Here is a 144,179-nt window from a genome sequence, read left to right as displayed (position 1 = left end):
TTTCACACCCACCCGTGAATAAATGACTATAAAACAAAAATAATTTTGCGGAATTGATATCCATGTTCTCTGTGTTTTCTGATGAGTTGATCTGTTAAGCTAATCTAAGTTACGTACGAACACATGAGCCACAAGTCAGCAAAAAGTTGGGAGTGCTCAAACCCACCGAAATGAACAGATTGCAGCGATGCTGTACGCCAGCGTCTCTTTTTGGTAGCTTGAAACACAGCTTCAAGTATGAAGTTTTTGCTGTGTATTTGCTGAGAAAGCACCCCCTAATCTCAGTGGCCCAGGAAAACCCAATCTTGTCAGATCTCAGAAGCTAAGCAGAATCACCTTTGGTTAGTACTTGAATGGGAGACACCAAGGAAATCCAGGCTCATGATGCAGAGGCAGGCAACGGCAATCCGCCTCTGAATATCTTGCCTTGAAACCCTCACAGGATTGCTGGACTGCACTTTGCGCACACAAGAAAGCCCCATTTACCCATCTGCATGGTTACTTGGTGGGACCAGGCTGTTGGTGGGACTACCTCGGTGGGAACACGTGCAGCCTGGGCTGCGGGACCTGCACTGGCTGCCGGTTGTGTACCGTGTTTGCTATAAGGTGCTGTTTATTACCTTTAAAGCCCTATATGGCCGAGGACCTGCCTACCTTAGGGACCGCCTCTCCCCATATGTTCCCCAGAGAGCACTGAGATCTAGCTCTCAAAATCTTTTAAAAATCCCTGGGCCAAGAGAGGCTAGATTGAAAACAACCAGGGAGCAAGCCTTCTCAGCAATGGCCCCCCCGATGGTGGAATCAACTTCCAGAGGTGGTGCGAGCCCTGCGGGACCTGAATCAGTTCCGCAGGGCTTGCAAAACCACCCTCTTTCAGCTTGCTTTTAAGATAGAACCCGGCTAAACTGACCTGTAGCCACCTAACCATCTTATATACCACTGTGAACTGTAGCACCTTAACTTAATTTAATTTATAATAGCTGTTTTATCTATTTTAACTAACCTATGTAACCCAATTGTATCTTAATCTATTTTGTCTTGATTGTATTTTATTCAAATCATGGCTGTCCCATGTCTGTGAGCCGCCCTGAGCCTGCCTTTGACGGGGGAGGGCGGGATACAAAAATAAAATTTACTTTACTTTACTTCTATGCTTAATACAGTATCTGCTGCATTGCTAGCAATAATGAGAAACAGGGTTTTTTCTACCGGGGGGGGGGAGCACCCAGCAGGAATTAATTTGCATATTAGGTCACACCCTGATGCCAAGCCAGCTGGAACTGTGTTCCTGTGCGATCATGCTCAAAAAAAGCCCTGATGAGAAATGTCAGGTTGGAACCCATGGAAGATGTCCATGTGTACAGCAGGCCCTATGGAAGTGACTAAAATTGATCCATTTGGTCTGCTTGTGTTAAGCCAAAGTGACTGTAGTCCCATGAGCTTTTCTGCATTCTCAAGCCATAGCACGAGGTATTTCTGTTAATGCTATTTCAAAAACAAATCAAGTGAAATCATGGGAGCCACAAGCTGTACACTCCCTTGCCCCGCTGAAATTTTTATTAAATTCTTTTCAAACACTACTATGTGTGTTCCTGCAGCCATTTCACTACTGCTTGTGCAAGTGGAGCTGTGTTATGTACCTTTCCCTTTCCTCCTCGGCATCCTACCCATTAGTAGGAAGAAGAGCAGCCATGCGAACTAGCAGAGTGTATGAGGATGACGAGCAAATTTTCTGCAAAATTTGACAGGTAAACTGTGGCCTCTTTGAGATGCTAGCAGTATGATCTACCTACACGTTCTACAAGCATTTGGATTTTTTAATTTATCTTACCTAGGGAAAACTTATTTGGATTTCAGTTATTTTATTTTGAGATTTCATTTTTGGGTACTCCTGAAAGTACCGCGTGGATCCCACTAGGATTCTTGCTCAAGCTTGCCCTCTGTATTACAGCATCCATCCCAAGGTTTTTGTCCATACAGGTCCCAGTATCCCCAGCAGACCCTTTTTATTAGTCAAAAGTAGACTCCCTCCCTCCTTTTCACTAGAAAAGCTGCTTGAACCCCTCAGGAAGTATGACAGGAGAAGAGACTAGAGCAGGGGTGCGGAACCTCTGTCCCAAGGGCCATATACAGCCCTCGAGGTCACTTGGTGCGGCCCTCAGGGATTGCTGGGCCGAACTGAGCCATGTGGCAGCCTCCCTGGGACCTGGCTGGCCAGTGAGGATTGTGGGGCCCAGCTGCACTGTGCAGCAGCCTCCCCAAGGCCAGGCAGGGATCACAGATGTACTGTGCGAAAGTCTCCCTGAGGCCTGGCTGGTTGGCCAGAATTGCTACAGGGCCTGGAAAAGTTACTGTCACAGTTCAGTTTGCACTTGATTATCCCAGATGGTGTGGCCTAATATGCTAATGAGTGTGTGACCTAATATGCTAATATGAGGGGATGTGGTCTAATATGCTACTGAGTTCCTGCTGGGATTTTTCTACAAAAAACGCTGGACCTATGCATTTGCCTAGGGCAGCGGTCCGGGTGTTTGTGTGTATGCCAGATTAGGCTCTCCCCTCATGACTTCAAATAGAAAAAACAATTATTTGTATTAATTTTGCTGGCCTGAATTGTTCTCCCTTGGTGGAGCACTGTTTTTTTAAGTTGATGATTTTTTATGGCCCGCAAATGACGTTATAAATATCCATATGGCCCTTGGCAGAAAAAAGGTTCCCCACCCCTGGACTAGAGACTAGCGGTGTTAATGACCTATTGAGGAGAAAAGTGGATACAATCTATGTAAGAAAGGAGTAAAGGTAGAGATGGAATTTGTCACCTTCAACTTTTTAGCTGGTACAAAAAAGCCCCCCCCCCCTTCCCTTCTGTCATCATTTTTGTAAGCAGGTAAAGAGTGTTTTGTTTCATTTGGCATTCCCACAGTGATCCTTCCTTTCTGACTGTTTTGATTGTTGTTTTTATGTTTTTGCATGTATTATAGCTGCACTTTAATGGGTCTAATGATGTGGGTAGTGGCTGTTTAATATTTTAAAATGTGATTTTATTATGTATATTTTGTTAGCTGCCTTGGCAGCCCTTGTGAGAGCAGATAGGCTTAATGTAAATTTTGTAAAAATAAAAAAAAAGATACACATGTAGCCAATGCTCCTGTATACTATTCTCTGAATTATATCTATTTTCACTGGTAAACTACTTTGCTGAGAGTTTAAGAGTGCCACCCTAAGCAGAGTTACACCCTTCTAAATTTATTGGAGTCATTAAAGGGCGGAACTGCTTAGGAATGCATTGCTAATGTTGTTTTAGTTTGGGAAATTAATGTTTGGAGCTAAATTTGCATGGCATCCTTGGGGTCAAATAGCTTCTTTAAATATATAAAAAAAGTTTTCATCTTTAAGGACCTTTATATTAGAGAGTTAAGACTTCTGTACACTTTTGATTGGGATAACGGATACCAGTGCCCTGTGCCGACCTCTTACTCCTTATCTACTGCGACGAATTATCTATGTCTTTCTTTCTTTTTAAAAACTGCATGTGTGCGTCTCTCTGACATTTGATAATACGTGTGCTTTTCAGGCAAGTCTCAATTTCAGTTTGGAAAAAAGCAGATCTGGGAATTGTGAAGTTAGGATAAGGGATAGACGTGCCACATCTGCAGCCAGCTCCTGGAGCTCTTTCCCCCCAACTCTCAGTTGTAGCTTCTAGACATTCTAAAACCCTACCTAGAATTTTATTTTTAAGAAGAAGAAGAAGAAGATATTGGATTTATATCCCGCCTTCCACTCCAAAGAGTCTCAGAGCAGCTCACAATCTCCTTTCCCTTCCTCCCCCACAACAGACACCCTGTGAGGTAAATGAAGATATGGCTGACCCAAGGCCATTCCAGCAGGTGCAAGTGGAGGAGTGGGGAATCAAACCCGGTTCTCCCAGATAAGAGTCCGCACACTTAAGCACTTCACCAAACTGGCTCTCCTCACCAAACTGGCTCTCTCTTCTTTTAAAAAGAAACTAGCCGTGATCCCAGGCTCCCTTTCCCTTCGTCAGCATTTCCTTTCTAATTAGCTATTCATCGCTAGCAAGCCTGTAGCCAGAAACTGTACAGTGAGGGGAGCGAGTGCCTGGAAGAAGGGGTGAGGGTCACCAGGTCCTAATAATCCTAAACCCTAAAATGCATTGGGAGGGGCTTGATGATGTAATGGATGGGAGTCCAATGAAATTCTATTAAAGTTACATTCATGCTACTTTTATGGTAAGGTGCATGACTCTATTTAGAGGGAAGAAGAAAATAAAAGGGCCGCGCCAGTCACGGGAGAATATGACCAAGGCTGATGGTGCAAAATCAGGTAAAATTATATTTTATTACTCAGTTAAAAATCGTCCCCAAATTCCTTATGTATTTCGCTGAAAAGCTTCGACAGCAAGACAAACAGATTCTCCTGAAGAAGCCTGTCAGTGAAACACATAGATTTAATAACTGAGTAACAAAATATAATTTTACTTGATTTTGCACCATCAGCCTTGGCCTAATTTTTTTATATTTTGTGAGGAAAAGCCCCCTTTTCCGAACATTGTAGTCACCAGTATGGTTGCCAGGGCGCCTGGAGAAGTGAGCCCGCACACGTCTGGCCAGAGAGTGTGGGCAAAACTATCCAGGAACCCCAAAGGGACTTATGTGTACAAGCAGCCACAAGTTATGCAGGCACTCTAACCTGGTACAGAGTGCTTGCTAACACACACAGACGTTTCTCCGTCACTGCATGGGCCAGCCATGGAGCGGAAGAAGCTGCGCTGCCACGGAGCTATCCAGGCGACCGGTTATGGAGCGCTGAACATGGAATCCACTGTGTAACGCTAACACCACTCGTAGCCATCTTCCTGCCAGGCTGGACTTCATTCCCTCATAGTGTAAGGCTCACGTACACACCCTATGTCACCTTCAGCCCGCAAGCAACCCGTCTGCCCCATGAATGGATTAACAGCTCAACTGTTGTTCCTGTTGTCTGGCAAAACCCTGGACAAAGGCTCCTGCCTAATAAGATGATGGGAAAAGAGGAAGAACATCTCCTACTGGAATCAAGTCTTTTGTCTAAACCGGGGATACCTAGGTCAATATTTGATTCCCTATTGTCACCTTCCCAGATAAGCCCATGTAATCTTAAGTATCTAGCCTTTTCCATTCTTCTTCCCAACTGAAACCTTGGAGCCGCCCCAGGGCCTGTTGCAATCTGGAAGTTCCCTCAGGTATACAGGACCCAGGCGAAGTTCATTGGTCAAAAGCAGGTACCCAATTAGGTGCAACCAAGGAACTCGCCATTGGCTCTGCCAATGTCCAGCCTTCATGGTCATTGCAGAGCCTCCCCTTTCTCCTCCCTGATACCTCCCTTCCCCTGAGGGCTCAAAAGAGTCCTTATAACCTGTGGACTAGCTACCCACAGGTGTGCATCTATCAGTATCCCACCTTCCGCTGCATAGATCCATCCCCGATTCCTAATCAGTTTCGGGTCCCTTACCCATCTCCTCACGTATCGCCCATTGGAGCCTTCCTTGAAGACTGCGATAGGTAATATTGCCCTGTGTGTCTACCCTTATATGTTCCCCTATCCATCTATCTATATTTCCTAGGACTGTGTGAATGTGTGATTGTATATGTGTTTTAATCTTGTATGGAAGACTATATTTTTCTCAATAAATTGTAATTGGTTTTATTAAATTAGAGTCCCATTATTTAAGCGTCACTCTCTGGTTGGTGGATCTTGTATACAAAGGTAAAAAGATTCTGAGCCAGGTGCCCACCTAACTAATTCCCCAACCTCGTTTGGAGGGCATTTCAGCTAACAATTTAGGGGGAGTAGCGTTGCCAGGTCTCCGTCACTATAGACCCTGAGATGCATTGGGAGGGTCTTGATGAGGTCATGGACAAAGGCCTGATGAAGTCCATGGTACTTTTATGGTAAGGACATGACTATATTCAGAGAGGTTAGGGTTGCCAGGTTTTCATCACTATAAACTATGAGATGCATTGGGAGAGGCTTGATGATGTCATGGATGTGTGCCTGGCGATGTCATGAAGTGGGGTCTGATGAGGTCACATTAAGTAGTTGCATAGTTTAGTTTAGTTTGGTTTAGTTTATTTACGATTTATATCCCGCCCTTCCCACCAAGGTGGCTCAGGGCAGCTCACAGCACATAAAATCTAACATAAAAATATTAAGTTTAAACATTTTACACAGTTAAAAACATTAAAACATAGCAGAAATCTAATAGAACTACATTCAGTTTCCTATGCCGGTTAGTTATAAGCCAGCCGGAAGAGGGTTGTCTTACAGACCCTGCGGAACTGAGCAAGGTCCCGCAGGGCCCTCACCTCTTCCGACAGCTGGTTCCACCAGGAAGGGGGCATTACAGAGAAAGCCCTGTCCCTGGTAGATTTCAGGCGGGCTTCCTTTGGCCCGGGGACAACGAGAAGATTTTGGGTTCCCGATCTCAGTACTCTCTGGGGAGCATCAATAGTACTTTCATGGTAAGGGGTACAAATACACTGAAGAGTGCCTCAGGCTGCCAAGTTCCCATCATCCCAAACCCTCATAAGTATTAGGAGCGGTTTGAGGATATGGAGTGGCCCAGTGATGTCACATTAAATAGTTGCATTAAAGCAGTGCTTTTATGGTCAGGGGAATGAATACATTGAGGAGGGCCTAAGGCTGCCACCTTCTCGTGACCTGAACCTTGAGACTCATTAGGAGGGGCTTGGTGATGCCATGGATGGAAGTGGGGAGTCTGGCAATGTCAAATTAAATAATTGTATTAATAGCAGTACTGAATTCCACGTGCTACGTTCCACATGGTATCCCTGTGTGTTCCCAATTAAATGGCTTCTTAAAAGATGGGTTAAAAATAAACTAACAAATAAAATAACATGGAAATTAACTATGCTGTAAATGTAAAATACAGTTGAACTTTGAGTGCCAATTATTGTCCCCCCTTTCTAATTTACACGTGTGGTAGTCATCTCAGGCGGGCAGGCATAGAATCTGCAATATGGCACACCAGAAGCTATCTGGGAAAAGGGATTTGCTTATGATCATACTAGGAGTCCTTTGTTGATTTAATTAGTTCATCTCGATTTTTCTCTCAGGAGATGTTGCAGGGCAGAAGATGGCGGGGTAGGATTCAGAACTGTTCAGGAAACTGGGGGAGACAGGAATTAATCAGAGCCTTAATTACTACAATGGGAGATTGCTAGATTGCACCTGCCTCCAAATCTCTGCTTCCATCCTAGAAGTTATCTCCTACCAGGTAGAATTGAGCCTACTTCATGATGGGGGAAAACAACAACTGGCACATGTTCAGAATGTCTGCAGTCTTTGCATTCAGAATACTGACTATCCTTGGCAAAAAATTATTTAGATCCTCCCAAAGACCTGTAGTGATAAGTGATGGGGCTTCAGACAGCTAGGATACGATGTCCTCTTCACCCTTTGGCCTTCTGTAGTAAAGTCATTATCTCTTGTGAAGGGTTCTGGAGGATAAACCTACCTGGGCAGTGTCCCTCATCACTTCTTCCACCCTAACCCAAGATTTGGGGAGAAGGGATGGACAGAAGCTTGACAGTGGCTATTCACTAGTGAGCGCAAGGCATTCTGCACATGTTCAGAGGCATGTATTTCTTTATACAAGTGAGTTACAGCCAGACACTAGATTGTGTGGAACTGGATGTGGAATCTCCCCCAACTGCTGCCTCTTTGCACATGGCCCCCACCTTTCCCTGCACCCAAGACAAATTCCCCGTTGCTAAGAGTCAACCCGAAACACTCCTGTTTCCTACCCATTGTTGTGATTTGTCGCTCTGTATGTTAAACAGGGCAGAAATAAAGAAGCAAAAGGTCAAGGGGAACAGAGCAAAAAAAAACCCAAACAGACTGACTACCCCTGGGCCAAGAGAAATTAAACTACAGAACACTCGCACACGGGCCTTTTCGGCTGCGGCCCCATATCTTTGGAACCAACTCCCAGAGGAGGTACGGGCCCTGCGGAACCTTGATCAGTTCCGCAGGGCCTGCAAGACCACCCTCTTTAAATTAGCTTTTATGAACAGCTGAATTATAATTCTACAACGAAGAAATATCCACCATCAGCATTAACTAGAATATAGCGTCCATGATAATGTTATGGTTTGCTTTAATTAATGCACTAACTGGTTTTTAAGGTTAAATTAATGCTCAATTTTAATGTTCTTAATGTAATTGTTTTATTAATGTACCATTGGTCATTGTGTTGTTAGCCGCCCTGAGCCTGCTTCGGCGGGGGAGGGCGGGATACAAATAAAATTTTACTTACTTACTTACTATAACAGACCAGGTTAGGAAAGGGTTATCTGAATAAGCTTCTCCCCCCCCCCTCCACAATTCCTTCCTAAGCAATCAGAACAAAAAACTGTTTGTATGTCTTCCCCTATATTTCTGCAACCAAAAGAGATAGAGACTTACTTTTAAAAGCATGAAAGCAAGGAATTCAGAAGTAGGGCATAATATATTTATGGAGGGCACCACTTCTCATTGCCCTTCAAACCTCTCCTGTACCTATGGCCAATCACATGTCATTCAAAAAAGGTGTTTTGGTAGTTGTGGAGAACTAGCCCATGGTACCATCAGACTTTGGGACAGAAATCTAGGCTCCACTTCATTATCTTAATAGCTGCTCCTCCACCACAAAAAGCAGACTGTACTTTTGCATCTGAACCATACACTACCGTATAAGACCAGATTCTAAAACTGCCTAATTGCACCACTGGAAATAGCAACGTTGGGTATGAAATCCTATGGAAAATAGGGTTTCCTTTTGGTTGAGGTGTGGGGTGAGGGCTGTGACTGTAATGTCCACCCGACCTGCAGAAATGCAATAGATGAAAGTCATGGGGATGTGAAGATACTGTTGTTATTTTTTATTATTATTTAAAACATTTCTATACCACCTTTCTACCCAAATAGGGTCTCCTTGCGTGACAAGAAAGGCTTGGAACTGTTTAATGTTTGTAGTGCGGGCATTAAGACAAAAAAAGGAAAGGGGGGGGTAGCAATGCATTCTGGTTCTTGTCCTACACTGTGAATGGAGCTGGGGGTGAGATTGGATGCCCAGGCACAGAGCCCAGTTACTGAGTGCAGATGCAAACTGGGTATAGCATACCTGACCAGAGGGTTTTTTTTGAGCAGGAACACAGTTCCGGCTGGCTTGGCATCAGGGGGTGTGGCTTAATATGTAAATAAGTTCATGCTGGACTTTTTCTACAAAAAAAAAAAAAAAGAAGAAGCCCTGCCTGACCATGAATCCAGGTAAGGCTTCAAGATATTTTTCACCCCAGGTAAGGTGCAATCACCTCTGCAGCTGCCCAGATCCAAGTTGAACTTCTCTTGGACTTTGCCACTGGTGGTGAGGGCCCATGCCACTGATGGTTGGGACTCTTTGCACGTGGCCATGCCCCTGTAGAACACCAGCATCTTTCTCACTGTGCAGTGACTTGGCTGGTTTTCCTGGAGAACCAGTCCTGGCTGCATGCCCATTATGCTGGTATGGCATATTTATGACCCTGCAAAACCCAAGGGGGCTGTTCCTTTGGGATTCTCTTCCATGGTGGAATTGACTCTCATGTTCTAATCTTACAGCAGGCCCAGGGACAGACTTGGGCCCACCAGAGGCAGCCAGAAGTGGGTACATGACTTATAATAATCACCAGCACCATCATCTGACTCTATTGTTGCAGGCTGAAATAGACAAGCCCATGGCTTTTTTTGTAGCAAGAACTCCTTTGCATATTAGGTCACACACCCCTAATGTAGCCGATCCTCCAAGAGCTCGCAGGGTTCTTTTTACAGGGCCTATTGTAAGCTCCAGGAGGACCGGCTACATCAGGGGGTTGCAGCCTAATATGCAAAGGAGTTTCTGCCCTGCATTTGCCCACTCTTGAGTTAACAGGGACAAGACACTACAGCTCAAAACAATCAAGCATCTCTTTTGGTGAGAGGCAGGAAGTCTGTCCAGGCCTCATTTGGGAGTGTTTGCAATGACCAAAAAACCCTTTCCCCCCCACCCACTTCCTTTTCCAAGACAAAGTGTGGCTAATGGAGACTTTTTCTTCCCCCATCCTGAAAAGGCGGTTCCTGGGACTCTTTCTGGGCAGGCAGGACAACAAAGATCCCTGCGTGTCATGTGAGCCAGCAGAGAAAGTGTGATTCTGCCAAGCCTTCTCCAGTGACTCATTAATTCAACCCCCTTCTGATAAGAGCTTCCCTGGCACCATTAAGGTTATCCATGCTCAGGTACCCTTCTCTCTCTCTCTCTCCCTCTCCCTCCCCCATTGGGGAAAAAAAAATATTGAATCTCTTTTTCTCTCTCCTCTCTCTCCCCCCCCCCATCTCAGAATGTTATATTATTAATTGCCAATTTGCATATGTGTGCAGCTGCTGTTTTGGCATCCGATTAGCTTGCTGGAGGTATCGCAGAGCATTTGGCAGCTTTTCTCTTTGGAGGGAGGAGGGGAGGGGGGAAGAAAAAAGAAGAAAGAAGGAAAGAAAAAAAACGAGGAAGGCATTCCTCCCTCACTACAGAACAGCTGATAGTCTATCAGCCATAGACCCTGATGGCGTGAATTACAATTACACTACTTTTCACACTAAATCTGGGTGATAGCTACTTGGAAAGAAGTTTCATCTTTTTTTTTTTCTAAATCATAAACTGGAAAAAAAAAAGCATTACATGGTCATGCTGTGCTTTTAAAGGCGGGTTGGGTCACTTTTGTCTATTTAACACCTAATTCCAAGGAGTCCATCGGCAGCTGGGAGATGTGAGCGGTGCCTAAGCAGGATTTCGCTGTTTAGATGAGAGAGGATATGTGCGTGTGGGTGTGGGTGCGTTTTCCCCTTCCCCATTATAAATCTACCTCAAATTACGTTTATTAACGAGGCGACTGGGAAGTGTTAGAAGTAGGTGCCTTATTGATTAAATCATTTTGTGGGGCTTTTCAGCTGTCAGCTCTGGAGACACAGGGAGTGGCTGGGTTTTGCTTTTAGTTATTATTCGTGATTTTTTTACAGACGACAAGTGCAATTTTAACATCGAATCCCAGGCTCTGCCATCCAGCTGCTGGTGGTGGAAAATTCCAATCCATGGTGGGTACTGAGCCACATGTCTCAAGAAGAAACAGCCTGACACAATGCACGGTTACTCAGAAGTAGGGCTCATTTATGTTCAGAGAAGCGGGTCTAGGATTATATTACAAATCCTTGTGAGTTGAACAGGTGGGTGCATGGAACTGCATCCCTAAAATAAAGCACTTGGGGCTTTGGTCCCAGAGTTTCTAATTTTCTAACCCTGCCTGTGTGGAACTAATAGGCTGGTTTTATACATGCAGAGCTTTGGATTTTAAGGTCCACTGTTAGGTTTTGTTCAGTCAGCGTAAAGCTCTGCGAAGTCCCATTGGTTTCAATGCGAGAACTTTAATACTACTATGCGAGGTAATGCATGGTAATGCATTACAAGGTAATGCATGGGATGGAGAAAGTAGAGAAAGAAGTACTTTTCTCCCTTTCTCACAATACAAGAACTCGTGGGCATTCGATGAAATTGCTGAGCAGACAGGTTAAAACGGATAAAAGGAAGTACTTCTTCACCCAAAGGGTGATTAACATGTGGAATTCACTGCCACAGGAGGTGGTGGCGGCCACAAGCATAGCCACCTTCAAGAGGGGTTTAGATAAAAATATGGAGCACAGGTCCATCAGTGGCTATTAGCCACAGTGTATGTGTGTATATAAAATTTTTTGCCACTGTGTGACACAGAGTGTTGGACTTGATGGGCCGTTGGCCTGATCCAACATGGCTTCTCTTATGTTCTTATGCTTACCTCTGACCATTGCAATTGGTGGGATTTGGGATTGGTTGGTATCCACCCATTCTAGGGAGACACAGTGGGACAAAAGAGAATTAAATTCCCACTCAGCCAGAGGGAAAGTGGGGGGGAGGGTTAAATGGCAATGCAAATGGAGGTACCGTTGTCTCTTCTCTCTGCAGGCCTGTAGCTATGGGGGGCCCTGCCATGACTTCCTGTCAAGGGCACCTGACCTGGCAGAGCAGGAAAGGAAGGTGAGAGGCGTCCACAGCAGATCTTTCTGCACTCTCAGCAGGCCAACTTCAAAAGCAGAAAGATCCGGACCCGGTCTGCCAGGCCCACCTCTCCCCTCCAGTTCGGTTGAGCAGAATGGGTGAGCGAGAGGTGGCGTGCAGCTAGCTTTAAAACTGGAAGACCTGGCCCGGGGAGGCCACCTCTCAGGGGCATAGCCAGGACTTTTTAGGTTGGGGGGCTTTATAAAAATTTGAGTATCCCCTGAGGGGTCTTTTGTGTGTGTATATTTTAGGGAGGGGGGGTCTGCACCTGGAAGTCATGTTGACCTCTGGTGACTGAAACCTACTGGGCTTCTGGAGGATATTTAGAGAGGTGGCTGAATAGAGCCTGCCCCTATCCTCCCAGCTGGGTATTTCAAGGAGGTCTCCCATGCAAGTACTAGCAACAGTTGGCTCTGCTTAGCTTCCAAGCTTTGATGAGATAGGTTTGCCTGGCTATCCAGGTCTGGGCTCCATCCCCCTGGAATTTTTTTTAAAAAGCCCCCCTGCCTAAAATATCCAGGCTAAGCCGGTGTGCATCCTGCCTTGCAGGTGTGTTGTTGCAAGGACCTTGGAGAAAAGGGGGGGGGCTACAACTGGGACAGAGGAATAAATGCAGGGCTTTTTTTTTTTTAGCAGGAATGCACAAGAAAGCAGCTCCAGCTGGCTTGGTGTCAGGAGGTGTGGCCTAATATGCAAATAAGCCCTGCACGAATCAATGGTGAAGTCAGGGGTGTGGCCTAATATGCAAATGAGTTCCTGCTGGGCTTTTTCTATTGAAAAAACCCTGAATATATGCATGCTTCCCTAGGGCAACAATGCCTTGCCTACTTTCTTAGGAGTGCTCTCTAGTCAGAGAAGACACTTGCTGGCAAATATGGCCTGGGGATGGCGCTGCAGGGCCAACAAGTGTGAAAACGGAGGGCGAAAGTGCAACCGGAATAAACCAGTGCCATTGTTAAGAAGGCAGCCCCGATCCTGCAGGATTACAAATTCAAATTATAAATCCATGAGATTAAAAAGAAGGGAGTGGCAGACTGCAGCCTCAAACCGAAATGCTGGCTTGGGCATTTAATTCCACTTTAAAAAAAGAAAAGAAAAGAAAAAGGATCGCCGATAGGAATATGGCCTTTATGACCTCAGGAGCAAACCTTGCCCGGTTCGAGGCAACCTGAACCGGAACTGACCTTCGAGGCGACTCAGCTTTGCAGTCGACAGCGACTCTCCGCGTTCTTTCTTCAGTCTCCCGAGCAAGCCCGAGCAGCCGCGCTATAGCCGCTGCGGGGAGGGCGCTTTCTTAACCCGCCAAACACAAAAGGCGCCTCTCACGCTTTAAATCGACGCCGCTAAACCCAGGCTCAGCTAACCTAGGAGGAAATAGATTTGTCGTCCACCCCCCCCCCCGCCCTTTTTTTAGTTGCTTGCATTATTAGATTTCTCACTCTCGCAGATTATCCAAAAAGCTACCCATTGATTGATCGCCCGTAGAGCTGCATTTGGTGTAAAGAAAAACTTCACAGCTTTACTGGCTCCCGGGAGACAAAACAAACAGAACAAGATATTCGCGTCTAATACAAACAACGCCACAAACCGAGGGGACCCGTCCCATCGCAAAGCAGGGACGCCAACGGCAGGCCCGGCGCCCCAGCGGAGGAGATACCCGGGAGGGCGGCTCCAGCATTTCGTGGCTGGCAAAAAAAAGAGGGGGGGGGGGAGAAGTCCCCTCCGGGATTCGCAGTGTTGTTCACAGCGTCTCGTCGGAGGGATCCCGGAGACTGGCGGGGGGGGGGGAAGAGATGCTGCCGAAGGGAAGCGAGGAGAACCGCCTGGATTGATTTGCAACCCGGGTTTATTTGCACGGAGATGGAATTTCACCCCCGCGCGCCTGTCCTCCCCGGAGGCCTTAGGCACCGCCCTGTGCGGAGGGAGTGGCTGGAAGGCCTCCTGGACCCTCTTCGGCCTGTCGCTTGGAAGCATTTCTCGCCATCCGTCGCACGCCCGCCGTTTTCCGACCTGGGATGGTGGGGCCTTGTCTGCCAGAGGCATTGCAGCTTCCGTCTAACCTCTGGCGACAGAGGGACATATGGAGCAGAGGTCCATCAGCGGCTATTAGCCACAGCGTATTGTTGGAACTCTCTGTTTGGGGCAGTGATGCTCTGTATTCTTGGTGCTTGGGGGGGGGGCAACAGTGGGAGGGATTCTAGTGCCCTGGCCCCACTGATGGACCTCCTGATGGCACCTGGTATTTTTGGCCACTGTGTGACACAGTGTTGAACTGGATGGGCTATTGGCCTGATCCAGCATGGCTTCTCTTATGTTCTTATGTCTGGGGCAGTGATGCTCTGTATTCTTGGTGCTTGGGAGGGACAACAGTGGGAGGGCTTCTAGTGTCCTGGCCCCACTGATGGACCTCCTGAGGGCACCTGTTTTTTTTTGGCCACTATGTGACACAGAGTGTTGGACTGGATGGGCCATTGGCCTGATCTAACATGGCTTCTCTTATGTTCTTCTGTGACACAGAGTGTTGGACTGGGTGGGCCATTGGCCTGATCCAGCATGGCTTCTCTTATGTTCTTCTGTGACACAGAGTGTTGGACTGGGTGGGCCATTGGCCTGATCCAGCATGGCTTCTCTTATGTTCTTTCTTCACGTGCTCAAGACAACTCTGTGAGTGCTTAGGTGGCTTTCCCTTAGCAGAAAAGTCTCCAGCAAGATTGCAGGGAAGGGAGTCCCGTGAGGCTCGATCCCAGGGAAACGTTTTGAAGATTGCAGCCCCGCAGTACAGCCCTGTGCCGAATGATACCCCTAGCAGGCCGCCTAGCACTGCACTGCCAGGGAGCAGCGAGGCTTTAGTGGGGTTTGAGAACCAGCTTCCTTCAAGGCCGCATCTGGCACTAACCGCTGCACCCCACTCTTTCTCTGGGCATTTGTTGTCATTGGTGCCTGAAGGAGCACAGAACAGAGCTAGGTTTATCTCAGTTTATATCGAAGGCGTCACAAAACTACCCGTCCAAGATCAGGGAGTCCCCAACTTAGCCGCACACCATTGGCGATCTAGCATCTTTCCGCACTGAAAAGGCTCTCAGGTCGTCCGGGGCCGGCCTTGCCGTAAAACGGCTGCCGATTTGGTGCGGTAGGTCCCCCCACGGAATGCTGGGATTTGTAGTTGTAAACATGGAGTGGCACCGTCATCTCCCTAGGGTTGCTTGTTGCGGTTCACTTCGACAGCGATGGATGGATCCCAAGGGCCATGAGGGATAATAGCGAATTCGCCTTCAGGCAGTCCAAGGCCGCTGCTGGTCTCTAGCGTGGGGGGGGGGGGGAGAGGACCCCTTTGCGCTTTTCTTCAGCTGTTCTTGCATGGGGCTAATTTCAGAGGGGTCTCTGTAAACCCATAATATGGGGTTTAAACACGTGTGTGTGTGTGTGTGTGTGTTTAGAGGCTAGACTTGAAGGACTATAGCCCATTTCTTCTGGTGGATCAGAGACAAGGGATGCTTTCACACACACTAAATAATGCACTTTGTATGAAAACACCCAAGGACTGTATTTTTCAAGTCGCCACATTTTTTACTGATTTATATTTCTTGGATGTGAAGGCAAACTTGAATATAGTGAATTAGTAAGCCTTGTCCTATGGCATTGTGTATTGACGGGTTTCCACTGTCTGATTCAATTAAGATTTTTTAAAAAAGTTTTGTGATCCGCCTGGATTCTCAGCAAGAAAAGCAGTGAAGTAGGTAAGTAAGCAAACAACCGAAGAGCAATTGGGCTCTTGCAGCTTCCAAGCCCTGCTGAATTAGGAGCTTCTCCCAGGCAGGAGTAGCTCTCAGCCGCCTCATCCTTCCTGCCCGCCCTCCATCCATAGAAGGGAGGAGCTGCAGCCCTTCAGACATTTGCCTAGGAGGGAATAGGCTTGAGTAGGATCGCTCTCCGAAAAAAAAAAAAATCCTGCTTCGTCAGCGGCAAACACCCTTGCTAGGAGAGGGGAAAGCCCCAGTGAATCGTGTCCCAAGACAGGAGTCGAACCCTCAGCAGGTCTGAATCAGCTTCTCTTTTCTGCTCCCAAAGAAAATCAGAAGCAGACCCCTCTTGGGCGGGAGGGGCGTTTTTGCTTCAGCGTCGTCCCTCGCTGCCTTCTGCCCTGCAAAGAACTCCACCGAGAAGGCCGACTGTCTGGAAGCCTGGTTCGTCGCGCTTTCCTGGCCCAGCTCTGGGTCGTTTGGGGGGCGGGGTGGAGAAGGAGAGCATTGGGGGTGGGTGGCGCTTTTCAGCCGCGACAGCAACTTGCACAACTTCAAGAGTTCAGCCCCCCCCCCCCTGACCTTGGGAAAGGCCCTGCACAAAAGGAATTTCTCGCCACCAAACCCAGCGCGGCGTGGCAGGGGGCTATTCTAGGCTAAGGGAGAGGAATGGCCCCATCCTGTGCTGCTTACTGCCAGTCAGATCAAAACCCGGGGAGTTTAGGCGGGACTTCTGCCTAACAATGGTGGGTGAGGCCTATAGATCCAGACAGACCACTCGAGAGAGGGCCATGGCAGCTCAAGGACAGAGCGTCTGCTTGCGCCTGGCTCGGTTGAAAGCCAAGCCCAGAGAGAGTTTCGGGGGGCGGGGGAGAAGTCTTGGGATAGACTCGGGAGTGCTTTGGCGGGACCTCTCTTCTGGAGATCGCGCAGAGACCGTTTCCAGTGCCAGTTCTGAGCGGGAAACCCGGCCCAGCTAGAAACCGGTCAGGGTGCCTCCTTCAGCCTCCCCGGGTCTTCAGGGTTGCATTTCTGTCTCCATCCATTTATATCTGCAAAGCTTTCCCAGTTTTGTAAGCGCTCAGCGTGTCAAAGGAAAGCAACGTTTTCGTCTACACGAAAACACCTTGAGAATTTCACATAGGCTGCCGCCGCCGCCTCGTGTATATGTGTGTGTGTGTTTATTCCCCCACAAAGACGGGAAAGCAGGTATTTATCAGCGCGCAGTCTTATGCCTCGGAAACCGGGACGGTCATTTTGGCACCCTGTCTGTTCAGGACAACAACACGCACCGTCTGTTAAGACGAGTCTTTCTTATTGCGCTACCACCAAGGAAGAGCCCACTGCATCTAGCTGACGGAGGGCTGGGGCGGGAGGAGGAGGAGAGAAGCGACATCCTTGGGAGTTCTGGAAGGCCTCAGCGACGCGGTAGCTCCGTAAAGCACCACCAGGGCTCTTCTTCCACCCTAGCGCTGGCCCTTCGCCACCATTGCAGACTGCGGCCGAGCAAGTCCAACCCGCGGCTCCTCCTCGTGGCTCTCTGCGCCCTGCAGCGCGGCGGCAGCCTGGGCTCGTCTTTCCAAGGGTGGGGGGCGCGAGTCCGTGTATTCTCCGCCCCCCACCCCACCCCCGGCGCGCTTCCTCCTGGGGGCTTGGCTGCAGAGTTTCCCCGTGGGCTTTGGCACCTGGTGGCTGGCGGGGCGCCCGAGGTTTCTTCCCAGTGTGCTCCCGGGGAGCTTGGCCTTGGCTCTCGCCGCCCCCGCCCTTCTGTCGCGACTTGTGCGCCGAGCGAGCGCTTCCCACCAGCCGGGGCTTGGCTACAGGCGGGGAAATTGACAAGGGCGGCTGGGCGCAGGCGCGAGGGGCTTGTGGGAGGGACCGGCTAGCTAGGCTGAGAGCAGAGCGCTTTGACCTCTCCAGGCCTCAGCTCGATGACGACGCGGCCTCCTCCTCCTCTTCAGGATTTCTGCAGTCAAGGCGTAGGAGCTGGCCTGCCTTAGAGAAAGAAGAAGAGGGTGCAGATCGTGCGTGTGTGTTCGCACCTCCACCGTGCGCCTCGTTTCTAAGAGGGGGGAATCCGTCCAGGAACACAAGGAGTTAGCTGAAGATCTCAGGGAAATAGGAACACGGGGAGGGATTTTTTTTTTAAATGCATTGACGTTTTTCTTTTCATTTTCTTGTTTGCTGTTCCAGCGTTATTTTTATGCAAGGGGTTAAGAAACAAGCTGAGGAGAAGGGGAAAGAAGAGCCTGTTTTGGGGGGCTGCAGGTAGCCGGCTCCAGGTTGACGCAGCCTTCTGTCCTTCCGAGGTCGGTAAAATGAGTCCCCAGCTTGCTAGGGGGGGGGGGGGAGTGTAGATGATTGGGCGAAGCAATGGCAAACTACCCCGTAAAAAGTCTGCCAGGAAAACGTGTGATGTGACATCACCCCATAGGTCAGTAATGACTCGGTGCTTGCACAGGGGACTACCTTTGCCTTTTTAGGGAGTCAAGTCGACGTTTCATCCACCTCTGTGTACTGCGGTTATTGGAATGGACATCCTTCCATCCGGCCCAACTGGATCAGACTTCTGCTGACCCTTCCACACTGAAGCCCACACCCATTTCAATGGCAGTGTTCAGTAGATCCACTCTCGATTCTAGCAAGGTCTATTCAGCGGGGCTTAAGGAAAGGGCGCTTAGCGGTTGCGCTTGAAGAATACCTTTCCTGCGGTCGCTTGCTTGGTGGGGTCAGCCTCACTGAATGGACCCAAGGAGGGTTCTTCTCAGTAGATCTGCTGAGGGTTGTTCTCGAAACGTGCTTAACGTACTCTGTCGCAGAACAGATTCAGAGGGCAGAAAAAATAGCGCGTGGGAGGGTGAACGAGATCCCCCCGTTTGCTAAAGTTTGAACAGCGGTGCCCGGCCAAGCTTCTTTCTCCCACGGGGCCTACCTCGGGCTGTCCTCTCCAGAGAAAGCAAGAGGAGCCCCACGGGTGGAAACAACAACAGCCCCCTCTTTTCAAAGCTCCGGCCCTCTCCAGTTGCTAATGGGCAAAAAAATACTCTTTTAAAAGAATCTCCTGAGTCTGTATTGGGGGCGAGCGGGAAGGATCTCCTTGCACATGTTCAGCGTCTGTAGACCGGAGGAACCGCTTTCGATTCGCTTTCCCGGCGCGGGGGACATCCAGCCAAAGCCGCTCCCAGAGCTCGGGAGGCTCCGGCCGGGCCTGCCTGTTGCAGCTGCGCTGGGCCCCGACGGGGGTCTCCTCTCCTCGCGCCACCTGTTGCAAACGCCAGCCCTGCCAGCTTGCGAGCAGGCGCTCCTCCTGAGCTGGGTTGTGTCGCCGCCCGTCCAATGACGACTTCGGGGCCTGATGAGCGATCCCCCCCCCCCCGACGGGGCGCACACCTGAGGCATCTTCTCCGTTCGACGGCCCCTGCACGGTCAGGACGGAGCGTTTGGCGCAAAAGGGAGGCCTGGCGCCCTCAGGCCGCCTCAGCTGTCGCCCTGCGAGTCTCGCTGGCCTCATCCTGCCGCAGGCCCCAGATTTTGTTTTGGGGCAACCGCACTCCCGCTGCGTATTCAGCTTCTCCAGCCAGCCTCTCCCCTTGGACTAACTAAATGTGCTTGGGGGCCTTATGGGCCTCAGTTTCCCATCTGTCAGATGGGAATAAACAGCCCTAGCTTACCTTTGCTCAGGCTTGCAAAACGTTGCTTCTGGCATTTTCAGCCCTGGGTAGTGGAATAAAAAGATTTTCCTGAATTTCTAAGGGGGAGGGAGCGAGGACCTGCACAGGTCGAAATGAACTTCTTTCCAAAGTTAATCTTTTGGAAGAGTATCACTAAGAGGAGATACAGTATAAGTTAAAGCAAAATGAATTAAGAGTTTTCCCTTATGCCGGCTAGGGATGCCAACTGCCTGGGTGGAGGGGGGAAGCCTCTAATAGAGAAGAAGAAGAAGATATTGGATTTATATCCCGCCCTCCACTCCGAAGAGTCTCAGAGCGGCTCACAATCTCCTTTATCTCCCTCCCCCACAACAGACACCCTGTGAGGTGGGTGGGGCTGGAGAGGGCTCTCCCAGCAGCTGCCCTTTCAAGGACAACCTCTGCCAGAGCTATGGCTGGCCCAAGACCATGCTAGCAGGTGCAAGTGGAGGAGTGGGGAATCAAACCCGGTTTCCCAGAGAGTCTGCACACTTAACCACTACACCAAACTGGCTCTCCTAGAGGCCTAATGGGCTATTTACTAAGCGGCATCATTTTCTTCCATGTTTTTAAAGAAAAAAAAACAAACTTCACCTGGCCATTTCGCCTCCATTAAAGGGACAGGACATTTTTCTTCCTCCAGGCCTGTTGGCAACCGGTAATCCCGGCCTTCCCAGGAGCAGGACTGAAACGAATCATGGCCTGCAGGCCCCTGGTTTCCCCACGCCTTGGACCCCGGAGTGGCGAATTGGCTGCTGCGGCTTCCCACAACAGACGGTGGCAGAGAAGGGAGGTGGGGGAAGCGTCACCGATGCCCCCTCTAAGCTGTGGAGTCTTGTGAGCAAAAATTCTACCTTGGGAGCTACTGGCACGAAAGCGGCGAGCTGCTGCATAAATGTTCTGGGTCGTGAGCTAAGATAAAAAGGTGTGAGCCGGAGGCCAAAACACTGTGAGTGAGCTCACACTAACTCAGCTTAGAGGGAACACGGAGCGCCACCCTCGGGATTTCGGCTTGAAAATCTGCCCAGGCCATTTCTTTTCAAAAGCAGCTGGTGTAAAAATCCCCCCCCCCTGGTGTATTTACAACCGAGACAAATTCTGGCCTGCCGCACTGCTAGAACAAATCTATCACATTTATGCTGCAGACTAATCTGTGGCGAAGGCCAGGCCAGGTCAGGCAGCCTACCTGAGTTGCGGCCGCGTTCCCGGGGCCTGTTCCGCAGACTCCGGTCTAAGGCTGATCCCAGGCTCGGTGGGGTCGAAGTTCAAAAGGCTTTGAGGCGCCTCTCGGGCTGAAGAAGCTGCCGCTGACCTGGAGGCCGCTGCTTACGCCCTTCCTGTCCTCAAGAATCCTTAGAGGGATGTTACTATCCATTAAGCAGCAATCGGCCCTGGGTAAGCAGCGGTAGGGGCTCTTGGCCGCTGAGACAAGAAGAAGATGATATTGGATTTATATCCCGCCCTCCACTCCGCAGAGTCTCAGAGCGGCTCACAACCTCCTTTCCCTTCCTCCCCCACAACAGACACCCTGTGAGGTGGGTGGGGCTGGAGAGGGCTCTCCCAGCAGCTGCCCTTTCAAGGACAGAGTCTCAGAGCGGCTCACAACCTCCTTTCCCTTCCTCCCCCACAACAGACACCCTGTGAGGTGGGTGGGGCTGCGAGGGCTCTCACAGCAGCTGCCCTTTCAAGGACAGAGTCTCAGAGCGGCTCACAACCTCCTTTCCTTTCCTCCCCCACAACAGACACCCTGTGAGGTGGGTGGGGCTGCGAGGGCTCTCCCAGCAGCTGCCCTTTCAAGGACAGAGTCTCAGAGCGGCTCACAATCTCCTTTCCCTTCCTCCCCCACAACAGACACCCTGTGAGGTGGGTGGGGCTGGAGAGGGCTCTCCCAGCAGCTGCCCTTTCAAGGACAACCTCTGCCAGAGCTATGGCTGCCCCAAGGCTATTCCGGCAGGTGCAAGTGGAGGAGTGGGGAATCAAACCCGGTTCTCCCAGGTAAGAGTCCTCGCACTTCACCACTACACCAAACAGCCGGACCTGTCGCCTCCCCCACACCTTAAAATATCAATTCCTCGCTATTTCTCTCTCTGTGTGTGGAGTAATGGGCAGGGATTCTTGGGACTTCCCTCCTTGAAAATGAAATCGGCAGCAAATTTGGGTGGCCTCTCATGATCTGTATGGTCTTTACTAACCTCGGGATCAGCCTGGCTCAGTGTCAGGCCTGCTTTTTTGCCCCCCCCCCCATTTCCCTGCTTCCCCGCCCCCCTTTCATCACCCTAGGCTTCTGTGAAGGAAAATAGCAAAAAAAAAAAATCCACCCGGGGCTGGAAGGGGGGGGGGGGTGAAGGGAGAGAAAAGCCTCTATTCCGCGTCTGGCACCTGGGGAAAAAATTCTAACAACCCGGAAAGGAATAATAGAGCTGATTAAGAAAAAGTTGTTTGAGGGTGGCAAGAGAAGTCAAACACTGCCCCTGCACCAGCCACGCGCACCGGCGGCTTGCTCTTTGCCGCGGGGCCCATCTGACAATGTTGCGGGGGGAGGGGGGGGGGGCGAAAGACCGACGTCTCTTCTCTAGCCATAAGCGACCAGCTGGCTCATTGGAATGGACGTCCTTCCATCCCGCCCGACTGGATCCGAGTTCTGCTGACCCTTCCACACTGAAGCCCACCCCCCATTTCAATGGCAGACAGGGCCCGCCGAAGGAGCCTTCTCTGACTCTCCCCAAGCCACGCCGTCGAGGGTGCTGCGTGGCCCACGCTACTTCTCTGCCTCCCCTGACCCGCCCCCAGCCCCCCACGGACCCGGGCGAGGGAAGGAGTCCAAGGCGAAAGCTGCGCATCCACCCGGCCGCTTCTCCCGCAGCCTGCACCGAGGCTCGGCTTGCCTTGGGAAAGAGGCGGTGGAAGCAGCCTGGCGGGCCATCTGGCCGAGGGCACTGGGGCGCTTCCCCCGGGGGAGCCACGCAGCGTCCCGTCACCTTTGCAGCCCGCCTGTGCAAACCAGGACGAGGAGGCGGGCGGTGGGGGGAATCGATCCGCTCCAAGGAGCTCGGGCGGCTCCATTGGCCGCGCCTCGCTCCAGGCGGCACCGAGACGCGCCCGAAAGGGCCGCCGCCACCCCCAGCCTTCGAGGTGGCCTCTTTCCCCTGCTCAGCCCAGCCACCGCCAAGCCAAACCCGAAGGCGGCGAAACTGACACGAGCCCCCCCCCCCCCCCCGCGCCCTTCCCTCGCTGCACCGCCGCCCGGAAAACTCCTCGCCAGCTGCAGAACTCCGCTGCAGCAGGCGCCCCTCAAATATTCGCCGAAGGGCTGCGGACAGCAGAAGAACCCTTCCTGCTCTTATCCGAAATCCGATCGTTCAGGGGTGGGTGCGTGGGAAAGGGGAAATCGCTACAGACTCTACGGAGGGAATGGGTGTTCCTTTGGGCTGGGGGAGAGTCTTCAGTCTCTTAAATGCCACGAGGAGGGACTTTGGGGGGGGGGGGTGCGGGAATCATCGTTTGGAGTCCATTCCCTTTTGCATCCTAGAGCTCAAAGGTGGTGGGTTTAGCCCGGCAGTGTCTTCTCCTCGGCTCTCCTCTTTCGGCTCCTTTATCTGGAGCATCTTTATCCAGCATCCATATGCTGTTCCCTTCACGTTGAAAAAAAAAAGAAAAGAAAAAAGCCCCATGCAGTTTGTGTAAATCCGTAATAAATAATATTTTAATGTTAAAGAGAAGTGTATAGTAATCGAAATCTTTAGGGGCAGGATGGAATGGAAACTGAGAAGGATTTGACAGTAAACAATCCAGCGCTCATTCCCCTGCCTCGTACGACTTCAGCGGAGGCATCGGGCGCTTCAAGATGCTACATTTTTGAGGACGTCTCTCTAACAACAAACCTTTCTGGAGGAGATGCAGCGCGGGCAGGCAGAAGTGAAGGGGCTAGATCCACATCCATGGTGGAGTGGCTCGGCCTCTTTCGTCACCCTCCCCCCTAATCCCTCAAGCGAGGGAGAGAGAATTGGTTTTCTTCTTCTTCTTGGCGCCTTAGGGGAATTGGGGCGCAAGGCGGAATCGGCGCTGCAGTTTCCTGTTGGTTATTTTTTTTGCCTCCATCTGGTTTACCTTTGTCTCTCTGTGGGATCCGACCAGGGACTGCGCATTTGAGCCTTCTTCGGGGGTCTGTCGATTATTTTGGCAATCTCAGGAGATGCCCGGGCTTCTGGGAAGGTCTCTGGGATCTATCTCTGCGCTAGGCCTCCACGAATTTCCGACCTCGCGAATCCATCTGCTTCTAAAATATTTGAGTTTCCCAGAACTTCGGCTAGAAACCACTGCCCCTGGATTGCCACGGGTGGCGTCCCTTTATTTGCATCATTTGTACTCCGCCTTTCTTACAGGGACCCAAGGAGACTTACACACAAGTTCGTTTCCAACATCTCTGTGCTCTGCCCTGGGAAATAACCTGCTGAAGTTGTCACCCTGGGCACGCATCTTGGCCCTTGAGTTTGGGCTTTTTTGGGCCCAGAAGCCAAGTCCCAAACATAATTGCCTCTGGATCCTGTTCAAACTTATCACAGGGGCTACACGCAGGCACACACTTTTTCATAAACGCAGTCTGACGACCCTGGTTTTCTATTGATCTAAATGTTTTTATTGCATAGTTTCTACTTGTAAGCCGCCTCCTATTGCTAGAACGGCATAAATAGTCAAGTTCAGAGGAGTCTACTGAAATAGCCACCCCCTTCGCTCTTTGGGTCCGGTAATGGGTACTCATTTCTGGAGAAATGTCACTTTGAAACACTATGAGTGGGCTGTGGCTACTCAGGGCAGTGAATCAGGCCCTTTTCTTCTATGCCAGGGGTGGCGAGAAGCTGGAGCAACCTCGATTTAGGGGTTTGAAGGCGAGAGTCGCCCGCCCCTGTGCGCAGCAACCTTTGTATTTCTCGGCCTCCCATAGAAACTCGAAGCAGGGCTAACGCTGCTTAACTTCCAGATCGGACGGAATCAGGCCAGGCCGGGCAGCCCGGGGTCACAGCGCTTCAGCCTTCAAAAGAAAATGAATGGGATAATAACTCGCAATTTTAGCCTTCGTGAAAAACGGCATCGCAACCTCACAGTATTTTAGCCTTCACGAAGATGGCACACCAACTCCGCCTTCCAGCTGGGTGTACCCGAGGCGCGTTGTGTTTTGGAGCGTGCGCGGCCTTCTCGACTGGAAGCTGAGAAGCCGCATTATTCCGACGCTCCCGCGCAGCCCGCCCCACTTCACCGGCCGCCGACCCGACTCTAGGCCCCCTTAAGAGAAAGAGGTTCCACTTCCAACGCGACCCCGAGCGGATTAGAGTCTTGCTTGCACCGCGAAGGGGCCTGCTTTTTGCAACCCGGCGAAGGGCCCGCAGCAGTCCTTTCCCGAGCACAAGACTTCGGAGCTGCAGGCCAAAGGCTGCCTGCCGTCTTTGCTTTTCTTCCTTTGCAACGGGGGAGTCTTCTCCTCCCAGGCCAAAAAAAAGGTACGAGGCGCCAGCCGCTTGGAAAGCCGGCCCAATTGGCCTGCGGCAGCTCCCAGCCATTCAACAGAGGCCCTGGCTCGGCGGCCTAGTTCCCGCCAGAACATGGCGCGTAATGAAGAGGGGCGGCGGCGGCGACGGGCTGCGATTATGAAAGGCAACGGGAGATTCCGCGAGCCAAGGCCGCCGCCCCCCCACCCTCCAAAGGGGGCTCGGAGTCAGGCCCGGGCACCCCCGGATTTATGGAAGGCGGCGGCGGCGGCGGGGAAGGGAAGGGAAGGCGGGCGAGGCAGGAAGGCGGGCCGGCCTGATTAGCATGCAGCAGCGCTCGCGAGCCGGGCTCCATTGTTTTAACACCTCCCCTCTCCTCCGCGCCAATCTGTCACCGTTCAGCAGGCGAACGCGGCTGCCTCGAACGCGGCTGCCTCAAATGAGACGGATAATTAGCTGCCCCGCACGAATGGCGCACTCTTCTCACCCCTGATTGCTATCACCTTCTTGCTCCTGGCAGTTTTGACACCTCGTAATCAGCCTGCTGCTTTTTCTCTTTTTCTTTCTTCCCCCCCCCTCCCTCCCTCCCTAATTCCTGATTTCTCTTTCGCTCTCTCCCACTCCCCCCCTCCACCCCTTTTAGGTGCTTCCTTTTTTTTCTTTTAAATGCAATACGAGTTGCCATTTGGATGGAGCCTCCTCTAAACTGAGTTAACCTTGCATGAATCCGGGCGGGAGGAAGAGAGAAATGCGTGCGAGGGAGCGACAAAAAGCGCTTCCTAAAGTGTGTGGCAGGGGGAGGGGAGTACCCCAGAGCTTTTTCGTGTGCGTATGTGTGGGTGTGGGTGTATGTTTTGGAAGCAGATTTTTTTTGCTCCTTCAAGCTAGCCTTTTGCAACGCTCTGAAGAACAGCTCAGGCCTGCGGCAGGGGAGGTGCGGGGAGAGACCTGCTCGAGCGCGCCCCCTTTGGGGGACTTGACGCCCTGCCACGCTGGAGGAAATCCACCCACCCCCTTTCCAGGCAAATGTCAAATACCGGAGTTAATGTAATCTAGGATCGTTGGTGGGCTGAGGAGGAGAAAGGGGGGGGGGAGAGAAAGAAGCTCTCTAGCTGAGTGTGGCAATAAACAGACCGCGGAGGGGAATTTCCAGAAAAGGACAGAGCTGAGACCTCAAATTAATGCACTAAATTTCCCCTTCGAAAATCGCACCCCCTCGATGAACTAGTGGAATCTGTCACAAGAGTGTTTCCCGGGCTCCTCTAACGAGCAGTGACAGTCTAATTACAGGAGCCACAAGCAGCTGGCAAGAGGTAACCAAAGAACCAGGGAGAAAAAGGGGGTGTGCATGCGCGGGCGTTGCATGTACAGATATACGCACCCCTACCCCTCCTGCTCAGTGCAACTACTGGTGTGGGGAGCAAGGCTGAGGTCTTCCCCAGCCATCTCATCTCCAGCTTGTGGCCTGCTACCCAAATTGTACTAGCAAGCCCCACTGCAGTTAATAAACTTCCAATATGGCTAGGTCAGGTGGAGAGAAAATGAAATCATCCTTCTAATACGATCAAAGGTGAGAGAAAGCAGAATTGTATTCCATTTCCCAAGATCAGCTTTCTTCTCCCACTTTTAAAAATAATTCCTCTCCCTGTCGGGTTTAGTCTCCTCTGCTGCGCGAAGGTGGTATTGTTAGTACTTCCTAGCGCCTGAGCTTCCCTGGGTGAGCATAATAAAGCAGATGTCCCCACTGGCAGCAGAAGCAGCAGCTTTTTCCAGAAAGTGGGGGGGGGGGGGGGGAAGAGTTGCATTAGTCTGGAAGCTGCTCAGGGTGTATATTCGCTTCCCCTCCAGTCATGCTGTAATCTACAAAAACATCATGGGGTTCAATGCTTTTTTTTTTCTTAAAAGGAAAAAAAACACACAAATGTGGCATTCCGTACAATAGTTTCTTCTTGCATACCCCTTTGTGTTTCAAAGGCCTCAGCCTTTTTTTTTTTAAGAGTAGTCTCTGCCAGTGAGTCACAGAAGGGAAACAGAAGAACTTCTGCTTTGCAAAATTAAGATCAATTTTCAATCACTTTTAAGGTATCCTCCCACCCCCCCAAAAATACTCTATTGGAAGGTCATTCAAAGGGGCTGGGATTGTGTAAAAATAAATGGAGTTTTAGAGAAACATGCCTTCGCCCAGAATAATTCAATGACTAAAGTGTACAGAGAGGAAAATATTTTACAAAGTTCACAGGAAAAAGCACAATCCTTTTTAAAGTCTGTCTGACTTACTACTACTGCACCTCTTATAACTTCAAAGACAAAAGCTCATGTCCAAGCACCAGTTCTTTCAAGAGCTGTCCCTCTATGCGTCGCCACCAAAATGGAAACTGCATTGAATCTAAGCAAACCTCAAGAGGTAGATGTTTCAGCCTCTGTTATATCATATATGCATTTACAAATGGTAGATTTGTTATAGTAGAACCAAAACATCCATTCTAGGTCACACCAGAGACAAACCTGCTCACACTACAGTTTATTATAGTGCAAAGGCAGTTAACAGCTTGTCAAAAATCAGATGAGAAGTTGAAATCAGAGTTGTAGAAAGATGCTCGGTGCAGCCAAATGAGTTACAATTATTCAAGTTCTGCATTCTTGTCCCTTGATAAAGCCAGTCAAAACAGCGATAGCAGATATAGACAATTTATTAAACATTACTATAATTAATATTAATACTCCCGGACTGAAAATAGCACAGTCCAAGTTTATCAATCTAACACAAATATTATCGGGTCCTGGAAAATATTAGTTTAAGTTTTAAAGCTTTCTCAGCTAAACTCTCACAATGATAAACACTCAGTATTTACATTATTCCCCTATGTAGAAAACAGCTGTTAAAAAAAAAACACATACAAAACCCCAACAAATGTGTTGTAATCAATTTTTGTAAACTTAATGTTTTAACATTTTAAAATATATATATAAAAATCCGAAAGCTGAGCTAGTGTTCTACATTCAAAAACAAAAATGGTAAAACAAATGTAATTTTATTTACCTATTAGCCTTTCGTCCCATAAACACACACAGTAGTTTTTACTGGGTGATAGAGGATCCTTGAAGGCAAGAGAGGAGTCAGGACGGGGTTTTAACAGATATAGTAAAGAAGACAGTAGTTCTCTCCTCAACTGAGAAGACCCACAAACACATACTTAATGTGCCCATGTGGATGCACATTTCTTTCACATCACTGTATTCACTGAACTTGCTAAATGTATCTTTTGATGCAAATAAGGATTTGCATTCACTGCCACCTGTTGTCATGCATGATCAACTGCTTGCATTTAGAGATGGGATTGGGGCCTAGAATTTATTCAGAATCTTCTCTCTTACTGGAAAATGCAATGACAACAGTTTTTGCCCACATGAACAAGAACTGCAGAGTTGGGACTTGGTGGTCAAGAGTTGGAGCAGGTTTACAGCTTTATTTGCATAGTCCAAAGGTGGAATGATGGTGGGGGTACAGGCTGGGAATGTACTAGTGGAAGAGGTTTGGAGGGATCCCACAAAAGGTCTGGAGGGATGATACTTTCCTGCATACTTATATTAGTGGTGCTACTATTCTTACAGTTCTACACTTTTTTTTAAAAAAAGCATCCAGCTACAGGAAAACAGGTACTCTAAGGACCACTACATAGAAAGTGGAATTCCCATTAAGAAAACTGTATGAGTCCCATTACACCTGATAAATCCACATGTCATTTTTATTGCATCTTCACATAACAAAGTTAGCATGTCTTTTAAAGGAGACTTGTGTGAAGAAAACATATAGGAAGTTACCTCTTGTGTGAATTACCTCTAGGCAAAATCTGTAGTACAATGCTTACCAGTAAAATTATTTCAAACCCCTCCCCCTAAAAAAAAAGTACTTTATTGATGCAAGAATTAAGATTTTTTAATGGAGCAAATTCTGTATTTATAGAAGAGATGTAATACCACAATTCAATTTGAAAATTTCATACCTGTCTCAAACAATAGCATCCATGGACCCCCGACTCACAGAATCAGTTTTTACTACAGTAGTGAAATCACTTGAACAAATTAATAAAGGATGCTCACTAATCTCAAGTCAAGAACAAAAATCTAGTTCTGCTCTAGATAAGTTGTTTCATTCCGAAAGTCTGAAAAAAAAAACACGGTTTGCTGGCTAGAATTCCATCTTTTTAAAATACAATTATCTTGTGTAATGGCCAATTTGTGCATTATATGGGCCAGCAATTTGTAATCCCAATGGCTACTAGTCCATGAACACAATTTATGGAACACGAGCATTTAACAGTGATGGGTACAAGTGAAATTCTTCACTTTACTTGTGGCTCATATCACATCTTTCTTGGGCCCTAGTACTTAGCATTAATTATTGAAATAGATAGGACTTGTTTCCAAATTAATATACTTAGTGAGGGTTCAAGATGCACCATAATTACAATTAACATTACATATTTTTAAAAAGATGCAAATAACAGTTCTTTAGAAATACAGTAACAGGTCAGGTTACCTTGCTCCTTTGTTGTCACTGGAGGGCCCATGCCGTTAGTCCCCTCTTCCCAAATCCCTCCACCCCTTTTGAGGTTAATGGATGTATATTTATACATGCTTCTCCTATACACTAACAGTGGCTTTAATACAACTGAACAGTCCGTACAACTCTGGCTGAACTCATTTACAAAGAAACTGCAGCGTTTCAGTTTAAACAAAATATTTCCGCATTCCAGTTGCACTAAGTCTTCTTGTCAAAGTGTGAATTCAGATGTCTTAGAAAATCTTCGTTCGATGTAAGAGATGGTGGGAATACTTTTTGGCAGAATTCACATATTCCAGGCTGATCAGGATCCGAGTCTGCTGAAGCAACCGTCAATAAGGCACTGTCTTGAGCATGATAAGGCTTCCAGAGAGGCTGCAAGAAGGGTGTGCAGAGGGGAGAGTTAGTATTCTGTATAAAATAAATGTTTCTCTTTCTACCAGCTGAGTTTTGTTTGCGTGTAGATACCAAAATACATAGTGTTGGATCCAGACAGCTTTTCCGTGGATGAAAAAGGAAACGGGGGGGGGGGGGAAATCCCCTCTGACCACTCCAAAAATGCGATGTTAAGAATCAGCCAGACCTATGTGCACAAAAGCCACATGGGATGGATGGGGGGCTATTAGCAGGTGAACTGGGCAAGACTGAGTGAAAAATATGGTTGGATGTAACCCATAAAATATTTCACTTGATTTTCAGAAATGTACTTTGTTTTTCAATGAAGTTGTCATAAAAGTAAAGAACGTAGGAACTCGCATATTTGTTGAATTTGGTTCTAGGAGTGTTCCCTATAAACAACAGAATCCCTACTCAAATAGCATCCCAGTTTTCAAGAAACAATACACACTGCTGAACAGTGCTTTAAAAATATTTGTTTGTTTTGCTAACTACATCATACAAAATGGATTTTCATTGAATTATGAAATGACTGCAGGGTGAAAGAATTTGAAATCACAAAGGCTAATTCGGGAGTTATTTCTTTGCTAGAATGCTTCTTGTAGCCATCTGATTGCTAAATATTCTTGCATGATAATTTTCATTTTGTCTGTGTAAGGATGTTGTTGGGCAAGTATTTAGCCAGACTTGGTGCCTTGCTTTTTAAAAGATACATTCTTTGAACGGCATCAGAACAGAACTGCATCATATGTTTTTGGAGGGGAGGCACAAAGCAAAAGCGTTTGCCATTGTCACATTATTGTATGTTTTTATTTGCACTAGGAGGGCAAAGACAATGCAATATTTGGAGCTAGAAATGCAACATGGGTTTGAAAGCTCTCTGGGTCATACTGGGTTTATTCTAAGCTTGTTCCCCCTATTGTACAAGGACCTGGTGCCATCTCCACCTCACACTCCATCTGTGAGCACTCCCCGCCCCCCACAAACTTTTCTACCTCCAGGGAAGGAAAGGCATGAAAAATGACAAAGACAGTATTCCTATGCTGTCTTGATTTGTATCAATCTCTCTATTTACTTTAAAGAAACAATTTATCTTCTTATGCCCACCTGCACAAACGTACAATTCCCACTGTTCCCATTACAAAACATTAAAATAAACTCTGGGTCTACAGTCTGAACCTTAAGAATTCTGAAGCACACCTGGTTTGTTTTTTAAAAACTCCAGAACAATCAGCCACTATTTCTTTTAGGAGTCAGTTCTTTATCTAAAGAATATTTAATGTTGTCATAAGGTCTTGGCAGATTTCTATAGTGGTTCTTTTACCATGGTCAGCTATCAATCGTTGCAGAACAGAAGCTAATTAGGTGTAATTACAGCAAGTTCTCCTTACAGTCTACTTTTTGTTGGTGCAAATTGCTTCGGGAAGCTGTCTAGGCACTGATGCGTGTTTTAAATATCACCACGGAAGTGTGCTTTTAATTACTTATTTGCAACTCCACCTTGATTTAATCTGGCAGTTTAATAACTGTAATAGGAAGCATGATTACATGGCCAAAATAACCTACTAATCATATAATATTTGATCAAGTACAGACACCAGCAAAAGGACCACATCCTAAGGTTGTTTATTCACTGGGGTTAGAGTTTCTACATAACACTGTGACTTACAAACTGTTCCTTTCTAACAGGGTGAATTTTGCATTGTACAGGTCATTAAGCTACATGATAGCTGTATTTTGGATTCCCTCTAACGATTGCATTTTCTACTTAGGTGTGCATGTACGCTATGGGAAATTTCAAGCATATATTTAGAAATCTCAGTTAATCACCTATCTTTTACCTAATTAAAAAAAATCTACTGCTACCAAAACATAAATTTAGGTGTCCTTATTGAAGTATTCAAGGATAAAAGAGATTCTCTTTATTAAGCTGCAGCCTATTACTCAGTGTTAGATGGAAAGGTCATCTTACCCTTTTCTGTATCCTGTTATAGAGACAAACTATAATCAAAATAGCTTTCAAACCCCCCTCCCCCCAAAAAGACATATATCCTTAACTCATGGCCTCATTGATTACAATATACCCTCACTCACACACATGCATCAGTTGATTATTCTACTGATTCATGCTTGTAACCCTAATTATTTTAATTTGCCCCCCAAACCCACCCACCCCATTTTAGTTGAGAGGTGTCTGGTGAGCCATAATGTAGGATGTAAATCTAAAAATCAATCTATGCAAACATTCTTCCAAATAGATATTATTTAAAAGATTTATCAGATTTTTAGATTTATATCTCGCACCTCAGCACACCAGGCCCTACACAGTTTGGCTCACAATTAAAATCATCTGCAGTGTTTTAAGGCAGTAAAATTAGGATTACAAGTATTTATTCTACATACTTCAGAATCTGCCTGAGGGGCCTGGTAACATAATGATAAAAATCCAGTTTAAAAAGTCCAGTTAAAATAATCCAGTACACTAAACAAGCTAAGGAAACAGATATAAAGCAAAACATTGGTATTTTGAAAAAGCAACCAAGAAAGCCAATTCTATAAAAAGCAGCATTACAACAGACATAAAAAAGCAAATAGCATAAAAACGGGGAGAACAGGACAAGGAGACTAAATTAAAAGCCTGGATAAGGAAAAAAAGCAGTTTTCACCCAATGCCTAAAAATATGCTGCCTTTTAGGGGGCAGGTGAGCTTCAAGAGGCAAGATGTTCCACAGGTAAATTCATTCATATACACACACACACATTGTGGTAGCAGTTAAACACATTTAAAGTGATTCACATAATATCTTGGCTTTTCCCTTCATGTCTGCTTTTTTCAAACAAAATAAAACAACAACGAAGAGCTCTGCTTGATGGATCATAATCATCCCAGGTGAACCGTAATTTATTTATTTATTTATGATTTATATCCCGCCCTTCCCACCAAAGTGGCTGATAATGCAAGAGAGCATCAGAATTCCAGTCTATGAGACTTTCTATTTAGTCTACACTCCGGTTTTCAGCATTACAGTTTTCAATCCAGGTGTTTAAGAAACTGCAATATACTAAGGAAGCCGGATTGAGGGGTTTTTTTTTATGTTTCATGTCTGCAAGGAAGAGCTAAATTTATTACACCAACTGAGAGCCACAGCTCTAACGACTTACGGCTGCCAATTACACTGCATTTAAGTTTCCCCTCCTCATCTTTATTTGTTAACACATGTACTAAGTACATGACAGAAAGTCCTTATTGGGAGTGGGGGGAGAATAAAGTAGAGAAATACAAGATCAGGCCTGTAAGTCAGCATTATTAGGGTGCTGGAAATACCAAATCCTTTCTGCAAGAATTCATACATTTTCAACGGTGTGCCTTCAAAACAGTCACTTTTAGCAACGAGGCAACACAGTGAACAGCCCAAGATTTCTTAAATTATGCTTGTGTGGCTTCTAACAGGAACAAAACTTTGTGTTCCATCTGGAGAAGATCCTGGCATGCTTCAGACCTGACAACCAATCATGCTATTAGATGAATAAACCTGAGAGATCCTTGTGTGGCCACCCCCTTCTCCCGGCATTTCTGCATAGCTTGAAAATTAAAATACTTCCACAGCAAACTACAGATGGTCATCTGGTAGAACAGGGTTTCCAAACTTTTCTTTCCCGTGGCCCGGTTATTTTTACACTTCTCCTTCATGGGGGTGGAGCCAGGAGACTTTGGGGGTGGGCCAGGAGACATGCCATTTCCTGTGGTGTTAAGGACCAAGTGATGTCACTTCTGGGGCACAATGAACCAAAACTCCACTTTTTCCTGTGATGTCACTTCCAGGGTACTCCCCCAAACCTGCCTCTTCTTCTGAAGCAAATTCATTTTCAGAAAAATCTCTCTGAAACCCATACTGAGTCAAAATGGGGGTGGAAAGTGGGCAAGGCTCACTTTCCACCCCCCACACCTGCATGCACCTATCTGTTTGTGTGTTCTTCTCCAGCTTACAAGCATTCCTAATGCCCATGTTCAATTGCCTGCACCACCTACACCCCCCTTCCTCAACAGCACTGGCCAGTGTATGTAGTTGGGAGTGCTGTTGCCATTGCCATCAGGAATGCCAGCACTGTGTACCACCCACACTGGACCCTGGCAGCTACATCAAAATATGCTGACACATTTAGTAGGCCCTTCCTTTAGCTGCTACTAATGAACCCTGCCTCAAGCTACAACCAAGCTTGCTTGGTTTCAAGAAAATCTTTTGACAGCTATTTTTCATACTTTTCTTTGATTGAAACACTGGGAAATTGCTGTGAAAGGTAACAGAGAATTGTACTGCGAATAATGAATTTATTTCAAGTTATATGAAGTTCATACAAGCTTTTCTGCAGTTATCCCAAAAAGGATATTTATGAGGGGCTTGCAGCTTTTTACTGGCTGTGTTTCCCATGCCTTTAAAAGCAACCTGTTGTGCAGATACTTAGCCAGTGAACTACTTTCATCCTTTTAAATATCTACAGGAGGAGTTTAATTTTGGTGTCAGACAGCTGTTAAAAGCAGGACCAGTAAAATGGTGCCAAGTTCATAGTGCCATCACTTCCAGTGCTGTTGAGATATACCGCAGTAATCTCCAATAATCTCTTTCTGCTCCACACCTCTCACTCACTCACACAGAAATCTCATAGAAGGCCAGCTGGTTACAACTTGGGGTGCCAACTTTTCATTAGCAGAGCTCCTATGTCTGCAACAAGAGTATGATGAACAGAAAAGTTTCATCCAGTAAAAATGAAAGGAAAGAAAGAAACAGAAAGGGAAAGAATGAAATGGAAGGAGAGGAAAAGAAAGACACGGAAAGAAAGAACATAAAAATAAGAGGAGCCATGTTAGGTCAGGCCAGTGGACTATCCAGTCCAAAATTCCCTTATACAATGCCCAAAAAGCACCAGAATGTCCACCAGTGGGGCCAGGGCACTAGAAGCCCTCCCACTGTTGCTTCCCCCCACCTCCCAGCACCAAGAATACAAACAGAGCATCACTTGCCAGAAAAGAAAGAAAGAAGGGAAGGGAAAAAGGGAAAAAAGCCTTCCTCACCATCAGATGACCTCAGCCAGCAACAATTCAGCCCAGGGGTTGTTTTATAAAAAAAATAGCTACTGGAATGCCCACTCCCCACCCCTCCCGGCTGAAAAACACACACACACACACCCTTCTTTGCCTCCCAGGGAAATCTCCCCAAAAGAACATACTGCAAGGCACATGAAAGCCCATACCTTGAAGAACACTTCATGGGTCTAAAGTGCCAGTGGATGCCAGCTTTTCTCTCGAACACTGGGAGCGGAGGAGAAGGAAGGAGAGGCAGCCCAGCTCCTCTCTGCACAACACAGAGACGGGGCGGGGCTAGCTTTGCTGGGGGTGGGGCTAGCTTTGGCTCTTCTTGTGACCTGGTAGTGAGGCTTCCATGGCCTGGTACCAGGTCACGACCCTGCAAATGGGAAACACTGTGGTAGAAGAATCAGTATGGCTTGTTCTCTTCTTTCCAAACCAGGATTTAATTCTGGTCTGGAAGGAAAAGATCAAAACACAGTTTATAGCTTGGACACAGCAAAGTATAGTTATGATAGATTTGGAGGTGTTTAACTGACCTTTGGTGAGGCAATGAGGCTGAAGGTTTTCCAGGCTCATTTGTGGAAACACAAACCATTGCACATTATTATGCCTGACCTATACCACTGCTGTAATGACCACTTCTCAAAACCAGTCTTTGTTAAGGACCCAGTGTACAAAAGATGTGGCCATCAATGAAGGATTCTATCTACACATCCACTGCATTCTTCCAGTAATGGGGCCCACAGCCTTTCCAACAACACCGCTAGAACTGGGAACATTATTTTTAGCAAATGGAATTTTCACACTTTCCTAATTGCTGTTCTGCAAAGGGCTATGCATTTGTTTCTGTTTATTGTTTCCCTGGATTCAAATCACTGATTTTTTTTTACCTAACAAAGCTTACCTTCAACCCTCCTAAATTAAAATGTATGCAAACACTTACAGGTAATAAAAATAACAAAATATTTTAAAAGTAATACATGCAGCTGTATGTTTAGTGAATTCTTAAGTAACATTGGCTTCTTTTGCAGAAGTTTCTGGATAAGATGCACAATTTTAATCAGAGGCCTTATGTTCTACATTTCTACATGGATGCAACTAACAAATATTGAAACCATTTTCCATTGCCAGTTGTCTTTCCAATTGTAAACACTTAAATATTAAGATTTCCTAACTACAACTGAGTTACAGAACTGGCCATTCATACTGAAAATTGATACTCTAGACATCTCCCTTTTTTTTCTTTGCAAAAATGCAAGTTTTCTAGCCTGACACCCTATATCTTGTAACAGTTTGAACACCAATTCTCCTTCATTTTTAACATTACGTCTCTCTGCATCTATTTGCAGCCACATTACCAGGTGTTCCACATGTTTGAATATACGATACTCGGTGCCCTCTATTGAAAAACAAATACATGAAGTAACTAAAAGAACAAGCAGGAGATATAATGTAGGGGAAAAAAGGAGAACGTAACAAGTAATAGAACGGATTATTTGCAGCCTCCACAGGAATCATACAGGTAATAAAAGATGTGTATTTTGCTTTGAAAATTTTATGAAATGTTTTATGTATACCTCTCAGTTATACACTATAAAATTGAAAAGCGCTACTATTTTAGAATAAAAGGAAATGGAGATGTAATCCCAAGGGTTTGTAGATATCGGAATAAAAACATTTAGAGAGCATTATGTTGTGAACTTAAGAAGCAAATAAAAATAATTAAAGGTAAGTCACAAGGGGTGACTAATAACATCATGCACGATGAGCATAAACATAATGCCACGTTAAATTATTTGTTTTCAACAAGATTATCCAAGTGGAGGTGATGCCAATGTTAAGGAATCCTGGAAGTCATAGCAGATCACATCTCTGGTCCGCAAATATAATAACTACAATAAACCAGAGACTGTCAAGAGGAGCAAAGTTCAGGCTAACACAAGTGAGAAGGAGAAGCCAGCACCTTTCCTGTCGCAGGTAAGCACTACAGTGCCTGCGCAGATGGTGCCGCCAGCACTAGGAGGTGGCACAGAAAGGGGCAACATGGGATAGAGTGGTGGGCAGACAGAGGGAGAACAGCAGGCTGCCATACAACATTATTTGTAACGCCCGAGTAGACCAGCTTTGGCACTATTCCCCACGTACTACTAATGTGGGAAGTGACATGCAAGCTACAACACCTGTGGGTGAAAGCTGCAGTCAACAAGCACTGGTTTGGAAGGTATGAAGTATAAGTACTTTTTCAAACTTAAACAGTCCCTATAACACAGAGGAACAGATGCTTATCTTCATAGAAAAGGAGCTCTAACGTGTATCGTGGACATCATAGGGGGGGGAAAAACCATAGAGAACATTCTTTGGAAAAAAGATGACAGCATGATCCAAAGTTCCCTTCCTGGACAGGGGCTCTGATTGACATGCATGCTCTTGTCAAGCTTTGAAGGGGCTTCACCATTGACTGTAATATGAATGATAGTTCTATATAGGGATGGGCGCAAACCCAAAGTCCAGGGAAGGTGGCTTCCCTGAAACACTCACCAAGCTTTTCAGCTCGGCGCGCATGTTTGGCAAGCCACTTTGGGGTGGCATCAGTCCCCACTCCTGGCACGCATGCGTCAATCCGTTAAGTGATACATGTGCATCGCTGACATCACTCCCAGGTAATGTGGGTGTGCTGGGGGCGGGGCTTGATGCCACCTGGAAGTGATGCAGCTTATGTCACTTCCAAATGATGTGGGTGTCCAAGGGGTGGGGCCTGATGCCACCCACACTGGTACATTTTGGGCAGGGAGGGGGTTCAATTTGGAGTTTGGAGTTTGATCCTTGAGCCCTCGGCCAAACTGGGCTTTCCTGGTCTGTGTTCATCCCTGGTTCTATAGATGCAGAGCTGCCCAAACACTACAGAGAAGCAGGTAGAAGAAGATGATGATATTGGATTTATATCCTGCCCTCCACTCCGAAGAGTCTCAGAGCGGCTCACAATCTCCTTTACCTTCCTCCCCCACAACAAACACCCTGTGAGGTGGGTGGGGCTGGAGAGGGCTCTCACAACAGCTGCCCTTTCAAGGACAACCTCTGCCATAGCTATGGCTGACCCAAGACCATGCTAGCAGGTGCAAGTGGAGGAGTGGGGAATCAAACCCAGTTCTCCCAGATAAGAGTCCACGCACTTAACCACTACACCAAACTGGCTCTCCTTGGATAGGTAGTTGGATAGAGGCAACCTGGGCCAGTGTGGTAATTTTGGTGTTATTTCTTGTTAAATAGTTTTGATATGGCCTTATTCGCATTTGCAGAGGAGTCCCGTGGTACAGAGTGGTAAAGCTGCAGTACTGCAGTCAAAGCTCTGCTCATGACCTGAGTTCGATCTTAGCAGAAGCTGGGTTCAGGTAGCTGGCTCAAGGTTGAATCAGCCTTCCATTCATCCTTCTGAGGTCCGTAAAATGAATACCCAGCTTGCTGGGGAGAAAGCGTAGATGACTGGGGAAGGCAATGGCAAACCACCCCGCAAAAAAGTCTGCCGTGAAAATGTCATGATGCGATGTCACCCCAGAGTCAGAAACGACTGGTGCTTGCACAGGGGACTACCTTTACCTTTTAATCTGCATTTGTAACTTCATGCAAGCTACCTCACACTTTCACTCCTCCCCGCCCCCCCATAAAGGGTGAGTGTGCCATAAAAATCAGACTGTAATTTGAGATATGGACTAGAGTCTCTGGGTGAGAGAAGGCATACACAAATCGCTTATCAAGGAAAACGGAATTGTTTCTTAAATGGAAAAGAAACCCATAAACTGCAACCTCATTTAAGACAATAACTGCAGCAGCAAATAAAGGCTTCAGAGGGGACCCACTAGCTGCTAAGCCCAAGCAAAACTGCAAACCGCCACGTTATGGTGACGATAATTAATCTAACGCTTTGAATCAGAATCCTTGACGAGGTCGCAAACAGAGGACGGGTTAAGTTAAATAAATGCACCTGATTGCCACCTATTTTACAGTTTACAGAATTACCAAGTGTAAATGCACAACGAACGGAAAACCAAAAAACTAGATACCTGCTGAGACGCATCAACAGTTCTCTCATTAGCGTCTAAAGAGGGGAAGGCTCCGAAATTGTTTAAGAACGGTGCTTTGAAGCCAGGCGCTTTGTCCAAAGGACTCTGCAAGAGCACGTTTGTGTGGGTCATGGGTTTGGCTTTGCTCACAACCAATGGGCCGTGCACAGCTAGAGTAAAGGGGACAGCGCTGCGTTCGTCAAACAAGGGACACGTCGCGTCACTGAAGTTCCCAGCTGGATCGCCAAGCTCCCTGTTGGACTGCAGATCTGGAAGCAAGCATTCCGGCCCCACTGCACAGGGCATTGGCAGCGCGTCTGCTGTACTCTGCAAAAAAGTCGAGTCATTGTCTGTAGGCGGGAACTTGACGCTCAGTTTAGAAAGGGACTCTACAAAGTTCTCTTCCTCATCTGGGCCCATGCCTCTTGGGGTAATGGACGGGAAGAGGGGGACAAGGTCTCTATTGATATCCTTTTTAACCCAAGGGTTACAAAGATCATCCGCATGTTCGTCGGTACACTGAATAGGCTTGGAGAATGGAATTTCTGTAAAGGCAGATGCAAAAAAGTAAATGGTTATATAGTATTTAAGAGCCTTGTTCCAAGTACATCATCTTCTAAGATAAACTGTTTATTTCCCCAATATCAGCAGGGATTAGGATGCCAACCTCCAGATGGGACATGGGGGAATCCCTTGGAAGTACGCTTATCTTAAACTGCAAAGATCAGTTCCTGGTGAAAACGGATGCTTTGAAGGGTGGAATCTAAAGCATTGTGCCCCTCTGAGGTCTCTGCTCTCCCCAGTCTCCAAGAATCTCCCAACCTGGATCTGGAAGTCCTAATCCCCCAACCCCAATCCCCTGCTAGTGGTCACAGGAGACCTGATAACCAGGGCTCTTTTTGTAGCAGGATCTCCTTCGCATATTAGGCTATACCCCCCCCCCCCCCGATGCAGCCAATCTTCTTACAGGGCTTTTCTTACAGAGCCTACTGTAAGCTCTTGGAGGATTGGCAACATCAGGGATGTACCTCAGCCTAATATGCAAGCAAGTTCCTGCTACAAAAAGAGCCCTGCTGACAACCCTAATAGGGATGATCTGTCAGGATGTCAAGACGTATATGCGGAAAGGGTCCGAAAGTTTGCTAGGATCGTTGGATTTTATTTTTCTCCAGCCAAATCTCGAGAATAGTTTCCCTGGGCAGGCTCCCTGGAAAGGTGACAAGAAATTTTCTAAACAAACGTAAGTTGATACTGGAACTACTATTTGCCCATTTTAATCAATGTAGTATCAGAGGCTCCTAAACATTTAGAGGTAACCACACATTAGTGTTACGTAATTGGCCTGTTTTCACATAAGAACGTAAGAGAAGCCATGTTGGATCAGGCCAATGGCCCAATCCTGTCCAACACTCTGTGTCACACAGTGGCTAAAAAATAGTTTTTCACACTGTGGCTAATAGCCACTGATGGACTTCTGCTCCACCCTCCCCTCTGGCACTCAATTCACATCGACATAAAATATTTGGGGTCAGCTGTGTGACTCTTTCCCCCCTCTGAGGATAACTTCTACATTACACTGATTCATCTTGTTTCATTTTAGCTAGATTTGGTCTGAGTCACAGGCTACTTCTGTCTCAGCTCCTGTGACACTCTAGCCTGGGGTTCCAGCGATGCGAACTCACTTCTAAGAGAAAAGCCAGTGCTAATGGCTGAAGCACAACGGGGGACTTTTTACTTCATAAACCCCAATTCATACTATCATCATTTCATTGCATGAGGCTATGGAAAGTCTGTGCTTATGAAATACCCATCCCCTTCAGCCTGGCACACAATGCTGCTTTCTTTGGCAACCAGGCCCAAAATGTTTCTGTTCACTTGGGTGTTTAATTTTATTTCTTTATACGTTAGGTTTTTAGATGGCCATCCCCTGTAAAACAGGGCTCAGGGTGGTGTACAGCAATATTAATCAACCATTAAAACAGTAAAAAAAAATTACACCAATTAACATTCCCAGGTGGCGCTAAGAACCTCAGATTATGCCACTGCTCCTGTGGGGGGGAGGCAAGAAGCAAAGTACCAGGGAGGGTGGAAACCGTTGCTGTTCTCAGCCAAAAGCCTGATGGAACATCTCTGCTTTACACTCACTGTGGAACTGCATTATATCGGAGAGTCAGTTTGGTGTAGTGGTGAAGTGTGCGGACTCTTATCTGGGAGAACCGGGTTTGATTCCCCACTCCTCCACTTGCACCTGCTGGAATGGCCTTGGGTCAGCCATAGCTCTCTTGGGAGTTGTCCTTGAAAGGGCAGCTACTGTGAGAGCCCTCTCAGCCCCACCCACCTCACAGGGTGTCTGTTGTGAGGGAGGAAGGTAAAGGAGATTGTGAGCCGCTCTGAGACTCTTCGGAGTAGAGGGCGGGATATAAATCCAATATCTTCATTTACCTCACAGGGTGTCTGTTGTGGGGGAGGGAGGGAAAGGAGATTGTGAGCCGCTCTGAGACTCTTCGGAGTGGAGGGCGGGATATAAATCCAATATCTTCATCTACCTCACAGGGTGTCTGTTGTGGGGGTGGAAGGGAAAGGAGATTGTGAGCCGCTCTGAGACTCTTCGGAGTGGAGGGCAGGATATAAATCCAATATCATTATCATTATATCCTGCAGGGCACAGATGTTATGACGATCTGAGGCTTTGTGCTGTGTCTCAGAATGTACCCAGAGAGGGATACATATATGACAAACACGTGCAGACACACTTTGGGTCAAACAAGGGTACCTGTAATGAACATATGAAGCTGCCTTGTACTGAATCAGACTCTCAGTCTATCAAAGTCAGTATCGTCTACTCAGACTGGCAGCGGCTCTCCAGGGTCTCAAGCTAAGATTTTTCACGCCTATCTGCCTGGACCCTTTTTAGTTGGAGATGCCGGGGATTGAACCTGGGACCTTCTGCTTCCCAAGCAGATGCTCTACCACTGAGCCACCGTCCCTCCCCTGATATTTTCTCTTGAGGGCAAAGAACAGCTGAGGAGCTAATTGAAACGGGAAAAATGGACCAGCAGGAAGAATTGAGTTCCGTTTCCTTGCTGTTGCAGCCCCAAACTGATTCAGCTTTTCCATACCAGTTGCTTTCAAACCATAACAACCTGCAAGTGATCCTGTACCATGGATCGCCTGCAAATTTTCAAGCCAGCTTCGTCGTCTTCTGAACCTGATGTGAAACACCATTTTTTCCTAGTTAGTTAACTGATGCCCTGACCTAGATATTCCAGGCTAACTTGATCTCATCAGATGACACAAACTGAGCACAGGGTCAGCCCTGACTAGTCTTGGATGGGAGGCCACCAAGAAGTCCAGGGTCATTACGCAGAGACAGGCAAAGGCAAACTACCTCTATTCAGCTCCTGCTTTGAAAACCCTGTGGGGTCACTATAAGCTGCCTGTAATTTGACAGCACTTCCCACCAATTAAGCAACAGCGGGGTCATTTATTACATTTTTTTCCTCCCATAATCAGGGGCAGAATTCTAGCAGAAGCTCCTTTGCATATTAGGCCACACCCCCCTGATGTAGCCAATCCTCCAAGCGCTTACAAGGCTCTTTTTTGTAAGCTCTTGGAGGACTGGCTACATCAGGGTTGTGTGGCCTAATGTGCAAAGGAGCTCCTGCTAGAATTCCACCCCTGCCTATAATCATTCAACTGGGAAGGGGGGGAGAGATACAGGAGCACCAGTTTTGAAGCATGGCCAGAGCGGTTTACTTCTGTCCAATTAAACTGGAAGTCGAGTAACAGCCTCCCAAACCAAGCCACAAAGCAAATGCACTTCACAAGTGACAACGCACACATTTCCCCCCTCCGATACAGGAGCTGAGATGGCTACATAGCCCAAAAGAGCACAATGTAATGAAACACAAGAAAGGCAGAGAAGGCCTTAAAGAGCTTTGGAAGGGCCCACGGCATAAGGGCATCCTCCAAAACGAAGCACAACTTTTAGCCGAAAAGCAATGTATCTCAATAAGAGCTGCCATAAAGCGATACCAGTGACAGGTTCTCTCCGTAGCTTAAATTTACTCAGCTGGTCCGTCTGTGTCCTCGCTAGCGTACGGATGCGATGGAATTCTTCTGTCAGTCCCCAGAAAACAGTCTCGAGTTCATCCCTGAAAATCCAGAGGTCAATCAGCCAGTGTCCATTCAGTAGTCAACTAAGAAAACAGCCAGCAAGTACACTGCCAAAACTCTCAGAACTGGTTTAGACCAGAAAATCAGAGACATCATTAAACACACAGTGATCTTTTGGGACAGGTGTCCCCATCCTGTACATTTGAATGCCAACACGAGTTAGACAATTCTGCTGGTGCAGCTTCTCCTGTTACATCAGCAGCCGGATTGGTACCGACAATGGTCACACCTGAGGTGCCCTTCTCAAGGAGAGGAACCAGACCTATGCACTGTAAGTGGGTAATGGTGGGTTGCTGGGTGAGATCTATTCATTTAAGTCTTGGGTCAAGAATGACGAAATGCTGGGGCAGAGGCGGGAGGCACAAAATACAAGCCAGGATAAACACAGCATAGGCTTGAGGGAATTTCTGCTGGCAGAAGGAAAGAGGGCAATTTGTGCCGACTACCCCCTCCTGTTGCAGACCCCCAGTTTCTCTCTGAGAGCCAGTTTGGTGTAGTGGTTAAGTGTGCGGACTCTTATCTGGGAGAACCGGGTTTGATTCCCCACTCCTCCACTTGCAGCTGCTGGAATGGCCTTGGGTCAGCCATAGCTCTGGCAGAGGTTGTCCTTGAAAGGGCAGCTGCTGTGAGAACCCTCTCAGCCCCACCCAGCTCACAGGGTGTCTGCCGTGGGGGAGGAAGGTAAAGGAGATTGTGAGCCGCTCTGAGACTCTTCAGAGTGGAGGGCGGGATATAAATCCAATATCTTCTTCTTCTTCTTCATACCATACCTGGGAGTTCCCTCCAAAGAAACGTTTCTGGGTGCTTTAGGGGTACAGTGGGGGGTGGGGAGCAAGAGAGGTCTGCTCCATGGGTGGAAATTCCCTCCCGTTGGCTAGGTTTTCCACAAGATCCAATTATAAAGCCAACCCCACAAATGAACCAAGAGACAACTTTCCAAAGTACCTCTCAAAGGCTGTTGCAGCACAGGACCCTGGAGAGAACTCCTGTCTAGATGAAGCCTGTTTGTTGCTTTTTGCCTTCAAAGGAATGGGGAAACAAATGTGCATTTTAACAAACCTAATACTCATCCCAACCAATTGAACAGATATTTTGGAACGGGTAAGAGCATTTATACAGGGCTTATGGAAAGAGCCCCGTGGTGCAGAGTGGTAAAGCTGCAGTACTGCAGTCGGAGCCCTCTGCTCACGACCTGAGTTTGATCCCGGCGGAAGCTGGTTCAGGTAGCCAGCTCCAGGTTGACTCAGCCTTTCATCCTTTCGAGGTCGGTAAAATGAGTACACTGGGGGAAAAGTGTAGATGACTGGGGAAGGCAATGGCAAACCATCCCGTAAAAAGTCTGCCATGAAAACATTGCGAAAGCAACGTCACCCCACAGTCGGAAACGACTGGTGCTTGCGTTTTTACCTTTTTTATGTGAAGTGCACAGTGCTCTTGGATGCATCATTTGGTTCTAAAGCCCCTCTTTCTTCTGCATGTCATTTGTTTTAATAAGGGGGGGAAGAATCCCCTCAAAGGAATTGTGTAAAATCATCCCTTTTCATTCAAAAGTGTATAGTCATACATTATAACAGGGGTGATAAAGATGTGGCCCGGGGGCCAAATCAGGCGCTGGAAGGCTCCTGTCAGACCTTCAAGCAACTGGCTGTCATCTGCTTCTTTCCCCCTCTCTCATTTCCTTCTGCATCACAGCTTGCTTTGCAAGGCTTGCTAAATCGCATAGGTGCTACAGAGCAAAACCTCTATTTTCTCCATTGGCTGAGGCTCTTCCCTTGGGGAGGAAGGGGAGGAGGGATAGCTTGCTTTGCCAGGCTCTCTCAATCACACAGCAGAGCTGCTGAGCCAAGCCTCTCTTCCTTCTATTGGCTGAGGCGTCTCCCCCTCTCCATCGCCTGCAGAAGGAAGGAAAGAGCCAGAGTGTCCTTTGTCCAGCTCCCGAGATCCCACGGGAAGGGTGAAATATAAATCTAATTAAATAAAATACAACGAAAGCACCTTTAAGACCGACAAGTGCTAATGTTTTAAGCATGTTTTCAGTTTTTTAAAAAAATCTTTGTGTTTGTGTCCTTTATAAAGTTTATATCTCTGCTGCCTAATCTTAAATAGGTACACACATGGCCCGGCCCGACAAGGACTCATTTATGTCAGATTCGGCCCTCATGCATTATATAGCTCGATACCCCTGCATTATAAAATCCTACTCCAATACACACAGTGACGTTCAGACACAGAACTAATACTGTTTGCCATATATGCTATATATCAGATCATAGTATCACATGAGTTCCCATCCAGGAGACTACCGCATTCTTCAATAAACTCAGCCAGGGTTTAATCAAATGCCTTCGATCACACACTAAAATAAGTTATTATATTTGACTGCCACCTAGTGGATTAGCCATGTATTACATGGGCGTTTATTCAAAGCCCTTTAACTGAGAAAAAGTTGTTACAATAACCCTTTTGTGTTTTTTGTAACATAAATGTGTGTGTGTGTGTGTGTGTGTATATATATATGTATGTATTTCACAGTGTTTGAAAAGTTTTCTGACAGCTGAAATCACTACATTCTCAGAATGCAAGCACGGACACTAAGGCAAGGGAGATTTGCATTTCCTTTAAGAATATTTCAATCCAAAAGGGTATCAAAATAATTTGAGAATGACTGTTCACAAGTAATTCAAAATACATAATGGGGGAGGGATTGCATATACATTTAATAGCTTAATTACACTTAAATTTAGTTTATGGGTTAAACTAATTTTTACTGTCTCAGTTTGCATGTCAATTTGCTAGTAATTCTATAAATCAACTTACCTCTTTTTCGTATCTTAGTACCTGCGTACAATTTTGTGCTTTGCTTATTTCTTTGAGCTGTTTCTTGAGAAATCTTATTTCATCTTCTTTGACAGCAATAACAGATTCAAATTCCTTTTCTTTAAAATTGTTGTCCTCCTCTGTTTGCTTTAGTTTGATGCTCCCAATCTCCAATTGTTCCTTGAAACAAAAGACGCACATAGCACAATTGGATAACTTTCAGGCTCCGAGCAACACCATTACGAAACCAAGTGCTAAATTAACAATTAGAAACCAAAATGAAAACCAGCCTTGTACAAACCACCATCATTTTAGGCTAAAGTAATTAAAAACCATTTGCTGCTACATATAGTTACGACTCCTCTTGGACAATTATTCAAAACAATCGTATGTTATGTTAAGTATATAAAATAGTGGCACCACTGATAATGCATATTAGTGCTTATAAAATGTGGGAGATGTTGTCTTATTCCATTTATGCTCTCTGTTCACTAATATTTAATTAGTTTCAGCATGTGCTAGAATCAAGATAAAGTATGTTTAAAGAAGGTGACAATAGTTTTCAAAGATTGTAATTTCTGGAACAGCCAGAACGTAGCTATTTAGCACTTAATGACTTAGGGTTTTTTTACAAGAAAAGCTATAAAACTTCAAAGATAAGAAATTAAGGAATTTTAAAAGTCGTCCTCTCTCCTGTATTGTTAAGCTATTAATTTATTGTATATGGTGACAGTCTGTATAGAAAGGAAGTAAAATCTCAGTAACATAAAAATGGGAAATATATGGTAAGTAAAGTAGGAGAAGGCAGTTTTCTTAAGGCCAAGTCTTCCCAGTTCTGATGGATGTATGCCATTCACAAACCACTTTACAGCATAAAAACCCCTTTATGTATAACTTTTTAAAGGAGCATCATCTTACATGCATGATAAATCTTGGTACAGAGCAGTGCGCTAAGCACTAAGGAATACATTAGATCATTCAGATGCTATGGACAGTAAGTGAAGGATGTGGAAAAAAGCACAAAGCAGAGATTTGAACCTGTTTCATATATCCTGTTTGTGAATTTGTTTGAGAACCTGAAGTTTCACCAGGTCTACCACCCTCAGCCATCTGAAGGTGCCTTACAATACTATCCTGAATGGAATCAACCTTCTAAATTCACTGAAGTTAACGGGCTTAGAAAGGTCTGTCACAAGCCCTGGTTGTGAATTGTAGAGGTGACTGAACAAATCAGGCCTGAGAATTTACTTTTGCTATTTTAACAAAGCTGTTACTCATATCCTTGGAAAGGTAATTTTGAATAATTGGATAAATGCTCAGAAACGAATGTTACACTGTAAAGAACAAAAAAAGGTAAAGGTAGTCCCCCGTGCAAGAACGAGTTGTTACCGACCCATGGGGTGAGGTCACATCACAGTATTTTCTTGGGAGACTTTTTATGGGGTGGTTTGCCATTGCCTTCCTCAGTCATCTACCCTTTCCCCCCAGCAAGCTGGGTACTCATTTTACTGACCTCAGAAAGATGGAAGGCTGAGTCAACCCTGAGCCGGCTACCTAAACCCAGCTTCCGCCGGGATTGAACTCAGGTCGTGAGCAGAGCTTGGACTGCGGTACTGCAGTTTACCACTCTGCCTCACAGGGCTCCTTTTTTAAAGAACAAACAGATGACTAATTTGCAACATTTCTATAGGAAAGTTCATATATGCTTACATCATACATTTGGCTGAGACAAATTAATTGGTTTTGATAGAGTTATGTGAGTGTCATGCGGTTGGGCCTATATGCCACACCCTCAAAACCCCGCAATCTCTCAGATGCAGGCTGCATAAGACTATCTTTCTGAAAGTGCTTTGGTGAGAATCTTAGAAATTGTATTTAATCTTTTAAATTTCAGAGAGGCCAGAGATGGTACACATGCCTTTCCATACTCAAGTATTTTTGAGTCACTGGGATTATTCTATATTGAATCGTTTTAACAGTGGTTAGACCAGGGCTGTCAAACTCATTTGTTATGAGGGTCACAACTGACATAAGACCTTGCCAGGTCAGGCCATATATATCATAAAATGTAATGCTAGGTAGCAGAGATACAAACTTTACAAAGGACACAAACTGAGATTTTTAAAAACTTAAAATAAAACACTCTTAAAATATTAGCCCTTGTTGGTCTTAAAGGTACTTTCTTTATATCTCTCCTGTGCAATCCAGGCTCTCTCAATTGCACAGCAGAGCTACTAAGCCAAGCCTCCCTTCCTTCTATTGCCTGAGGCTCCTTCCCCTCCTGATCCCCTGGGGAAGGAAGGAAAGAGTCACAGCTTCCTTTAAAGTAAGCTATCCTTCCCCCGCAAGGGAGGAGCCTCAGCCAATGGAGAAAGGCTTTGTTCTATAGCTCCTGTGTGATTGAATAAGCTTGGCAAAGCAAGTTGTAATGCATAAGGAAGCAAGAGAGAAGGAAGCAGATAGCAGCCAGTTGCTTGGGGGCCTGATAGGAGCACTCCGGGGGCCTGATTCGGCCCCCGAGGCACGTGTTTGACACCCCTGGGTTACTGATTTCAAATTAAAATTTTTACAAGGTAGCATGACTGATCTTTGGCTGGGATACAAGGTTTTCCCTGGACACCTGGTATCAACAAATTTCTGACTTAACCTGTAGAGATGATTATAGGAGAGAACCATCTTCTCTTTACAGTCCTGTGATTTAGAGGTACTGCTTTGGAACAGGCAGAGAGACTCTTCATTTTCATGTGTCTATTTTAAAGAGAATACTTCCCTCATGGGTTGACAATCCACTATAAGCGTAACTCTGCTTACGAATGCACTGTTGTGGGCAGGGCTTCCCCCCCCCCCCCGGAAAAAGAAGTGCCAGAACTCTCAAGGGGGAAATGAAGGAGAAACACATGAACTTCTAAACGTTTTTTGAGAATTTTGTTTCTACAAAGAGGTTCCAGCACTCCATTCCACTCTGTTCCCCCAGGAAAAAAGCCCTGGTTATGGGGCAGGATTCTTCTGCCACTACTTCCACCCCTTATGCCTGGAAGTCCTTCCCTAAATGCCCACACTGCCTTCTGGCTCTGCCTTCAAATCCATTCTCAAAATCCACAATCTCTACAAGACCTTTGGTAAAATACCCTGGTCTCAAACGTTTTAAAGTGAGATCAACTTCTGAGAAACTTCCTCTAAGCTGCTTTCCTTTCCCTGAAGCAAAATGCAAAAATCTTACATTTGGTTAATGCTGAACAAGTTTATGTTTTATTTTTCCTTTGCAGTATTTCTAAGTATATAGCAGTACATGACCACATTGCACAATATGCAGAAGGAAATCCAAATTTATCATCAAGCCTCATCAGATCCTTCTGTCTCAGTTCAGCCCATTCCTCCTCATCCCTCAAAATCTCCTTGTGAAGGACTTTGGGTTTGAACCCACAGATCGCTCCCTTATTCCTTATCCCCTACTGATATTCAGTTCCACTAAATGAAACTGAAAGTGGCTTATAAATTTATGAATATATGAAAAGAACAGTATTAAATCTACTCCAATGTAAAGTAGGATGAAGCATAAAGTAAAAAAAAAAACTTAATACATGAAGAGCTCCCATGGCAGTTCTGTTCTATATCTAGTTCGATGCCACTGGAAGTTTCCCCATTGCTGAGTGCCTGTGCTATTTTGAACTGCCTTGTAATATGTTCTCAATCATTCACTGCACCCCTAAGGAGAGCCAGTTTGGTGTAGTGGTTAAGTGTGCGGACTCTTATCTGGGAGAACCAGGTTTGATTCCCCACTCCTCCACTTGCACCTGCTAGCATGGCCTTGGGTCAGCCATAGCTCTGGCAGAGGTTGTCCTTGAAAGGGCAGCTGCTGGGAGAGCCCTCTCCAGCCCCACCCACCTCACAGGGTGTCTGTTGTGGGGGAGGAAGGTAAAGGAGATTGTGAGCCGCTCTGAGACTCTTCGGAGTGGAGGGCGGGATATAAATCCAATATCTTCATCTACCTCACAGGGTGTCTGTTGTGGGGGAGGAAAGGAAAGGAGATTGTGAGCCGCTCTAAGACTCTTCGGAATGGAGGGTGGTATATAAATCCAATATCTTCATCTACCTCACAGGGTGTCTGTTGTGGGGGAGGAAGGTAAAGGAGATTGTGAGCCGCTCTGAGACTCTTCGGAGTGGAGGGTGGGATATAAATCCAATATCATCATCATCATCATCATCTTCTCCTTCTTCTCCTTCTTCTTCTCCTTCTTCTCCTTCTCCTCCTCCTCCTCATAATTTGGAAGTAGGCAGGAAGGCAGATCCTGGGTTCTGTGATGTAACAGCAGCCTAGTAGCCATATGGCATCAGTCACTGGAGGATGGTTTAAGCAAGACTCTGGCTTGGTGTGTAACTGTGACATCAGGCATGCAAGAAAAACTTCCACAAGCAGCGTTCCACACGGCCACCATCTCATTCCAACCAGTTCACCTTGCTTATGCACACAGAACCTCCAAGGACCCTCTGCCCATGATCGTGATGGCACTGTATTTAATGGTGCATTTTCAGAAGCCAAAGTCCTGGCTGACTCATGAGACCAATGGTGTAAGGCAGGGGTGTCAAACATGCAGTTTGGGGGCCGAATCAGGTCCCCAGAGGGCTCCTATCAAGCCCCTGAGTGTCTGTCATCTGCTTCCTTCTTCCTCTCTCTTGCTTCCTTCTGCATAACAGTTTGCTTTGCGAGGCTTGCTCAATTACACAGGAGCTACAGAGCAAAACCTCTATTTTCTCCATTGGCTGAGGCTCCTTCCCCTCTTGGTCCCCTGGGGAAGGAAAGAGCCAGAGCTTCCTTTGCCCAGTTCCCTGGATCCCATGGGAGAAATACAAAGAAAGCATCTTTAAGACCAATGAGTGCTGACATTTTAAGCATGTTTTAAGTTTTTTAAAAATATATATTTGTGTTTGTCTGTGTTCTTTATAAAATTTATATTTCTGCTACATAATCTTAAATAGGTACACACATGGCCTGGCCCGACATGGCTTGGCCCAACAAGGCCTCACTTATGTCAGATCTGGCCCCCATAACAAATGAGTTCGACACCCCTGGTGTAAGGAGTGTGCAAAAACGCCATGCAGGAAAATTTCTCTTTCAGGTTAGCTACACATCACGCAATGCAATCCTGAAGCAAGCAAGTGGACTTAGAATGCTGCAACTTTGTGAGGGACTGCCCTTTGAAAGGGGCCTCTTGTTAAAGAAAAAACCACAACAAAACAAATCTGAAAGTGAGAGCTTCTGAAATTAACAAACATTTATTGAGAAAGCAGGAACTGTAGCTGTATAGTGTTTAAAAGCTTATAACATTATCTTGCTTTAAACCTTACTGCAACCCTATAAGACTGCTCAGTATCATCTCTCCACTGCAGTGACAGATGCGGACACGGGAGACAGGGATTTGCCAAAGGCTGGTTTGAACCAGCAGTCTCCTGAACCCCAGACTATTGCCTTCAGGTGTCAGGAACAAACTGGAGCTAAAAACTGGCATGGGCCTCATTTACCGATACGTCTGTTCACTTCTTCCCTGTTTCCCTCGCGCAGCATGCCAAGATTACAGATAAAAATCTTCAATCAAGAGGGCTGAATGTAGGAGCCTTAAAAAATTATCTTGACGCAGAGACAAATATAACAAAAAAATTGAAAAAAAATACACCATACACTAAAAATGGCTTCTGTCCCAGGGATCAGGGGTCTTATTAATGATTAATCTCCATCATTCTTGTTATGCGGAGAATCCAGGGGAGGAGGAAGGGAACATCTACGCAAACAGAAGTGTCCACATGGACACTTATTCACCATTATAACTTAATCTGTATTTACAAGTAAAGAGACATTTTTTACAGTGCAATAACTCGCGGGGAGTGTTCTAACCTCCATTTCTACAAAATAAATTGTTGTGCTGCTAGCACCAGAGGAAAACGATAGTTTGCATTTTGTTTCTGAAGCAGTAATTGCAAAAGCTTGTTGAAAATATTCACTCTAAAATTAGATTCCTACATCATAATTATCAACTGTCACTAATTCAACAAATACTCTTTTTTTTTTTTACAAATTAACACGTATGATTAAAATTTGCTTAGTTGACAGAATGTATATTCCAAGATCATTTTCTACAAACAAATCCTAAAGGAAGCTTTCAAAAATTATTTTGATAATGCTTAGCATATATTAAATCCCATGACCGTTTTGGACCCCAGTATGTCTGCGGAATGGTAAAGAAACCAATAAAAGAAGTCCTGTCAATAGTAGCGAAGGCAGTATTGAAAGCAGGAAGATCAATTCTCTTTCAGTGGGAAACTACCTTGGAATCCTGCAAGATGTCCGGAACTCATTAAGATGTCCGTAACCTAGTTATCCCCGGGCCAAAGGAAGCCCGCTTAAAATCGACAAGGGACCGGGCCTTTTCTATTATGGCCCCCTCCTGGTGGAACCAGCTGCCGGAAGAGGTGAGGGCCCTGCGGGACCTCGCCCAGTTCCGCAGGGCCTGTAAGACAACCCTCTTCCAGCTGGCCTATGACTAGCTGGTACAAGAAACTGAGCGTAGCTATACTGGATGTCTGCTGCCCCCAATGTTTTAAATGTTTTAAATGTTCTAAATGGTTCAATGTTTTAAATGGTTTAATGCTTAAATTTAAATGCTCATGCTTAACTCCTATTTATATTAGATTCCTGTGTTGTAAGCCGCCCTGAGCCACTTGTTGGAAAGGGCGGGATAGAAGTCATAAAATAAATAAATAAATAAATAAATAAAATAAATTAAGAGTGGAGTAGATGTCTAATAAACAAATAATTAATAATCCTACCCCTAGAACTGGGTTGATCACCGTAGAGGAAAGACGACCACGGTGACCAGCAAAAAAGTTTGCATCTCTTTTCCTCTTGTTCAGGGAAGGATTAAGCAGTCTGCTTAGGCTTCTTTGAGTCACCCTGTGACCCCCATTAGTACCTTGCATTTATTTGCATTATTGTTCACATAAAATATGAACTGACTCATCAAGTCTCATTGGGGCTGTCACCAAAGTCTCAAAACAAGCTGATTTGTTTTCACCCCTAAATAACAGGCACAAGTTCCTTGGTACATTACAATTCTAATAAAGTACTGCTTTAAATATTTGAAGATTTTAACTGACAAATCCTCTTTATTCCAATTCTTTTTTTTTGGGGGGGGGGGTGTGGTCAGAGGGCAACATTTGGATGTATAGAACTGACAGGGGGTAAAATCCTGAGGCTCAAAAGCTATCAGTAGTTATCATGTGGGAGAATGATACATAGCAAGATCATAGTGTGTTTTCCCCCAGGATGTATTATTTTAGGTGAAGGGGGGAAAGGTAGCAAGCCTGTAATCATATGTGCCTCTTAGTGGCTATCAACTATAAAGTCTGCTTGGAATAAAAGCGTGTAAAAACTTGTAGTAAAAAAGATGCTATGATGCTGAAATAAGTGAGGTGAGTGTGCAAGGGAGAGGGGACATACGCTCAGCCCTTTACCATCCCACCAGGTGATCTTAAGTTATAACTTTTGCAACATGGCCATCTCTACTTTAAATGCTTGCCAAGTGATTATTAAATTGAACTTATCCTGGCAAATATATTTAAATTGTTCAAATAAAAACACAAGAGTTTATGGAGGATATGGCCAATGAGACAATTTTTTTTAAATTGGGGGGCTTAAGAGGAGGAGGGAGGAGTGGAGTTGGATTTATACCCCAGCTTTCACTGGAGTGGAGTCACAGAGAGGCTTCCAATCTCCTTCCCTTCCTCTCCACACCCCATAGGGTAGGTGGTGCTGAGAGAGCTCTCAGAGAACTGTTCTTGAGAGAACTGCTCTGCGAGAACTGTGGCTGACTCAAGGTCACCCAGCTGGCTATGTGGAGGAGTGGGGAACCAAATCCGGTTCTCCCAGATTAGAGTCTGCACACTTAAGCACAACACCAAACTGACTCCAAAGTACCATCGCAGAGAGACATCAAAAAACCAAGCAGAAAATTATTCTCCCTCCTGCATGGTGGCTTGGATACAACAGCGATATCCACTGCAAGAAGGGCTTTCTACCTGCAGACTTCTTTGCCTTCCTCTTGCTGCAGCTCAAAATGTCCCCTGAAAAACTGTTCCTGGGGGGAAAGGGGACCCTATGACCAGCACTGGAGGGGGAGTCAGTTCTGCAGTGGGAGGAGGGAACTGGTGAAAATCTCTTTCCCTTCTGTTTGTAGAAATCCCTCCACTGGATCCAAGCCACTTCCATTTTCTACTCACATTTTACTACATCCCGTATAGTCATACTTCAGTAGGAACTACCTAACATTTTAGAAAACACAATGAAGGGCTGTATAGTTTCTGGCCTGTTCTAAGCTACTACACTTCTCCTTTGGCAGAGGACAGAAAGCCCATGTGCAGAGCAAGTCCAGTACGTAAGGCAGTGAAAAACAGTAACTTTATGTCACATAATGCCAAAAGGTATACAAGAATACTTGAAGCGTATTTTTCAAATACGTTAAAATATCTGGCACTATGCTTTGCAACCTGATTTTGGCATAAAAGATTCCAACAACAAACAAGGATAATTAAAGAGGTGCCTTCCTGAACTGGCACTCTGTGAATGTAGCAGAAGCTTGATTATCTCTCCTTTTATCCACTCAGAAAACTCATATTGGCCACGAGGCAACACTAAAAATGAATATGAAGTGGAAATGGGGAAATAAAAGTGTTGGTCAAAGAGTGACCTGTGACCCTAGAGACGGAAAGCACCCGATCCGTGTACTGAATGGCCAAATGCCAAAAACCTTCAACACAAATTTTTTTGAACAGAAAGAACATTTAAAATGTACGCAAACATATTCACAATTGGTGATTTTAGAAAAGGTGTAACGTAGGAAAATGGCAATGCAGGAAAAGTAAACTTACACACCTGCCATCAATACTTGGTGTGATACAATATGGGGAAAGTTCATTGACAAGATAACTATACAGATTAAAACCAAACAAATTTAGTATACAAAGCGGCTTCTTTATAATCATTTGCTGACTTAAATAAGAGATTTAGCATATGCCCTGAGACCTTCATATTGCTACATATATCTTCTATGCTATAAATAATACATTGTACATTAGCCAAACTCTTGCTATCCTTGACTGTCCTGCTGAAATTTTTCATCATAACAGTACCTTATAACACACAGCACTACAGAATGACGGTGCAATCATTTAGGATTGCACTGTAAGAGTTATAATCTTTTGTGAATCTATAATGAAGAAATGTTATGGAAAATGGAAATTAAAAGTTTTTTAAAGCAAAGAAAAGGAGGGACTATACAGTGTGTTTTGTCCCTTCCTTAGTGTTATTGCCCTGTCTTGGAGATTTGCACCAGTGCTCATTCAGGAAACACGCAAAAAATCTCAACACTGTTGTGAGATGGAAATAATGCTGGAAGATACTCAGTTTATTCACAGCTCAATCCTATACGAAGGATTTGTTTCTATGGGTTTAGACCATTTCAGCACAGGATTATACCATAAAGCTAATGTAGTTTGGGTAACTTCACTGGGATTTATGTATCATTTTAAGGACTAGAACCCAGTGCCTTTATCCTGTATCTTGTTACATGTGACTGTCAGAAAATCCTTACATTGCATGAAAGCCAACATACCTTTAAACGTTTCTCTCTTTCCATTGCCAGCTTTAACTTCTCATGGAGCTGATCACAATTCAAGTTTAACAAAGTACCATTCCTTCTTATTTCATTGTTATCAGGGACTGGAATTGGATCATGTGTATCCACTACAAAATAAAAAGAGGGGTTTTTTTTCCCTTTTGGCCATTTTTTCATCTGAAGCAAGCACACACAAAAATGGTAGAAAAATGTAGCGATTTCATTTCAGGTTCTGAAATCCAGTATTCATATTCTTTGCCCAGCTGCTATATAATCTGTGTTTTACCACTCTGAAAACTGTTAGCAAAAAAAAGGGAAAGAAAACAAGAAAACAAGAACCACCCCCACCCCTCTAACAATTTTTTTAAATAGAAGACAGACCAGAGAAGAAAGCATGTGTGATATTTTATTAGAAAAGATTCGTGGAACAGCCTGAAGTCTACTGAGTATTTAACAACATGTTAAACCCAATAACCACGCTAGACCACCGTTCCACCCCCTCCCCCACATGTGCCATCAAGAGAAAGAGAGACAGGTCTAACTCATATGAAAGTTTCAATTTTATACAGTAACAAAACACCTTTTTCTGTTTAAAGTGGTGTGCAGTATAAGGGCTAGAGTGTAGAGCTAGAATCTGGGAGACCCAGGTTTGAACCCCAACGCTGCCATGGAAACTTGCTGAGTGACCGTGGGCCAGTCTCAGCCTAACTCACAGGGCTGTTGTGAAGATACAATGAAGGAGAAGAGAATGATGTAAGCTGCTTTGGACTCCTACTGGGGAGTAGGCACAGTATAAATGAATTAAATTAATACATTTAAAGGATATTATTTTTACACTATCAAGTAACTATGTTATACAGGAACTGAACTTATATGGAACTTTTGCCTATCCAAATGTGTTGATAACTGGCCTTTCAGTAGGGTTGCCAGCTCTGGGATGAGAAATACCTGGAGATTTTGGGGGTGGAGCCTGGGGAGGCCAGGATTTGGGAAGGGGAGGGACCACAGTAGGGTAGAATGCCACAGAATCCACCCTCCAAAGCAGCCATTTTATCCAGGGGAAGTGATGCTGGTTGTCTGGAGAAGATCAACTGGAATAACAGGAGATCTCCAGGTACCATCTGGAGGTTGGCAACTCGACCTTCCAGCCAAATCTTTGCTGTTTCCCAGTCTATTTGATGCAAGCTTCTGTCCCAATATGTAGATTGTTTCACATCTCTCAAAATATCTGCAGAGCTATGGGATTATTGCTGAAGTCAAGAAGTCTCCACTGAATTCAAAATGTCTATGGGACTAGCTCATCTTGCACATTCAGTCCATCTCTGAAGTGACACCCAACGGTCTTAAAAAGTGAGACCACTGCGGGTGGCTATGGGGAGAAATAAGGCGCTTCTGTGGCCACTTGTACACATATGCTCCCTTTAAAAAGTAACATATGTGGAACTTTGTTCCATGGATTGATTCAGCAGAACTTGCTGCCGCACAACACGTTAAGATCATTCCCCCCCCCCCCACCCCAGATGGAGATAAATCTGTTGTTTCGTCCTTGGTAAACAAATTGTTCAGAAGTTTCAGTCAGCCAGTGCCACTGACCAAACAGGGATTACTGTAATCAATGCACAACTCAGCCCAGCCTTTCAGTTTTGTTACCCAGGAAGGGAATAAAGTCACATGACTCAGTCTCTCTTCAAATATTCTTCTTCAGTCCACGCTTTGTTCCCTTGTTCCTCTTTTTTCCATTTCCACGTAATTGCTGCCACATTTCTTTCCCACTTATTTTTAGCCCTTTCGACTTCCCATTTCTTGCCCTCCCCCTTGTTTCTCTTTTAATACATCCCCTTCTTCCTTTTTCCACTATAGCATTTCACAGAAAAAGGGCAACTGGAGCTCCAGCATGTTCCTGAATCTTTCAGTGCCAGGGCTCATGGAGGAAGAAGATACAAAACAACAGAAATAAGAGACATGGCTGTAATCCCAATTTAGAGCAATTATTCAGTGGAAACTTCTTTGTATACATGTAGCCATTTTTCAGTCAGTCAGTAAGTAGTCACTTTTTAGAAGGGCTCTCGAATTGATGGCAAAGGGAAGGGAAGGGAAGGGAAGGGAAGGGAACGACCACTTCATCAAGAAGTTAATTCATCCTTTCCAAGAGGCTGCCTAAATTATGTGAACATTTTTTCCCACCTCCACTATTAAACATCCCAGCTATCAAGGTGACCTAAAAGGCAGCTTCGAAATTATTATTGCATACGTTTCTCAAGTGGTGTTTAAGAACTATTCTGTCATTCAAAGCTAGGATTTACATTTGCTTTAAAATATTTTTACATTATTTTGAAAAAACCTACAAACACAAGTAAGTCTCAAAGGTTCTTCATTGTATTGGTATACAGCACTGATTCCCAGTGTTGTGCCACTGAATGCCTGCTGATATCTTTTCTGGCACCTTCTTTCTCCCCCAAAGTAAAGAGGCAATCCTGGCTGTTAGGAATAGCCGCAATCAGGCTGTTATGTTGTTTAGATTTATCAGTTTGGAGAGCCAGTTTGGTGTAGTGGTTAAGTGTGTGGACTCTTATCTGGGAGAACGGGGTTGGATTCCCCGCTCCTCCACTTGCACCTGCTAGCATGGCCTTGGGTCAGCCATAGCTCTGGCAGAGGTTGTTCTTGAAAGGGCAGCTGCTGTGAGAGCCCTCTCCAGCCCCACCCACCTCACACGGTGTCTGTTGTGGGGGAGGAAGGGAAAGGAGATTGTGAGCCGCTCTGAGATTCTTCGGAGTGGAGGGCAGGATATAAATCCAATATCTTCATCTACCTCACAGGGCGTCTGTTGCGGGGGAGGAAGGGAAAGGAGATTGTGAGCCGCTCTGAGACTCTTCGGAGTGGAGGGCGGGATATAAATCCAATATCTTCTTTTTCTTCTTCTTCTTTTTTAGGATGTAAATCTTGGTAGGCCCCTAATCTGATAAAAGCAACGTGCTTGTTTTAACTACATTCACCTGTGTTTTTTGGCTGTTAAGAGAACAGTCCTTGGGAATCTCCCTAATTTGTTTCAACTTACCAGTGCCAACTAGCTAAACATGTCCTGATTGGCTAATGGGTTCATGGGCTGAGGCAAGGACATCTGAAAACATGCCTCACTCAGAGAGCAGGAGGGGCTATTTTATCAAGAGGTGAGAAGAGGCTGCGTCTTCTATCCCCTCACAACACGGACTGTCTGACATGGGAAGGACTTTCTCTCTCAAGCCTGTGAACAAGAGCCATGTGACAGACCTGCATCTGATACGCAAGCCGGCAAGCTTTTAATATACAGTAAGATAGCTTTTAGCTAGATGCAGCTCACTATTATTCTTTATTTGCCATTGCTTGTGCCTTAAGAGTGGTTCCTGCCCAGAATCGAGTCTGCAATTTGAGAAGTTTACTAAAACTGGGATCTATTTTCTACCTTCTGGTGTCCGGAGTTACTTATTGAATGCATGCAGATCATCTCAAGAGACAAACCTGGGAAACTGGAAAGCCTCTGGTAAAAGGTCTAGACATCTTGTAGGCACCTAGCAGTCCCACGTGGCTGTGGTTTAAGCTCCAGGGAGCTGAAGCAGGGCTCTCCAAGACCATACACTGGCTTACCTCCATCTCACTTGAACAGCAGATGCTTCAGAAGAGACAATGAGGGGAGCACTCATTTGGAAATCACAGGAAGAGAAGCTCATTTGATTTGCAATTTCATCGTTGTCTGTGACTTGCCACATAGCCTCTTTTTTGGATGGCTGTGCCCTCCTGGCAGCCATTTCATGGTGGAGTCTACTCAGTGTTCTCAAAATTCCCAAAGCCTCTGTAGGCTCAACAAGGTTGGGGACTGTGCAAGAGCCTAGGCAGCAAGGAGTTTTACGAAGGGATCACTTCTAAGACATGAAAGAAGATAACAGGCAAGGCTCCCTCCTGCCAAAGAGGTCTGCCAGCAAGCACCCCTACAATAGCCACCATTCCTCTTGGCAACTGGTATTTGGGCAGCCTAATTTGGCACTGGGGCTTCCCATTATTGATCCCTATTGTAACATTAGCAAAGAGTTATTCCTTATTCTCATTTATTGTTTATAACTGTGAGAAGTCACCAGAGACCACACAACTGGGGACAGTTTCCTGAACCAAAATAGCACAGACAAAGGAGATTTTTTATTCCCCTCTGTTTTGTAATATTGTGTTTCCATTACTTCCACGTTAGAAAATGGATAAGCAAACACCAACACCGGAGACCATACAGTCAACACAGGGCTGGATCCAGGTCTCTGTTAGGAGAAGGCAACGATGGCCGCAGATCATTCTTGTGTTTCCCTCCCTCCCTCCCGCCAGCAGTCCTTTATGACTCCAGGAAACTTTGTTCCTGGGTTGTGGGAGCAACATGGAGTTAACAGCCATTCAGGTTGGAAAGCTGCAGAGGGGAGGCAAAGGGGATGAAAATGAAAGCAGGAGGAAGCCATTTTGCCAGCTTCTCTCTCCACACTGCAGCTTCATAAGAACATAAGAGAAGCCATGTTGGATCAGAAGAATGGCCCATCTAGTCGAACACTCTGTGTCACACAGTGGCCAAAACCCAGGTGCCATCAGGAGGTCCACCAGCAGGGCCAGAACTCCAGAAGCCCTCCCATTGTTGCCTCCAAACCATGTGGCTACTACTTCATGTGGGCCCTGCAACTCCAGGAACAAAACTCTCCTGGAGTCAGAAAGGATTGCTGGGGGCAAGGAAATATGGGAAACATTTCCAGCCCTTGCATCCATGGATCCGGGGATCTAAACCATAAATACTAAAAGCAATATTTCTTAACGCACTGCATCCAATATTTGAAATCACTAATTCAGTTCAAAGAAAAAGTCTTCTATTACTTGGATCTGAACACTTAAAAAAAATCCTATTGAGTAAATTTCCAGCTCAGATTCTCTCATCCCTAACCACAATGGGCATAACTGGGGGAATCAGGTGAATCCAAGCTCAACTAGAATCCATGACACCACTCTGGGATTGTATTCACATTTATTAGGAATTATAGCCAAGCATGAGGGTGTTTCCTCCCATGCATACCTGCAGAGACTTTGTGATTTTAAATAATGAAATTTAAATAAGTGCCATTACCTCAAAGCGAATTACATGCATATAGCTACATGGGACTTGTTTTCAAGAAAATGGGGTCTTAGAGCTACCAAAAATGCCTTTTTACTCATGTGATCCAACTACAATGACGGTTGTTAGATGTAACCATCTTAAGCAGAAAAGTAACAATGGTGGAAAGTGTTGTCAAACTGCAGCTGACTTACGGTGACCCCACTGGGTTTTTAGCCAAGAGATGTTCAGAGGTGGCTTGCCATTTTCTCCCTTTGCGTGACAACCACTGGGTTTCTCCCTCTGGTGACTCCACTGGGTTTCTCCCTTTGGTGACCCCACTGGGTTTTTAGCCAAGAGACGTTCAGAGGTGGCTTGCCATTTTCTCCCTTTGCATGACAACCCTGGACATCTTTGGTGGTTTCCCATCCATATATTTCCCCCTCTTCCTCAGCAGACCTCAGCTCCCCCAACTATCACTGGGCATCCCCCATGCCCAGAAGCACCATTTCAGGGGACATTTTGAGTTGCTGTGGGATGGGGGAAGTCATCAAGGCTGACCCTGCTTAGCTGCTAGGAGCTGATGAGGTCAGGTTAGCCTGGGCCCTCCAGAAAAGTAATAATGGAAAGTTACTTGTACAATACATACTGGAGTATATGCGCTGGCAGCAATCCTCAAGTCACCATACAGAAAAATTTGCATTCCCTTCCCCCCTTAGTGTTCTGCTTAGGAACTCACAGCACTGTGACATCAGTCCTGATTTATAATTTGAGCAGGATACTGGAGAAACATCAAAAAGCCAGGTGTCCCCTAAAAGGTTAATTACTGTTCAGGGATTAGAGCTCAGTCACCTTTCATGGGGCAGAGCTCACTTAGCCAGAGGCAAGTTTGGGACAGAAAAAAAAAAGAACAGGCTCTGGTTCAGAAGGAGATGCTGCTGGGAAAAAAGTTCACGACTGCCCCTGACTCAAGGCCATTTAGTAGCACTTACAGAGAATGAAGGATACATACCTCTGTTTGCATTCAAAGGAGACAACTGTGATTTGAGCTTAGCAACAGCTCTTGTCAGAGATTCTATTTGATCCTGTTGCTCACGTATTTGTTTTTCATAGCTGTCTGTCTACAAATACAATTTGAATTAGTAGTAGGCATGCTGTGTATGACAGGCAGATATTGAAGCTGCTGAATTTTCAGTGTTAGCAGCTAAGCTTGCTGCATAATCATTTAAACAGTATCACCCATCCCTGTGGGGCAACGGATGGGTGAAGCAATGGATCGGTGGAGCAATCAGTTCCGATAGTTTCTATTTATCTCCCCCCCCACACCTTTATTTTTATCCCATCCTTCCTCCACAAAATTCAGAATGCTGTACATGGTTCTCACCTCACCTCTTGAGCAGTAGATTAACCACGCGACCCTATGCAAAGTCACTCCAGTCTAAACTGATTGATTTCAATCCTCTGCACAGGATTGTACTCTAAGAGATAATAGCTTGGAACAATATTCCCTCTAAGCTGCAGCCTTGTGAGCAAAAATTCTATGCTGACATTAAAGTTGTGAGCTACTTCATAAAATTATTGAGCTCTGGGGTCCTCCTTCCTGAGCTAAGACAAAAATGTGTGAGCTGGAGGCTAAAAATTTGTGAGCTAGCTCACGCTAACTCAGCTTAGAGGGAACACTGCTTAGAGCCTGCCTAAAATTTTCATGGGCAGAAGAGGGCAGCAATATTTGCCACTTTCCCCCCTCTTCCTCAGCAGATCTTAGCTCCCCCAACCATCACTGGGCATCCCCCATGCCCAGAAGCACCATTTCAGGGGACATTTTGAGTTGCTGTGGGATGGGGGAAGTCATCAGGTGGCTTTAGTGGTTAAGAAAGGGGGATTCTAATCTGGAGAGCTGGGTTCAGTTCCCCATTCCTGCACATGAAGACAGCTGGGTGATCTTGGGCCAATCACAGCTCTTTTCAGAACTTAGCCCCAAGTCCAGCTCACCATTGCATAATGCTAAGAGCTCAAACTTGTGACTGCCAGACAATCTAAGGATCTCCTGGCTGTACTACACACAATGCCATATGATAAATTTTTTTGGGGGGGGGGTGGAGTCATGCTCTGTAGACATTACTCCCTTCAGCCTGCCGAAATTTTAGGCAGGATACAAGCAAGCCAACGACTTGGCCAAATTCACCCAGTAAATTACATGGCTGAGCCTATCTCTTCAAATCCAGCCTACATCTTTTATACCATATTAACTCTGTCTTACAAAGGAATTAACAGATCAGCGCCAGTTGCACCTTTAACAAAAAAGTTTGCTACACATTACAGTGCCAAATTACGGCCGAGTAAAAGCTCCTGATGAGGTGGATAATAGCAACACCATGATTTCTTCAGTCATCCCATTCCTTGGAGCCCTCAAGATGATAGCTTTCATTAAAAAAAAAATGGGGGGGGGGGTTTGTTGACACACTTTTGAAACAAGAAACGAACTGACTCAAAGAAAAGCGTGGGGCGGCCATTGCCTCACGGACCTGCTTCAATGCTAGAAGGTCAGAGAGCCATACATTGCAGCAGCCGGGAAGACCCCTAGGAAACAAAGAAAAAACCACCAAGACCCAAATTGAAAATGTACAACAGCAATGTCTTGTCAACACTTCTGTACAGAGCACAGGCATGACAGCTAAAACAGACAGAAGAGAAGATGCTTTTGACAGCCAGCGTGCACAAGCGATTCTTTGCGAGTCAGATGGCAGCAACAAGTTACTGACTAAAAGATACGCTTGACAATGAACCGCCCATTTGTATAGAGCACCATCTGGCCAAGATGACTCTGGCTTCTATGTATTTGACACAGAGCCGATCTTTGGAGGCTGGCAAAACAAGTGGCCAGCCAACAACTTAAGAAGTTAGCTGTTGGGCACACAGAAGCAGAGAACCCCAGGCTATGGAATTGGGGGGGGGGGGGAGCAGGAAACCCCATTTGAAAGTCACTTGTGTGGGCAATTTTGAGCTCAAGATCTCCCTTTAGGAAATCTTTTTAGATGCTTTGCACCAGCTTTGCTTGCCAGATGCTGTATGAGCAAGCACGCTTCCTTAACTCAGGTGGGCAAATAAACTGCATGCCTGGCTTCTTGCCTTGAAGAACAATCACCTCTAGGTAACCAAGCAGGGAAGTTCTTGTAAGCTAGAAATAAGCTGGTTCCTTTTGTCAACGTGACACAGCAATCAGAGTGTCAGACTAGAGTGTCAAGATCAGGTCAAATCCCAACTCAGCCCTTAAACTTGCTGGGTGACCACAGACCTGTCATTCTCCCTCACCCTCACAGGATTGTGAGGATACAACAGAGGAGGGGAAGCCACGTGTCCTGCCCTGAGAAAGATTAGGTGCTAAGGCAGGGGTGGCCAAACTGTGGCTTGGGAGCCACACGTGGCTCTTTCACACATATTGTCTCACTCTCAAAGCCCCCACTGCCCCATTGGCTGGCTTGGAGAAGGCATTTAAAGTTAAAGTTGCTTTCCATCTCTCTCTCCATCTATTGTCTTCCTTCCTGCCTGCCTTGCGACTAGGGAGCAGGCCTTCTCGATAATGGCACCCCAATGGTGGAACCAGCTGCCAGAGGAGGTGCGGGCTCTGCGGGACTTTAACCAGCTTGTAAAACCGCCCTCTTTCAACTAGCCTTTTAAGTTGAACTTAGCAGTAACATCAAGCCATCTTTATATATACTGAGTTTGTAGCACCGTTAAGTTTTACTGGATTTTAGACTATTCATGTAATTTAATTAATGTATGAACAGTTTTATATTGTTATTGTTTGATTTTATTGTTGTTGTATCATGGTATGTACCATGTCCTGTAAGCCGCCCTGAGCCTGCCTTAGTGGGGAGGGCAGGGTATAAATAAATTTTTATTATTATTATTATTATTATTATTATTATTATTATTATTATTATTATTATTATTGTGGCTCTCAAACATCCAACATTTATTCTGTGTGGCTCTTATATTAAGCTAGTATGGCCACCCCATACTAAGGCATTAAAAAGGTACTAAGTAGATAAATCCAGGTTATCCACGTACTGCCGACAATCTGATGAGCTACTGAAATTTTTCTGTTGGTTAGTAACTTTGGTAAACAATGACAAGGCTACTTTAAAATCCTTCCCACTGATTTCTCAAACCTAACATTACTGCCTGTTTCCAAACTTTCCATGAAACAGGAGCTCACCAGAATCTTCTTATATATTGAGTAAGACAAAAAGCACTATGTATTAATGGGGCACTAGAAGAAAACGGAAATAAGGTCACCAATGTGAATACCAATATATACCTGTCCTTTAGAGGGGCCATTGAGGCCAACAACCCGCTGGATGCACAGATTCAAAAGTCAGAGCATTCTCAACAGGTGACAGTGTGCCTTCTTCACATACACCTAACAGTGATCTGTGACTGCCCCCCATCATATGCAATGTGTCTGAGGAAGTGTGCGTGCCCACAAAAGCTCACACCTTGAACTTTTTTGACCTTAAAGGTGCCACTGGACTCAAAATTCATTCCCATCGCATACATCAGAAGTGGCCTGGCCTGTGTGTGCATACAAAAGGCAAGTCTACGATCACAATGGCCCACAGAGTTAAGAGAGAAAACGGACACATACCTTTTGTTTGAGCTCTTTCACTGCAGAATCTCTATCCATGCACGCCTGGCGAAAGGCTTCGTACGCCTTATTAAGCTGTTCTGCAATGTTTCTATCCATACTTCCCAGCAGTATCTCATCACTGTAGAGATTAAGAAAAGAAAGAGATCTGACTAAAATACTGATTGAACATATATGAAGCTGCCTTATACTGAATCAGACCCTTGGTCCATCAAAGTCAGTATTGTCTTTTCAGACTGGCAGCAGCTCTCCAGGGTCTCAAGGTGAGGTTTTTCACACCTATTTGCCTGGACCCTTTTTTGGAGATGCCGGGGATTGAACCTGGGACCTTCTGCTTCCCAAGCAGATGCTCTACCACTGAGCCACCGTCCCTCCCATTGCAGCTATGGTTGTTGGTCTATGATGATGGAGCTCTGTGGTGTCTCTGCCACGCTACACAAGCACTATGAGGCTACACAAAGGAGAAATGGGTTCCTGCTGAGCACAGGGTGGCTGCGTTGGCTTGAGAGGCAGGATACACCGGAACATGTCAGGAGCTCATGAAGCTGTCTGGTCTCCCAGTTCTTAAGGATAACTGGCGTCGCCTCAGACACATAAGGCTAGGGGTGCAGTCTGACATCACAGTGAGGCCATTTCCCTAGGGAATCCGCACTCAGCTTCATGATGTGCAGAGAAGATAAGCATAGCGGAACTTAAAAAGAGCATTAAAAAAACCCAACGGTCCAGTACACTCGATCACATAGATAACCAGATGCTTCTTGGAAGCTGATCAATGTGCTGTAATAGCAGCCACTTTCTCTTCTTTGCTGTCACGACATGATACTCCAAAGTATAACACAGGGGTGGTCAAGCTTGCTTTAACATGAGCCACATATAATAAACATCAGATATTTGAGAGCCACAAGACATGAACATAACATGTTTCAGGGAGGGAGGGAGGGAGGCAAATAGCTGGGGGAAGGGAGAGGTGGAAAGAAAAGCAACCTGAACTTTAAATGCATTCTCCAAGCCGCCTACTGGCTTGGCTTGGAGAAATGATTTAAAGAGAGAAATGCCTTCTCCGAGCTGGCCGATGTGGGGAGAGGATTCAATACGTATGAAAGAGCCAAACGTGACTCCCGAGTCACAGTTTGGACACCCCAATACAGCACAGTCGAACATGAAGGCTCCATTTAGATTTTGTGGCTAATAGCTGCTGAGAGATCTATCATCATTAAATGTATCTAATCTCCTTTTAAAAATAGCTAAACTAATGAGCCATTAACACATTTTGTGATTGTTAATCCAATTTACCCTTCTGTAAAAAAGAAATCTGCCTAGTACTCAGCCTTATATTATTAACAGCCAGTATTAAGCCATATAGTATTATTAGCTGCCAGTGTGGTGTAGTAGTTAAAGTGTCAAATTATGATCTGGGAGACTCGGGTTTAAATCCTCACTCTGTCCCAAAAGCTGGCTTGGTGACCTTGGGCTGATCACATGCTCTCATTCTAACCCACCTCACAGAATCGTTGTGAGGATAAAATGGAGAAGAGAACAACGTAAACCACACTAGAGAAAAAGGCACGGTATAGACGGGGTAAATAAATAAAGAAAAGGGGAAAAAAATCTGTTACTAGTACCCGGCACTCCTCACATAGATTTTTAAACTTAAAAATGGCCCTGAATTAAAGCATGGTGAACTCTAGAGATATTTCCCCACTGAAGTTGATGGGTATTAACCAATTTACAGTACAACATCTGCAGAACTGATCTGTACAGGAACACTGTGTATAATAACCAGGGTTCAGACTGTGTAATCCTAGGCAAAGTGAATGCAGTTTAAGCTCATCCGTTTCAGACTAATGGGCAAACTGGAGTATGCCTGCACAAGACTGTACTGCTAACCTGAAAGAATTTAAGTTAATATCTGCTTCTTAAAAATTATACAGTAATCCATTACATAATACATACTAGTCCACTGGATTCAAAGGGTTGAACTCTGGCTCTGCTGAAAACTGTACTGTAAAAATTAAAACGTGTATTATGAAAACCTCATCCTATGTGTCTGGTGTTGGAGGAAGGACAAAACAATTCACAATTTAACAAAGGAAAAATATTGCTCATTGTTGGAAGGAAAGGCAAATTTGATCCTGTTTTAAAATTTCCGTCTTAAACCTACACACCACTCTTCTCCAAAATTCAAAGTGTGCCCTTCTCTCTCAGGCTAACCAATTAAAATTAATATTTATGAATGAATCAGCAGGAGCTTAAGTTGACTAATCTACTGGAAAAATCAAGAGAAGTAGGCAGCATAAATTGCAACGTAAGTACAAAACAAATACATTAGCAGGTTCAAACGCCCACCACAACAGACTGAAAATTTATCAACCATTATTACTGTACATAAGAACATCCCTCCGTTCCTGAATAACATTGAACAATTCTCCCTGTCCATGGACTAGTTGCAAAAAACCAAAAAACCAATTATCTTTCCTCAGATCTAATACCAAACAAACAAGAACAGCTTCCAGAACATAATTAATTAAATGTGACAAATTTCTAATTTAAACAGAGTCAACTTTGGCACTATCAGTCTTTTGCTTTTCTAGTTATCATCAAGGGAAACCATTATTATTACTTAGGGAACATTTACCAATTTCCACAAAGCTACAGCAGCTCAGACACTTCGGAGCGACAGACATCGATGTTAGCAGAGCCTGTGTGATTTACCAAGCTTATTAGGATTAGAATCTGTTCTGCCTCAAGAGACTGAAAGTACTGAACTAGTTTTCTTAGAATTTCATGTTTCAATTATCTTTTTTAAAAAGTAGAGTAAAATTAAAAATATCGTTTTATATAAAATGAACAAGGCGGAATAAAACTTGCGACAGGTTTATAGAACAGTTGCTGCAGGGCTGCCTTCAGCAAATCAGAGCTGCCTCCAGGCAACCAGGCAGATAACTTCACCCCCCCCCTTAAAAAAAAAATCTCCCCCTTCTTTTAGACCACAAACACTGCCATATGAATGTGTGGGCAAACAGCCACCAAAAAATGTGGGACTATAATTTTTGTAGATTACCCTGAAAAGTTGGACATATTAACACATCTCAGTGTTCTCTCATGCTAATCTATACCACCTAATTATTTGCATGCTTACACATTACATTAAAAATGGTTCCCAAGGGCTTGGGGGAGACAGAAGGCAACTAGTTAGGGAACAGTATTTCCCTAAACTGCTTCTGGGAAAATAAGTTCCTGTTCTTGAAGAAACACAGAAGGTAGGTCCGCTGTTCTACCTCAGAAGCGTGTGCCAAAGAAATTTTTTTATCCTGGGGGATTTCAATGTCCATGTTGCGCCCCTGGTAAAGGGTTGCCAATCCCCAGGTGGGGGCAGGGGATCTCCTGGTTTGGAGGCCCTCCCCCCGCTTCAGGGTCATCAGAAAGCAGGGGGAGGGAAATGTCTGCTGGGAACTCTATTATCCCCTAGGGAGATTTATTCCCATAGAAAATAATGGAGAATTGATCCGCGGGTATCTGGGGCTCTGGGGGGGCTGTTTTTTGAGGTAGAGGCACCAAATTTTCCGTATAGCATCTAGTGCCTCTCCCCAAAATACCCCAAAGTTTCAAAAAGATTGGACCGGGGGTCCAATTCTATGAGCCCCAAAAGAAGGTTCCCCTATCCTTCATTATTTCCTATGTAAGGAAGGCATTGAAAAGGTGTGCCGTCCCTTTAAATGTGATGGCCAGAACTCCCTTTGGAGTTCAATTATGCTTGTCATAGCCTTGATCTTGGCTCCACCCCTAATGTCTCCTGGCTCCACCCCCAAAGTCTCCTGGCTCCACCCCCAAAGCCCCCAGATATTTCTTGAATTGGACTTGGCAACCCTATCCTGGTGGCCCCCGCCATGCCCCTCCGTGACCACTGTTCTGGATGTGCCCTGACTCTGCTCTGGGCCCGTCCAGGCGTCCCAGAGGTCCCAGTATTGGGAGGGCAGAGCTGGGTTACTTCACCCCTTTTGCTCTTGCCCCTCCCCGGCTAAGCTTGGGCTCCACTCCCTCTCTCTCTGTTGGCCACCCTTGTGCTGAATCAGCCTGCTTCCTCCTTGACTCCTCAGCCTCTGGCCTTTTATCCTTCCCCCGGCCCTCTCCCTGCCTCACAGGTCCCACCCCCGGCTGGCTCTGCCCTCACTCATAAGTGAGGCTGCTGGGGTGGGGTTTCCAGTGCCCTTCTTGGGTCTGCTGAGGTGGCTGGGGCGTCAGTGTTGTATTTGGACGACGCGGCTCAAGGGTTCGGCCTTCCCCGCTTTCTCTGCAGGGCGTTGTTTGGGCCTTTCCCTCCTTACAGCTGCAACCACGGCTCTGCCAGCTGCAAGGGGCAGGCACATCGGCTTTCCGGACTAGCGGGTGACTCAACTGACGGGACCTCGCCTGGAGGCTGCGAGGTATGTCGGGGCTCCAGGGGGGGTGGGGGGGCTCCTGGCGGAGTCCTGTCTCAGCCAGGACAGGACAGTCCATGTTGATGATGCAGCATCTCTGCAGGCCCAGGACCTGGTGTCATCCATGGAGGCACTACAGGTTGTTCCGGCTCCCACTCACCAGGCTGGCCATACGCTCGATTTGATCTTTGGGGTTGGGATAACACCAGATCTGATAGCTGTTGATACAGTTCCATGGTCAGATCATTATGCCCTGAAAGTCCGACTGGACCTGCAGCCCTCTTCCTGCATAGCCGGTGAGCAGATTTATGCTTGCCCGCAAAGCCAACTGGAACTAGAGCGGCTTTGAGAGGCCCTGCGGGATCTGATGCCCCCCAGCGGATTGCTGGATGAGTTAGTGGAGGATTGGTATTCCAGACTCTCTGCACCCATCGACGATATTGCATCATGGCGCCCTCTTTGCTGCCGCACCAAAGCAGCTCCATGGTATACCCTGGAGCTGCAGAGGATGAAGCAGCAGCATAGACGGCTGGAGCGAGTGTGGCGGAGATCTTATGATGAGGAGTCTAGAACTTCTTATAGAATGTTTATGAAGGTCTATGAGAAGGCAGTGAAGTCCGCTAAGAGAGAGTTCTACCCAGCCTCCATTGCATCTGCAAAATCGCGCCCAGTTCAATTGTTTAGAACAATTCAATCATTGACTATGGTGCCAATAGGCAATCAAAAGGTAAGGGAATTGGACATTGGCTGTGAGGCTTTTGCGACTTACTTTGCAGATAAGATCTCGACTCTCCGCCATAATCTCTCAGTCATGATTGATACAGTGCAGGAACTGGAAGCCTGTTGCCCGTCTTTAGGTCCCATGTCGGACCACTTCAATTGTCCCTCCCAGGAGGATGTGGACAGGATCTTGGCTGCACTGAAGCCTACCACTTGCCCTCTGGACCCATGTCCATCTTGGCTTGTTAAAGCAGGTGGAGATGACATTCAGGGTTCCCTGGATGTCAACTTATCCTTGTCATCAGGGGTATTCCCAGCCAAGCTTAAGGAGGCAGTGGTTCAGCCTCTTTTAAAGTCATCTTTGGACCCAATGGTCCTGGCCAATTATTGACCAGTTTCGAACTTACTGTTTCTTGTCAAGATAACTGAGAAAGCAGTGGCAGAGCAGTTCCAAGCTTTCCTGGGAGATACATCCGTCCTTGACCCCTTCCAGTCCGGCTTACATCCTGGTCATGGATCGGAGACTGTTCTGGTCACCCTCACAGATGACCTTAGAAGGCATCTGGATCAAGGCGGATCAGCGCCGCTATTGCTTCTAGCAGCGTTTGACACGGTCAATTACGATCTAATGACTCACTGCCTTGTTGACATTGGAGTTCAGGGGTCAGCCTTACAGTAGTTTTCCTCCTTCCTCCATGGTCGGGGACAAAGGGTGACAGTTGGCGAGCAGACCTCCCTGCGTTATCCACTAGAATGTGGTGTACTGCAGGGAGCTATTCTCTCGCCAATGATGTTTAACATCTACATGCGACCCCTTGCCCAGATTGCCAGAGGTTTTGGGCTAGGTTGTCACCAGTATGTAGATGACATCCAGCTCTACCTGATGATGGACGGCCAGTCAGACTCTGCCCCAGACCATCCGACCATGGCATTGGAAGCAGTGGCTGGTTGGCTACAACTGAGCCAACTGAAGCTTAATCCAACTAATACTGAGGTTCTGTTCATGAGTCGCAGGGGTCCAAGATTGGGCATCCAGCTCCCCACCCTGGATGGTGCACCTCTTGTGCCAGCTCAGAAGGTGAGGAGCCTGGGTGTGATACTGGATGCCACCCTTTCTATGGAGGCCCAGGTCACCGCTGTTGCACGATCTGCTTTCTACCATCTTCGGCAGGCCAAACAACCAGCACCCTATCTGGCTCCTTGGGACTTAGCTACAGTGATCCATGCAACAGTCACTTCCAGGTTGGACTACTGTAACTCGCTCTATGCAGGCTTGCCCTTGAGACTGATCCAGAAACTCCAGCTGGTGCAGAATGCAGCAGCACGATTGCTTACTGAATGGCCTTTACGGGCAAGCAGTCGGGCAATGCTGCGCAGTCTGCACTGGCTACCTATCAAGTACCGGATTCGCTTAAAGGTTTTAGTATTTACATTTAAAGCCTTTCGTGGCCTGGGACCAGCATACCTGTGGGACTGTCTCTCCCTATATGAGCTCCAAAGGCCATTGTGATCGGCCGGCCAACATCTTTTGACCATCCCTGGCCCAAAGGATGTCTGGCTTGCCTCTACAAGGGCCAGGGCCTTTTCGGTCCTGACCCCGACCTGGTAGAATCAGCTCCCTACAGAAATTCAGGCCCTTCCAGATTTGTAACTGTTCTGGAGGGCCTGTAAAACAGAGATGTTCTGCCAGGTCTATGGTTGAGGCAAGCAGATGTGGAGAGCCAGTTTGGTGTAGTGGTTAAGTGTGCGGACTCTTATCTGGGAGAACCGGGTTTGATTCCCCACACCTTCACCTGCAGCTGCTGGAATGGCCTTGGGTCAGCCATAGCTCTGGCAGAGGTTGTCCTTGAAAGGGCAGCTGCTGGGAGAGCCCTCTCCAGCCCCATCCACCTCACAGGGTGTCTGTTGTGGGGGAGGAAGGTAAAGGAGATTGTGAGCCGCTCTGAGACTCTTCGGAGTGGAGGGCGGGATATAAATCCAATATCATCTTCTTCTTCTTCTTCCTCACCCTACTATGCCATCCAACCGACCTCACAGCAATGACTGCCACTTCATTTGGGGCCAATACTGTTGACATCTTGGGTCAACTTAGGCTGCTCATGATAACTATGCCTCAAGTGCTTATAGCATCCATGCCAACTTAAATGATTGACTTAAAGTATTGGTTTAATTGTTTAAAATATGTTGATGTTTTATTGTTGGTTTTTAATGTTTTAGCTTGTTGGAATCCACCCCGAGCCTTTCACGGGAAAGGGTGGGCTATAAATGTACAAAATAAATAAATAAAATAAATAGAATGCTCCCCTACACCCTCCCCCCTCCCCAAGAAGTCAACACCAAAACCACTCTGACAGAAAAAAAAATCTCTTCAACTGTGAAGGCTACAGGCCAGGAATAGATCCAGGTGGGCAGCCGTGTTGGTCTGAAGCAATAGAACAAAGTAGGAGTCCAGTAGCACCTTTAAGACCAACAAAGTTTTATTCAGAATGCCTGCATACGAAAGCTTACATTCTGAATAAAACTTTGTTGGTCTTAAAGGTGCTACTGGACTCCTACTTTGTTCTACAGTCCAGTAATATGAGGATTCTGATTTGAGGCAGTGGTTGGCTATCATTATGAATTCTAGTGTATCCTGCCTTTCTTCTGAAGAGGTCAGGACAGAGCTGATCCTTTCAACAGTCCTGTGAGGTAGCCTGAGACTTCTTGGAGGCTACAATCCAACCCACCATTAACGCATTATGCTATATTAGGTACTGCACATGAAGCAACCCAAATTAACCACTCCCCATTTTGCCTAAAAACCAAGGAAGATACTTTTCCCACTCTGGAAACTTTTTTAAAAAAAAACTGTGGTAATGCTCACTCTGAGTAAATTCAACAACTTGGCCTGAGAATGTTTTAGGGGGCTGTTTACATGCCTTACCATTTTTGTTCAACTATTATTTTACACAGTCTAAGTTTCAAACAACTCAGGGCCCAATCAGAGATCTGTGAAAGCCTCAAAAGAGAGGCATGAGCAAAGGGTTCTGAATGAGGATACAGAGCTGTACAAGTGAGGACTGCAAGATCTGACCTGGGGAATCTCATGGCCCCAACAGACCTTCATCCCCAAGCTAATTCCACTTCCACTCCTGCCCTCCCCCACACATTCTTCACATCTCTCCTTCGCCTGTTTCCTCCTATTCTCCCTACTATCTACGTGTCTTAGTCCCTTATCTGCCCCTTTCCCTCCATGCTTCTCCCCATAGCTTCCTTTTCCTGTTTCCCTGGCCTCTCTCCAGCCCCAATTTCCCTCTTCACTACTTTCCTTCCTTTCTCTCACCCATCCTAATCTTCATTCTTGATTTTTCTGCTTGCCTACCCACTCCTTCCCTCCCCAACTGACCTTCAATGCCAAAGTAAACCTGCAGAATCCCTTCCGGATTATTAGAGTTGCCTAGGCAGTCCAAAATGGCTGCTGAGCTCTTATGTGGAAATTCCATGAGATCTGTTTGTGTAATAAGAAGACTTGTGCACTTGGAAGAAAACAAGTCAGTTCTGTAAGGAATGCTACAAATGCCAAGGTGGATGTTCTGGCACCAATGAATACCCAGTAGTGAGGATAGCAGACAGGCAGTCAACTAAGGTTCTGACACGAAAACATGAAGCGTGCTCTTCAAGAAACAATTTAAAAACTTAATTTAAGAAGAAAGAAGGAGCATAGTACATGCTTATCCCTTGAGTCTCTATTCTTTGTTTCTCACAAAAAGGATGCACAGTCAAAACACTCATACTCTAAGGAAGCATATGACATTTTGATGCCTGAGGCAGAAAATAAAAATGACACTTTCATAGTGGAAAAAATAATCATAAATTAGACAACCGAAAATTTGCTGCCCTTTAATGGCACCCTCAAAAACTGCCAGAAGCATAAAGCTCTCTCACATTGCCTGACCTCAGATCAGCCTTGCTCATTCTTAGCATCTCCCAGTTCTGCTGCTGGCATACAATTCTCTCTCCTTTAACACTAATGAAAGAATTTCCAAAATGCTCTCACTTAGAACAAGGATAGCGAAAAACTTCAACCCACAAACAGATGAGCCGCAAATGAGGATGTGGCTTTGAAGGCAACATGTAAGGTCTAAAACCCTGGATAGGATCTAGCCAGCTTTTCTGCTCACTCTCACACAGGTCCTTATTACTGCCGTCTTCCTACATGGTCTCATGATCCCCAATACAGTCTCTTCCCTCCTCCCTTTTTCAACCTGTTCGGACACAACCCCTTGTTTGGATTACTTTCACACTGCACACACATTATGAAAATTAGCTGCAAATTTCTGTGTGAGATAAATGGAATACGCCAAGGGAGTTTCCCTGAACAGGACCCATGGAAATAAGTAGAAGGAGGGAAGGAATACTGCCATGATGCAATGAGAAATTCCTAGTGGATTCCAAACATGCACTATTGTTTCTTTTTTCAAAGGAGTACTTTGGGACTGTGGCCCAGACCTAGAGCAAAGCGAATTTGTCTCTCCCAGTGAAACCCTAAGCAGAGTTACACCCTTCTAAGGCCCTTGAAGTCAATAGACTTAGAAGGTTACAGCTTTGTTTAGGACAGCAACATTTTCATTGTTCTAAGGGAAAAAATCCTGAATCCAAGCTTGAAGAGGTATTTCTAAGGAAAATGAATCCATCAATTTTCACAAGTTTTAAGGCATAGTTTTTAACCAGAATATCTCTGCAACTACCTTGGATAATGCCTACACACTGCTTAGAAAACTGATGCAAGTTCTCTCCTGCAGACAAAACAAGTGTAATATGGATGCAGAGCATTTCTGTGTTACCAGCTATAGGAGAAAAATGAATTGCACAAGATGGCCAAATGCGTGCAAGTGATCTGAACAGTAATGCAATATATTTCTTTTTAGCACTCTGATTGGTAGATTACTGGAACTCATGTTGTTGTTCATTCTGACACATTTCTGAGACTGGATACACAATTCTTGTTATACAATTAAACACATATAACAGTTAAGTTGAATAAGCTTGTTTTTAAATGAGTTCTGTATTGATAGATTCTTTGTACTGCCCTCTCAATTAAGGTTTGCCTCTGGCTTCCATTTCTTTCAAAATAAAAACAATTTCAGGGATTTACCTTTTCATACTACATAGCTGCAATGTCAGGACAAACCTGACCTGCTGAATTTCAGCCTGCTTTAGAGTTTTTAAATAGAAAAATTGCTTCAATAAGGATCTGGCAACTTCAGCTGTGTGTGACCATTTCGAAATGAGTTTTTGATTCTGTCTAAATTTGATAATATTACTTTATAAAAGAGGAAGCTACAAGGACTTGCTGGGGGAAGGGTCTCACTTTCCCCCCATCTCCCCCTCCCCATATTATTTCTTCTTTTCCTCCACTGGCAGTCCCCACAGTATCTCCCCTTTCCTTGAGTCCTTATCTTCCTTTCCTCCTATCTAAACTCATTTATCTGTACCCCCATCTTCAGCTTTCTCTCCTTCCTTCTCTCTGGCTGCTCTTGTAACACCTCCTCCACTCCTACTCAACCACCTTCCTGCCATTTTCTGTTCCCCTGCTTCACCTTTGCCTCCTCCTCTCCCCATTTCCTGCTTCCTCCCTCTCCTCCTCACACCCTCTGACTGTTATTAATCAAGGTGTGGCATCATCAACAATGTTGTTTGGGGTTCCGTAGCTATTCACTAAATGGCCACCAAGGTCTCTCAACAGAGCCTCACAATATCTTTGTGCACATTCATTTCTTAGAGGTTTCGCCTTTATTTGGGTATTTTTAACCCCCTCCATTAATTTTTAATTTTTTAAAAATTTTTTGGCAAGGGGAGGAGCTAGGAAAATCATCCTTCTAACTGTTCTTGGCCCATTGTATGGACTTTTTGACTTGCACTCTGAGGGAAGATTCAACATTATCTATAGGATAAAGCTTCTAACAAAACACAAAAAGAACCAACATCAGGTGCTACAGAAATCACAAAAAGATAAGCCTTGATATCTTCTGCTTTAAATTAAACCAATCTAGATGTAAAAACAAATGGCCAGAAGTTACAGAAGGACACCGTTCAAGCCTTCCAGACTGGGAAAAAGTGAAATTATTGCAGTTCTATTTATATGAAAGCATGGGAGGGAGGAGAGAAAAAAAGATCTCTGAATACAAAAGGAGGAGAGAATCACCTGTATGTTATAGCCATCACCCCCATGAGCATGCTACTTAGAGAGCCAGTTTGGTGTAGTGGTTAAGTGTGCGAACTCTTATCTGGGAGAACCGGTTTTGATTCCCCACTCCTCCACTTGCACCCGCTAGCATGGCCTTCGGTCAGCCATAGCTCTGGCAGAGGTTGTCCTTGAAAGGGCAGCTGCTGTGAGAGCCCTCTCCAACCCCACCCACCTCACAGGGTGTCTGTTGTGGGGGAGGAAGGTAAAGGAGATTGTGAGCCGCTCTGAGACTCTTCGGAGTGGAGGGCGGGATATAAATCCAATATCATCATCTTCTTCTTCTACTTATCCTGTATTCAGCATATCCCATTTTTTTTAAAAGGACTGTATTATAATGGGTGTGTCTTTTGCTTTTATGCTTCTATTTTTCTCCTTTGTGCACTTCATATTTGTAAACATTTGTTATGCTTTTGTACATGGTATTTACGACAACGGCACATTTTTGTCTTTTTATTTTATATCACTCTTTTAATTATGCATTTTACTGCTCCTAGTACCAGGGAGGGATTGTTAAACTCGTCCTCTTCTCTTTGTTAGCAAGTGTAGCTCTCTCTCCTCAGGGACCCTTGTGTCTTGGAAGAATCTAGAGACAAATTTGGAATATAAGTATGTTTCTGTGCCAACTCACCTTTTGTCGATCTCATCGGTGTTCTGGTACAGATCCCATCAAGAGTAACTCTTCTCTTCTTTACATTTCTTCTCTTTCTTTACACATTTTTCTGTACCCACATCACCACGACAGATGGTAAATCTGATAATGATAATAATAAAGAAGAAAGGTTCTATCAGTGATTATTTTTAAAAGACAGAGGTGCTGGGGGGGGGGGCGGGTTCAAGCTTGTCTCAAGACATACTCTCTGACCTAGAATTTCCCTCCCCAATTCTAGATGGAGTAGGCTAAAGATAGTAATGCAGATTACAGGGAAAGAGACTCTGCACACAGTAACGCTATTTTTTCTTGCTTCTTTATATACTGCCATGAGCTGGATGACCCAGGCTAGCCCAACTCATCAGATCTCAGGAGGTAAGCAGGGTCAGCATTGGCTACACTTGAGGAGACCACCAAAGAAGACCAGGGTTGCATGCGGAGGCAGGCAATGGCAAACCACCTCTGAATATCTCTCGCCTTGAAAACCACGAGGGGGTCACCATAAGTATACTGCGATTTGACAGAACTTTCTACCCACCCACCCACTTTATATACTGGAGACCTGATCCCTAACTATTGATACAGGTTCTGGTGCTGAACCCTGATGAAGCATGCCTTCACGGTGATCCTTAAAAAATCTTAACATGCTTAGGGAGTTCAGCAGTCACAGCTTCTGCCTGTCGTTTTCCTAAACAGAATCAGACACCTCAGCTAAATTATTATTATTAGAAGTAGAAGATATTGGATTTATATCCCGCCCTCCACTCTGAAGAGTCTCAGAGCGGCTCACAATCTCCTTTACCTTCCTCCCCCACAACAGACACCCTGTGAGGTTGGTGGGGCTGGAGAGGGCTCTCACAGCAGCTGCCCTTTCAAGAACAACCTCGGCCAGAGCTATGGCTGACCGAAGGCCATGCTAGCAGGTGCAAGTGGAGGAGTGGGGAATCAAACCCGGTTCTCCCAGATAAGAGTCCGCACACTTAACCACTACACCAAACTGGCTCTCCTTAATTAATTATCATATGGCATTGTGTCTAGTATAGCCAGGAGATCCTGTCTTGGCAGCCAGAAGTTCTAGCTCTTTTAGCAGAAGACACCACTAGGTGGAAAGCTAGACTTGTTTATAGGCAAGAGACATTTCAGAGATGATTTGCCATTGCCTGTCTCCGCATCATACCCCTGGTATTCCTTGGAAGTGGCTCTTCCAATTCTTAGCCACGGTCAACCCTACTTAGCTTCCAAGATCTGACTAGCCTGGGTTATCCAGATTAGGGCAGCCACCTCAGCAAGCCAAGGGCTTCTGTCCTGTTTTTCTCACGGTATAACACAATGATAGAATTTGTCTAGACATATTCCCAGGTGGTGCTGACAGTCTTGTTCTGGGACTCTCAAGACTGAGGTTACTTTAACAAAAGTAACCATGCAACATTGAATGGGGAGGGATGGTGGCTCAGTGGTAGAGCATCTGCATGGGAAGCAGAAGGTCCCAGGTTCAATCCCTGGCATCTCCAAAAAAGGGTCCAGGCAAATAGGTGTGAAAAACCTCAGCTTGAGACCCTGGAGAGCTGCTGCCAGTCTGAGAAGACAATACTGACTTTGATGGACCAAAGGTCTGATTCAGTATAAGGCAGCTTCATATGTTCATAAAAGATTTTTGGGGAGGGACGGTGACTCAGTGGTAGAGCATCTGCTTGGGAAGCAGAAGGTCCCAGGTTCAATCCCCGGCATCTCCAAAAAAGGGTCCAGGCAAATAGGTGTGAAAAACCTCAGCTTGAGCCCCTGGAGAGCCGCTGCCAGTCTGAGAAGACAATACTGACTTTGATGGACCAAAGGTCTGATTCAGAATAAGGCAGCTTCATATGTTCAAGCAACTTTTAACGTATCATCCTTTTTATTGCCAAGTATGTCTATAGAAATTTGAACAGACTTCGGAGGATGGTGGAAGACAGGAGGGCCTGGCGTGACTTTGTCCATGGGGTCGCAAAGAGTTGGACTCGACTGTGCGACTAAACAACAACACATCTATAGAGCTCATTGGCTATATGTGAAATACAAAATGTAAAACATCTATATGACATGTTAAAAAATATATATATATATATATATATATATATGAGACATTTAAAATATATCTAAATGCAAAATTTAAATAAAGTAACATCAGGATCCCTCCAGTTCAAAATTTACAAATCTGACAAAAATCACAGGCAAAACCAGAAGATTACAAGGTGCTCAAATGAATTCAAACAAAAATAAATTACAACAAAACAAACAGAAGGAATAACCAGGTTTTTTTAAAAAACTTACAGAGCATCTATGTGTTTCAGATTGCCTAACATATGTAACATGTTGGGGCATTTAAAAAAAAAACTTTGTTAATTAAAAAAAAAATCTTTTAAAAATTCCTTAAAAAAAAAAAAACTTCTGTCAACATTGTAGAAAGAGCCCCAGTTCCAAAGACTGACGAAGACATGGCTTTAATATTCAACTAAACACTGCCAGCCTCAGTTGTCTACTATTCTTAGAAAGAAAGCATATTCATACTTCTGGCATGAGATGGGAATGAGGCAACGAGTGAGTCTGCGCTGCCTACAGAGCGGCACTGCCCTTCAGTCTCAGCCTGGAGAAATTCTCACCTGTACTTAGAACCCTAAGACTTAGGTGATCCTATTCATCCGTATTTACCTATAAGAAAGTCCTACTGATTTCAATGGGACTTGTTCCCAAGGAAGTGCACCCCAAACTGCAACTCGGATGGACTGAACCTGCCAAGTAAATATATCACAATTTGCAGCCCTAGTCAGTCACAATTCAATCCAACAAAATCTCCCCATTACAGCATTCATATCCCACAAACAGAGACATTTACGCAGTGATTGTCAAGACGTTTAGCAAACAAGGCTTGCAAACCTTGGCAGAACCAAGCCAACCACTGATCGAAGAATGAAGCTGCCTTATTCTGAACCAGACCCTTGGGCATATTAAGGTCAGTACTGTCTGACTCTTGTGGGCAGTAGCTTTACAGCGATTCAGAGGGAGGTCTTTCACATCACTAACTTGAAGATAGTTTCAGAGGGTAGCCGTGATGGTCTGCGGTAGGACAGCCAGATTTGACTCCAGCAGCACCTTAAGAGACCAAGATTATTTTCAGAGTCTAAACTTCCAAATCAAGAAAGCTTTTGACTCTCAGAAAGCTTATACATCGAAAACCTTGTTGGTCGCTAAGGTACTCTAGACTTCCAGCCCAATTGTATGCATATTTAATTTGGAGAAAGACCACCTGATTTTGAGCAAGTCTTACTTCCAAGTTAGAGTGCAGTGGACTGTAACCTTTGGCCAACTCTGGCTATCCAACACAGATAATAATAAATGGTTACTATGCTTTTAAAAAAATCTGGAACCAATGCAATGACCTGTAACCTCGATTGCAAAATGCTAGTGACATATACTTTTAAAAACATTTTTAACATGCACAATGGAGGGTAACATCTCACTGTCATTAAGCCACGTAGTCATCCCTCTAGCCTTTAAGTAAGGCCACTTACCGATCACACTTCTGATCAGACTTTGCAACCTGCAACACTGCCCCAAACAGAGGACAAGCATATCACAGGAAAGGTGCCTATAGAGCACACAACTTTAGACCATTCAAGCAAACCAAGCCACCCAGTTGAAACAAGAGCAGCTCCATCTAATCAGGTCCACCTTCATCCACCCATCAAATCTTAAAACAACTAGCAAGATTTTCATCCCTCCCGATGGTTTATTTGTGGCCCCCCCTTGATGCCCACTGGAGGGGGAAATCTGATTTTCCTGATTTTAACATAACTCGCTGGCCGAGTTTGAAAACAGGCAACAGAAAATTTCCTCTGCCTCCAAGTTATTCGGCTAAGCCTTTTAAACACGTACGCTTTTCAAACACCGAATGCCCCCATTATCTTCCCTTCCTGTAAGAGGAAAGAGCAGAATTCGCTCAGAATCTCCCTTTGCCTCGATCCAGGTGTAACTGGGTCCAGGAAAGCCAGCCATCTGAGCCAAGATCCTGAGAGTCTTGCTCCCTTCCACGGCACTTCCGCCTAAGGAACTGTATGAGTTCCACTCAGAGAGGGAAACACACACACAGAGACTTGCTCTTCATGTTTCTCCTTCTGGCCTTATTCTTTTCCAAATGGATTACAAAAGACGCTAGTTAAAGCTTTGGGCAAAACTCTGACGCGGGGGACTACTAGTTCGGCTGTGCGCAATTACGTGGAAGGAAATCTCGGGGTATCCAACGAGCCCCCCCACCCCCTTTTTTTTTTTTTGTAAATGCACTTATGGCTGTGCTGTCAGTAACACAGATCAGCTTTCACGGTGCAATCTGGTAACTTCGCATGAGGAGCAGTGCCGAGTTTTTCAAAGAAAACGAAAGCAGGCAGGGAAGCAAGGCTAGAAAGCGAGCGACTCCGCTGTGGCCAAAGGCAAAGGGCCAACCTCCGAGGAGCAGAGCGGAGCGAAGCGGTTGAGAATAGCGAGATTCGGAGAGGCGCAGCCCTTGCGGGCCGGCGTCAGGAGCCGGGAAACTGCTTGGAAAGGGAAACAGACTTACATCGTCCCCAAGCGATCTATTCGGTGCAACCGCACAAGAGTCAAACTGCAGCCCCGCCGCCCGGCCCAGGAACCAGAAGTCACTTCCTGCCGAGTCCTTCCAGCCATGTGACAAGCCGCGTAAAAACTTTAGACGGGACTTGTGAGCTCGGCTCTCCGAAGTGGGTTAACGGTGATCGACAAAGGAATCGTAAACAGAATTGCACCATTTTAAGACCATTACCTGCAAATGCAGCCCCGTTTAGGATTGCGCTGTAAACGCTGTAGGAAACGCTGCAAACCCGCGCATAGCGATGCGCTGCTAAACTATGGGCATTTTGAAAACGACAGGTCACTGTTAATATTTCCGGGGTCAAAGCTTTTGTCTTGCTTTCAGCTTGTGATGAAGAGGCTTAGAGGATACGTTTTTGGCTTCGGGTTGCGGAGGTGATCGTTTTGTCGGAACACTAGAACAAAGTTTTGAGTCTCCAGCGGCCCCTTTAAGACCAGCAAAGTTTTGTTCCGGGTATAAGTTTTCGTGTGGATGCAGATTTTTTTTCAGATGCGTTGAAACAGGTCACCAACCATTATATGTTGGTGGAAGGGCCAATTAATCAAGACTGAGCAGTAAATATAACTAAGAGTGAAGAAAAGTGAGGTGACCTGTGAATAGTAGAAAATTAGCATAATAGAGGAGTTTACTGCGGATGCCAGAACCGAATGACCTTAGTATGTGTAGTGACATAAGAAACCAATATCTCTGTAAAGCCCTGGGGGTTCCATTGTCCAGCATGTTGTTCTAATAACTTTTCCTGTTCTCATCTGTTTCTTAAGTTCCTTTGTGATAAAACAGCTCCTTTGAAGTTCCCCATTGAATGTCCTGGAACTCTGGAGTGACAGTTTTTTGATCTCTGAAGTCAGATTTGTGTCCATTTATCCTTTGGTTTAGGATTTGACCCATTTGTCCTATGTAGAAAACTGGAGAGTATTGTTGACATTAAGTGGCATATATAATGTTAGAAGATGAGCAAGTGAACGAGCCTGAGACAGTGTAGTTGATAGGGGTCGTTTCATAGAAAAAGAGATGCCGGAGCTTATTAGCACAACTCATTTGCATAACTTATTTGCATATGCCACACACTCCAACATCACCAGAAGGTGTACTAAATTATATCAGCTCAGCATCTACCTTAAAATGTGTCTTGAATTATAATTATCATAATAAAATCTTACTCCCATCACACTTTTTAAATTACTTTCTCCTGTGTGGCCACAGTGACAAGATGAAGATTTCCATCTGTCTGCTTGATTTGTTTTGGTTATTTCCCCCTCTTTTTTTGGTGGGGGAAAATATGAGAAAGTTTGTCAAATCTTAGAGTTCATAAAATTCTCACAGGGGGATTGAATAGTGGAGCCCAGAAGCAAGGTTTTTTTTTGAGGGGCGGGGGGGAAAGAAAGAAAGAGCACAATAAAATTTAGAGGTTCCGGAGCTCCACTCCTGTGAGCTCCTGCCCAAAATGAGGCCAGTGATTGTGTTGTCTGGGTGTACGTGGCAGCAGCTGTGATAACCATGTCCATGTTCAAATTAGATGCTGCATTATTGTGGGTGAGGAGTTATTTAAGATTGAGGGACTGGCTGTCTGTGGGCAAAAAAAAGTCTTCCGGCCGCCCCGCAACCTGGTACTTGTAAAAAAGAAATGTCATCATCCAGTCGAGATTGTAAGTTGCTGAAGATGCATTGAACTGGTTATGAGTTGAGACTTGAGAGCTGTGTGTGACCACTAGCAGCATTCTGTTATCATCCCTTTAGGGATATTTTGGTTCCAAAAAGGCTTATGTGATCTGTGAGGTTTTTTTCCCAACCAAGACCAGGCAGGTGCCTCTGGAAGATCACAAACAGCACATGAAATAGGGTTGCCAGCTCTGGCCGCTTGGTGCTGTAGCCCCGGTGTTCACATCCAAGCCAGTACTAATTAGTGCACCACATCGTTTCTCACTGGTAATGGCTTGGCTGCAATACTGTTCTGGTGAAAATTCTGAGACTACAAAATATATCACCATCAAGTATCATTGCTGTATTTTATTACTTTATTGCTTTTATTATCAAAACCACGGACTTCATCATTCTCAGGTGTGTTTCCTGGTGCTCACTTGCTTCTTCCACAAATACCTTATTTCCTAAGCAAGAAGCCCTCCCTGTTCTGAGGCTCAAGGGAACAGCAATCATTTTAGAAGATCTTTGGGTCTGCGTGGAGCAGTTAGCTTTCTTCATCATAGAGGCTGCTCGACTTAGAATTTTATGAAATTTTGTAACTGTTCCCATATAGAAGCCATTTTGTGATTGGCCTTGCCTTCCATGCCAGCAGAGTTTCCACGTCCCTCCTGGCAACTGGTGGGAGATGGGGAGGGGACTAACTGGGAGTTGCAGGTAGACCCATCCAACTACAAGGATGTGTCTATGCCACTGCTCACATGACCTGGAAGCAATGCTACCACTTCCAGGACACTGGGGCAATGTTCTGGTATTTGGGCAAAAACTCTATGGTAAATTTGACTTCTACCATAGAGATTTTGTCCAAATACCAGATCATCACCCCCTGTATCCCAGAAATGGTAGTGTCATTTCCAGGTCATGTGGGCAGTTATATAGACATGTCACTGCATGTGAGAGAATTTGCCCTCTTGGGGGGAGGAGAGGGTAAATTCCTTCCACCTCACTGGTCAGCTGATCGGTGGTGGGGAGGTGGGTTCTAATACTAGGGGACCTTCACCTCCCCAGAGGGTTTGGCAACCCTATATGGCAGCCATTTTGTGGTGTTGTCAAGGGTTACCAACCTCAAGGCAGGGCATGGAGATCTCCTAGAATTACAACTTGTCTTCACACTACATGGCTGCTTTAGAGGGTAGACTGTATGGCTCTATACCTTGCTGATATATTTTCCAGCACCAGGCTCCACCCCGTATCTTCATGAATTTCTCAACACAGAGTTGGCAACCTTACCTACATTCTAAAAATGTTCACATTCTCAGGAGCTCTGTTGTAAGAATGAATTGCCTGTTAATTTACTCAATCTATTGTACTTGTGATTCAAGTTCCATTACTAGATAAGTGGCTACTGAGTAGGGCTTTTTTTGTCGCAGGAACTCCTTTGCATATTAGGCCACAGCTCCCTGATGTAGCCAATCCTCCAAGAGCTTACAGGGATCTTAGTACAGGGCCTATGGAAAGCCCCAGAAGGATTGGCTACATCAGGGGTGTGTGGCCTAATAGGCAAAGGAGGTCCTGCTAGAATTCCTTACAGGGCTCTTCATACAGGGCCTATTGAAAGCTCCAGAAGGATTGGCTACATCAGGGGTGCATGGCCTAATATGCAAAGGAGTTCCTGCTACAAAAAAAGCCCTGCATCTAGAGATGTAATCTAATCAAGTCAATGACGCTTTGTAGAGCTCCAACACAGTTCCATCTCTGAGTCAGTTCTATGATAGTGGGCTAGTTCCGTGTGGTTTCTTCTCTTGCTCCAGTCACATCTGAACCAGGGAAATCATGTGGCAGATAGTGGAAACACAAGTTGATTGTGATGTGGAAGATGGCAACATTTCTCAGCCTTTCTCTTATGATCTCGGATACGACTAAGCAGATGGCAAACCGCTCTATTTCTTTTTAACGAATGAGTTGGGTGAGGCTGATATGCCAGCTACAGCCATTCGACAAGAAGTGTGATCTGGACACAGTGCTCCATGCTGTGATCACGTCCATATTAGCTGACTAAAATGTGCTTTATGCCTTTAAAAACTATCCAGAAACTTGTCAAAAATAGCCAGGCTATTTACTGTCTGGCCTAGACACAGGGATCATAACACCTGTTTGCAGAAAGATCTGGACCGGCTTCCCGGATGTGGATGCAGTTCACATGAAAGGAGTGACTTGCTTGCAACAGCCGTTTTGAAACCAGAATCCCTTTACAAGCTCCACTCCTTCAACAATTACACATCTTTAACACTTAATTTATTCTGCAATGGCCAGTCCTGTTCTTCTGGGAGCTAAGAGGGTAAATACTTTTGTTGTTAAAGATACTGTAGAAAAAAAAATGTCCTATGGCAGCTACTCTTCAAAAAATACCACAGCAGCTGCGGTGTATGATAGCTCAGCATACTGTATGATGTCTTTATGCCCATGGGCCTGTATTTACGTGCATGTGTGCTAAAGACAATATTTCCAGAGGTGGAGGGATTTCCTCAGTATAGCACAACCTTCTTGTCTCCTGCTTCAGCACCAAATGTTCCTCAAAAGAGTGCTCCGTGGATACAGGGGTCTCTGAGACAATATTTCTGGGTGCATTTTGGGCTGCATGGGAGGAGGAAGATGAGAAAGTTGTGTTCCATAAGCAGAAAACCTTCCACTAACAAAAATTCTCAACTGGATCCAAGCCATGATGCGCTCTCTCTCTCTCTCTCTCTCTCTCTCTCTCATTGAGACAGTCAAGACTAGCAAATCATACAGAATTGTTATAAAACATCCCCTCAAATTAAAAATCCATATACTCCAATTACGTCTGCTCACTTGGAAATGTTGGGACATGTAGGAATGTAACCTCATGACTATACCAGCCCAACAGCAGCAGCAATGCCCAAGCAATACAAATACGTTGGCAAACCGGAATGCTTAGATAAAGTAGTGAGCAATAATTAACTGTAAACAGAAGTTCAAAGGACATTGCAGAAACTATACTAAGCAAATTAGGAAGAGAAGGTATTGACACACACCACCGAGGAAAGTGTTCCAAAAAGAGCAGTATCACCTTGAAACAGAGAATGGATTAACAGCCCCAGGCAGAGTTACACCCTTCTAAATCCATTGGCTTCAGTGGCTTTAGAAGGGTGTAACTCTGTTGAGCATTGGATTGCCCGTCAGCCAACTTGTTCCGCTTCCGTATGCAATGCCTGCTGTCTTGCCAATGTGCACGTAAATGCTCATAATGCTTCTTTTGAAATAAACCCATCACCTTATTCCCCAATAAATAAGTTTAGGATTCTAGCCTGATAGATAAGGAGAGTTCTTGAAAGAAAGGTGGAACGCCCCAGACAAGCCCATCTTTAGTGTTAGAATGTCGAGGAAATCTGTCATAACATTAAATTGAATAGAATAGAATAGAACTGTTCTAATAATATACTACTCCATAAAAAAGCATATGGCAGGCTATCGTCAGACACACACATACACATAAAAAAAGCAACACGCAGCCCCCGTCTGTGGGTATCTTAATCTGCTTACCCCTCAGCTGAAAGCCACCTGTAATAGCAGCTTATTTGGCACTTCACTCAGTCTCAATGAGAAAATATCCCCCTCTCTCCAAAGTGCACACCTGGAAGATGTCTGTCTGTATGCCACTGTGGAATGCCTACGGAATTTCTGCATGCCCCCCAAACCTGCCAGAGAGGCTGCTGCAAAGCGCTCTCATATGAACATACGAAGCTGCCTTATACTGAATCAGACCCTCGGTCCATCAAAGTCAGTATTGTCTTCTCAGATGGGCAGCGGCTCTCCAGGGACTCAAGCTGAGGTTTTTCACGCCTATTTGCCTGGACCCTTTTAGTTGGAGATGCCAGGGATTGAACCTGGAACCTTCTGCTTACCAAGCAGATGCTCTACCACTGAGCCACCATCCCTCCCAACCAAAAAATCCTGCTGTGTGCCCCACCAAACTTGAAATCCTGGCTATGGCCCTGGCTGGCCCCGCAGCTGGCATTAAACAACTGTGCTATAGTGAAGACTGGCTGGCTGTTGGGTGGGAAGCAGGAAATGAGGCTATGAGACTTTCAAGGAAGGGAAAGAGGAAATAGCAGGGGAGGGGAAAATGAGCTGTTCCCCTTCAAGTCCTTGCAGGCTCCTGCTTGTATATCATATTTCAGCCAGACTGCTCATTCTCTGCTTGTAAAACAGGCAAAATATAATCTTTTTGTTATCTTGTAAATTATCTCATAATACCCTTTTTGCTCTGTCTGCATCTTAATAAATGGTATAGAAAATGCCCCTCGCAATCAGGAAGTGTCTCAAAGAATCTCAAAAAATGCAGCTCTGTCTGTGGCCTGGAAGGCTTAATGACTGATGCTGGCTGGGAACTTCCACTGAAAAATCCCCCAGTTAAGGACTTCCTTGTATGCAGCTGCAGACAGCCGATCATCAGGAGACATGGTTTTTGCAACTCAGAATTTCAAGTGAAAACAAGATGTAAAGCAATCGTAGAAATCTTTAATCTTATAAATACCTCCATGCGCTTTGGCAAATCCACACACAACTGTTACAGAGATCGAGTGTATGTGAACTGGATAAAGAACAAAGTGATTTGCAATTAGGTGCTACTATGAAATCGCTTTTGGGGGAGCAGATTATGCAGCAGATTATTTAAATTGCAAGAGAGTTTACCCATGTTCAGATAATCCTTAACTGCAGATTCATAGATTACACTTTTTAACGTATGTAGTGCCACACTTGTATATGAGATGTGTATTATGTAATGTGGGACACCCACTCTACTTTCCTGATGCACGTACTGGAATGAAAAAGTTGGCTGGTGTTTTCAGTTTCCACATTCCAAACTGGCTCAGCAAGTAAAATGCAATGTGGGTATTGCCTGTTTTACTAGCATGAGGTTACTTGGGGGAACATAGAGTAAACTGGAGAGTGAATACTGTATATGTGGAATAAATTGAAGTCTATGTAAAAGAGATTCGGCTGTGGCAATCTCCCAGGGATAAGTTTATAGTGCAGTTGTTGTTCCTCCATTGCCACACGGAAGTGTTTATATCAAATTTTGTCAGCTCTTATGCGGACCAATTTTATACTGAGATAATGGAAGGAAAGGGAAATGAAACCATAACCAAACCAAAACGACTAAAAAAACAAACATTGAAGAGAAAGTACTATTGAAGTGTTGCTACAAAATATAAACAGGGAGAAAAACCAACTGGTAGGAAACAAATGCACCATAACAATCTAAGCAACATTATCTTGATGCATATACAAAAACAAAAGTAACACATGCTAATAATAAGATATAAAATATAAATCTCCCCTAAATTCGTAATAAGACTTTTCAACTCCAAAGTCTTCATCAGTGGGGAACCTAATATTAATAGTTTTATAATGTAAAGTAAAACTGCCTCCGGTATCTACATAAAATACGTATGAACAATTTACAGGTATCATATAAGCCCAAACCTTCTAACAACCTTGGGAAATAAATTTACACATATTGCATTTGGGGTCTATTTCTATCCCAAGCCAAATTCTAATATATCTAGGGATCAAACAAGTCCTACAAAACATTTTCTGTTTTTGGTGGCAGAAATCATTGTGTTTCATAATACTATAACATCCAGAGCAGAAGAACTCTTGGGCTTGTTGTTTGTGTAGATTCATCCCACCCTTTTACATACTGAATTACTCATGCTAGTATGGTTCCTATTTTATTTATATCTTTTTTTAACAAAAAGGACTGATTTAAATCTAAAACAGTAGACAATGAACACAAACGTTCATGAATTTTAAAGGAAAACATTTAAAACACCTATATTTCAACAGTTTTTGTATCTTGGGGTATTTTTCTGCCCCTTGCCTAACTATCCCTGTGGTGGTGTAAATCAGGGGTGTCAAATATGTGGCCTGAGGGATGGATTAGGACCTCCCCCCCCAACCCGAGGGCTCCTATCAGGTCCACAAGCAACTCACTGTCATTTGCTTCCTTCTCTCTCTCTTGCTTCCTTCTGCATCACAGCTTGCTTTGTCAGGCTGCTCAATCAAGCTTCTCTCTCTCTTTCCTTCTGCATCACAGTTTGCTTTGCCAGGCTGCTCAATCAAGCCGCAGAGCAAAGCCTCTGTTTTCTCAGTTGGCTGACGAGCACATGAAGCAACTTGCGTACAAAAGCTCACAATGCCCAGCTGTTTATGCTTTCCCCTGGGTCTTAGGCTCAAAGCATTGATCATGAGATTTCTGTAATGAATGTCAGTGAATCAAAAGTAGATTTGCAGCTTACAAACACACACCTGAACAGCATACTCAGGGTTGCCACAGCTCAGACGTTGTCTCCAGATTTTTGATGCAATAATTAAGAGCAAAAGGTGTCAGTTATCAGAAACTGGTAAATAAGCAAAATATTACTGGAGTGCTAATCTTTTAAGCATATTTTATGTTTTGTAAAAAAAAAATTTTAATTGTTAGGGTTTTTAGAATCTTTCGGGCTCAAGTGCCGTGTTCTACTGGAGAAAGTTTTTCTTCCAGACGTTTCGTTCTCAGCTGCGGAGAACATCCTCAGTGGCGTTGCAGCCGGAGCAGGCGCTCTGACCTTCTTGGCTGCTGTGCGTTGAGTTACCAGCCGTGAAAACCTGAAATCTTTGATAATTTTTAATTGTGTTTGTCTGCGTTCTTTATAAAGTTTATATCTCCGCTATCTGGCATTACATTTTATGATGCACATCGCCTGGCCTGACAAGGTCTCATTTATGTCAGTTCTGGCCGTCATAACAAATGAATTTGGCACCCTTGATGTAAATCTTCTCACGGTTACCAGGAAGGGCTCTGTCTCTTCAGAACACTTAGAAAATGTTTCCCTTGATCAGAGATTTCTTAATGAACTTCTTTTTTTACAAAACCCAATAAGTTATAACGGAGGAACTAGGAAAAGGGGGAAGGGCTTGTAAACCGCTCTGAAACTTCGAGTGAAGGATGGAGTATAAATTCCATCTCTTTTCCTTAACCGCTAAGGTAAAAGTGATAGCCCAGGGGTTGGGTATTCTTTAGACTTTTCCCTTGAGACTTGTCTTGTGCAAAACCTCTTTTTATAAGTGGGGTTTGTTAGAGCCCACTTAATCATGGAAGCAGACCCGCAGGCTCACAAAAAGAAGTTTAGCATCATGGATAAGCTGTTTTATGCAAACACAAAAATTGAACCATCAGAAAGATCTGCGAGTGGTACATCATGAAATCATACACTCATTCCATACTTCCTTCTCTGCTTCAAGAGAGTATATGAATCAGCATTGATGTAATCTCTGCACAGGAATTTCCTGTGTTCTCAAATCAACGTTTTAGTGCAAAGTTCTTAATGCAGGAAGGATTTTCCTGAATCTGAAAATATGATGTGCTATAAGAGAACCCTAAACTAACTCCCTGCTTAAGTATTGCCAATTGCCCCTGTACTTGTCTGTCTCTTCTTCATTTTGGGGAGACCCCAAGCACTGTGTAGCTTGCAAGGATCACATGTACTGAAGGCATGGATCTATGCAGGGCTTTTTTGGTAGAAAAAACCCAGCAGGAACTCATTTGGATATTAGGCCACATCCCATGGCATTGCCATTGTTTCACACAGGGCTTTTTTATATTAAAAACCCAGCAGGAACTCATTTGCCTATTAGGACACCCCCCACCCACCCCCCGATGCCAAGCCACTCAGAACTGCATTCCTGTGAGTTCCTGCTCACCCCCCCCCCCCCCCCCCCCCCGGATCTATGACTCCATCTCTCCATATTTCACATATACACAAAACCTGACTTGGTTAATAGAAATGTGTTTTTCTAGGTACATTACCATATGCTTCATAAAGTTTATGGAATAGTATGAGAAAATAGTAAGTATTCTATCCAGGGCTTTTTTCGTAGCTGGAACTCCTCTGCATATTAGGCCACACACTCCTGATGTAGCCAATATTCCAAGGGCTCTTGGTACAGCTCCTACTGTAAGCTCAAGGAGGATTGGCTACATCAGGGGTGTGCAGCCTAATATGGCAAGGAGTTTCTGCTACAAAAAAACCCCTGATTGTATCTGTTTATTTGGTTAAGAATGAACTGGTTACTGTATGTTCTTATGATATACTGTGTTGCATATATCAAGCAGCACAGAGGGCAAGAGAAGGAAGAACATCCAGGCCTGCTGAAAGACTTCAGTGAGCATTTGCTATTGCCTTCTTCCTTCCAAGTATTTATTAATTTACTGCAATTATACCCAGTCTTTCTCCCCAGTAGGGGCCCAGAGTAGCTTGTGTGTTCTCCTCCCTTCCATTTAATCCTCATAACAACCCTGGGAGGTGGGTTATGTTGAAAGTATTTGACTAACAAAAACAATATAAGAAATCGTCGGTAACAAGTAGGCCAGTATAAAGACACAGTAGATTGTCTCCACCAAGCTAACACTGTTAAAATAATGGGCATTTTTTTTTCAAACACCAGGGCATTTTTTGAGCAGGAATGCACAGGAACGCAGTTCTGGCTGGCTTGGTGTCAGGGGTGTGTGGCCTAATATGCAAATGAGTTCCTGTTGGATTTTTTTTCCCAAAAATGCCCCACGTTAAACAATGGTGATGTCGGGGTGTGGCCTAATATGCAAATGAATTCCTGCTAGAGTTTAGATATACGACTGGCAGAGTAACATGGAGAGAACCACAAAATAACAGCCAGGCACACGGTTTAGCTTAAGAATAAAAGTAGTTTACTTTACTAATGAGGAAAGGGATGACTGGAATTTCTAGAAAACAAAGAAAGGATTCAATATCCTATCTAGCTTCTAAGCTACATCTCGACTCTCTTGAGTCTTAACATGAACTGCATGGATATCTAAGGGTTTGGAACAAAGAGCAATAAAGTTTAACCATATGCTCTCCCCTAGACCGCCACCCAATATATGGATTAGCCAATGAGGGCTCTCCCTCAGTGGTCACTAAGCATATTGACGCCTAGTCTTGGCGGGAAATACGTGCATAAATTCTCATTGGCTCTCTACCAACTCACTGGCTACACATCAGCGTGCATATACAAACACTTAATCAACTCATGATAACAGGAAGTGAAATTGCATCAAAAACCCAACTATTCCCGCTGGGCCTTTTCTATTAAAATGCCCTGTGTGGAACAATGGTGATGACAGCGGGTGTGGCTTAATATGTAAATGAGTTCCTGCTGAGCTTTTTCTACAAAAAGCCCTGTCAAACACTATTATTTCTTATGAAACTGATTTTAAATAGAGAACTGTTACAGTAACATTCATAAAAGAGCCCGCAATGAAAGTCTCCGACACCTGGGCGGCGCATGCAGGCACACAACAAATTACAAACAATGAAATAATCACAATACAGTTCCTTCACAACAAAGCATCCAGTAATCACCAAAATAAGGTACTCTTATGAAAGTCTCTTAAATTCTTGTATTCAAAATGGAAATTCTTGTATTCAAAGTGAAAATTCTGGATAGTGGTCAACAGTCAAGTTGATTACATGTTCTGGCGATGTTTCACGTTTCAAAGTCTGTCCTTTATCAGATCAGTTTTGGCTATTAAAGTGGGAAACCAATTCTCCAATTATAACCTCTAACCCACACTAGCTAATTGCTAGTGTGGGTTAGAGGTTATAATTGGAGAATTGGTTTCCCACTTTGGAGAATTGGTTTCTAATTGCTAGTGTGGGTTAGAGATTATAATTTGGTTTCTATCCAGAATACTGGATATTACTGGATGTTTTGTTGTGAAGGAACTGTATTGTGATTATTTCATTGTTTGTAATTTGTTGTGTGCCCGTGTGTGCCACCCAGGTGTCGGAGTCTTTCACTGAAGGCTCTTTAATGAATGTTACTGTAGTAGCTCTCTATTTTCAGCTTCATAAGAAATAATAGTGGTTGAAAAACCATCCGTTATTTTGACAGTGATAGCTCAGTGGAGACAATCTATTGTGTCTTTATACTGGAAGTATTTGACTAGCACAAAGTAGTCCAGCAATCTTCCATCATGGCAGAGTGGGGATTTGAACCAGCCAGGTCTTACAGATCCTAGTCTGACTCTCTAAACACTATGATCGATTCCTCACTAGCAGTTTCTCCACTCCCAGGCTTCTGCTTCCCTGGCTCAAGCAATCAGTTCCCCACCAGCTTCTGTGTGGGTACATTTTGATCTGCAGCTCCCTCCAATTTCTCTCACAGCTTCCAGATCTCAAAAATACAAGAGCAGGAAGCCATGAGGGAAACTGGAGGGAGCCACAGATCAAAATGTGCCCATTCAGCAACTAGTGGGGAAAAGATCACTTGAGCCGGGGAAAGCAGAAGCCTGAGACAGAGCAAGTGCTAGTGAGGAATAGGTCTGTATTACATTGGTTCTTGGGTGTGGCCAGAGTTACGGGTCTTTAGACATGAGCCAAAGGGCAAGAGCGAAAGGGTTCTTGACTCTTTGGCTCTTAGCCCATGGCTTGCTGCTGTTGAATTTCAACAAGCCAGCCACTGTATTCAGGACTGGCTCATGCGGTTTGCAGATTTATTTTTGTTTATTGTTTTATTTATTTTGTATTTTTGTACACATCGTTGTAAGGCACTTTGGGACCCTTCAGGGAGAAACACAACTTTTTTTTTTTTGCCATCAATTCACAGTTGAGTTATGGTGATCTAGGTTTGCCTAGATGGGGCTGGGAGGTCTCCAGATGTCAGCAATCAGTTCCCCTGAAGAAAACAGGGACTTGGGTGTGTGTGGACTCTATGGCGACCCTCCCCTTCTCAAACCCTGCCCTCAGGCTCCAACCCCCAAATCTCCAGGTATTTCCCTACTCAGAACTGGCAACCCTATAAGTGACCCCATGGGGTTTTCAGGGTAAGAGACATTAGAGGTGGTTTGCCATTGCCAGCCTCCGCAGAGCTGTCTCAGACTTCCTTGGAGCTCTCCCATCTAAATATTAACCAGGGTCAATCCTACTTAGCTTCCAAAATCTTGGCTAATATAAATATTAGAAATAAACGTAATCATTGAAATTTCTTGAACCTTGTAAAGAAAATGTTTGGTTACCAGGCATGGAGTATTTTCACAAGTGATGTTAGCAGGTATTTCTATGTATATTTACTTCAGCATATATGCCTATGCATATTCAGTGCACATGTATAAGATTGGGCAGAATGGTTGCAATTCTGCGTGTTTATTTGTATATTATACAACTGGGCCTGGTTCACAGGCTGGGCAGCCTATGGGATCATCCATAGAAGTGTATGGGGTGGTTAGCAAGCCCACAGCCTGGCAGCAGTCCCACGTATTGTCTGTTGCGTTGTATCATCCAGCATGTCCACATGAGGCCCTGCCAATTTTGTGATTGTGTGAAAACAGTGACAGCTACATACACAGCTCCCTAATGAATGCACTGTTTGATACAGCTTGCATTATCATGTGGTTCCTGATAGGTTGCGAGCCCGACCGTGGCTCCATGGATAACAGGGCCGGATTAACAAATAGGCCACTCTTTGTCCAACTTGCCTGGTACAGCTGCTGGTGGTGTCGTTGCCAAGTCTGCCTCTCTCTGCTTCTCCCCCACAGCTTTGTCAAAGGGGCTTTCGAGACGGTGCCTGCAGGCTGCAGTGGGGCCATGGGTGCTGGGGCAAGTGCTCTGACTCTGAGATAATTTGGGAGCCCCCCCCACCCAAGATTCTGGCTGCCTAGGGGCCTCCACACTGATGGGTAATCATTAGGGGCTTCCCAATATACAACCGGAGTTTCTTTTTTTATTGCAGCCATCAAATGATAAATATCTGTAGCAGCCCTCACACTGACAGTGGCATGTCTTCTTTAATATCAGTTTATGTGTGGATGGGTGAATCCTAAATTAAGGGCCGACCTTCATGAGATGTTTTAGAATGATCTGGGTCTGGGTTCCCCAGATCCAACTTGTTTTCCCTGCAGACACTGCAGCAACTGTGGGGGACTTCATTTTTAAGACCTTTGGGAGCCTGATTCAGCTTGGGACCACTGTATGTATGTATGTATTGGAGGGTGGGGGGCGGAAAATAGCTCCTCCTGCCTTATTGTCAGGTGCTGTTGATTCCATCTGAAACAACCCCAGTGGGGAGTTATAGGCATGAGTTTGGAGCTGCATCATGTGTTGGAGGGAGAAGGGGTGGTGGCCATAAGTAAAAATGAGCCTGCATTTCACGATGTTTTCCTGAACAAGGTACAATCTCCATGAGACTAGACTTGTAAATGCAAAACCCAGATCTATCTATTCAGATATATGCGATTTGGATTTATTAGACATTTTTGGTGACATTTCAAAGTCAGATTATCCTCCTGATCTTCATATTGCTGTGCATAGAAAAAATCCTCCTTGGGAATTGTTTAAACATGAAAAATCTGTTTCTTCAAGATTTTTGAGTGGTCGCTGCTTTTTCCTGTCGTCTTTGATTGTAACCGGATTATCAGGCTTGCTGGCAATTGTTTAAGTTGGCAGGCAGCCCAACGTTGCAATTCTTTGAAGGATTTAGGGTCTGCGAAGCAATAATGTTTGGTTCATTAGCAGAGATGGCCGTTTCTACCTTCTCTTTGGTGCTTCTGTGAGAGTGGTTCATTCTGCAATGGGCAATGGTGAATCCATTCAAATCACTGGACCCTTTTCGTTGTTGTTGTTAAATGTCCATGATCAGTTAATAATACTTTGCATTTCAAGTTTGAAGTCTAGACTACGAATTTCTTTCTTCAGCAAATGTATGCACCTGATCTAAGAACATTTCCCTCCCCTCCCCTTAGTCTTCAGTTCCCCTTCAATACAAATATACATTGTGCTAATTGTATGTTGGATTTGAAACCGTTTTCTGTAATTTTCTGTGCGATGTTAACATCCATACACATCCCTGAAGGTAGATTCATGTGGGTAGCCATGTTGGTGTGAAGCAGAGTGCGGTGGTATCTGAAGTATCTGAGGAAGTGTGCTTGCACACGAAAAGTTAGAGCTTTTTTTTGAGCAGGAATGCACAGGAACACAGTTCCAGCTGTCTTGGCACACACAAAAAAAAGCCCTGTGAAAACTTATACTTTGAATAAAACTTTGTTGGTCTTAAAGGTGCCGCTGGACTCAAACTTTGTCCATCCACATCAACAGCGGAAAAGCAGCTTTGAGAATCTTCTTAGGCTTTGTGAGAAGGTCCTGTCAGTAGAGCATGGGCAGAGTGCAGAAACAAGGAAAAACCACCAGGTCGACGCGAGGAAAGAATCTGAGCCACACACCAGCACCTAGTGTAAAATAGTGTATTTACAACTATATACAACAGATGTGGTGCGGTGATTAACATATACAATACTCAGGAACAAAGTGCTTCGCCAGGAACTCGTTCTCACAAGAGAGAGATATTGTCTGGCACTGCACTCCATATATACACAATAGTCAGCCAATCATAGCAGTCCACAAATATGCTGACTTGCAGCAGGTGTTTTCCCCAGATACAGTCCAGCTTCAACCGGCCTTCTTCCAAGGTTGCTCTGACCTGAGCTGTCAGAAGCTGTCATTGTAGATCCACCTGCTTCACCATGCTGTCTCCATGCTGTCGACTATGGACTCACATACTGACAGGTCCTGCAAAGGCAGACGCAAAAGCAAAGCGCTGTATCCAAAGTAAACACAAGTGGAGCTTTGTTTAAGGAATCGATCTCTCCCACGTTCTCCCTCATACTGCAGGCTACTGTGACCCAGACTAGATGCTGCTGCTGCATTCCCAAGTCTACTACAAGGACACAGCAGCATTTTAGATCCTTTTTTTTTAAACTTTAAAAAAATGTTGCAGGGCCCAAGTTCTACTGGTTTGGCTTTTGAAAATGGCCCGGGATGGGTGCAACCGGAGCCCCTTTATCCTTTCCACTCTGCAGCCCATAGCAGGATCAGGTGTTGTGGCATTTGTAAAAGTAAAAAATAGGATCTAAAATAGTGCCACGTCTCCATGGCAGACTCGGTGATGCAGTATCATGTACATAAGAACATAAGAGAAGCCATGTTGGATCAGGCCAATGGCCCATCCAGTCTAACACTCTGTGTCACATAAGAACATAAGAGAAGCCATGTTGGATCAGGCCAATGGCCCATCCAGTCTAACACTCTGTGTCACATAAGAACATAAGAGAAGCCATGTTAGATCAGGCCAATGGCCCATCCAGTCCAACACTCTGTGTCACATAAGAGAAGCCATGTTAGATCAGGCCAATGGCCCATCCAGTCTAACACTCTGTGTCACATAAGAACATAAGAGAAATCATGTTGGATCAGGCCAATGGCCCATCCAGTCTAACACTCTGTGTCACATAAGAACATAAGAGAAGCCATGTTGGATCAGGCCAATGGCCCATCCAGTCCAACACTCTGTGTCACATAAGAACATAAGAGAAGCCATGTTAGATCAGGCCAATGGCCCATCCAGTCCAATACTCTGTGTCACATAAGAAGGGTGATCGGCTGCACAAGTTTTGATTGCAACATCCCCCCCATCCCTACACCCTGTACCCTTTTGCTGGCAGAATATCTAATCTAGGTGTAATTGCTTAGAGTGAGAAGCCCTAGAAGGCATGTGCATTCAAGGGTATGTAGCCTTTCAGATATATTTTTGTAAAGAGATCCATTCAATAGTATGGACACAGAAGGGAGAGTCATGCAATATCACTGATAAGGTTATCAGCATTATTAAAGGGGGGGGATGACTATTACATAAGCAGATTTCATATTGTTTCAATCAATGTGTTTAAAAATCTGCCTTGTGTTAAGCTATGAAAAAAGGCAGTTATCAAGCAAGCTTTTAAAACACTACAAAACTTTATTAGAACATACCAAGTCTGGTATGTTGCCTAGCAACAAGTGCCTGGATTGGAACCCATCAGCATTAATCGCAAACCACTGTGGCCCCTAAAATACATAATGCACAGGAATGAGATGTTGTGGGCTTATTGTTGACAAAATGCAGTATTGCTTCACTTGCTTCAGGAAAGACTTCTCCAGTAACAAACTAATAACTAACCATGAGTATTTCTTGTGGTATAAATTGCTTGTCCAGAAAGTCTTACAAGTCCTTTGTCTCGACAAGCTTTGGGGAGATGTAAATGAGCAGATATTCTTCATAGGCTGGTTTTAATATCTGCCTTTTTTCATTTTTAAGCTAGTAAAGGTCAGAATGAAAGTAAAATGAACTATACACTTGGAATGAAGGCACACAACGTATGTGCCCCTTTCCCAGATAGTTTTATTTTTAATTTTATTAGATTTATATTCTGCCCTCCCCTGATGGGCTCAGGGCAGCTAACAACAACCAATAAAACCACATAAACAATTAAAAACAAATTACACAATAAAATCAATCATTAGTGACAAAGCTGTGAACTTTATGATTAGTGCCAGAGTATGGGTAACTATCCCAAGAATGTTGTCATATTCATTTGTAGAAGTACAGATGTCAGATGTTGGTGCCAGGTGTTGAAAGGTATCCTTTGGTCTAACTGCAAGCCAGCCGCTATACAATTTAAAAAAAAAATTGTGCAAAGGAGCCTGACCTGGTTACTATTTAAGGTTCTACAAACCCAGAACAATTGACAAACAAGTTAAGCAATGCTGCCAGGTCCAAATAACAAAATATCTGGGGACTTTGGGGGTGGACCCAGGAGCAAGGATGTGCAAGCACAACTGAACTCCAAAGGAAGTTCTGGCCATCACATTTAAAGGAACCTTGGGGAGTGTTTTGAGTAAAGGTACCAAATGTTATGCTGAAAATTTGGTGCTTCTACCTAAAAAAACAGCTTCCCCAGAGTTCCAGATATCCACAGATCAATTCTCCATTATACTTTATGGCAGGGATGGCCAAACTTGCTTAATGTAAGAGCCATATAGAATCAATGTCAGATGTTTGAGAGCCACAAGGAAGGAAGATAAATAAATGGGGGAGGGAAGGAAAGATGGAAAGAAAGCCACTTTAACTTTAAATGCATTCTCCAAGCTACTGGCTGGCTTGGCTTTGAGAAATGTTTTAAAGAGAGAAATGCCTTCTTCAAGCTGGCTGATATGGGGGGAGGGCTTTGAGAGTCACAGAATATGTGTGAAAGAGCCACATGTGGCTCTTGAGCCACAGTTTGACCACCCCGGTATAGAGGATGAGAGTTTACAGAGGATCCCTGTAAGAGCAACAGGTAATGCTCAGAGAGCATTCAGGGAAGCTAGGAGCTTATTTGTGTTTTAACAATTTATTGATAACATATGGTTACAAAACTTAATTATAAATTTCCTGTACTAACCCATATGATATTTCAATCCCCCCTCCCTCCCTTGTTTGACTTCCCCGAAGTTATATATTTAAGTTCAATACTAAAGGTACCAATAACTAATCAAAGTTCAATATTTTTTTCCCCTCATCAATACTAAAAAATTGTCCAATGTCTTTTTACATTCCACTCTTTCTCCATATATCCTTTAAATTTCTTCCACTCCTTTTTGAATATATCTAGATCATAGTCCCTTAGAGTTCTAGTTAGTTTGTCCATCTCACTCCACGATAAAACTTTCATAATCCAGTCCCATTTCTCTGGTATTTTTTGTTGTTTCCACAGCTGCGCATACAATCTCCTAGCAGCTGAGAGCAAGTACCAAATTAATGTCCTGTCTTCCTTTGGAAATTTTTCTAATTGTAATCCAAGCAAAAAAGTCTCTGCAGTTTTTTTAAAGTCATAACCCAAAATTTTGGAGATTTCTTGTTGTATCATCATCCAAAATTCTTTAGCTTTTTCACAAGTCCACCACATATGAAAAAAAGAAGCTTCATGTTTTTTACATTTCCAACATCTATCCGACATTTTCTTACTCATCCTAGCCAGTTTTTTCGGAGTCATATACCACCTATACATCATCTTAAAACAGTTCTCTTTGATACTCTGACAAATTGAAATCTTCATCCAGTTCTTCCAAAGGTGCTCCCACATATCCATTTGTATTTCTCTATTCACATTGATTGCCCATTTGACCATTGGAGACTTTACTACTTCTTCTTCTGTAGACCATTTTCAATAATAATTTGTATACTTTCGATATCAATTTTTCATTATCTCCAAGCAGGACTCTTTCTAATTCTGTTTGCACACGTCTAATTCCGTCCGATTTAATATCATTTTTCCATCAAGCTTTTAATTTGTTGCATTTGAAACCAATCATACTTATTATTTAACTCTTCTGAAGATTTTAATTCAATTTTGTCTCCTTGAATCTTGAGCAGTTGATTATATGACATCGCTCTTTCTTCATCGGATTCAGCTGTTATTTTTATTACTTCTGCTGGCACTCTTGAGCCACAGTTTGACCACCCCGGTATAGAGGATGGGAGTTTACAGAGGATCCCTGTAAGAGCAACAGGTAATGCTCAGAAAGCATTCAGGGAAGCTAGGAGCTTATTTACCAGGTGATATTATTTACCCCCATGCTATGAAAAGCTTCACCTTCCACATATTAAGCTTCTGTTCAATAGACAGAACATTTTTGTCCCCCAGGATTTTGGCAACACTGTGAGTTCATCTTATAGTCCTGGGGCAGGACTATAAGACTTTGTTGGGTGGCCTGTAACCCTGGGCAAAGGTCTTTCTATTGGCAAAGGTCTTTCTAGGAAGAGCTAGGCAAAAGTCTTTCTATTGGCAAAGGTCTTTCTAGGAAGGCACAGAAAAAAGCATGGAGAAGTTTGATGTCATAAGCATACAGGAATGGATTGTGCCCAATATTTGTATGGAATAGATACGAAACCACAAGATTACACTGTGCTGTCCATGATTGGACGAGGGCAGACTCATCAGAGACCAAAACAGCCCCCTACCCTGACCACAGATGGAGCGAGACCCAGCTGTGTGAGTCACATAGGCTGGTGAGGTGGCTCAGCTAGGCTGACTTCCTCTCCAGCTGGGAGCCTTCAGAAGAGGCAGCCCTCAGGCTATTGGCCCTTGGGGTGGGGGGACTTTTCCTGACTACCATAATGGCCAATCCACCCTTTAATAAACAGAGGCCGTTTTCCCACTGAGCTTACCTAGGAGCGACGTCCCTCTTCACCGCGCAGCGTCTGCGTGGATTTCCCACCAACTGCTCCGAGGAACCAGGAAGTTCCCGACCTTTTGCGTCGCAAATGGAAACCGCTAAAAACCAGTTTACGTTAGTGACGCAAAAGCCGCGACTCTACTTGGTTACTCGGAGAAGTTGGTGGGAAATCCGTGCAGACGCTGTGCGGTGAAGAGGGACGTCGCTCCGAGGTAAGCTCAGTGGGAAAACGGCCAGAGTTAAAGGTATAACTCTGGTTAGCAGGGGTCATTTGGTAGAAAAAAGAGGTATCAGAGCTCATTAACACAACTCATTTGCATAACTCATTTGCATATACCACACACCCCTGACATCACCAGAAGGTGTACTAAATTATATCAGAAAAAAAGAGCACAATAAAATTTAGCCGTTCCGGAGCTCAGCTCCTGTGAACTCCTGCTCAAAATGAGGCCTGCTGTTTAGGATTGCACTACAAGCACTCCTAAGCCTGCCTAAACCTGTTGTTGATATGTTGTACTGCCCTCAGACTTTAATCTGTATGTTTTATAATGTTTTTATATTTTAATCTGTAAGTGTGTTAAATTTCTGTTGTAAGTTGCCTGGAGCCCACTTGCAGAAAGGGCGGGGTATAAATCTAAAATTTAAATTAAATAAAACATCCAAACCTCTAGAAATACTTGTGATTTTTTGATTTTATTATTTTATGGGATCCGAATTTTGAAGGTATGTTTTATCTACTAAGATTGTTATAATAATACTTAACATCAATTGTATTTTATTCTTTTGCCCCATGGCCTTTTAGCTGTCTGTGGTGAATAGGTTCATTTTTGTGCCTAACACCTGAAAACAGATCCTTGCTAATCCAAATGGCAAGACTGGAATTGCTAGAACCATTGGTTTGTTTGTGCATTAAGATCCTGCTAGAAGCACTGTGGGGTAGTTCAATTCAGGAGATCAACAGAGCCGTAAAGCTCTAAGCGAGGTGCTCCCCATACCTTTCCTGCCTCTGTTTCCGGTTTAAACCAGTCAAAGGGGATGATGCCATCTGGACAAGCCCTTAGTAAAGAGAAAAATCACACACATACACACACACACCACAGTTTGCCTGGCACAAGTTCAATCTCTTTTGCTCACCAGCTGCTAAGTCATTTTCATATCTCTTGCTGCTTCCTCCAAGTGAAAACACACCTGCTCTTCCAACACTGTACCCATTTTCTGTTGGCTGCCTACAAGCAAGAGATGGAAGAGCATTTTTTGCAGCATGCGGAATAGAATAACCCTTTTGCAGTTTCTGACTCTGGTACATTTTAAAATAAATTTGATTGAATTTGGGAGGGAAAGAAAGAAGGGTTAATTGCTGAAGCTTATATTCTCCTAACTCCTTGTAAGACTTTCACACTGTGGCTTGCAATCATAACATTTTCCTGGGAGTAAGCCCCATTGAATGAAATGTTACTTACTTCTGAGTAGACCTACTTAGGCTTGCTCACTGTAATTAGTAAGAAAACACTATCTTTTAAAAAGATTTTTAATATTTTATGGTGATACAGAATTTAAAAAGATCTAAGGGAAAGAACAGAGAGGAAAACAAAAAAAATCATTTTTTACAAATGTTAAAAGGACAATCATTGATATAAATATAAAAGACATGAAAAGTCATGCTAAATCACTATAACCAAATAGACAGCCTCTAATACTATTTCTATATAATATATTTTCATTATTCCGTATCTAGAAGGCTGTGAAGAAAAACAAATGGGCAAGAAGAAAATAGAGTTCCCTTAACTTTGGATATAGTTTAAAAATAATGACATAGCAATTTGTAATAATAAAGAAAAAACAGAAGATCGCATCCCATATGAAAATTAAGATTTGTATAATAACAAATTAGATATATAACTATAAAACATTAACATTAGTTAATAACAATAACTGCAATGCTTACTATAATATACAATATTTTAGTTCTTTATCAATTTACAGTCCCTAAATATTATATCTCTTCTTATAGCTTTAGTTTCATCCAGTTATACTCTCTGGAAATATGTGAATGTGAAACCTATATACGGAGCAAATAGTCCCAGTAACTGTATCTTTAACGGTGCAATCCCAGGAACACACACAGAAATAAGTCTCATTTAAACTGATGAGATTTACTTTCATGATAGTGAGGATCAGGATTCATTCAGTACATCCTAGACCATGCTTGCAGTGCATGAAAAAGTAAATTATTCATAAGTTGCACTTAATAGGCATTAACCAATTTAGTCATCCTATTTAACTATTAGTTAAAATTCAAGTGAATGAGTCTTAGTGTACCTTTAGTTTTAATTCAGAAAATCAATTTGGATCATTTCAGCAAGTCAGCATGTGGGGAAACCTGGTGTATTTCATCTGGTGGCCAATGGTTTCTGGCAAGTATGAAGTTTGCCACAAGCAGCAAGGGTGTGTGGCATTTCTAGACAGGGGCAGGCAAAGTTTGGCTATGACCTAGAATCCAAAGACCACTCTGTACAGCACCGGCAGAAGCTGGGTGCAGGTAGCTGGCTCAAGGTTGACCCAGCCTTCAATCCTTTCAAGGTCGGTAAAATGAGTACCCAGCTTGCTGGGGGGAAACTGTAGATGACGGGGGAAGGCAATGGCAAAGCACCCCGTAAAAAGTCTGCCATGAAAGCGTCGTGATGCGACATCACCCCAGAGTCGGAAACGACTGGTGCTTGCGCAACTACCTTTACCTTAGAACAGAAGGAACTCATACATCTGACTTGACTTCTTTGCACATATTGCCAAAAAGTTTGCTTGAGATTTACCTAGGTCAAGAATCCACGTCAGCCAAAACTTTTTAAAAAAATTTAAATCATATATATAATTTAAAGACTTTTTTTTTTTTTACAGTTACTGATTTGGTTTTCACCATGTGAAATGGGTAGACTCATTAGCACTGAAGAGCAGAGGTGTTGCCAAATTTCATCTCGGAACTATGATGTGAGAAGATTTTCTACTTAGCCTCTCTCTTCTGCTTATAAATGTTTGCAAGTGTTTCTTCACTCTTCTGTCTTGTTATCTTTGATGAGAGCTTCCGTATCAAACAATGGGCAAGGCCTACCTAGGACTGCTGAAGTCACACACTAGGCAGGATACAGTGCCATTAGTGGTAGGCTGAACTTGGCATGGTGGGTCAAAAGTTATGCAGGTTTTGGATCCCCAGAGTTACCTTTGACCTAATGCAGCTTAATCATCCTTGCTTTCTGAATGGGGCAATTGGTAACAATGTATGGAGAAATCAAGGATCTATCAAGGATCTATCTAACTATCTTGTTTTCTGAATGGGGCAATTGGTGATAATTTATGGAGAAATCAAGGATCTATCAAGGATCTATCTATCTTGCTTTCTGAATGGGGGGATTGGTGATAATGTATGGAGAAATCAAGGATCTATCGATCTATCTTGCTTTCTGAATGGGGGGATTGGTGATAATTTATGGAGAAATCAAGGATCTATCAAGGATCTATCTATCTTGCTTTCTGAATGGGGCGATTGGTGATAATTTATGGAGAAATCAAGGATCTATCTATCTGTCTGTCTGTCTGTCTGTCCATCCATCATCTCCATAAAGTCCAGCATGAACTCATTTGCATATTAGGCCACACCTAGCGACAGCACCATCGTTTTAAACAGGGCTTTTTGTAGAAAAAGCTGAGCAGGAACTCATTTGCATATTAGGCCACACCCCTAATGCCAAGCCAGTCAGAACTGCATTCCTGTGCGTTCCTGCTTAAAAAAAAAATCTCTCTCTGTGTGTGTACCCTACTTTTCTCTCCAACAAGGATCCAAAGTGGTCCATCATGCTGACATTCTCCTTTTCTCTCCTTACAGCAGCAACAGCCCTGTGTCTAGGTTAAACTGACAGAGTGACTAGCCCAGGTCACCAAGTGAGCTTTCCTGAAAGGGTGGGGATTTGAAGTAGACTCTCCCAGTTCCTAGTCTGACACTCGAACCATCAGACAACACTGGCCCTCAGCATGTGCGGCATGTTTCAAGTTCATCTTAGGCTCAAGGTTTTGAGTCTCTGGAAAGAAATGCCTTTTTCCTGGGAAATCTGAAATGGGAAAAAAAAACCATGTTGTGTTTTAAACATTTTTTTCTTCCCCAGGTTGAGAACATTTTATATTTTTATTTTCTGCTGTAATCCTTGTGCTTTTTTCATGTTTTATTTTTAAAATTGCAATGCCAAATCCCACTATTCCCTCACCTTTCAATTTAAAACAAAATATTGCAAGAGTTTTAAGCACATTTGTATTTTAAGTTAAAAATAGCACCTTTCATTGTGTTTAGATGTATCCTTTATAAAGTTTATATCTCTACTAGCTGGCATTACATTTTATGACATACATGGCTCGGCTCCGCAAAGTCCCATTTGTGTCAAATCCAGCCCTCATAACAAACGAGTTGAACACCCCTGCTGTAATGTGATTCTGTAGGGAGCAACATGGGTGTTTCAGGCTGCAGCCTTATGAACGTTTTTACCTAAGAATAAGTGAATTCAGAGATATTTTCTTTTGAGTAATTGGCATGGGCTCGGGCAGTATAGCAGCAATGTAAATACAGTTATGGTGGACTGATTCCCTTTTCCTGAGAGAAGGCTGAAACCAGCATCTTTCCGTGGACCATTCTTACTTTTTATTTTCCTTCTCAGTTTGTTCAATACCTCTAGTTCCTTCCATAGATTTTGATTCTTCTAGCGGTATGATGAACCAATATACTTTGAGTGCCTACATTATAATTGGTGAGGAGGGTTTTTTTTTGTTTGTTTGTTTGATTTGTGTCTTTTTTTAAAAAATAAAAAAGTTCCAATCTGTATTCCTCCCATCTGGTTAGTCCAGCACTCTTCTTAATTAGTAAAATGCCATCCTGTCAGATTCTCTCCTGCCAGGAAAGTCGTTCGTTTTCCAGATAACTTCTTCACCTCCATCTTACATCTGAATGTTTTAAAACTGCAACGCATTGCATTCTCCTCTAGCAGGGGACAGTGAAAGCGGTGGCCAGGATGCTAATTAAGGGGACTTTAGCAATAGCCTCAGATATGAAGTTGCCCTTGAACTGTGCATCCAGAAGCATTATAAAATATATACCTGTACTTATTAACAATTAACATTCATTTGAGAATTATAATTAGAGTTCACCCCTCTCTCTCTCTCTCCTATAGTAGACAGACTGCATATTCTATGCACTTTAGAAAGGTGGTAGCTGGAAAATGACCTAAATAATAAAAATGACATTAAAAACGTTTTAAGCCTGTTTTCCCCCCTTTAAGAGCCACTTAAAGCGAACATGTTGGCTATTAAATCAGAAGCCTTATGTTGAATGTATCAGTTATATTACAAAAACATAATTATTTTGCTTTCATCTACCAATTATACCAAATGGAATGCCAGCCATTTTCAAATTACTGGATGAGAGAATTTTATTTATTCATAAACTGAAGAAATAAAACTTCAGTCAGTCAAACAACCTAGCATATTGTAAAAACAAAACACTACTTATTTCCTTTTTTTAAAAAAGTGTTTATTAATTTTTATAATAAAACGATAACTCCATACCAAGCATATGGGGGCATATGGGGGACATTCAATGGATCTGTAAACAATTCGCACTAAAAAGGGAATGGCACAAAGCAAGTAATGAATTGGGACTCCTTCTGCTAACTATTGACTTCTTACGTGTAAGTGAGGGTGATCCTTAATACTGTTTCTAACTGTTCCAGAAGAGCTTGAAATGCTGGGTTTTAAAAGCCATCTACGGTGGTCAGAAAACACCTTAGCCAGGTAATTTACGTCCTTTTTTTTTAAAAAAAAAGCAGGAACGCAGTTTTAGCTGCTTGGCACCAGAGGGTGTGGCCTAATATGCAAATGCATTCCTGCTACCTTAGGGACCGCCTCTCCCCGTATGAACCCCAGAGAGCACTGAGGTCAGCAGGGAAGAACCTGCTGACTATCCCTGGCCCAAAGGAGGTAAGACTCCAGAGTACCCGTACTCGGGCCTTCTCAGTTTTGGCCCCACAGCTGCGGAATCAACTCCCAGAGGAAATGCGGGCCCTGCGGGACATTGAACAATTCCACAGGGCCTGCAAAACCATCCTGTTCCAAATGGCCTTCACCAGCTGATACTACTATATTGCCAAGTAAACTTGCCGATGGAATAGCACTAAATGTATTAATGTTTTTAGAATTTTATGGATTTTAATTTGTCTTCAAATGTTATTTATTATACAATGTATGTATCGAATTTTATGCTGTTAGCCGCCCTGAGCCGCTTGGTCGGGGAGGGCAGGATACAAATAAAATGTGACTGACTGACTGACTGACTGCTGGGCCTTCTATACAAAATAGTCCTGTGTGAAACAATGGTGACATCAGGGTGTGTGGCCTGATATGCAAATGAGTTCCTGCTGGGCTTTTTCTACAAAGAAAACCCTGGTAATTTATTTACTTATTTAACAGATTTTTATGGTGCCTCTCCACACCAATAAGTAAATCCTACTGACATTTTGCTTGCCTTAGTTTAGCAAGAGCTGCCACCGGGCGAGCAGCTGTTTTGCACATTGGCCTCCCTTTTATCTGGCTTTGTGAATATCTCTCTTGGTACTCATAGCCGTATTGTAATTGTTAGGGTGTCTAGGATCTGAGAAACCCAGGCTGAAATCCCCACTTTGCCACAGAGGTCACTGGGCCTGCTACTGCCTCTCAGCTCAACCTACTCTACCAAGTTCTTGTTGTCGAGATAAAAGTAGAGGGGAGAATAATGTTCATCACTGTGAGCTACTTTGGATGAACGGTGGGATTAAACAATGTAAATAAATGCTTTGCTGGCTTTTCTAATTAGAGAAACAGTGTAAAGCATTAAGGCAGCTATTCATAGACCGACCGAAATGCATATACAACATTTCTACCTCCTCCTCCTCCTCACTCTTTTTCTCTCTCCTACCCTCTCTATGCTTTGAAAGGATACTAGCCCTTTGACATCTGGATTGAGTGTATCTGTTCACCGTTGCTTTGAATTCTCTACCTATGTAAGTGCCATAAAGTCACCACCAACTTGCATTGACCCCAGCAAGTGAGAAGCAGAGGTGATATGCCATTGTTTGAATGGACTACACATCTTCAAATGTCTCTGTTGCCTGACCAAGGTGCCCTTCACTTAGACCAATTTCACACTAGACTTTTAAACCTGGTTTAACTCTGTCCCCAAGCTGACATTTTACACTAAAATCATAGAATCATACAGTCATAAAGTTGGTTTCTATGATTCTAGTGTAGAATGTCAGTTTGGGGACAAAGTTAAACCAGGATGAAAGCTCTAGTGCAAAACTGGTCTGACATTCTATACTAGAATCAGAGAAACCGACTCTAGGGCTGATTTCGCACTAGAGCTTTAATCCTGGTTTAACTCTATCCCCAAACTGACTTTCTACACTAGAATCATAGAGTCAGAGAAACCAACTTTATGACTCTATGATTCTATGATTCTAGTGTAGAATGTCAGTTTAGGGCCAGAGCTAAACCAGGATTAAAGGTCTAGTGGGAAATTGGGCTTAGTCAAATCAGTCTGTAGACCGAAACACAAAAGAAATTTGATCTAAATTAGTCAATGAGTTTAGAAATATGACAGGAATTCCAGAAAAACATGTATCCTATTTTCACCCTTTGTTATCTAACTATTGCATTTGGTATAAATGTGTGTGCGCTATAGAGAGCCAAAGGAATTGATTCCTCGTGCTAGGTAAGGCAACATGAGATACTGGGCATCACGCCCCGCACCTCAAATTGAAATGTACCGCATGGCTGGAAGTTTAACAGTTGGGGAAAATACCTCAGTGAAAACACTGATTTGTATGTAACCTTAAGGATTGGGCCCTCTGCTGGAGTCAGGGGGGAAAGATAGTTTGTCACTGCGAGGAGGGAATTGTAGGCTGCATTTGAAAAGGTTTCTGAGGGGAAAGAGGGTTTTCTGAGGGGAAAGGGAGAAAGAAGCCTTGTACAGCTACCTCACAGGGGCAAAAAACCTTCTCCTGCAAAAAAACACCCCAAAAAAACAAAGCCAGAAGTCTGAGTTCATAGGGTTACATGTATTTTCCTGCCTTTTCTAGTAGCAAATTTCTTGGTCATGTGTTTATAATCTGTCATGGTATATATGATTGATGAAGATGCATCAGGGCATATTTAGTTACACAGCACATCTCTAAAGAGACAGCAGCTGCAGCAATGTTGTCTGAAGGCTAGATTGAGGTTGTGGAACAACAATCCTTACTCACATTCATTAGGGTTGCCAGCAGGGTTTTTTTTTTTTTTTTTTTTTGGGGGGGGGGGGGGGGAGCAGGAACGCACAGGAACGCAGTTCCGGCTGGCTTGGTCTCAGAGGGCGTGGCCTAATATACAAATGAGTTTCTGCTGGGCTTTTTCTTAAAAAAAAGCTCTATGTGAAACTATAGTGATGTCAAGGGGTGTGGCGTAATATGAAATGAGTTCCTGCTGGGCTTTTTCTACCAAAAAGCCCTGGTTGCCAGCATCCAGGTAGGGCCTGGAAATCTCCCACTTTTACAACTGATCTTCAGCTGGCAGAGATCAGCTCCGTTGGAGAAAACGGCTGCTTTGAAAGGTGGACTCTTTGACATTGTACCATGCTGAGGCTCCTCCCCTCCTCAGATCCTGCCCTCTCCTGGATCCAACCCCAAAATCTCCTGGTATTTTCCAACACAGATCTGGCAACTCTAACATCCAGTGTGGATGAACGCAAGGACTTTGCGTCAGATGTGTAATGGGAGTTTTCTATAAATGTAAGTTTCACAACAGAGCTAATAGTAGCTCCGCTGGGCAATTTGTGAATGCAGAAACAGTGGGTGAAAGATGCTAAACTGCTTCTCTCTGCCTGCTTTGGTCACAAGCAGAAGGGAGCCAGTGTGTGGAGGAGAGAGGCAGAAACCTCCAATTGCCCATTTGATGCAAAGTAGTGTTTCTCTTCCCATTCTCCAGCAATGTTGAGGCTGCTCTGTGGCCTATGAAGAGATGCCCCACCTATTGTAAGCAATATTCCCTCTAAACTGTGGAGTCTTGTGAGTAAAAATTCTACTTTGTGAGCTACTGGCATTAAAGTTGTGAGCTGCTGCATAAATTAGTTTGCCCTGGGGCCATTTTTCCTGAGCTAAGAGAAAACTGTATGAGTCGAAGGCAATGCTCCCTCTAAGCTGTGGAGTCTTGTGAGCAAAAATTCTACTTTGCGAGTTACTGGCATTAAAGTTGTGAGTGAGTGATCTGGCTTCTGCATAAATTAGCTTTCTCAGGGGCTATCCTTCCTGAGCTAAGACAAAAATGTGTGAGCCAGAGGCTAAAAAACTGTGTGCTAGGTCACACTAACTCTGCTTAGAGGGAACACTGATTGTAACTGTTGACATTAGTTGCTGAGGAATCACATCTGAAGTAGGCAGCATCCATTCATCTTATACCTTCAACGGATAGTAATATATGAGGGTACACAAGAGGGCTTAAGATACTGGAATTTAACACTAAAACCAAACTGTTTGAATTGTTTATATTGTTCAATGTTTTAATGGTTAAAGTTCAGTACTGTAAATGTGTTATTGATGTGAGCCGCTGAAGGGGCAGCCCCTGAATAATTAATTAATACCCCCACTAATAATAATATTTGTCATAGTGAGTAAAAATATGCTTTGTCTTCAAACTAAGGAGCCTGTTGTAAAACTGCCATTAGAAACGGACTACCGCCCAGCGCGTGTGAGCTCCAGCTAGGGTTGCCAAGTCCAATTTAAGAAATATCTGGGGGCTTTGGGGGTGGAGCCAGGAGACTTTGGGGGTGGAGCCCGGAGACATTAGGGGTGGAGCCAAGATCAAGGCTGTGACAAGCATCATTGAACTCCAAAGGGAGTTCTGGCCATCACATTTAAAGGGACGGCACACCTTTTCAATGCCTTCCTTCCATAGGAAATAATGAAGGATAGGGGCACCTTCTTTGGGGGCTCATAGAATTGGACCCCCTGGTCCAATCTTTTTGAAACTTGGGGGGTATTTTGGGGAGAGCCACTAGATGCTATAGCAAAACTTTGGTGCCTCTACCTCAAACAACAGCGCCCCCAGAGCCCCAGATACCTGCAGATCAATTCTCCATGATTTTCTATGGGAATAAATCTCCATAGGGAATAACAGAGTTCCCAGCAGACATTTCCCTCCCCTCCCCCCGCTTTCTGACACCCCTGAAGCGGGGGGAGGGTCTCCAAACCGGGGGATCCCCTGCCCCCACCTGGGGATTGGCAACCCTAGCTCCAGCTGTAAGATTAGATAAGGGAACAGCCTCCTACAGGGGACTTGCTGTATATAGCTAGAGAAAAGGGGGCCATGTCATGGAAATTTCTCTCTCTCTCTCTCTCTCTCTCTCTCTCTCTCTCTCGGCTTGACTTCTCGAACGAAGATTTAAGAAAGGTGCAGTAGTCCACGTCTGCTGCAGGCTCGCTGGTGGCTGACAAGACCAATGCGGGACAGGCAGGTCCAGCCACAGTGGCTGCAGGGAAAAGTCTGATTTGGGGTTGGTGCTGTAGCAGTGCGATTCTTCCTCAATCTCCTTTTGTCCTCAAGACCAGCTATGCGTGCGTTCTCAAAGGAAGAGACAGCCTGGTGGATGGTGTGCCTCCATGCTTTGCGATCTGAGGCTAGGTCAGACCACTGGTGATGGTTGATGCGACAGGTACCAAGGGATTTCTTCAAGGAGTCCTTGTACCTCTTCTTTGTTGCCCCTCTATTTCGATGGCCGGTGGAAAGTTCGCCATACAGGGCAATCTTGGGAAGGCGGTGGTTTTCCATGGAAATTTACTACAAGGAGTTCTGTGAAGGCGGGATCTTTGGTTGCTTGAAAAGTGTATGCACACAGGGAAATGTATCTCAGTCATTTTGGGGGCCCCTGCCCGGCTGGGTTCTGCTTATGGTACCATAAAGTAAACCTCGCTTCAAACTAGTAAGTCTGTGCAGACCTCGTTATTTCTCTGCTTCACCGCCCTGAGCCTGCTTTGGTGGAGAGGGCGGAATATGAATCCAATAAAATTAAATTAAAAAAATAAATTATTGAAGCCTTACGGAGACTTTCATCTGTGAGGAGTCCTGGTCATTTTGTCCTCCAGCAGTACTACAAATACGAACCGTATGGCTCTGCCACCGCTCCATTTGTCTACATTGTTGGTTTATTCATGTTTGTTTTAAGCTGTTTTTAAAAGCCATCTTGGTTACCAAATGTGGCGAAAAGGTGGTGTATCAATGCTTTAAATGTTAATAAACATGAATAAGAAGATGACATGTAGAAAAAAGAATAAAACATTTGTTTCATTGAATTTGTTCTGGGTATGATCAGGATTGGGATTAAAATCTTAATTTGCAAATTGTGGGGGTGGAGAACTGCCATAAATTGTTTATGGATGGTATTGCAGGGCTCAATATAGGTTACGGGTTCGCCATATATGGAGGCCCACTCTAAAACTTTCCATTTTCCTCTGTAGGGGGTGGGGATACATGGCTGATGTGCATGGAGTTCAAACTGAATGTGTCACAGTTGTGAAGGCCTGATTTAATGGTTTGGCGGGTGGGGGGGGGCAGGTATTCCTATCCTGGTTCCACAAACAATTACAGTGAATCCCTCAGGGTGGTATTTTTTTTTAATTTTGATTTTTAATGAAGCTCTGGGTGAGATATCGAGAAAGAACCACACTGAACAAAGTATGGTTAGTGTTCATTATAATTAACTTCCCCCTTTTGTGAGACTCAGGGAAGCTTAATTTGGTTTTATGCCCTCTTCTCTGCACACATGAACGCATACGAATCTACCTTATCCTGAATTAGACCCATTAAAGTCAGTATTGTCTACTCAGACTGGCAGCAGCTCTCCAGAGTCTCAGACAGAGGTCTTTCATATCACCTACTGCCTGGTCCTTTCAAATGGATGCATGAGGGATTGAACCTGAGGCCTTCTGCATGCAAAGCAGATGTTCTACTACTATGCAATGGCCCTTCCCAAACTGTAGGGAACTGTGGGGTATGTGTGAGGAAACAATTTGGAGATCACATCCCCGCTCTTTAAATGTTTATATTATTAGGGTCTTGGGTAGGCTGATTTCTCCTTATCCTCCCTTTATTCTTTCGTGAATGTTCAGGTATTACCAACATTTGCTTCCTTCTGGAGCAGGGGTGGCCAAACTGTGGCTCAGGAGCCACATGTAGCTCTTTCATACATACTGTGTGGCTCTCGAAGCCCCCACCACCCTGTTGGCTGGCTTGGAGAAGGCATTTCTCTCTTTAAATCACTTTTCCAAGCCAAGTCAGCCAACGGCTCGGAGAATGCATTTAAAATTGAAGTTGGTTTCTTTCCACCTTTCCTCTCACCTTCTTTCCCCTCATCTATTTGCCTGCCTTCTTTTCTTCCTGTCTTGTGGCTCTCAAACATCTGATGTTCATGTCTTGTGGCTCTCAAACACCTAACCTTTATTCTATATGGCTCTTACATTAAGCAAGTTTGGCCACCCCTGTTCTGGAGTATTTACTATCCTAACACGGCCACTTTGAGCCCCCATCCTTTCAGTTCAAATCACTTTTGTTTAAGAGTCTCCTGAGTACATTGAGACTACTTCCTTGTCTGTGGGTGGTCCAGTTTTGCTGCTTTAATAATTTATATGGCAGGCAGCCAGTTGAAAATTACATATAGTGATAGCACTGTAGCAGACACTGGGTGCTTTCACGTGGTAACTGTTTGCAAGTGGATTTTGCTATTCTTACACAATAAAAATCCAGCTGCAAAGCATGTCATTTAGTGTGTGTGAACACACCCACTGATGCTGCAGAAAGTTCTTGTAATTTGACTATCTTCACTCATCCAGTCTAGATGGGGAGTCTCTCTGTGAACTCCCTCCCTCTTTCCTTCCCTGCTCTTACTGATTATATGCCTATTTTTCCCTGCCAAAGCTTACCCCATCTCCTCTTTTGATGTGTGCATGCCACACCGCCAGGGCTTTTTTTGAGCAGGAACACACAGGAGCAGAGTTCCCGCTGGCTTGACATCAGGGTGTGTGGCCTAAGATGCAAATGAGTTCCTGCTGGGCTTTTTCTACCAAAAAAGCCCTGCACACCTTATCTTCTCACAATTCTTTGTCATAAACACGATGACTTCCTTTGTGTGCAGTGAAGTTACACAGGCTTAAAATTGTGGGGTTTTGATAAGGTTGACAGCTGCAGCTTGGGAAATTCCTGGAAGGAACTCAGTGAAGGTGTGATGTAATAGATCCTGCCTTTTAAAGCTGCCATTTTCTCCATGGAAACTGAACTCTGTAGGCTGGAGATCAGTTGTAATTGTGGGAGAACTTCTAGATCTTCTTAATCCTAGAAAGGTGCTAGGCTTGGCCTAGAAACCAGTGAAAGGCCAGGAGAGGACATGAGGGGTGCCCATTGGTGACAGTATGATGTCACAGTCAGGTTTTCCTCTCTCGGAATCAGTAGAAAATCCATGGTAAAGACACAGAATGTCTAGCAATTTGTAGAGAAGACTGAAGTCACTGCCATAATTGACAGCAAAAAAAAAATCTGTCACTTCTCTGAGCAGTAGCAAGAAACAAGATCCCCACCCCCACCCCCAGCAGGGGTCTGACAACCCTATAACCCTAGCTGTTGATATGTGAACTGCTGGGTTGCAGTGCACGACGCATGAAGTCTTTTGGGGGGGAGGCAGGGAGAAGTTGCAAAGTTGAAACCAAGGAGGGATGGGGTACTAAACGTAGCTGAATAATTCTTGTTCATTTTAACTCTCATTAGAACTTCTGCTTGACTTTTCCTTATATAAAACTGATACTAATTTTTTCCCTTTTAAAATGTTTTATAGTGCATTCAAATCCCTGTCTAGATGTGGAACCAAGCATGGGTGCTGGCATTTGCTCTCAATGGGATGTATGTGCCCCCCAACCCCAGTAACTAAGAGTGGCAAGATGAACACTTTTGGCACCTTATTGATTTATGTATTTGTTTATTTCCTGCCACTTTCTAATTTTCTCAGGTGAACTGTGGTGATAATAATCTTTTTAAAAAGATCTCAAGATTTTCTTAAGCAGGGTTATCCCTACAGTTGCTGTTGACCAGATGTTACAAAGTTAGCGTGTGCTGGGATCTGCTCAGCCTCTTTGTAATTGCCTACAGGTCCGGCACGTGGGAGTAGGCCAGGTAGGCCGCCACCTTGGGCACCACCTGGCCATGGGGACAGAGGACAATGGCAAGCGCCCCCTCGTTGTCCCTGTTCATGCCAATGGAGCTGGCTGGGAAGCGGCCGCCTGCACGCTTCTTCCTCCGTTCCAATTTGGAACGGAGGAAAAAGCATGTGGGTGGCAGCTTCCCAGGCAGCTGAGTCCCAAGCATTCTCTTTTGGACCACCCCTTGCCTAGCCTCTCTGCCTCTTCAGAGGGACTCAGCTGCCTGAGAAGCTGCCGGCCGCACGCTTTTTCCTCGGAATGGAGGAAGAAGCGTGCAGGCGGCCACTTCCCAGGCAGCTCCCTCTGAAAGGGGCGGGAGGGCTGGGTGAGGAGCGAGCTGAGCAAGAATGCTCGGCCCGCCCCTCGCCCAGCCCTCCCACCCCCTTCAGAGGGAGCTGCCTGGGCCAGCAGAGCATGCCAGTGTGATGACGTCACTTTTGGTGATGTCATTGTGCCATGCATGATGCGCATGTGATTTAAGTCCTTGGGGGGCAGGGGGCAGGGTTCTGCCTGGGACGGCAGAACCTTTAGCACTGGGCCTGATTGCCTACATTTTGTTAAGCCACTTCCTGATGGTCTTGTCAGGTCCATTCATCCTAGTTGCACCTAATCCCAGTTTGACTGTTAGTTCCTGTCTCCCTCCTTCCTTGACTTTGTTTCCCCATATCCGGTACAAGGTGCTGGTCATTACCTTCAAAGCCCTATATGGCCTGGGACCTGCCTACCTGAGGGACCGTCTCTCCCCACACGTTCCCCAGAGAGTACTGAGGTCTGGGACTCAAAACTTGCTCACCATCCCCGGGCCTAAGGAAGTGCGTCTCAAGGCAACTAGAGACAGGGCCTTTTCTACAATGGCCCCTATGTGGTGGAACCAGCTACCAGAAGACGTGAGGGCCCTGCGGGATCTTGCTCAGTTCCGCAGGGCCTGTAAGACAACCCTCTTCCGGTTAGCCTATGCCTGATTAGATAAATGTAGCTGCCAGATTTCTGTGATTATACTGTATAGTTTTAATGTTAAATATTTTAAGGTTTTTTAGGTTTTAAATGTCTGTTTTTAAATGTAATAACTTTGTTCCGATTTTATTGTTTTATTGTTTGTTGTAAGCCGCCCTGAACCACTTGTGGGAAGGGTGGGATATAAGTTACCAAATAAATAAATAAATATCAGACCTCTCTGATTCTTATGAACAAGCTGGGAGGAAAAACTCCAGTGCCACACTTCGTGTTTGAACATAGTGTTGGTTTCCAGTAATTACTTTTCGTATCATGTGGACAGAGTTGGTGATTGTTTTTATTTTGTTTACTTCATTTATACATTGCTTTTCTCCCTAGTGGGGACCCAGAGTAGGACCATTTTCGCACACAGCTAACCTCGCAGTCACAATCCTGTTCCCTCCGCAGCATCTGGTCAGATTTCCCACCATCTGCGCCGAAGTTACAGGAAGTTACAGGAAGTGCTGCGGCTTTTGCGTAGCAAACATAAACCACTAAAACCCAGTTTACGATTGCTATGCAAAATCCGCGGCACTTCCTGTAACTCCGGCGCAGATGGTGGGAAATCCGACCGGACGCTGCGGAGGGAACAGGATTGTGACTGCGAGGTAAGCTGTGTGTGAAAACGGTCTATATTACATCATTTTAACCTCACAACAACCCCGTGAGGTAGGATAGGCCAAGAGTTGTGTGACTGGTTCAACATCAGCCAGCAAGTTTCCATGTCAGAGTGAGTTTTCAGACCTGGGTCTCCCAGGTCCTTGTCCAACACTCATCACTACATCACACTGGATCTCCGCAGTTGTTTCTGATGATAGATAATAGAATAACTGGGGAGAAATGAGAGCCAGTAGTTCATACGTATAAGGACCACATTTAGGGTTGTCAGCCACTGACTGGCAGCTGGTGGAAGCCTGGGGGAAATTAGATGTGGGTGTCATTGGCAAATGGCATTACATCACTTCCAGGGACAAACTGGAAGTGACATCACCCTGCTGTAGGAATCGTCATGGCAATTTCTAGAGCAGATTGACATAATTTCAGGGGGTTTCCCCCCTGGAAGTGATGTAATGCTGTCACTTAGCAATTTAATTTTTTTCCTTTGTATCACAGGAGTGGCAGCAGGAACTGCAAGTTAGAGACAAAGAAAAAGAAGAAGAAGATATTGGATTTATATCCCGCCCTCCACTCTGAAGAGTCTCAGAGCGGCTCACAATCTCCTTTACCTTCCTCCCCCACAACAGACACCCTGTGAGGTGGGTGGGGCTGGAGAGGGCTCTCCCAGCAGCTACCCTTTCAAGGACAACCTCTGCCAGAGCTATGGCTGACCCAAGGCCATGCTAGCAGGTGGCAGTGGAGGAGTGGGGAATCAAACCCGGTTCTCCCAGATAAGAGTCCTCACACTTAACCACTACACCAAACTGGCTCTCCTATCCCAATGAGTAAGTGGCATCCCTAACCATATTCCCAGATGTTAATGGCAAATGAGTCTTGTTGGGCTGGGGAATAATTTTGTCAGTTATCGGTGTTTCCACGTTATGCTTGCACAGAAGCCTACAGCAAACTACACTGGCATGAAACAACACCACGTCCTCCATGTCTGCTGTGCCTTGTCCTCAACTGTTTGCTCAGCCATCTTGAGACTCAAACAGAAGATCATCTTTTAAAAGCACCAAGCTGCCAAGATATATCAAAATCATGCGTTAATCAGATTGGTCTCGTAACAAAGACCTGCCTATTTTAAGAAAGGCTTAATTAGAACAAACATGCCTTTCAGATAAATATAAGCTTTTGTGATACAGCTACATCCATAGCTGTGTCTTTTCTCCCCCATACACCAGCTTGGCAGTGGGTGATCCTGGTATAATTATTACAAGAACTATTTTTGAAGCCTCTGGCTGTTAACACGTGTAACAGTGAGCAAAACAGTGCTAACATTAGGCAAAGGAAAGGCTTTACTGGTAATGAGTCAATGACTTCAAAAGAACAGGTGCTATAAGGGTAAGGACAGCGGAGGGCACTGTAAAAAGGGTCCACCCATTCAACAGGGTGCAGCTGGATAGATCATTTAATTAGCTACGTAGAACGATTTCAAAATTGGGGCAGAAAGGTCCCACTCTTTAACAGAGCTGATGAAGAAATGAAAAAGTAAGCTTATGCGTTTTAAAACGACCCCTTGTACCTTTACCTAAGATTTATCTGAATCGAGAGGAGTGTTCAATATCTCCGGGATTCTCCTAGCCCCCATTTTCTACTTTTAATCCCGAAAGGGTTGAAGATACATACATTTCTTTTTGGTGAATCTGGGTCTGCTTAGTAATAGTGACATGAAAAAACATTTTTAAAAATAGTAAATTAAAGTTCGCAGGAGTATAAAGATACGAAGCGCTGTCAAATTCAAATGGCGTTTAGTGACATCTGCTCAAAATGCTGCATTTTCATAGCCTCAATTTCTATGCTGGTTTTTTTTTTTAAAAAAAGTCTTATACAGGGACTGTAATTGCATAATTCATTAAACATATAGACATCTGGGCTTACTGTATATTTTTGAATGCTTAAAGACAGTATAGAAAGTTTTAATTTCCAATGGTTTTTTTATAGTACACTTAGAGCAGAACATTACAGATGGTGTTCCCTGATTGCTCATAATATCAAATTTAGGTTTTTATGTTTGCATAAATTTCAGAAGCAGCCCAATGGATTTAAGTATCAACGTCCATATGGATGGACTTTGCCCATCAGCAGAACAAATTGTGAGCTATATATTGAGGGGAGGGACGGTGGCTCAGTGATAGAGCATCTGCTTGGTAAGCAGAAGGTCCCAGGTTCAATCCCCGGCATCTCCAACTAAAAAGGGTCCAGGCAAATAGGCATGGAAAACCTCAGCTTGAGACCCTGGAGAGCCGCTGCCAGTCTGAGTAGACAATACTGGATGGACCGAGGGTCTGATTCAGTATAAGGCAGCTTCATATGTTCATATGTTCATATGTATATAGTGCCAAGCTCAGTTATCAACTTAGGTAACATACCTAAATAGACAGACTTCATTGCCCCCTAATTGAAATGAATCAGAACACTGCTCATTCAAATAATGATACATGCATTCACATAATGTAAACAGGTGTTACTTGTATTGCAATGTATATTTAAGTATCTTCCAATAAAATGCATACTATTTTAATAATGCTATTAAATTTAAATCATCATTACTTTATTGCACGAGTAAATATTAGTGGGCCACAGGTGAGCATTTGATACTTTTAAAACCAGAATGCTGAAAGGGTAGCTTAGGACAAACTAATAGTCCTCATAGCTCAGCATAATATTTCTGACTATATTCCCTAACCACAATGTCTTGTTGGAAATATTAAAAGTAGAAAATGGGACCTGACAGAAAATTGCTGCCTTACAGTAAGATTGACACATATTTAGCTGTCAGTTCACACATTTTATTATTTATTTATCTTCAACATTTACCGTATATCCTATATCTCAGTCAGAAAACTTGTTCCCTGGGTGGCTAACAACACATTAAGAACAAAATCCCAGTGTTAAAATAACCAGTAGAAGCCATTTTTAAAAATTCCTCAGCAAGAAAACATTCAAACCAGCAGTTCAGCTGTGTAACATAATACCAGAGTGTGGTCAGACATCTCACGACTTTGCAGAGATGGCAACAGAAGTCACGCTGTTTGGACAGAATTCACTTCCATCCACATAAATGTTCCGTGGGTCCCACACCAAATCCTGACATCTGAAACCAACAAACTGTAGTTTATGCTCATCCTTCAAACCAGGATTTCAAACTGTAATTTGAAGCTGTTTTATAGTTCTGATTTGGAGGGGAAATGCTGGCTATTGTTCATTGATTCAGTGTAAAGACCCACTATACCTTGTGCTTATAGTACAGCTGCACAAAGGATCTTTCCCTTCTTCCATGTGGTACACTGTGGTAGACGAGGAAATTTAAGGGGCAGGTAAGGAAAAGAACACGGGTAGAGGTGGAAAAGTATTTTAAATTGGACTGTGTCAGATACCTGGTAGTAATGCAAGTAAATAAAAGATGTATGGAATATTTATTTCTCATTTTCCAAAGTTAAGATGTGGTTTAATTGTTTACAGTAATCTTGTCATTCCTTTAATACTCCATAAAGCGAATACTTGAAGCTGCAGCATTTATCAGAAGGGAAAGAGACTGGGATGTAATTTTCACTGCTTCTGAAAGTTAAACCTAGAGCTTAATTCTGCAACTTTAAATAAACTGTTACTCACATGGACAGTGACACAGGAAGGGGAGGAGAGGATCTAAAATCTAAGGTGAGTGTGACCAATAGAATTTGAACTTAGCAGAAGTTTAAAATGTAAAAAAATTGAACTCAGCAGAAGGACAGAACAAATTAAAATTTTAAAATCTGAACTTAGCAGAAGAAGACGACGACGATGACATTGGATTTATATCCCGCCCTCCACTCAAGAGTCTCAGAGCGGCTTACAATCTCCTTCATCTTCCTCCTCCACAACAGATAGAGGTAGTTGGGGCTGAGAGAGCTCTTCCAGAAGCTGCCCTTTCAAGGACAAGCTCTGTGATAACCATGGTTGACTCAAGGCCATTCCAGCAGGTGCAAGTGGAGGAGTGGGGAATCAAACCCGGTTCTCCCAGATAAGAGTCCGCACACTTCACCGCTACAACAAAAGAAGAGCAGAGCAATCCTGAGTTATGCCAGTGCTGAGGCATCACTAGTTGCCTCCCTCAGGAGATAGTTATGTAGCAGCAGAATGGGAAAAGGGGCCCCAGCAGTGTTGCTGTCCACTGCTGCAGCAGCATCTTTGGCAATTTTGGGTGTTTTTACACTCTCAGTTTGTGCCTCTCTATCACCGCATTGGAAACTCACCTTTTACATTACCTAATGTTCTCACAACTGTTTTGCATCGTTGCTGCCCGAAGCATCTACATTTGTTTCGGTGAGATGCGTTCTGGCGCTGCTGCGGCAACGTTTTTCTCAAAACTAGTTTTGATCCGGTCATTTCTCTACAGGCATTTCAAACTTGTATTGTAGAAGTTTTCATGCGTTTTAAAAGACTCCTCCAAAAGCCACAAGGTACAGTAATTTGCATGAGAACTGACAGTGCTTGAAATTTTTACATATCATTGCTTGCCTCGTCTTGTAATTTAAATTTGTATTGTTTTTGCAGTGTTGACATGATTTCCAAGCAATCATATACATTTAACTAAGCACTGGTATTCTGGCTGCCCTCTGATCAGAGACCAACCCCCCCCCCCCCCCCCGCAAAAAAAAACAAAACTGAAATGCTTACAGCAGGAAATATAGAAGTTTGGCTATGCAAAATGAGCAAAGCAAATCCACCAATGTAAAAGAAAAATAATTAAAGCGGAATGGTGGCAGGTGATTTGAAGACTCCAAAACTCTGGATCAAACTGAATGTAAAAACACCCTTTGCTTCAACATGGGCAGGGATGGTGACTCAGTGGTAGAGCATCTGCTTGGGAAGCAGAAGGTCCCAGGTTCAATCCCTGGCATCTCCAAAAAAGGCTCCAGGCAAATAGGTGTGAAAAACCTCAGCTTGAGACCCTGGAGAGCCGCTGCCAGTCTGAGAAGACAATACTGACTTCGATGGACCAAGGGTCTGATTCAGTAGAAGGCAGCTTCATATGTTCATATGTTCATTCCATTCAGGTGCTGCTGGGAGCTGGGAGCAGCACAACAGACAGGGCAAGCAGGAACAATGAGAGCAATAAATTGAGGAGGCAAAGCCGAGTGTTGGTTACCAGCAGGGGGTGGAGAGGGGTGGGCCAGAAGAGCATCTCACCTTAAAGAGATCATGTCCTGTCTCAAGCCCTGCCCACCTGTCAGTGTGGAGGGGTGCGCCACTGGCATCCAATGGTGGAGCTCTGCACACAAAGCAAACAGGGCACCAGAGGCTGATGACAGACAAGAATGTGGATGTCTGGGTGTTTACTAGGACTTTTTTTGTAGTAAGAACTCCTTTGCATATTAGGCTGCACCCCCCCCACCCCCCAATTTAGCCAATCCTCCAAGAGCTTACAGGGCTCTTTTTACAGGGCCTACTATAAGCTCTGGGAGGACTGGCTACATCAGAGGGATGTAGCCTAATATGCAAAGGAGTTCCTGCTATAAAAAAAAGGCCCTGGTGTTTACCATTGTCTGAGGTGGCCAGATACATGCTGATACAGTTGAGGGGGTCCCCATGCCAGCCTGTGTGCTACCTCCACTGGAGGCACTGCGGGGGGTGTCATGTGTTACCTCTGCTAGAGGGGCAGAGGCTGCAGGGGGAGGGGCAGGGAGACCCAGAGAGAAGAAGAAGAAGATATTGGATTTATATCCCGCCCTCCACTCCGAAGAGTCTCAGAGCCGCTCACAATCTCCTTTACCTTCCTCCCCCACAACAGACACCCTGTGAGGTGGGTGGGGCTGGAGAGGGCTCTCCCAGCAGCTGCCCTTCCAAGGACAACCTCTGCCAGAGCTATGGCTGACCCAAGGCCATTCCAGCAGGTGCAAGTGGAGGAGTGGGGAATCAAACCCGGTTCTCCCAGATAAGAGTCCGCACACTTAACCACTACACCAAACTGGCTCTCCCTGAAGAGGTCCCCATGAAACCTTCCAATGCACTCCTGTCCCTCACTGGTGTCACTTGCAGTGGCAAGAAGCCCCTCCAGGATTCCAGCAGCCACCTTTGCAGATCTTGGCTGCCCCTCCATCCGTTGCTGGCCTCTGACAAAGGCTTCCCTCTACTCACAATAGCTCTCCATCTACTCCCACTTGGTTGCTGCCTACATGGAGGAAAGGGTGGGTGGGATGGGCTGTGCCAGACCCTGGCCCCATGCTCAGGGACCTAACAAGGGGATTTGGTCATTCCATGTTGTGTGGTTTATTTTCCTACAGTGTTTAGATTCAACTTATCATGTGATGGGGGGGGGGGTGAGGCAATTTTTGTCTGGGGATATGTTGTGGCTCTTTCCCCCCTTGTCACAGAGTCTTTTGCCTCATGGTATTCAAAATGTGGGCATGCAGGGCAAAGACATAACGTATTTTATTTTTGTAAAGAGTCAAGTATATTGAAGAGACTTTTCACCAACAGGGAGAACAGTGATCCAATAACTGTATCACGGCAGGCTCATTTTACGGTTAGGCACTTTCAGTTTTAAAAAAAACAGCCAGGTTTGGGTTACATGCATTTGTGTATCTCATGTAGCATTATATTTAACATTCTTAGTAACTTGCACTGCTTAACTCCTTTAACTATACTTTGAAAACGAGAGTGGATTCCCTCTTCAGCCTTCGCTGCAGCTATATACAGCAATAACAGCGAAAAGTAAATAATGCGTTTTTGTAGCATGCCGATGAATGCGGCAGCTTTCGATGTAGTGGGATCTGTTATGTGATTTTTCTCATCTATTTCTTTCCAGTCCATAAATGTACTTGACCTCTCTATTTTACTTACCAGATGGCAGCAGCGACTACTTTTTGCCTACTTTTTTTTTTCTAAATTCATACATCTCAAACTGCTTTTTTGGTGATCTCGTGGCCCCAACAAGTAATTTATCATCATTGAACAGATTTACAGAATTTACATGGAAAATGCTCTTTTCCACTCCCTCTCCCAAAACAAATGGAAATATTTTCTTCTGCTAAAACTGACTCCCACACCTTATGGTGATGGTTCTCCAGTATCCATATTATAAATTCTATAGCTGCAGCTTTTGAGCGTAGCTGATAGTCTCATACCCTAACTTATGTTGGCTGTGGAAAATTCACCAAGGGAAAGGAGAACTGGCATTTTCTGTAGGGTGATTTTTGTCCTTATAACAGAGCTGAGAAGACCCTTCTTGACATGTTCTTTTCCCCCTCCATATTAATAATATAATAATAATAATAAATTGAAGAAAGGACTTGTGACTGAGAGGTAGAAGCAAAAAATTTAGAGCGCTAATCACCTGTTTGGAGAAAGAGAGGAGGGGTGGTGAGTGGATTCGTTCTCTGTACTCCTCTAAAGCTGACAGAACTGACCATCTGTTGGGTGGCTAGGTGTGCCCAGATACACATGCACGCACAAATAGGAGATAATTTAATGTTTATGGTGCAAGAATCAATCAAAAATCTACGTTCAAATTTTGTGTGTCATTTCTCAATTTACAGAACGTCTGTTGTATCATAAGCTACACAATGTTACTTGTTAATCTATAGTGAAGCCCTCTGGCTAGACAGTGTTGGGTTTTTGTTGCTTTTAAAGTTTTGGAGACATGTAATTAATTAGCAGAGAAGAATTAAATGAAAACATACTGAGACAAAGTTATGGTGACATGAAGCAAAGATGTAAAAAAAAATTGGAAACATACATAATAGTATAAAATGAAAACAATTTTTTAAAGGGACATTTGTAGACTTTTTAATATTTGTGAAGGGTTCTTTGTAAATTACTTTCTTTTCCCTGCTCAACCTGCAGCAGCATTTACAACCAGGATATGCTGTTGTTAAAATATCACTTGTAAAGTCTGTGAAGATACGAACCATGAGGATAGGAAATGTTTTCTACTATAGCACTGTACTATGGCGTTAAGATCTCAACCTCAAAATCAAAACCCATCCTGCAGATGCATGTAAGAAATGTACCCACTCCAGATCCAACTTTGGGTGTATGGCTTTATCTCCTTGGAAAATGCCAAGTTAAGAAACCTTTTGTTTTTGTCATGTCTTTCCATTGAGTGTACTGATCATGAAACCACTGCTGAGTTTCTCTTGCCTTGAAAACACCATAGGGTTGCCATAAGTCAAGTTGTGACTTCATGGTGGGGAAATACTGATCATGGTCGCAGTCTATACTAGCGAACATTTCAATGTCAACTTCGATGTGTTGTATCTTTTCAGGAGTGTAACAGCTCCATGTGATTTTAGGTTTTCTGGAAAGTCAGGTTTTGATGGCAAGAACGGCTTTTTGAAGCAAAGCATTTGGAGTGTTATATCAGGCCATTTCACTGTAAGATTCTCCACAAGGGGTATATAGAATCATGAAGGTGAACTCTGCTCTAAAAAAGCCATTCTTGCTGTCAAAACTTGACTTTCCAAAGGTCCAGCCGGAGTATGCTCTCAGATTAATCTGGGGATCATGTACCATGTTCTTTGAATGTATTTTCAAAGACATGCAACACATTAGCATATATAAAGATAAAATTTCCCTTATCTTGCTTAGAATGGAAGTAGAACAAAAAGCAAGGAAGAAGTCAGAGTGTGCAGTAATCAGGTGTTATGCCATGGTAGAACCTATCCAAATTCATAATCCCATGTATTGACCATGCTGCTCTCAAAAATGAATAACTCCGTGTCTTTCTATGAAAAAGAGCATCAACACATTTTCAGCCCTAATGATCTCTCCACTTTAGATTGTGAAAACGAGAGCATCAGACAGCTCTCATGCTTTCACACTTAAGTTGCAGTGTGGGTCAAACTGATTTTGTGTGCTGCAAACTGACACCGAAATGATACATGGTGTTTGCTTGTGTAGCTTTCCCATGTGTTTCCTGCCATTCACTTTAATCAGCAATGCTGACCCGGTAGGGCCCTTGGCTAGAAGGAATTCCTAAGATATGAGACCACTGAGCTCTGACTTCACAGTAACCAAGACCGTGTCATCAACACACTGTTTTTCTTCGATCTGTGATGCATCTTTTAGCGTTTGGCACCTAAACTGGTGGTCCACCTCATGAAATGTTTCCCTTTAATCTCTTATAAAATAGGGTGGCCAATTTTGCAGAGTAACAAATCTTGTATTATCCGTAGCATCAAGCTTATTTGTTTTTTTTTTTTTTTAATTCTTTCAACTACCAAGTAGCACCTGCTGGTACTGTTTATTTTATTTTTCACTTAAACAGTCTTGGCATGCCGTTTTGTTAAACATTTAAAGCACCTGAGGAAGTCCTAGTTTTAGATCAAGAAAGGATATTCCTTTCAGCATGGGAGGAAATAAAATAATTTGTTAAATATGTCAGATACAGTTCAGCTATTGATTTTTTCACTCCTTGCGTAGCCGACGCTATCCTATCCTGCCTTGTAAATACACACTATGAAAAGCACACTCTTTCTAGGTGCTGCAGCTGGGAGCTCAGCAATAATAGCATTCGTGAGCCTTGAAACAAAAACACGATATATTTACAATGCAACGAATCCCTCTTATGAGTCTTAAAAATGGAAATGCATCGAACTTAAAATGTTTCTAGACTAAAATCCCATGCCTGATTAAATACATTGATGGCTCATGAGTCTTTGCTTCCAAAATAAATTCTAAGATTTAATTATTAAGCCTAGAACAAGGAAGCTTCTCCCATAAGTGCCTCCTCAATCTGGAATCCAGCATCAAAAAAACAGTACTGTTGAGTATAAGGTTAATGGCCACAGAAGAAGTATCCTTCTTTGTGACTCCCCCTAAACTGTGGGAAAAAGCTGCCTGCTTAGAAGTGCTGAATTCAGGAGGTTGGCTTTTCTTCTTAGATGTGTTTTAAGTCACTGAACTTGATTTTATTATTGGTTACTTGGGGGTTTGTTTGGTTTTTGTGGGGCTTTTTTTGCTTCTGATCTCCTTGGTTCTTGTATTATGTTATGATTTTAATTCTTATATCCTTTCTTTCGAGCATGGTAATGCATTATCAAAATGATGAATAATTATATGCCTACTTAGATGCAAGGTTGCATCTCTAAGTCAGAGCTTTTTTCTAGAGACCTTGGAAAGGCTTCGTTCTGTGCATTATTGAGGCAAGAGACCTAGTTTACAGAACTGTCAAGGGTAAATTGACGACAGTGACAATTCCTAAAGCTCATGAGACAAAGCGAACACGCTCACACACAGAGGGAAAGAGTTGGTTCAAGGTATTTTCTCACCCCTAGCAAAATATACCTATTTCGGGACCAAAAAGTCAAAGAGCAAACTGAGCTCCCCACAGTCCTGACAGAACTGAAGGGGTTTATCTTGGAGCTAACCAGCAGCAGTGTGTGGAGTGGCCTCAGGAGGTGATAACAGAGGGGTAACCTGTGCCCATTGCCTCATCCTGTATCACAAGTCGCTGGCAGTGCCATAGGGTCTTAATCTGAACAGTAACAGTGTAGATCTGGAAAGCAACTCCCAGGCCACTGCCCTGCAGTGTGTTGGCACTCTTTTAATCGTGTTGCCCCAACTGTGCATGAGCAGAGAACTGGCTCAACCTAAAGGTAGATTTGGAAACCTTCACTCTTTAGGGATGCCAGCCTCCAGGGATCCCCCAGCATTACAGCAGAGTTCAGTTACCCTGGAGAAAATGGATGCTTTGGAGGATGGATTTTGTGGCATTTGCCCCATTGAGGCCCCCGTCTTCCCCAGACTACACCCCACAAATCTCCAGGAGTTTCCTAACCTGGAGCTGACAATCCACCCCCTCCCCCCAATCTCTCTCCTGTGGTTGGGGAGTCCTGGCAACCCTGAGCTGCTCCACCAGAAAAGACGTCAGTGAAGGTGTATTTTGGAAGGTCAAATGAAGCAATGACAGCAATGGGTCTATATGCTTACACCTGGATCAGTCAAATACAGACTGGTAGCTGGTGTGGATTGTCTGGTTTAAAGAGCAGAAGAGGTGTGTGTAGGCCAGGTGAATGTGTTTCCTATGGATCTGTTTAGAACTGAGGCTTAAAAACTCCTTCCCTTTTTCATCTGTACAATGAATATCCCAGATCAAGCAAACCAAGGAATGAGGGATTCCTTCTATCAAAAGCTAAGGACCTTTACATTAAAGTCCCCATTATAACCATAAGGCTGCAATTGTTTTGAGTATCTCAGGAAGAACGTGACAAAATATTAGCTTTATCAAACCGATAACAATTCTGAAGCTCATGAAAAAAGAGAGTGAACTCTATTGCAAAGAGTTACTCATTTTTCATAAGGGTAAAAACTGCTGCTTATGTTTAATTAAGCCACCCTTCGTTTTAATATCGATATAACATTTGCTGCTAGAAACGCTAAGTTAAGTATTTCTTCTCATTAACAAAGATACCCAGATAGATATCCAAGATGCTTAATAAATATCATTAACCAAATAATTCATCTCTCTCTCTCTCTCTCTCTCTCCCTCTCCCTCTCTCTCTCTCTCTCTGTATTTGTAAAGGAGTATAAAGATATTAACACCTGGGGAAATTGTCAGGTGTCGTGACTGTAACTCCAGTCCGATGAGTACACCTACAGTAGCACAGGAAGTCTACTTTGTCCCGGACTCTCCCTCCTGCAAAAGTTTGTCACCGTTAGTTTGTAAAGACTCATTCTGGCCAAACAGCGAGGCCAGAAAGTCAACACAAGATTGTTGCATATGATGGCAGCGTTTCCTCTCCCACTCCTTTCGTCCTGATTTTTTTGAGTTAAGCAAATGGTGTAACAACATTGCATTGTGAATTTCTCAGCTCTGCAAAGAGCAGATGATGGGTGGTGCAAGGGAAGGGATGCTCCCCATGTGATAACATCACACATTTTGGTTTTCTAAAAAGTCCCCGAGAGAGGAGGGGGAAAAAATTGTGATTTCACCAGTGGTGGTCAGACTTCTGCTGTAATTTTGAGGGTTCTAGCTTGATGTATGCAGATAGAGCGGCACTTGTCCTTTACAAGTGACCCAATGGTAGTTAAAAAAAAAAAAGGTGGAATCTTTCAGGGCTGTCCTAATAGCTGTCTCTGGAAGGCAATTAGACTCATGTATAATAGATTAGTCTCCAGACCTGCCCTTAGTCTCTCCCCTGGAGGGTTATTCTTCTGGGAAAAGGACCACCTCCATCGCAGAACAGCTTTCCAAACATTTGGTTTGTTGTACTGCAGCACTGCCAATTGTCATTATCTTTTAATACATTTGTTTCCTCCATGAAAGCCAAAGCAAAATTTACCTGGGTGGGAAAGTGGAAGGCTTGTTTGTATGTGCTGCATGTGGACAAGTACATGAGTTTAAACGTATATAGGGAAAGGGTAGGAGAGGCTTCCAGCCCGTGTCCCAAATAAATGCCATACTTTGTGACATATGCACACAGCAGCTGTTGTGTCCCGACCATATGAAGTTATTTTACAGGTGCAACAAATAATAGCTTGTTCAGAAATTTTTCACTCAGCAAATCACTGTAAGTATAGCCGATGCTCAAAAGAAGTATAAACTGCTTTCTATAGAATATAACATTGTTTTAATTTATGTTTTATATATGCATATCTATTCACAAAGGTGTTTTTTTTTAATCATTAACAAGAAAATGTGCCTCCCTAGGTACTCACGCCGTAACCTGCATAGGCCAAGCTAGCCCGGAAACACATCTTGGAAACAAAACAGGGTCAGCCCTCCCTAGTATTGAATGGGAGACCTCCAAGGAATACCAGGGTTGTGATGTGGAGCCAGGCAATGTAAGCCACCTCTGAATGTCTCTTGCCTTGAAAACCCTACAGGGTCACCATGATTTATTTGTGACTTGATGGTACTTTCTACCACCACCAACCACCACCAGGCACTCCTATGCACCATGTTCCCTCTCCAGAAATACATGCATGCGGCAACGTGAAGAAGAAGAAGAAGAAGAAGAAGAAGAAGAAGATATTGGATTTATATCCCGCCCTCCACTCCGAAGAGTCTCAGAGCGGCTCACAATCTCCTTTACCTTCCTCCCCCACAACAGACACCCTGTGAGGTAGATGAAGATATTGGATTTATATCCCGCCCTCCACTCCGAAGAGTCTCAGAGCGGCTCACAACCTCCTTTCCCTTCCTCCCCCACAACAGACACCCTGTGAGGTGGGTGGGGCTGAGAGGGCTCTCCCAGCAGCTGCCCTTTCAAGGACAACCTCTGCCAGAGCTATGGCTGACCCAAGGCCATTCCAGCAGGTGCAAGTGGAGGAGTGGGGAATCAAACCCGGTTCTCCCAGATAAGAGTCTGCACACTTAACCACTACACCAAACTGGCTATGCACATAGCTTCCTGACACAGACCGTGAGTCCATTCATTTATTTATTTAATATCTTCAGGGAGATCTTTTTTGCATGTGGAAACCAACATTCCCTCCCCATCAGATAGTGGCCTACTACAAGAACCGGTATATCATATCAGTTTGATAAACGCAGGTTGAATCTGGAATTTCCTTTGCACATGAGGAGGGTATTTTTGCTGCCACAAGAACAATAGGTGCACCTGATTCCTTATGACTTTCCCTCTCGTTCCTGCATCATCTGCCATGTCATTTTGGAGAAACCCTCCAGAAGCAGCCTTCATAGGGGCTGTAGTAGCAAAGAGGATGGAAGGAGGAGGAGGAGGAGAAGGAGATTGGATTTATACCCCACCCTTCACTCAGATTCTCAGAGCAGTTTACAATCTCCTTCCCCTTCCCCTCCCCACAACAGACACCCTGTGAGGTAGGTGGGGCGGCTGAGAGAGAACTGCTCTTGAGATAACAGTTCTGAGAGAACTGTGACTGGCCCAAGATTACACAAGCAGCTGCAAGTGGAGGAGTGGGGAATCAAACCCAGTTCTCCCAGATTAGAGTCCGTGCTCTTAACCACTACACCAAAACTGGCTTGTTGGGTGAGCAGAATCCCAGTTATGCTTCCCTGGATCTCACCCTTCCCTGGATCTCACTCTTCCTTGGATTTCACTTTTCTATACAGTCTAACAGTCCATGTTAACCCGTTATGCCCTTTCCCAGGGATCATATTGACCATAAAGTCACAAACCCAGAAATCTTGTGTGAACCACAGTGAAATCAGACCATGCAGAGGACTGCATTGTAAAGCTCTTTGCCAAGCCATTTTTCTGCACTGATTTCAATTTGCTTGTATATGAAGCAGTACTCAGTTGAGTGCAGCCTTCTTCTGTTAAGACTGTTTCCCAAGCACTGAGCATACATCCACAACTTTGCCAAAGAGCACAATTTCCCCCCCCATTGATTGATCAAACTAAAAGCACCAGATCAGTTCCTATTACTTCTGATTTAGCAGAGACAAAAATTAATTAACCCGAATAAAAAGAATATGCCCCTAGCTGAAGTGTGAACAGAGCTAGTTAAGGCCTATTGAAACTTATTCCTTACAGTCTCGTCCTCTAAAGTAATATTCAAAAATTGTTTGCTTTCATCTGCTGACACCAAGCACAAAATGTTTGAAAGCCAACCCCAATTTTGTCAGCTTGTTTCCAAACATCCACTATGCTTGTAACCTCCTCTGTGATGGAGCCATGAGCTGACTACGTTTTTGATTTCCTATCTGGGCGCAGAGCCGGGGACGGCAGAGTGACCGGAAGGGTGAGCGAGAAAAAGTCTCGATTCCCAATCTCAGCACACTTATGAAATAACCATTGTGGTGTATGGGGAGTGTGGCATACACTAATATACGAAAAGCAATTGTATTCAGGTTGGGAGTCTAGATGGCTCCGATAATTATGTACAACTAATTAATTCAAAATCTGTTTATCAACAGTAATCTGTAGCTGTGGCATTTTGTCCCAGCGGCATTAACAAAGGCTTATCACCTGCTTGCTTGTTGAGATTTGTCTCCAAAGCAAGTTAATACAAATAATATATATCTATATCTAGCTCAATTCCCACAACTAACGCTTCCCAGAACTTGCAAGAACTTTTAGGATCCGAAACCAATTAGTTTTCCCAGCTTAAATCTTACACACCTCCAGGTGATGGTGAGAGATGCTGAAAACATCAAGATTTCCTGTTTTTCAGTTGCCTGCATTTTATGGCAGAAGTTTTATATTATAAAGAAACTATTTAATTGATAGGGACAGGGCTTTTTTTCCCTGCCAGAGCCCACAGGAGTGGAGCTTCTCTTGGGCTGGCAATGGCTCTGGTAGCCACGTGCTCCCAGGCCAGGAGGTGTGGCCTAACATGCAAATGAGCTCCTGCTGGGCTTTTTCTAACCCCCCCCAACACACCAGATAGAGATAACATCTAGCTATACGGCCGCTTGGTTTGGCGGCATTATTTAGGTTTACTAAATATTTGAAAGTTTGGCTCTAACAGGATTCTTTATTATATTGGCTTCCTGGTCACCCTGCCTGTAACATCCAAATGTTCAAAGTTCACAACTGCATCAATTCATCATATAGATCAAATAGATCATCTGAGATCTAGTTCTCAAAATCTTTTAAAAGTCCCTGGACCAAGGGAGGTTAGATTGAAAACAACGAGGGAGCAAGCCTTCTCAACAATGGCTCCCCATTGGTGGAATCAACTACCAGAAGAGGTGCGAGCCCTGCGAGACCTAAACCAGTTTCGCAGGGCTTGAAAAACTGCCCTCTTTCAGCTGGCATTAAGTGAAACCCGGGAAACGACATCTAGCCATCCTATACATAGTTTGAACTGTAGCACCGAAATTTACAATTTACAATGGTCTAACTGTCTATTTAATTTTAACTTAATTTATGAATGTAATTTTATCTATTTTTAATTGTTTAACTGTTTTGTAGTAATATTGTATTTTACTGTAATCATGGTGTATGCCGTGTCGTGTTAGCTGCCCTGAGCCTGCCTTTGGCGGGGGAGGGCGGGATATAAAAATAAATTTATTATTATTATTATTATTATTATTATTATTGTTGTTGTTGTTGTTGTTGTTGTTGTTGTTATTATTATTATTATTATTATTATTATTATTATATCTTTAAGTCCTTGCAGTGCAATGATTAGGGTTGTCAGTCCTTGGCTGGCAACTGGCAAGAAGCTAACTAGGTTGGTGGTAGATTCAGCTGTTGGTCTGAAACAATAGAATAAAATTTAAGCCCAGTGGCACCTTTACAACCAACAAAGTCTAATTCAGGGTATAAGCTTTCAAGTACATTGGAGGGCAGGAGATAAACGGTGTCACATAGTTCCTTGATGTCATTTTTAAAATCAAAACCTGGAAATGATGTCACCACGATGCAGTGATGTCACTTCTGGTTTCCAGTCAGCAATGATGCCACATCACATGTGGTTTCAGCTGCTCTGACTGCAGGCAAGTAGCAACCCTAAATCTAAGTCCACTGAAGTCTTGCAGTTCCAAAAGTGATTTGTCATGTAGTTTGGGGTGGGGGGAGGGAAAGCAGGCTTGCTTTTCAGGAACCACATCTTGGGTTTAGTGGGCTAGTTAGGTTGCTCTTAGAACTCTGACCAATAGAACCGAGTAGGCGGGTACCCCCTTCCATGGTCTGATGAAGTATGCATGTATACGAAAGCTTACATTCTGAATAAAACTTCGTTGGTCTTAAAGGTGCTACTGGATTCCTACTTTGCTCTGTTACTTCAGACCAAAATGGCTGCCCACCTGGATCCAACTCTGACCAATATCTGAATTATAGCTGGGGTCTCATAATAATAATAATAATAATAATAATAATAATAATAAATTTATTTTTGTATCCCCCGCCAAAGGCAGGCTCAGGGCGGCTAACAAGGCATGGTAAGTACCATGGTTACAATAAAATACAATCATTACTATAAACAGTTAAAATAGATTAAGTTACATTCATAAGTTAAACTAAAAATTAGATACCAGAGTAAACCATTATGATTTATCAATTAAGGTGCTACAATTCAGAGTATGTATAGGATGGCTAGCTGTCATATCCCGGGCTTCATCCTAAAAGCGAGCTGAAAGAGGGCGGTTTTGCAAACCCTGCGAAACTGATTTAGGTCTCGCAGGGCTCGCACCTCCTCTGGTAGTTGATTCCACCATTGGGGAGCCATTGTTGAGAAGGCTTGCTTCCTCGTTGATTTCAATCTAGCCTTCCTTGGTCCAGGGATTTTTAAAAGGTTTTGAGAACTAGATCTCAGTGCTCTCTGAGGAACATATGGAGAGAGGCGGTCCCTAAGGTAGGCAGAAGACTGGAAGAAGTATAACAAATGGAAATCCAAAACAGCCATGCCTTCTAAATTACCACAAAGATAAAGCAGCTGCACAGAGTGCAGAAAAGAAGCAGGCAATATATTTGTCCCTCCCAAGCTACCTGTGAATACAATGATATGCAAAACTTTCTATTAATAGTTTTACTCCTTATGAAGTCACAGGTCCTGGCTGTGGGGCTCCAGGCCACAGCAGGTGAGGATTTGTCCTTGTATGTCAGAGCACATGGATGTGGAATAGTATAGCATAGCTGGATCTCATCAGATCAGATCCCAGAAGCTATGAAGCTTCAGTATTTGGATGGGAGACCACCAAGGCAATGGCAAACCCAGAAAATTCTGTGGGATGAACATATGATGCTGCCTTCTACTGAATCAGACCCTTGGTCCATCAAAGTCAGTATTGTCTTCTCAGACTGGCAGAGGCTCTCCAGGGTCTCAAGCTGAGGCTTTTGACACCTATTTGCCTGGACCCTTTTTTGGAGATGCCAGGGATTGAACCTGGGACCTTCTGCTTCCCAAGCAGATGCTCTACCACTGAGCCACCGTCCCTCCCCATAACTCAGCTGCAACTTGATGGCACTTTACACACACATCAGGGTACAGATTCTCCAGGGCTCTCCCTCTGAAAACGTTACAAATAGAGTTGCCAACTGCTGGGGAGGGGGGAAAAAACATCATTTTCTTTTAACAGGTGCTTAATAGGATGTTATTGATCCCCATGCTATATAAAAAAAAAACTTCACTTGCCCTTTTCCACAGAGGAAGGTCCTATTAAAGGGATCTTCCTCCAGGCCTGTTGGCACCCTGGGGAGAGGACCACTCTGAACTCTCCTTTTGAAGAAGGAGGAACAATATTCTTGTTACTGAGGTGAAATTTTCTCTCTCCCATTTTCTTTCTCTGGTTTAGGTTATTTCTAGCACTGCTCTTTTCTTAAACGTTTTTCCTTCCTCTAAATAACTTGTGGTTGTTTGCGAATGAAAAGGGGAGGGACAGTGGCTCAGTGGTAGAGCATCTGCTTGGTAAGCAGAAGGTTCCAGGTTCAATCCCCGGCATCTCCAACTAAAAAGGGTCCAGGCAAATAGGTGTGAAAAACTTCAGCTTGAGACCCTGGAGAGCCGCTGCCAGTCTGAGTAGATAATACTGACTTTGATGGACCGAAGGTCTGATTCAGTATAAGGCAGCTTCATGTGTGTTCAAACCATCCACTCAAAGGCTGCAGTCCTATGCGTGTTTACTTGGCAAAGTGGGACTGAATTCTGACTGCATAGGGGAAATGCTGCACTGATCCAGATCTGCTCAGGTCTGCTCAGAAGTCCATGTTATTCAGTGGGGCTTAATCTCAGCAAAATGTTCTTTGGATTTCAGCCTTAATTTCCCATATTGATCCTATGATTAGGTTTCCCAACTTCCAAGTGGTTGCTGGAGATCTGGGATTATAGCCTATCTCCAGACGATCAGTCCATCTGGAGGAAATGGCTGCTTTGGAAGGTGGATTCTGTGGCATTATACCCCACTGAAGTCCTTCCCCTCCCCAAATTGCACCAGGCCCGTAGCTACGAGGGGGCCTGTGGGGGCACAGCCCCCTGACTGCTAGGCGGGGTCCCCTGACTTGGGGCCCCTAACCAGCCTCCAGTGCCTCGGCTGCATACTTCTCCCTTCTGCCACCATCATACACCGTGTTGCTTCTGCTTGCTTACGGGATGTGATCATACACAGTTGCTTCTGCTTGCTTAGGGGCTGGAAGAATTCTCTGACCCCTCAGCAAGCAGAAACAAGGGGGCACTTTCAGCCCAGGACTGAAAGTTAAGCTCCGAGTTGCTTCTGCTTCCTTAGGGGCTGGAAGAAATCTCTGACCCCTCAGCAAGCAGAAACAATGGGGCACTTTCAGCGTCCAGGACTAAAAGTTAATCTCCGAGTTGCTTCTGCTTCCTTAGGGGCTGGAAAAAATCTTTGACTCCTCAGCAAGTAGAAACAATGAGGCACTTTCAGCGCCCAGGACTGAAAGTTAAGCTCAGTGTTGCTTCTGCTTCCTTAGGGGCTGGAAAAAATCTTTGACCCCTCAGCAAGCAGAAACAACGGGGCACTTTTGGCGCCCAGAACTGAAAGTTAAGCTCCACTTTGGGCTGACGTTGGGCTAGTGGGCGCCTGCAAGAAGAGGCCATTCTGGCCCTCAAGTGGAGTGGCGGGGGTAGGGAGCGGATGGCTCCATTGTAGGCTTTCTCTGCCAGACAGTGCAGGGTAGAGTAGGCTGGAAGTCCGTGGCTGGGGATCAGTGGAGGGGTGATGTTCGCCTGCAGGGGTTTTCTGGCCTGGTCTCTTTGCCCACCCGAGCGAGGGAGCTGCGCTTGGGCAGCCTCAGCTCGCCCTCCGACAGGAAGAAATCTGAATCAGAGGTCTTGTAGCCCCAGAAGTCAGCTGCAACTTGGTGGCGCTTTCCACCCCCCCTTGTCCCGCCGGATAATGCTACAGGTAAAGGCAGGAGACCATGTGGCATGTATCTAAACCTCTGAGTGGCTCCCCACCAGAGCTGCTGGAAGAGGGGTGGGAAGGGATCACCTTGGGGCAACTGTGGGGAGGGGGGAGGCTGCATGGTAGCGAGCTGGCAGCTTTCCTCCTCAGCGGTGGTAGGAGAAAAGGCCATGGAGGTTGGAGTCACTATGTGCCTCCTGAAAAAAATCAGGGCCCCCCAATTCTTCAAATCCTGGCTATGGGGCTGAATTGCACTCTCCTCAGGCTCCACCTTCAAAAATCTCCAGGTATTTCCCAACTGGCAACCCTGAAACCAGGGGTGGAATTCTAGCAGGAGCTCCTTTGCATGTTAGTCCACACACCCCTGATGTAGCCAATCCTCCGAGAGCTTACAAAAAAAGAGCCTTGTAAGCTCTTGGAGGATTGGCTGCATCAGGGGTGTGTGGCCTAATATGCAAAGGAGCTCCTGCTAGAATTCCACCCCTGCCTGTAACACATAATGTATTCATTATATGAATATATACATTGAATGGTGGGAGGATAGATGTGGAGAGAGAGAGAGAGCTTGCTGAATTTGGAGCTGAAGAGCTACAATATATTATGTATTCATTATATGAAAAAGCTATTTAACTTAGGCACTGATGTGATGGTAGGTAGGTAGTGAAGGACTTTGTGCTGTCTCTTAGCCACAGACTCAGAGGGGGACTATAGAGAGTCAGAGAGAGAGGTCAAGACCTTTCTTCCTTTCTACTGCTGTGATGTTTCCTTTCTGCTGTTGTGATGCTATCCCTTTGATCTCCAGATTGCTATTCTCTTCCTTTCCCTCCACACTCCTCTCCATCTTGCAGCATGAGGGCAGGACATGCTCTCTGCATCTCTATCCATCCTAGCTAGTTAGACTTGATTAGAATCCTGTCTTGACCCTATCCTGTCTAGAATGGAGTTCCTTACAACAACGGACTCATTAGTTTTTTTGCAAAGATAAGGAGGCTACATGTGTAACTTTGTTTCTTAGCAGCACACACCAGCCAGATAGACTCTGCTAATCTAATATTCCATCAGGTAGGTTGGTGGATAGATAGATGCATGGATACACAGGGAGAAAGAGAGCGACTGCTGAATTTGGAGCTGAATAGCTATAATGTATGAAAGTCCAAGGTAGGAAATATTTCAGTCCTGGATAACATCAGCTCCATAAATAAACCAGATGTCAAACACACAAACAGTACGGAGGGTAATGCCTACAGAGGATTGTTAAAATGCGCCAACTTTCAGTTTCAGTTAAAATGCAAATGCCCCAGAACTATCCGCTGCTCATCTTTCCTGATCCTGCAAAGCTCAGAGGTGTGACAAAGAAAGAGTTAAAAATTCCCCCAAGTTTTCTGATTAATTGCTTATCATTTAAAGAGATTGTTAAATGTCAAAAAGTGTCCCCCCCCTCCTCCCAGCTATCAGTCTAAAACTGAACATACTGTGAGACATAAGGTACCAGGTGCCTTGGCTCTAAACTATCAAGTCTGTGGGCATTCTGTTATAACAGGTGCTCCAAAAATTTGAACAGATTTTAACAAGAGCTGTATGGGCTTTTTAATTAGCCTGGTTACTCAGCATGTGTAAGAAAGCACTAGGTATATGCTTAAAAACATCACAGTGTCTTATAGCAAAAAAAAAAAAAAAAAAGGGGGGGGGGGAGAAAGCCAAAGCTTCACATGCCTGAACGGATTTTTTTTAAGTTCTTGGTGTTTTCTTTTTTGCTTTCTTTCTGATGGGGGGGGGGGAAGAAATCTGATTGTCCCTTGCAAAACACCCTTACTAGTGAGAAGCAATGGTTATTTTTTTTTTAAGTGCTTTAAATCTTGGCTGTACCTGTCTGTACCAGGGAACTGTGTCTTTGCCTTACAGAACTATGGACAGAGAACAATAAGAAATTCTTGAGGTGTTGCTTCTCTGCAGTTTCAGTACTGCTCGTGTCATTTTCCTAATGCACATTAACAGGAAACATTGAGAAACACCATTACCTGGAAAAGAAAACTTGGTCTGTTCTTTGGAATTTAATGGTCTGGAGGGTTTCGCACAAAGGTCAGTAGCTAGGAACAAAATCACTGCTTTGTAAACTAAACTTGTCACAAGATGAGTATTCAGAAATCAGTTTCCTTGTATAGAATTTGCTTTGTTTTTTTTTTTTTTTGAAGAAAGGATAGTAGGGTTGAAATTTATGATTGGGTTTTATCTATGAGAAATCTGTGATCTGAGCAGATTACATTCTCAGTCATCTGACGTATTACTTCCCTTTTATCTGGTTGCTTAGATTTTCACCTCTGGAAATGTCATGCTATTTCATGTAATATTTAATGCTTTTGAGCTGGTAGCTGGTATAGTGTGCTTCTGCTGCATAGGAAAGTCCATATTATTTGCCATACTTCACTGCCTATTGTTTTCTTTCCTGTTCTTCTTTGCTGTCAAGTTACACCAAATTTATGACATAAAGGCGTTTTCCCACAGAGTTTACAGCGGAGCGACGTCCCTCTTTACCGCGCAGCATCTGCGCGGATTTCCCACCAACTGCTCCGCAGAACCAGGAAGCGCCGAGCCTTTTGCGTCGCAAATGTAAACCGCTAAAAACCAGTTTACGTTAGCGACGCAAAAGCCGCGGCTCTTCCTGGTTCTGCAGAGCAGTTGGTGGGAAATCCGCGCAGACGCTGCGCGGTGAAGAGGGACGTCGCTCTGCGGTAAGCTCTGTGGGAAAACGCCCAAAGTTTTCATGGCAAGTGACATTCAAAGGTGGTTTGCCATTAACTGCCTCTATGAAGCAACCCAAGACTTGGACCCATTTCCCACTATCCTTACCTCGCTCTCACTCTACTCTTCTCTGCGGGGCTTCCATTGGATTTCACGCTATCTGCCCCAGGGCTGCAACTAGCTTCAGAGAGCCAGTTAGGTGTAGTGGTTAAGTGCGTAGACTCTTAACGGGGAGAAACTGGGCTTGATTCCCCACTCCTCCACTTGCACCTGCTGGAATGGCCCTGGGTCAGCCATAGCTCACGCAGAGCTTGTCCTTGAAAGGGCAGCTGCTGTGGGAGCCCTCTCCAGCCCCACCCACCTCACAGGGTGTCTGTTGTGGGGGAGGAAGATAAAGGAGATTGTGGGCTGCTCTGAGACTCTATCCTTGAAAGGGCAGCTGCTGTGAGAGCCCTCTCCAGCCCCACCCACCCCACAGGGTGTTTGTTGTGGGGGAGGAAGATAAAGGAGATTGTGGGCTGCTCTGAGACTCTATCCTTGAAAGGGCAGCTGCTGTGAGAGCCCTCTCCAGCCCCACCCACCCCACAGGGTGTTTGTTGTGGGGGAGGAAGATAAAGGAGATTGTGGGCTGCTCTGAGACTCTATCCTTGAAAGGGCAGCTGCTGTGAGAGCCCTCTCCAGCCCCACCCACCCCACAGGGTGTCTGTTGTGGGGGAGGAAGATAAAGGAGATTGTGGGCTGCTCTGAGACTCTGTCCTTGAAAGGGCAGCTGCTGTGAGAGCCCTCTCCAGCCCCACCCACCTCACAGGGTGTCTGTTGTGGGGGAGGAAGATAAAGGAGATTGTGGGCTGCTCTGAGACTCTATCCTTGAAAGGGCAGCTGCTGTGAGAGCCCTCTCCAGCCCCACCCACCCCACAGGGTGTCTGTTGTGGGGGAGGAAGATAAAGGAGATTGTGAGCTGCTCTGAGACTCTGAGTGCGGGGCAGAATATAAATCTAATGTCTTCTTCTTCTTCTTCACCTTTTTTGCATGGCAAACAGAAACTGGTTTTTAGAGGATCTTGTTTGCTGTGTGAAAGAGGTGGAGTGAGTTGCAGCCCCCGGGGCAACTTGTGCAAAATCCGACAGAAGCCCCGCCGAGAAGAGGAGACTGAGAGCGGGATAAGGTTCATGGGAAATTGGCCTTGGTCTCCCATCCAAGTACTAACCAGGGTTGACCCTGCTTAGCTTCTGCAATTTGACAAGATTGGGCAAGCCTGGGTCATCCAGGTCAGGGCTGTTTTATCATAGCTCTTGTTATTCTTTCAGCATAGCATAGTAGCCTAAGCCTGACATGTCAAACATCCAGCCCACAGGCCATAACTGACCCATCCAGGGCTCTTATCTGGCCTGCAAGCCCTCTTATGCAACAGTTTGAATGGAAAGGGGGAGCTGCAAAGGTCAGGGATAGGAGAAGACATTCAGAAAAGCATGCTGGGTTTGTGCACAGCAGAGGCAAGTGCTGGATGTGTGCTTGCACATAGGGAGTAATATTTTGGGTGGCAAGAGAATGCTGTGGAGCTGTCAGGAATTAAAAGTCTGCAAAAGGCAATTAAAGTGGAGCTGGCTTCTTTGGAGAGCGGCAGCGCTTGAAGACTGTGGTGCTGGGAAACACTGCGGTTCCCTTGTGGTTCGAGCCTGTTGCTGAATTTGGGACTTTGACAGAAAGAGGCGTGGGATTGTGCAGCTGCCTTACTCCCTCTGCTCCCCAAAGCCTGTTGACAGTAGCAGTTTCTTTAAGGCAGGGCTTGTTGGGTTCCCCTGGTTGATGCCACTTGGCCATCTGTCTTCAGCTGCTGAACCAGTGGCAATGGAATGCAGCGTTTCATCCTCCAGCTCACCAAAAGTTTCTGAAATGTGTTCACCTTTAAAGAGCCATTGTTGCGCTCTGATTACCAGGCAGTTACCTCTGTTTGCTGTGAAAAATACCGAACAAGGGGGAATTAGTTAGGTGCTGAGGAAGGATGTGGATCACAGTTGGTGGTAAAATATCTCCGGTACCTGGCATTACACTTTACGTGCACAATACTGGAATAATTTTAATATGATGTAACAAACTATGTAGTCAAATGTACGTGTTAAGCATATGCTTCCAGTCATTTCTTTTCTTGATTTAAGGTAGGACGTGTGTGTATTCAGACACAAACTGATCAAAACAGACTTCATTTGTTTAAAACAATATTAAAAATAATGAAGAAGAAGAAGAAGAAGTCTTAGAGTGGGAATATTATTGGCAGGAAGATCAATAGGCTCGCCTGCTATCAAATTCTCAGGAGTAACAAGAAAATTTTGTTAATACTTTTCTTGTTCCCTGGCACCTCACCAATACTACTTCTGTTCCATCATCCACCCAGATATGTGTCTGACAAGGATATCATCCAACCAAAAACGTTTTCTGATGTTCCCACTGAGTAAAATAATCCAGGTTGGTATTTCCATGCACTGCAATCAGATGACCTCTGTATATAAAAAAGGAACACTTGATTTGGGATTTGAATTTCAGATGAAAGCAATCAGAAACTGCACTTTCCCCTTTAAAAATTGTCCCCTTCCCTACCTGTTCTCATAAATGGAAAAAGTGTACTGATCACTTGTTCAGTTTAGTTGTATATGACCATTGGTCATATACTAAATCCCTAATATATAAAAATACACAACTGGTTATTAAATTCAGTTATATTCATTTATATAGCCCGTTGGGGGAGGGTGGGATATAAATTTGATAAAATAAAAAATAAATAATATATAAAATGTCTAAAATACCTCAGATCAAAATTGTAAACAGAATTTACAAATCCCAGTTTCAATTATTACAATGTTAATGCCTTGCATCTCAGTAGGCTGCATTCCTAAGAACCACCTTTCCTCTAACTTTCCTGGTTGTGAATGCAAAGAATGCTTACCTTATAAGAGACCAGTGATCACTTGTTAAGAAAGTGACAGGAAGGCTGTTAACAGACAGCTGGCTCAGAGCAGCATCAAGCCGACCTGGAAGTGAGTTGGCCAGAAAAGGAGTGCCTGGGAGCATCCTGACAGCGGGAGGGGCCACGGGCACCCCGGGGAGCATCTAGAATGCTCACGTGCTCCGTCTGCAGCTCACCAGGCACTTTCCAGGTGCTCCCTGGCCATCCTAGATGGCTGGAGAGATGCCTCAGAGGCGCCCCAGCAAAAAGCCACAATTTTTAAAGTGGTGACTTTTTGAGCTGGCTCCTGGTAAGTTGGGGACTCCTGGTAAGTTGGCTTGGGGACAAAACAGGGATGGGAGGACAGGCAGATGTGCTGGTGTAGATGTGCTTTTGGAGGTTCTTGCCTGCCATCCCCGGAGTGGTTTAAACCACCCATCTGTAACTAGCTGAAACGTCTTTTTTTTTAACGCAAAACCAGAGGCCACAAAGAAAGAAAACAAATTCTCATGCAGCGCTGTACTCTGATACTGGGAGCATTTTCTGCTAGCCAAGCTGTAGTTTTGGAAATCAGTTCTGTATTGGGCAAAAACTATTTAAATTATCCCAAAACAGTTACAGTCATGTTGTGAAGCCAAAAAGCTCCACTTGCCCAAGTATCCCGTTTTGTTTAAAACGGATCACCTATCCTACTTTTAAATGTTGGAAAAGGGGGTGAGGGTGGGAAATGCATCCATGTACCAATTCACACTTTCCTGTACAAGTGAGAATTTTAATTGCCTTTAAAATTGTGATGCTTTCTCCTCTCTCCCTGAAATTTGGCAAAGAGAATCTCTTGGGTGAAGGGTATAACCACTGAGAATTTTCTCTCTAATGGGTAGAAAACAAAAC

The 144,179-nt window shown here is 44.5% G+C and overlaps 1 protein-coding gene across 2 annotated transcripts; it reads right to left on the bottom strand.

Moving 5' to 3' along the window:
* Positions 1 to 28,784: 28,784 nt before the first annotated feature.
* TANK (TRAF family member associated NFKB activator) lies at positions 28,785 to 83,379 on the bottom strand. Of its 2 annotated transcripts, none has more exons than XM_060257071.1 (10): positions 82,167 to 83,379; positions 77,558 to 77,680; positions 65,566 to 65,686; positions 61,930 to 62,038; positions 55,826 to 55,956; positions 46,164 to 46,343; positions 44,292 to 44,365; positions 43,206 to 43,324; positions 39,171 to 39,715; positions 28,785 to 30,005 (listed from the first exon to the last, which is right to left on the bottom strand). In XM_060257071.1, the coding sequence occupies exons 3-10, from the start codon at positions 65,662 to 65,664 to the stop codon at positions 29,829 to 29,831; spliced, it is 1,434 nt and encodes a 477-aa protein (XP_060113054.1). In that variant the 5' UTR covers positions 65,665 to 65,686; positions 77,558 to 77,680; positions 82,167 to 83,379; the 3' UTR covers positions 28,785 to 29,828. The 2 variants fall into 2 exon arrangements, with proteins under 2 accessions (XP_060113054.1, XP_060113055.1); XM_060257072.1 differs by having other exon boundaries at positions 82,389 to 82,513.
* Between the last annotated feature and the right edge of the window lie 60,800 nt (positions 83,380 to 144,179).

Source organism: Heteronotia binoei, chromosome 16, assembly GCF_032191835.1.
Source record: "Heteronotia binoei isolate CCM8104 ecotype False Entrance Well chromosome 16, APGP_CSIRO_Hbin_v1, whole genome shotgun sequence".
In the NCBI taxonomy this organism is placed as follows: Eukaryota; Metazoa; Chordata; class Lepidosauria; order Squamata; family Gekkonidae; genus Heteronotia; species Heteronotia binoei.
This window is presented reverse-complemented; position numbering and strand designations above follow the sequence as displayed.

What these genes read in the sequence shown, in the direction of transcription:
- TANK (XM_060257071.1), bottom strand. Translation starts at nt 65,664, where the DNA reads ATGGATAGAAACATTGCAGAACAGCTTAATAAGGCGTACGAAGCCTTT. An exon ending in GCTGCAACAGCCTTTGAGAG is followed by an intron (nt 43,325 to 44,291) that starts GTACTTTGGAAA and finishes CTGGATTTTCAG; the next exon opens with GGATGAACTCGAGACTGTTT. An exon ending in ACGGAGAGAACCTGTCACTG is followed by an intron (nt 39,716 to 43,205) that starts GTATCGCTTTAT and finishes CTGCCTTTACAG; the next exon opens with AAATTCCATTCTCCAAGCCT.